This window comes from Agelaius phoeniceus, unplaced genomic scaffold, assembly GCF_051311805.1.
Source record: "Agelaius phoeniceus isolate bAgePho1 unplaced genomic scaffold, bAgePho1.hap1 Scaffold_110, whole genome shotgun sequence".
In the NCBI taxonomy this organism is placed as follows: Eukaryota; Metazoa; Chordata; class Aves; order Passeriformes; family Icteridae; genus Agelaius; species Agelaius phoeniceus.
Window position 1 is genome coordinate 2,245,412 of NW_027509876.1, and position 128,731 is coordinate 2,374,142.

The 128,731-nt window shown below is 45.8% G+C and overlaps 3 protein-coding genes across 8 annotated transcripts; 1 reads left to right on the forward strand and 2 right to left on the reverse strand.

Annotated features, from left to right (window-relative positions):
* Nucleotides 1–45,498: 45,498 nt before the first annotated feature.
* Nucleotides 45,499–99,904, reverse strand: MRPL52 (mitochondrial ribosomal protein L52). 5 transcript variants are annotated; one of them, XM_077173068.1, is made up of 7 exons: nucleotides 99,818–99,904; nucleotides 99,537–99,606; nucleotides 94,164–94,230; nucleotides 83,817–83,881; nucleotides 82,908–83,029; nucleotides 65,057–65,070; nucleotides 45,499–45,508 (listed from the first exon to the last, which is right to left on the reverse strand). In XM_077173068.1, the coding sequence occupies exons 2-5, from the start codon at nucleotides 99,546–99,548 to the stop codon at nucleotides 82,925–82,927; spliced, it is 249 nt and encodes an 82-aa protein (XP_077029183.1). In that variant the 5' UTR covers nucleotides 99,549–99,606; nucleotides 99,818–99,904; the 3' UTR covers nucleotides 45,499–45,508; nucleotides 65,057–65,070; nucleotides 82,908–82,924. The 5 variants fall into 5 exon arrangements, 3 of the variants coding, with proteins under 3 accessions (XP_077029183.1, XP_077029184.1, XP_077029185.1); XR_013180507.1 differs by lacking the exons at nucleotides 45,499–45,508; nucleotides 65,057–65,070 and adding an exon at nucleotides 76,886–76,903; XM_077173069.1 differs by lacking the exons at nucleotides 45,499–45,508; nucleotides 65,057–65,070 and adding an exon at nucleotides 77,127–77,136.
* Nucleotides 61,299–78,394, forward strand: RABGGTA (Rab geranylgeranyltransferase subunit alpha). Of its 2 annotated transcripts, XM_077173066.1 has the most exons (17): nucleotides 61,299–61,413; nucleotides 61,537–61,570; nucleotides 63,305–63,403; nucleotides 65,114–65,229; nucleotides 66,588–66,754; nucleotides 68,140–68,334; nucleotides 69,633–69,716; nucleotides 69,799–69,881; nucleotides 71,463–71,564; nucleotides 71,663–71,759; nucleotides 71,839–71,890; nucleotides 72,265–72,353; nucleotides 74,500–74,588; nucleotides 76,011–76,115; nucleotides 77,341–77,454; nucleotides 77,538–77,625; nucleotides 78,067–78,394. In XM_077173066.1, the coding sequence occupies exons 2-17, from the start codon at nucleotides 61,568–61,570 to the stop codon at nucleotides 78,213–78,215; spliced, it is 1,632 nt and encodes a 543-aa protein (XP_077029181.1). In that variant the 5' UTR covers nucleotides 61,299–61,413; nucleotides 61,537–61,567; the 3' UTR covers nucleotides 78,216–78,394. The 2 variants fall into 2 exon arrangements, with proteins under 2 accessions (XP_077029181.1, XP_077029182.1); XM_077173067.1 differs by lacking the exons at nucleotides 61,299–61,413; nucleotides 61,537–61,570; nucleotides 63,305–63,403; nucleotides 65,114–65,229; nucleotides 66,588–66,754 and adding an exon at nucleotides 66,772–67,182.
* Nucleotides 99,905–101,320: 1,416 nt separating the features above from the next.
* Nucleotides 101,321–121,247, reverse strand: OXA1L (OXA1L mitochondrial inner membrane insertase; the record flags this gene model as incomplete). The annotated part of the gene is given in 8 exon segments (XM_077173064.1): nucleotides 101,321–101,461; nucleotides 101,541–101,621; nucleotides 103,530–103,707; nucleotides 104,495–104,599; nucleotides 112,354–112,481; nucleotides 112,484–112,517; nucleotides 116,697–116,782; nucleotides 121,070–121,247. Coding segments are annotated over 8 exon segments (888 nt in total), but the record flags the coding sequence as incomplete, so codon positions are not given.
* Between the last annotated feature and the right edge of the window lie 7,484 nt (nucleotides 121,248–128,731).

Below are 128,731 nucleotides of genomic sequence, written 5' to 3' on the forward strand. Positions count from 1 at the left end.
GCAATACCCCTTTGGAATTCCCCTATTCTTGGAGACCCCATTGGCCATGTGACCCATCCTCTTTACCCTCCTACCCCCAGTGGTCCCAGACACTTGATGTAATCCCCTCACTCCTCCCCTGAGGATTCCCTATTGATTTGCTGTTTGTATCCACCCCCTGATTTGTATTTTTACAAAAGCCCTGGCACAGGAGTGTCCAGGGCTCTTGTGCCTCTGATTCCTTTATTTGGAATAAACCCTTCCTTGTGGAACTTCAAGACAGAGAGCCTCCTCCTTTCTCCTCTGCCTGGTCCCTGTGGTGGCTTGTCTCTTGCGCTGTACAGCAAGTGGCTCTGAGGGCTCTGCCTCTGGTAAATGCCCACCCTGGGGCAGTTCCCCACTCCTGGCGTGGTGCCGGAGTTCTAAGAGCCAGCCCGGGCTCTGGGTACCATGGCAGCCATGAACTGCCCAGCACCTGCTGGGCCACACTTTGCCCTCAGCTTTCTGCTGTAAAGCTGAACTCATTGTGTTCAAGTCAGATTTCCTCTGCATTTATGTCATTGTAGTCAGATGAGAAATTGGCCCCTCAATTTGAATACAGTGGTGTGTAGAGCTTTAGTCTAATGTTTTCATGAAGCTGACCGATGCTGTGATAGCAAGGTGTGTTTAACAAATCTGCTATTGCCAGAAGGCTTTTGTTACTCTGAGACTGTGCTCTACACATGGACCAGCAGAAGAATTAAAGCCAAATCCTTCCTCAAGAACTGGAGGATGTCACATGTGGGTAATGAGCTTTTGTAAGGAAGAATTTACTGTTCTTTTTTCTACCAGGTGACCCTGTGTTCCAACACCGTGATGGAATTCTACAGGAGATTGCTGGTGGACCTGGAGGGTTTTGGTGAGGGAGTGGCATCAGTGGTCATCACAGCCAGGTACCAGCCCTTCCTGGCCTCCCCCAGGCACTGCCTTGCACAGGCTTTGCTGGCTGCAGCTGCCAAGGAGAAGAGCTGCTGAATGGCCTCATGTTGTGCCAGCTGGACATGAGAACAGCAGTGCTTGGACAGCAGCCTGTGGTGAAAAGCACCCCTGCTCACAGCCCAGCACAGTCCTGGCCCTTTTCTAAAGGGACCAGGAATGGTATCATTGATTGGCCTGGGTTTTGGTGCTTGAGGTGGAACAAATTTCCCGAGGGCCTCCTCTCCTTCTTCCTGCAAGAGATGGAGTTGTGCTGGTTGTGACCACCCTGCATTGGTTTGGGACACACCAGGCAGCCTGCTGAGAGTCAGGGTCTGGTTCTGTTCATGAGGGCACATGACAGGGGAAAGTGGCTCCCAGCAAGAGTGGGGAGGGCAAGGTCTTATGAGGGGAAAGCAGCCTTGGTGTGGCAGGTCAGCTCCAGTTTTTCTCCTTCCCTGTGCTTCCCATTTTGAGCTTTAATGTTCTCAGACTTAAACCAAAAGTCGTTCTTGCTGCAGCAGAATTCCACGCTGCTGTGCTGCTGTGGGTGTCAGTGTGATGCCAGAGGGATGCAGCTCCCTGGTGCTGTTCCCTGTCCCAGGCAGAGCCATCCAGGCAGTGCCTGGGCTGCCATTCTGTAAAGCAGGTGGAGCTGGGGCCAGGCAGGGCCTGGAGCTGTGCAGTGAAGGAGCCAGGGAGCTGCAGGGCCTGGCAGGGGGTGGCTGATCAGCCACTCTGTGGGGCAGCTGCTGTCTCGTGCCCTCCAAGGCTGGGGCCAGCAGCTGAGTTGTCAGGCAGGGCAACAGCACCATGGGAGAGAAGGGAGTCATTTTTATGAGACACTGGGGTTGTGTGTTCCTTGAGCCTTAGGGAGCCCTGATCCTTGTTGGGATGGCTCCCCCAGAGCTCGTGGGTCACTGGGACTGTTCCAGGAGTCCTTGCAAGCCTTCTTGGGTAAAGGAGGGGCTGAGGCAGTTGTGGCTCAAAGTGCTCTGCCTGGGGCACTTGGCAGCCTCTGGGTGCTGCCTCTCAGGGTTTGCCCCTCCTTGACAAGACATGTTGGAGTGGGAAGAGGTAGAAGGCAATTTATCCCTGTAGGGCTGTTCAATGTGTGCATTTGACAGTGACCAATGTGTTCTGCTCCACTGCACAATCTTTGGGGGGAAATGTTCTCCATTCTCTCAGTATCTCTGATTCCCCTGGGGTCATCTCTTTGCCCAGATGTCTCATTCCTGAGCTCCAAGTGTCCTCCCCAGTCCTGATGTACGATGAGTGCCACCTGAAGGTGCCATATGAGAGGAAGCTCATCATTAGGAATCCCAGCCACCTTCCTGGCTGCTACGGGCTCATTCCCCAGGTTTGGCATCACATCCACCTCCTTCTGTCAAATATTACTGAGGAGATTATTAGGGGAAAAAAGGGTTTGGATAAGAACTGGTTTTTATTCAGTCTTATAGATCTGCTGAGAGCAGGATCCTACCCGACTGTAAACTTTAGGAGGCAGTTGAAGCTCCTGAGGAAACAGTCGATGTTCTGGTCTTCAGGGTGTTTTCATGTGGGAGATCTTAGAGGGTTGTGAAAAGCTGCTGCATCCACAGACACCAGTGCCTGTGCTGGCAGCCTCCTTGCAGGCTCCCCTGGGAGTGCTAAGCCTACAATTCTTGCATCTTGTGTGTGCCTTTTACCTTTGTGCTGGGGAGTTTGAAACGTGTGTGTAAGTTGCTGTTGCGGTGGATGTTAAGGAGTCTAAAGTTTCTTCAGAGGTGCCTCTGAAGTTGCATTTCATTCTGTCCCTTCCAGAAACGCAAGGAGGACTCTGCTGTGCTCTACTCCAGCCCCAAGCCCTGTGGGATTGTGCAGCCCCAGAGCACAGCAGAGATCCCAGTTGTGGTGGAAGTGCAGGCCCTGGGCACTCATCGCACCAACGTTGTCATCGGCGTGTTCGGGGATGAGAGAAACCCACTGGTGAGGGCAAGGGGAGATGTGAGCCTGTGTGCAGCTGCTCCTGGCAGGGTGCACAGGGACAGGGATTCTGCCGGGGAAAACAGGCCCAGGCTGCTGGGGAGAAGGACAGGAGGGATGGGGGGCACAAACAGCTCCTGCCTTAGAGGTGGCAATCTCAGTGTCTGACACAGAATGGAGCTCGGCTGAGCTGGAATCCAGGGGCATTTGAGTTCATTCTTCTTTCAAATGCTGTTAACTTTGGAAACATCTGTTTGAAAATGTCATCCCTCTGAGCACAAAAGAGGACGTCAGAAGACTTCTGGGAACCTTGAGCTTTCTGTAAAAGAAAGGAAAGCTGGCATTTGAAGGGTGGTTGCAAGGACTGAAACTTCTATTAAAACATATGGAAATGGCAATGCCAAATTCCCTGGATGGCACCAGACATCGGAACCTGGGCCATTGTGGCACTGCCTGTAAATCAGTGAACAGGAAGGACAGGCAATGCAGGCTGTGCCAGGGAGCCTGAAGTTTGACAAAACAGTTGCTTTCAACTATCAGGCTGCTTCCCTCAAAGAGGAGAGTTTCTCCCCACCAGAAGGACCAGTTGTTTAACTGTCAGCCTGGTGTTACCTAGAGATTTCTTGCAAAGGTAAAAGCTTTGGGCCAATAATTTTTAGTTTGAAAGGTTCTCTTACCTTAATCCTTTTTGATTTGGAGGTGAACATGTAATTTTCTTTTTCCCCAAAAGCCCAGCATTTCAGCTGGAGAGTGGTAGCTGTCCCTAAAGAAATAACTTGAGCAAGGTTGAGCTGTTGAAGGTTTTTTAGATTTCCCTGTTGTGGTTTGTTTTGTGTTTTGTTTTTTTTTAAAATTTCTTGCTTGCTTCCTGGAACAGAGAGCACAACTACGGAGCTCAGGACAGCTGGCAGAAACCTCCCCAAGCCCAAGGCTGGCAGAGCTTGGCAGGATCCCAGCACCACAGCCTGTGTATGTATGGATGGATGGATGGATGGGGAATGCGACCTGAGTCGCCTGGGAGTGTTGGGAAATGTCAGCCAACCCCCCAGCAGTGTCAGGGGAACATTCCTGATAAATCCCTGGTGGAGCTGCAGAGTTTCTGGCCTTGGGCACTGGGGGGGCTCTGCTGGCTGGGCACTGGCTGGGTCTGCCCCTCGGTGCCTCAGATCTCACCTTTTTGCTGCCTTCTCTGTCTTTCCCTGTCCCACTGTGCTTTTTGCATCCCCACCAGGTGTTCATGCCTGTCCTCTGTAGTTGCTCAATGCAAGCAGTTGCAGCTGCTGCAGCAGCTCAGTGTCATCCCTGGGCTGCCTTTAGAACAGACCTGCTCCAGCCTGGATTGGGAAGGGCTGGATCAAACCATTTCTCAGCTCAACGTGCCAGCACCCACCCAGGGGCTGCATCCTGGCCAGGAGCTGCTCGTGCAGGTGTCCCTCCCTCCCACTGCAGGTCCCTGTTCATAGTTGTGTTCTTTTCCAGATGTGAGCCTTACCCATCTAAATTCCAACCCCAACCACCAAAGGGGAAGAGACCCAGTTTGGATTCCTCGGCATCTCTAAGGAGACGCTTGAGGATTAGAAATGTGGAGGAGGCAGCCACAGCCCTGAAAGAATCGTGGGGTTTTGCCCAATCTCCAGGAGCAGAGGTAGATTTTCTTGTACCCCTACTGCTTGTGCTGCCTCCCCAGACTGCCAGCACCAAGTCCTGCTCCTGCTGAGCTCCCTTTTTGCTGCCCTGCTGTGCTGTGCTGACAGTGGGCTGGGCAGCAGGGCCAGTGGCTGGGTATGGGCTGTGTGGGAGGGAGAAATAGGAGAGTTTTCCTTGGAGAAGCTGACTCAGATCCTACAGGCCTGTGCTGAGTGGGGGATTTTTTTTTTTGCCTGGTTTTCTTCCCAAAGTAAGATGAGGCTTTTCTCTGCATCATCATGGTAAGACCTCCAGCTTCCCTCCCAGAGCCAGCTGGGATGATCCTGATCTCCATGGAGCCTCTTCCCAAGGCAGCCAGACTCCCTGTTTGCAGGGCTCTGCTTTCACCCAGAGCTGCTGCTGCACTGCTGGCCCTGAAGCTGTCTCACAAAGGGAGACTTTGCAAAGTGGCTGTCTCTTCCTCCCAGCACAGACAATGGCATGTTTTCCAGGTGCCAGCACCAACTCCTGCAAACCCTCACCTGCCACGAGGCTTGGAGGGATTCAGGTGCTCCCTGGACGTGGCGCACGCTCCCCTGGGAGCGGAGAAGGCAGGAGGGAATCTGTCTCACTGCCCATTGTCAGTGTGGCCAGCAGGGCTGGAGCTGCCAGTGCCACTGGGGGCCCTCAGCATTGGCCACAGAGGGGCCTCCCATCCCTGCAGGCCCATCACAAAGGGCTGCTGGAGCAGCTGCTTGTTGGAGAGGCCCTGCAGGACACGTTGTAGGGCTGCCCAAGGACGCTGTGCAGCACCTGTGGAGGACACTGCTCCCCCTGGAACTCCTCAGGTGCTCCACAGGAAGTTTTTGCAGGCGCTTTTGCTGTAGCACCTTGAGAAAGCAGCATTTAAATCAGAGAGAGAGGGGAAGAGCCTCAGGAGTCAGATGAGCTGGGCTGGGCTCCTTCCCTCAGCTCCAAGAGCTCTCACTCTGAGTCTCCTCCTTTTCTAAAAGCAGGAAGTTTTGAAACTTTTTAAAGGCAAGTTGTGCATCAGAGAGAATTTCTACTGCCAGGAGACATCCCAGGTCACTTTCATGTCATGTACTAATTAATGCATTGACCCGTGAGGATGGGAGAAGATTTTCCCCATGGTCCCTGCACTGGTCAGTGGCATGGATGCAGGATGAGGTGAGGGTGATTCTGGCAGTGTTTGGGGAATAGGCCCCTCTGGCTACAGCTGCACTTTGCTCCAAGATGCTCTTCTGCATCCATTTCCATGCTCAGCACCTCAATCTCTCCTGTCTTCCACCCAGGCTTTCAGTATCCTGCCAGTGCCAGGTGTGCTGCAGCCAGGTGAGAGCCAGCAGGTCTCCTCCACCTTCTCTGGCCACCTCAGCAGCACCTGCAGTGTCCCGGAGCTGTGCCACGTGGAGGGAGGCCCCAGCTACGAGGGGCTGGTGCCCGGGGAGGCCTCACGTGTCAGCTCCTCCCTGAGCCCCCGGGAGATCAACTGTGGCTCTCAGGCCCCTCTGAGGGAGAGGTGAGTCAGCCTTCCATGGGCTCCTGCTCTGCCATGGGTTATTGTCCCTGCAGGGCTTCCCTGCTCCAAGGACTCTGAGCTCAGAGGTGCTGCATAGCAAGGGCCAGCAGCAACACAGGGAGGGCCACTCTGAGCTCCCTGGCTGCCAAGAGAGGAAGGACCTTCTCCTGTTGAGACACAACATCTTCTTCTCTATTTGAGTGCTGAGCCCTCCTGGCTTAGCTGCTGCCTGCAGGGAGCTGGGCTCTGGGCTTGCCTTGGCACTGCCTCTAGAGGTGTCTTGAAGTGCATGGTGTTGAGTGGCATCTTCTTCATCATCTCCCTTCTTCACCAAAACAGTGGCATCGTGGTATGGGCAGGTGTGGGGCACAGAGCAAACCTTGCTTTGGGTCCTGCTGCTGCCCCAGATGAAGCCCTGGCAATGCTGATCTGCCAGGGCTCTCCTTATGGTGGGACAGCAGCCAGAAAAGCTCATGTCCTTTAGGCTCCCCTGCATCTGCAGCCGTGGGCAAGCACAGGAGAAGCTCAGCTCCAGCAAGGCAGCCCAGCTCAGGACACACAGGCCAAGGGTGGAGCTGGGAGTGGAGGCTGCTTCAAGCCAGCCTGTGCATCAGGACTTCTTCAGGCCAGGCTGATGTTGGTTTCATGGGGAGGAGAGGGACGAGGCTGCTTCCAATGGTTTCCATGGCAGCCAGCACTGGTTTGCTTGGTCACAGCTGGGTTCCAGCAGGAAATCTGGCTGACAAGAGCCTGCCTTGCAGGAGAGGAGTTCCTGCAGCCTTTGCTTTCTGACTGATAGGATTGTTCTCATGAAGGAGCAGGCTAGGAGTCATTAAAACCGAAGGTCACGGACACAGACTCTCTAACTAATTAAAGTTAGACAGTGGTGTGTTTATTAACACCGGCGGGCGGCACCAGAGCCGTCCCTAAAAGGCGTGACCGCGCTGTCCAAGGTTCTTTGCCCTCTCTTTATTGCCCAAGATCTTACATACAATACATCTGCACAAGCCCAGCACCTCCCATCCCCGCTCTGTATTCAAATGAGCTCATTGGTCCTTCACACCTGTGCAATTCCTCCCTTGAACTGGGTCTCGAATTGGGTCTGTGGTCTTAAGGGATGAAGTCAGGAATGTCTTCATCAGGTCTCTGTGACCCTCTGGCACGATCCAAGGTCCCCTGCTTAGTGACTGATTGACATCAAGCCCAGGTCCTAAGCATTGTTCTCCTGGTTTCAAGATGTTCTTATAACAGTTCACTTCCTCCACTTCCTTCTAGAAAGAAGCTCCTCATGGTAAACAATAGAACATTCAGCTCCGGCTTAAGCATCTCATAATCATTAACCTATGGTCTGCCTGTCTAACTTACATCCTGATCAATGGGAATTGCTTCTAAGCCTCAGCTGAAATCTGAACTCTTTAAAATCATGCTTCAGCTATGCCCAGGAGGAAGGGGGCTGAATGAGCTGAGTAAGAATTGTAGGAGAGATGAGCAGATGTCAGCAATCTGTGCTCTGCTCTAAACTGGGAAGCCAAGAGACAAAGGGCGTTTTCAGGCAGCAGCACAGAGAGCTGCTGGATCAGCCTTGGGCAGGGGCAGGAGGGGTCTGGCTGTGCCTTCAGAGGGAGCTTGCACAGTCAAGAGCTTATGATGGCAAAGCTGAGGTTTGGCTGGTCCTGGAGGTCCCCTTCCACCAATGGCCTCACTTGGGATGTTCCCAGCCTCTGTGGGTTGAGGAGAATTCACGGAAATGGCCTCAGGGTCAAGGAATGAAGTGCAGAGCCAGCCAGGACTAGGGAGCCCAAGTTTCTGGTAGGGACTCTCAGCCATGGTTTCTATTTTGTCTGCAGAAGGGAGCTGAAACAGTCAGCTAAAAAGCTTGAGGGGGAGGCAAAAGCCTTAGAGGAGGAAGAGATGCAGAAGAAGGAAAAGAAGGGTGTCTCTGTGGGAAAGCAACCTCCAAAACCAGAGAAGGGGAAAGCCAAGACCCCAGAGAAGAAGGAAACCAAAATCCCAAAAAAGGAAAGCAAATCCCCAGAGAGGAAGAAAACCAAAATCCCAAAAAAGGAAACCAAGACCCCAGAGAAGAAAGAAACCAAGGCCCCAGAGAAGAAGGAAACCAAAATCCCAGAGAAGAAAGAAACCAAGGCCCCAGAGAAGAAAGAAACCAAGGCCCCAGAGAAGAAGGAAACCAAAGCATCTGAGAGGAAGGAAACCAAAATCTCAGAGAAGAAGGAAAGCAAAGCATCAGAAAGGAAGAAAGGCAAAGCATCAGAAAGGAAGGAAACCAATGCATCAGAGAGGAAGGAAACCAAAATCCCAGAGAAGAAGGAAACCAAAATCCCAGAGAAGAAGGAAAGCAAAGCATCAGAGAAGAAGGACACCAAAGCCCCAGAGAGGAAGGAAAGCAAAATCCCACAGAAGAAGGCAGCCAAAACCTCAGAGAAGAAGGAACCCAAAGCCCCAAAGAAGAGGGAACCCAAAGCCCCAAAGAAGGAGGAACCCAAAGCCTCAAAGAAGGGGGGAACTGAAATCCCAGAGGACCCAGCTGAGCTGGAGAACTCTTTCTTCTTTATTCATGCAACTCATTTTACACAGTTTGAAAAACCTTGTGTTTTTCAACTTTAGTTAGTTCAGAGATTTCTTATCAGTTATTCTATTATTGGTTAATAAAATAGATTTTACTTGTGCATCAGATCTCTCTATTGTATTGTTTACCTGTTCTCTTCACTGATTCTCATGGGACAAATCCCTTGTTGTTGCAGGTGCATTTGTTTTTCACCCTCAGAACAGATTGCTCACAAAGTCTCATTCTCACAATGGCTTCACATGGGAACTTGTAACTGCTTAGCTGCACTCAGAAGTGATGACAGGCCAGCTATTAACATGGCAGAACAAGGCCTGATTTCATAGGGCCTTTCTTTTATCATTATTCTACCTGTCTATGACATCTCCCCCTTTTTGTTCATTTAAAAAAGGCTCCTATGTTCTGATGTTGAAACAGCTCACTCTTGTGAGGGTATTATCTCATCAAGGTTATCACTGGTTATCTGTTAGATATGGGATAAGATAAAAGACCAATTACAATCAACAAAACTTACCAAAATCTATCAAGTCATTGACACAGGGTTTTGCAGCATGAGAAAACAAAAGAATAATGTCCAATGTCTCTTAGGGAAATGGAAAGAAATGACCATTGTTTCCAATGAGTTGAGAAGTATGAGAAAGTCTATGAGCTGGAAATGTTGATCTTTGACATCACTGAATGTGCTCCTGGGTGCTGGAACAGGGAATAACTGGAGAAGGTTCGTAGGAGCTCTGTACCGTGAGGATGCCAGGAGGCTTTTGTTGGCAAATTGCCTCTGTCAGTGTCCAGACACAGCCATGTCTGGGCAGTCCTCCTCCTGTTCCTGCCCTGGCCACAAAGGCTGCAAGGAAACCTTTTAAGCAAAGGCTGCAAGGTGATGAGGTTATTTCTCTTTGCACTGGGCCTCATTTTTTCAGAGCTGATCAGTATCTGATGGAATGAACAGGTGACTGCTTTGAGCTGCTGCTGATGAAACACAGGCACATCTTCTCCTGAAGTTAATGAATCAATCAGGCTTCACTGTGGTACACTCAACTGGGATTTAGATGTGATGATCTTTTTTCCAAATTTCTCATGTAAATATTGCATTATTCAAAATGATTAGTCGTCCAAATTTCTCATGTACATATTGCATTATTTGAATGTTCTTACAGCATTCATTCCTTTTCTTTATTGTTTTTTAAGAATGAGATGCATGTATTTTGTTATGAGTATGAAGAAACATCATAGCAAAATAATACATGGCAGTGGACAAGAAACTTAGAGCAATTAGGAATAATATGGATACAACAATCAGGAATATTTCAAATAGCAGACAAAGCTAACAACATAGGTGGAATTAGGTAAATAGCAATCTCCACAATAATGTACCATCATCCCAGAGTCTGCAAACAGCTGACAAACCTCGATTCAGGGGGGACTTGGAGAATTATTTCCAGAAAATAATTCCCAAGCTGCCTTTAAAAAGAGTTCAACTGTCATATCTAGAGAGTCAAATTGCCAAGTCAAAACAACTCAAATCTAGTTTTGATGCAGAAAACATCTGGGTCAGTTGGCAATTCCCATCCAGGAAGAGCAAAGGCCTGGCCACCACCCAAGCTCTAAGTGGGAGAGAATTCCCTAAACATCATTTAAAACAAGGCTCTTGAGAATAGCACTTAGGAGTAAAGGTCTAGGGGTGACAGACTAATGAACCATGCAAGAGCTGTCTCCTCCAAGATTCCCTCAGCACAGAGATGCTTTAAACCCAGCAGAATGTTGGAGTGGTTCTGTAATAATAATTGGGGCTGCATCTGATTAGAGTAGATGTCACAATCCCATCAGTTTAGAGGAGGCTTCCCACAAAGCTGAGATATCATTTCTTGGACCTCTGAAAAATACTTAAAAATGATGAGGCAGCACTGGGTCAAACCATAGAGCCAGAGTGCGGAGCCCAGCCAGAGGGGTAGTCTGGTCTGAGAGATACATAAGCAGCTAGAGAACAAAAGGAGGATCCTGAAATGACACGTGTCTTGTAGATAATTACACCAAAGGATGGTAAAGCATATGAAAAGCTGGCTATAAAAACAGTAATACAAAGATTGATGTATTTATGACAGAATAAATGCATCAAAGGAAAACACTGAACAGCTCACTAGTAACATTTATGATACCTCAGATTAAATAACAATCAAACCTGACAGAAATTTATTTGGACAGCACTAGAGCTTAGCAAGAGGAACTTAAACTCAGCCCTAAAAGGATTTCAAATTAAATTCATTATCACCTTAGTAGAACAAAAAGCACACTCGAGAGAACTCAAAGTTAATTACTATTAATACCAAACATAACTGGACCCATAAACACTGGAATAGAACATTGTTCAAATTTAGTAATACTGAAACTTAACAGAAATTAAATCTACAAAATTTAACAAAAAAACTTTGCCTTATTTAATTTAACAGAATGTAACTGAGTATTACAATATTGGGCTTTAAGTTAACAGAATTGAAATGAACATCCTGAAAAGTTACAGAGAATGGCATGATGTAATTTTGTCCAAGGTTATTAACACAAAAAAACTACTTAAAGGTGAATAAGCCATAAGTGAAATAACAGCATGATGGTGCACTGGAGGGATTCAAGTTGTAACAAGCATGTAAGGATTATAAGTAAATCAGTTATGAGAAAAACCCACGGTAACTGCAAATTCCATGGAAACAGAAATTCAGTAAGACTTTTTGAAGTGCCGGGTTACTGGAAAATAAATATAATAACGTGCAATTTAGCATATTGCTGAACAACCCAACAGCTTTTTGTGACTGTATCTGGCATCATTTTATATGGCACATTTGTTAGCATTCTTGTTAAAGAAATCAGACCATGTTAAAATTTGATAGGCAATAAGGCGTTGCATTTACCGCTTTTCAATAGAGTTGATAGTTATCCATAGGGATAGTTACAGGCTTTGTTAATTGCTGATTTGTCTTTTTGGTATGTGTTTGTGGTCCGGTCAATTTCTGGCCAATTGTTTTTCAGGCATCTAAAGTAAAATTTGACACAGTACGTGGCCTTGGAGGACCCCAACAGGTCCAATTCTTGGGGTTCCTCTCGAGCATTGGGCAGCATTTTTGTCCACCTGTCCCAAGTATCTGCCAGGTTGGGTCTCTTACCTGTGGTGCGGAGGAGCTCTGAGTTATAGACGGGCCAATCATCTGCTACAAAGGTGTCACGGTTTGACGCTGGCGCAATGCCAGTGCCCCCATGAAAATACATTCTCCCTGGTGTCTGCTGTGAGATGTGACCAGGAATAGGGCAAAGCAGGCTGCAGCTGAGGAATAAAAGGGGAAAAAAAAACCAACTTTATTAACTTACAATATATAAAAGAAACACACAGAACTCAGGATGAAAACCTTCCAAACATTCCTCCTCCCCCCACCAAATTCCCAATACATCACAGTAAGACAAAACCTTGGATTCTCAATTCAGCTACCACCCCTCAGATCACCAACTCTCAGTCCATCACCAGCCTTTAGATAATCAGTTCTCAGTTCATCAAGAAGAGAGGAGTCCCTCTTGTGCCATAGGCTTCCCCTGGAAACACAGTTGAGACCTTTTGTGTTTCCATGTCACACGTGGCACTGCCTGGAGATCATTTGCCATCGTGACATCTTCCTTTCATGCCCAGTGCTCTCACCACTGCACATGGACCAGAGCTGCTTCTAGGTTCCCCTTTTAAGGATGCTTTGCCCAGTTCCAAAAAAAGCACAGTCTCTCACTTTCGGGACACCTGTCCCTCCCAAATTCAGCCCCTGGGGCTGGGGGGTCTCAAGAACAGAGATCTTCTTCTTCTTCCCTGAAGATGGAGAGCACCACCACCCTCCTCACCCGTTGTCTCTGTTCACGCATTCCTTCACATAACATCACTGCACTCTCTTGGCTCCAAGCCATTGCCTCCCCCTAGATGCAGTCTCTGTGTCACAGGAAAAAAATGGTTCTGTTCATGGCTATACAAGGAAAGTCCAGCCAAAGGCCATTCCATCACCTCCTCTCAACCAAGATTCTTCTCAACTCCTCTCATGGCCCATTTCCTCTTCTCTCATCTCTATCTCTCTTCTCATTCAACTCCAGGAGGATCAGTAAGGTTTCCATCATCCAAGAAAAGGGTTAAAAATCTCAGGCTCTGCCTGTCCAGAACTCCCAAGGCTGCCCTGCCAGGCACCTTCTCGCTGCACCCCCCTTCTCCTTTATGGCCAGCCGTGCTGCCTGCATGTGATACCGAATTTCAAGCTGGCACAAGCACAGGCACAGGCTCACTCTCTTTCTCTCTCTCTTTCTCTCTTTCTCTCTGGGGGCCTGGCTGCCCGATGACTCTCCAATGTTCCTCCACCCTTCCATCCTGCAGGGGCCTTCACCTCCCCTCTCTGTCCAAGGCCCGGCCTACCTCACGCGGCCGCATGGCTTCCCCTCCCCTGCCAGCCCGCAGCCGGGCAGGGCAGCTCTGACCTCTTTCACAGACAGAACCCAAGAGAGCTCCCCCTGGGAGTTCCCTGCTTTTAACCCCCTGTGTTCTCAGAGGCGCATCCATGTCCTCAGTGGCCACGCCAGGTGCCAATATTCAAATCTGAGCACCTATTGGTTTGAAAACAGCATCCCAAAAAACTCGCATCCTTTTCAAACCAGGACATAAGGGCAGCAGGTTTTTAGATCATGAACTGGCAGAATTCGTTGAGAGGGCTTTAAACTGGGTCTGAAGGGGTAGGGAAGCAGCTGGGCTGTCTGGAAGCAGGCCCAAGGGTGGTAAGCCTGAGTTAGGGCTGAAATCAGCAGCCCAGCTGAGGTGCATGTATACCAGTGCACGCAGCATGGGTAACAAACAAGAAGAGCTGGAGGCCATGGTGCAGCAGCAGAGCTGTGATGTAATTGGCATCAGGGAAACGTGGTGGGATGACTCACATGGCTGGAGTGCTGCACTGGATGGCTACAAGCTCTTCAGGAGAGACAGGAAAGGGAGAAGAGGTGGAGGGGTGGCCCTTTATATTAGGGAGGCTTTGGACACCATAGGTATTGAAACTAATGATGATGAAGTTGAATGCTTGTGGGTGAGAATTAGAGGGAAGACCAACAAGGCTGACATCCTACTGGGAGTCTGTTATTGTCCACCCAACCAGGAAGAAGAGATGGACAACTTATTCTATAAACAGCTAGAGAATGTTTCTGGATCATCAGCTCTTGTTCTTGTTGGTGATTTCAACCTGCCAGACATTTGTTGGGAAATCAATACAGCTGAAAAGAGGCAGTCCAAAAAATTTTTAGAGTTTGTGGAGGACAACTTTTTGTGGCAGCTGATGGGTAAGCCCACCACGGAAGGGACTGTGTTAGATCTGTTGTTTGCAAGTAGAGATGAGCTGGTGGAAGATGTGGTGGTTGGAGGCTGCTTGGGGGATAGTGATCATGAAATCATAGAGTTCTCAATATTTGGTGAAGTCAGGAGGAACATCAATAAGACTTTTACATTGGACTTCTGGAGGGCAGACTTTGGCCTGTTTAGGAGACTTATTCAGAGAGTTCCTTAAAAACAAAGGAGTTCAGGAAGGGTGGGCATGCCTCAAAACAGTGATCTTGAGGGCACAGGAACAGACTGTCCCTGTGTGCTGAAAGATAAGTTGATGAGGCAAATGCCCAGCCTAGATGGGCAAGGAAGTTTTGGAGACACTTTAGAATAAAAAGAGGATGTATCATCTTTGGAAGGAGGGTCAGGTCTCTCAGGAAGTGTTTAAGGGGGCTGCGAGAGCATGTAGAAAAAAAATAGGGAGGCCAAACTCAGTTAGAACTTAAAATGGCAACTTTTGTAAATGGCCTTAAGTTGAAAGATGTAGCTGGGTGTGTATTCAATTCCTATCTGTAAGAGGTGAGGCAGTTATCTTCTGTTAATTGGGCAGTTTTTCTTTATCTTTCCCTCAATAATCCTTCCTCTGGGGAGACATCTTCTGTTAATGGGCCATTGAGTCTCACTGCATGACTGATAAAAATTACATCATCACATTGTGAGATGCTCCACCCAGAGGGAGGAGCCAAGCATTCCTACCTGGATATAATCTGAGATTTTGGGACACCAGTACAGCCTTTCCACTGGATTCCCAGAGGAGCAGCCTTTTCCCCATTGGATTCCCAGAGGAGCAGCCTTTTCCCCACCGGATTCCCAGAAGAGCAGCTTTCTTCTCCACTGGATTCCCAGAGGAAGACCAGGCCCATCTACACCATCACTGGACCTTCAGAGGAAAACTACACCCTTCTCCAGGATCCCTGCTCCAACAGAACCACACCTGTCACTGCAGGAGCACTGCAGCCACCATTCAATGGGACTGCTAGCAACACCCTGACCAACAGGTATTCTGACTCTGTCAGTAGGTTGTTATTTTTTTGTTTGTACTATTACATTTGTATTTTTAGTTTTCCTAGTAAAGAACTGTTATCCCGATTCCAATATTTTTGCCTAAGAGCCTCTTAATTTCAAAATTATTATAATTATCAGGTGTGGGGGTTTACATTTTCCATTTCAAGGGAGGCTCATGCCTTCCTTAGTGGGCACCGGTCTTTTCAAACCAAGATATTAACCTTTAGGGTTATTGAAAAAATTGAAAATATATACCCCACACTCAGTTAGAAGTATCCTGAGCCAAAAGGATGAGAAATGGCTCACTGATTCCCAAGTGCTAAAGTATGAAGCCATCTTAAGAGATAATGGTTTAGAGCTGATCGTGAGTAACCAACTCAACCCTGCCCAGTTCTTGTATGGAGAACCAAGTGAGGAACTAATACATAATTGCCTAGAGGTTATAAACTATCAAACTAAAGGAAGAGAGGACCTAACAGATCAACCACTCCAAGGTGGAAAATGACTGAACATCGATGGATCTTCACGGGTAATAAAGGGGCACAGGGTATCGGGGTAGGCTACAGTGCATGAAGGGTTGGTGGCCATAGAAAAGAGAAAGTTACCTTCCAACTGGGAAGCCCAAGCGTGTGATCTATATGCCCTAGAATGAGCTCTGGAAATATTAGCATGGAAACGGAGAACAATATATACAGGACTCAAAATACACTTTTGGAATAGTGCATACCTTTGGAAAAATTTGGGAGGAGAAAGGGCTAATAAATTCAAAGGGAAAGGGACTGATTCATGAAAGAATTGTATTAGAAGAGTTAGAAACCTTACAATTACCAGAGGAAGTAGTGGTGGTATATGTTGAAGGACATAAAAAAAAAGACCAAGGGAACAATTTAGACAATTTAGAATCTAAAAATGCAACTGAATCAGGGACATAAAAACTAATAATAGTATCAACCCCCATGTTGCCTTCTTGTGAAGGCCGCGATGACCTGGTTTCAGGGTCCAGCACTTCGATCTCTTTTGCGGGATCCCTTGTGGCCAATAACGGACGCTGACACCAATGTGGTGGACGGTTAAAGGCGTTTATTGAGAGATCTTAAGGGTATTTATGGACTAAGGGGTCTCTTTACGTCAGACAGGGGTTTGGCTATACTTTCTAGGGTTAGTGTGGAGTGGAAAGTTACTGGCATGCATAGGTTAGGGGGGCTACACGTCTGGCTACATTCCAAGGGTGATCCTTATCTATGGGGAGGGGGATAGAAGGATTCCTGTAACTTTCCGTTACAGCCCGAAATCTTCCGAGCGCCTGTCCCTGGCCTACCACACTTCCCCCCCCTCTTTCACAAATGAACGAGGTAGTCTTATACATAGGCACTAAAATGAGGTAGGAAGTTGAGATTTAACTAGGGAAAAGGGTCTTGGGAAACTTGAGTAAGTTTCTGCCAGGCAAGTCTCTCGTGACTGGCAGTGTCTCTTGTTGAATTCACAGGAATTGTGGCTGTCTCAGGAACAGGATGTTAGCCCGTTCTATGCGGGCCTGAACGAATGAGACTAGCTTGTTCAGCAGGCATGGCCCGAAGGTAACAGCTAAAAGCAGTATTGCCAATGGACTTATTAGGGTAGAAATTAGGGTGGTTAGCTATGGTGATTGATTGAACCAGGATTCGAACCAGTTCTGTTGGGCTTCTTTGTCTTTCTGTCTCTGAGCCAGTCTGTTTCGGAGTTCTGCCATGGAGTCTCTAACAACTCTTGTATGGTCAGCGTAGAAACAGCATTCTTCTTTCAAGGCAGCACACAGGCTCCTTTGCTGCATGAACAGGAGATCTAGTCTTCGCCTGTTCTGCAGGACTACTTCTGAGAGTGAAGAGACTGACTTTTCTAGAAATGAAATGGATTTCTCGATCTTCTGCAGGTCCTCATCGATGGTCATCTGCAGCTGGGACAGTCCTTGGTGTTGAGTTGCTAGGGCTGAGACACCTGTTGCTGTTCCAGCCGCTCCTAGGCCGAGCAGCATTGCGATAGTTATACCTGTTAATATTTCTCTCTTGTGGAGCCGGTTGTTATTTTCGGAAAGGTGGTACACTTCTTCGTCTGAGTGGTACAGGATCTTAGGGATGACTAGAACTTGAACACAAAAGTCGTTAGAGTTATCGAATTTGGCAAGAGACACGCAGGGACTTACTCTAGATCTCTGGCAGACTCACATCCCAGATGCGGATGGGACTACCCACTTATTATTCTTCCTGTCGGGCTCAACTACTTCGGTGCAGACGTCGCCTTTCCGCTTAGCTAGGGTTGCATTGCCGAAGCATCTGCCCTGACCTGTGACTTGACTCAGGGTAATTCTTTTGCGGGGTGTGTCTCATCTGCACTGGCGAGGGGCATCGGCTGTGGAATAGCTGAAAGGGGTATCTAAAGCGACTCCTTTGTAAAAGGGGGGTTTAACATCGTAACAAAGCCAGCAGGAATCGGTTAGGTTAGGGTTAGATTCATTCAGGGATAGAAAGGTGGCTTCTAACATGCGAAGGATTGGGTCCGAGCCTGACCTGGCTGAGCGGCCTATCTGGAAGGCTTCCTCATCGCCAGTCGGGACGTCGGTGACCCTTGTGGGCAAGGCTTTGTGGTAGGTCATGTTTCTCCCTTTCTGTGTGCTTTTGCCTGTGGGAGCATAGGGTATGAAGATCCCCTGCCCCACTATGGGTTGGCATAGATGGGCCGTCTCGCATCCATAGCGGGAGGGGGCTGAATCCCGCACGTCCCCTCCCTCTCAAAAAGCATACGGCTTATTTGCACTATATCAAAAGGGAGTAAATCATCATTGCTAAAAAGACCATCCACGAGAGTGGAAACCATCCCTGAGTTAATTCGTTTTTCTGAAATAGCTTTTACTATTGTTTGAACGTCTTTGGAATTAACGGGAGTATACGTTCTTTGCTGGTTTCCCTGGGGTCCTGTAATTCTCACCGGGAAGGCATGCACCGATGCTGCGGGTGCCCATTCCGCGCATTTGATTTTGATTTTACCCCAGTCGGTGAGTTCGTATTGGGGCTGGTTCCCGGTTGTGTTAAAAGTTTTAATTGGTTTCGTCCGAACCCGCATTGATTCTGTTTTCTCTGCTTCCGAGTCGCTGCTGGACTCGGTGGGCTCCGCAGAGCGATCTGGGGAGCTGTGGCTCCCTTCAGAGTCGGAAGTTGACTGCCAATATACTTCCGCTCTCGGCTGCCGTTTTGTCCGGCTACGGCCTCGCTCCTCCCCTCGGGGGCGGTGCTGATGTTGCTGGCGGTGCCGCCCCCTGGGCTCGCCCTGCCTCCCGCAGGGAGGGATCTCTCCCATATATGGTGGCATCAGTGGGCGCGGCTCCCGAGCGAGTGCCTGCCCTCTGTTGCACCCCCACGCATGCGCGTCTGCTGGGACCCACGGCTCTCGGCCGGGCATGGGCTCAGCGCTGGTTTCCCGCGCATGCGTGTTCGCGGCTGGCCGCTGTTCTGGGTTCTTCCCGCCGTGAGGCGGCGGGCTCCACCCCTCTTCCCGGCCACCCGCGCCATATTCAAACGGGTAGGGCGGCGGATCCCCTCCGCCGCTCGCCCGCGCGCTTGCCCTCTCGATATTTCGGGCTTCTGTCGCCAACCCCTCCCAAAAGGACCGTGCGAGTCCCTCCGCTTCTTGCGCTAAGTCGGCTAGCGGCGGGGAAGGGTTGGGCGAGGGGTCCGCGGGCACCCCGGGGGGCTCCGGAGGTGGTCTGGGCCCCGGCGGGTCCCCCGAAAGGGTCAGGGGGTCCCCCGGGGGCTCTGAGAGCTCCGGGGGCTTTGGGCTGGAGGAGGGATGGGTCGCGCCCGGCCCCCCCGTCTCCCCGCTCTCAATCGGGTCGCCACCAGGGGGGTTTCGCGTTCCCGCCCCCTCCCCCAGCTGTGGCGCGATTAACAAACAGGAGCGCGTAACGTTCCACGTCTCCTGTTCTTCTAATGCTTTGCGTAGGGCGGCTTCTGCCTTCCCCCACGCTTTCAGGCTTTTGCTGCTGCCTGTGGCTTTTGTGTCCTCTGCTAGCGCGACAGTACATTTCTGCCACACCCCAGGGTGTAATATATCTATGGGTCGAGAAATGACCCCAATTTCTAGGAGTCTCGTCAATGCGAGATTAAAATTCCTGAGTTCACATTTGATTCCCCATTGCATATGTATCAAACTTACGACCTTCGCTATCGCTTCCATACGAATCGCGGGTCTCTGGGGCGTCCCCCTTCTTCGTTATGGCCGTTCCGGCGTTGAGTGCTGTCCCCTGGCCAGGAGTACTCCCGTCGCCCGGACTCGTCCCTCCGTCCTGATCCCGGGTTTCGGCACCACTATGTTGCCTTCTTGTGAAGGCCGCGATGACCTGGTTTCAGGGGCCCAGCACTGCGATCTCCTTCGTGGGATCCCTTGTGGCCAATAACGGATGCTGACACCAATGTGGTGGACGGTTAAAGGCGTTTATTGAGGGGTCTTTAGGGTATTTATGGACTGAGGGGTCTCTCTACGTCAGACAGGGGTTTGGCTATACTTTCTAGGGTTAGTATGGAGTGGAAAGTTACTGGCATGCATAGGTTAGGGGGGCTACACGTCTGGCTACATTCCAAGGGTGATCCTTATCTATGGGGAGGGGGGTAGAAGGATTCCTGTAACTTTCCGTTACAACCCGAAATCTTCCGAGCGCCTGTCCCTGGCCTACCACAGATACTGATCAGCTCTGAAGAAATGAGGCCCAGTGCAGAGAGAAATAACCTCATCACCTTGCAGCCTTTGCTTAAAAGGTTTCCTTGCAGCCTTTGTGGCCAGGGCAGGAACAGGAGGAGGACTGCCCAGACATGGCTGTGTCTGGACACTGACAGAGGCAATTTGCCAACAAAAGCCTCCTGGCATCCTCACGGTACAGAGCTCCTACGAACCTTCTCCAGTTATTCCCTGTTCCAGCACCCAGGAGGACATTCAGTGATGTCAAAGATCAACATTTCCAGCTCAGGACTTTCTCATACTTCTCAACTCATTGGAAACAATGGTCATTTCTTTCCATTTCCCTAAGAGACATTGGACATTATTCTTTTGTTTTCTCATGCTGCAAAACCCTGCGTCAATGACTTGATAGAATTTGGTAAGTTTTGTTGATTGTAATTGGTCTTTTATCTATCTTATCCCACATCTAACAGATAACCAGTGATAACCTTGATGAGATAATACCCTCACAAGAGTGAGCTGTTTCAACATCAGATCATAGGAGCCTTTCTTAAATGAACAAAAAGGGGGAGATGTCATAGACAGGTAGAGTAATGATAAAAGAAAGGCCCTATGAAATCAGGCCTTGTTCTGCCATGTTAATAGCTGGCCTGTCATCACTTCTGAGTGCAGCTAAGCAGTTACAAGTTCCCATGTGAAGCCATTGTGAGAATGAGACTTTGTGAGCAATCTGTTCTGAGGGTGAAAAACAAATGCACCTGCAACAACAAGGGATTTGTCCCATGAGAATCAGTGAAGAGAACAGGTAAACAATACAATAGAGAGATCTGATGCACAAGTAAAATCTATTTTATTAACCAATAACAGAATAACTGATAAGAAATCTCTGAACTAACTAAAGTTGCACCACACAAGGTCCTTCAAACTGTGTAAAATGAGTTGTATGAATAAAGAATAGAGTTCTCCAGCTCAGCTGGATCCTCTGGGATTTCAGTTCCCCCCTTCTTTGAGGCTTTGGGTTCCTCCTTCTTTGGGGCTTTGGGTTCCCTCTTCTTTGGGGCTTTGGGTTCCTTCTTCTCTGAGGTTTTGGCTGCCTTCTTCTGTGGGATTTTGCTTTCCTTCCTCTCTGGGGCTTTGGTGTCCTTCTTCTCTGATGCTTTGGTTTCCTTCTTCTCTGGGATTTTGCTTTCCTTCCTCTCTGATGCATTGGTTTCCTTCCTTTCTGATGCTTTGCCTTTCTTCCTTTCTGATGCTTTGCTTTCCTTCTTCTCTGAGATTTTGGTTTCCTTCCTCTCTGATGCTTTGGTTTCCTTCTTCTCTGGGGCCTTGGTTTCTTTCTTCTCTGGGATTTTGGTTTCCTTCTTCTCTGGGGCCTTGGTTTCTTTCTTCTCTGGGATTTTGGTTTCCTTCTTTGGGATTTTGGTTTTCTTCCTCTCTGGGGATTTGCTTTCCTTTTTTGGGATTTTGGTTTCCTTCTTCTCTGGGGTCTTGGCTTTCCCCTTCTCTGGTTTTGGAGGTTGCTTTCCCACAGACACACCCTTCTTTTCCTTCTTCTGCCTCTCTTCATCCTTCTGCCTCTCTTCCTCCTCTAAGGCTTTTGCCTCCTCCTCAAGCTTTTTAGCTGACTGCTTCAGCTCCCTTCTGCAGACAAAACAGAAACCATGGCTGAGAGTCCCTACCAGAAACTTGGGCTCCCTAGTCCTGGCTGGCTCTGCACTTCATTCCTTGGCCCTGAGGCCATTTCTGTGAATTCTCCTCAACCCACAGAGGCTGGGAACATCCCAAGTGAGGCCATTGGTGGAAGGGGACCTCCAGGCCCAGCCAAACCTCAGCTTTGCCATCATAAGCTCTTGACTGTGCAAGCTCCCTCTGAAGGCACAGCCAGACCCTTCCAGCCCCTGCCCAAGGCTGATCCAGCAGCTCTCTGTGCTGCTGCCTGAAAACGCCCTTTGTCTCTTGGCTTCCCAGTTTAGAGCAGAGCACAGATTGCTGACATCTGCTCATCTCTCCTACAATTCTTACTCAGCTCATTCAGCCCCATTCCTCCTCGGCATAGCTGAAGCATGATTTTAAAGAGTTCAGATTTCAGCTGAGGCTTAGAAGCAATTCCCATTGATCAGGATGTAAGTTAGACAGGCAGACCATAGGTTAATGATTATGAGATGCTAAAGCCGGAGCTGAATGTTCTATTGTTTACCATGAGGAGCTTCTTTCTAGAAGGAAGTGGAGGAAGTGAACTGTTATAAGAACATCTTGAAACCAGGAGAACAATGCTTAGGACCTGGGCTTGATGTCAATCAGTCACTAAGCAGGGGACCTTGGATCGTGCCAGAGGGTCACAGAGACCTGATGAAGACATTCCTGACTTCATCCCTTAAGACCACAGACCCAATTCGAGACCCAATTCAAGGGAGGAATTGCACAGGTGTGAAGGACCAATGAGCTCATTTGAATACAGAGCGGGGATGGGAGGTGCTGGGCTTGTGCAGATGTATTGTATGTAAGATCTTGGGCAATAAAGAGAGGGCAAAGAACCTTGGGCAGCGCGGTCGCGCCTTTTAGGGACGGCTCTGGTGCCTCCCGCCGGTGTTAATAAACACACCACTGTCTAACTTTAATTAGTTAGAGAGTCTGTGTCCGTGACCTTCGGTTTTAATGACTCCTAGCCTGCTCCTTCATGAGAACAATGCTATCAGTCAGAAAGCAAAGGCTGCAGGAACTCCTCTCCTGCAAGGCAGGCTCTTGTCAGCCAGATTTCCTGCTGGAGCCCAGCTGTGACCAAGCAAACCAGTGCTGGCTGCCATGGAAACCATTGGAAGCAGCCTCGTCCCTCTCCTCCCCATGAAACCAACTTCAGCCTGGCCTGAAGAAGTCCTGATGCACAGGCTGGCTTGAAGCAGCCTCCACTCCCAGCTCCACCCTGGGCCTGTGTGTCCTGAGCTGGGCTGCCTTGCTGGAGCTGAGCTTCTCCTGTGCTTGCCCACTGCTGCAGATGCAGGGGAGCCTAAAGGACATGAGCTTTTCTGGCTGCTGTCCCACCATAAGAAGAACCCTGGCAGATCAGCATTGCCAGGGCTTCATCTGGGGCAGGAGCAGGACCCAAAGCAAGGTTTTCTCTGTGCCCCACGCCTGCCCATACCACGATGCCACTGTTTTGGTGAAGAAGGGAGATGATGAAGAAGATGCCACTCAACACCATGCACTTCAAGCCACCTCTAGAGGCAGTGCCAAGGCAAGCCCAGAGCCCAGCTCCCTGCAGGCAGCAGCTAAGCCAGGAGGGCTCAGCACTCAAATAGAGAAGAAGATGTTGTGTCTCAACAGGAGAAGGTCCTTCCTCTCTTGGCAGCCAGGGAGCTCAGAGTGGCCATGCCTGTGTTGCTGCTGCCTTTGCTGTGCAGCACCTCTGAGCTCAGAGTCCTTGGAGCAGGGAAGCCCTGCAGGGACAATAACCCATGGCAGAGCAGGAGCCCATGGAAGGCTGACTCACCTCTCCCTCAGAGGGGCCTGAGAGCCACAGTTGATCTCCCGGGGGCTCAGGGAGGAGCTGACACGTGAGGCCTCCCCGGGCACCAGCCCCTCGTAGCTGGGGCCTCCCTCCACGTGGCCCAGCTCTGGGACACTGCAGGTGCTGCTGAGGTGGCCAGAGAAGGTGGAGGAGACCTGCTGGCTCTCTCCTGGCTGCAGCACACCTGGCACTGGCAGGATACTGAAAGCCTGGGTGGAAGACAGGAGAGATTGAGGTGCTGAGCATGGAAATGGATGCAGAAGAGCATCTTGGAGCAAAGTGCAGCTGTAGCCAGAGGGGCCTATTCCCCAAACACTGCCAGAATCACCCTCACCTCATCCTGCATCCATGCCACTGACCAGTGCAGGGACCATGGGGAAAATCTTCTCCCATCCTCACGGGTCAATGCATTAATTAGTACATGACATGAAAGTGACCTGGGATGTCTCCTGGCAGTAGAAATTCTCTCTGATGCACAACTTGCCTTTAAAAAGTTTCAAAACTTCCTGCTTTTAGAAAAGGAGGAGACTCAGAGTGAGAGCTCTTGGAGCTGAGGGAAGGAGCCCAGCCCAGCTCATCTGACTCCTGAGGCTCTTCCCCTCTCTCTCTGATTTAAATGCTGCTTTCTCAAGGTGCTACAGCAAAAGCGCCTGCAAAAACTTCCTGTGGAGCACCTGAGGAGTTCCAGGGGGAGCAGTGCCCTCCACAGGTGCTGCACAGCGTCCTTGGGCAGCCCTGCAACGTGTCCTGCATGGCCTCTCCAACAAGCAGCTGCTCCAGCAGCCCTTTGTGATGGGCCTGCAGGGATGGGAGGCCCCTCTGTGGCCAATGCTGAGGCCCACCAGTGGCACTGGCAGCTCCAGCCCTGCTGGCCACACTGACAATGGGCAGTGAGACAGATTCCCTCCTGCCTTCTCCGCTCCCAGGGGAGCGTGCGCCACGTCCAGGGAGCACCTGAATCCCTCCAAGCCTCGTGGCAGGTGAGGGTTTGCAGGAGTTGGTGCTGGCACCTGGAAAACATGCCATTTTCTGTGCTGGGAGGAAGAGACAGCCACTTTGCAAAGTCTCCCTTTGTGAGACAGCTTCAGGGCCAGCAGTGCAATAGCAGCTCTGGGTGAAAGCAGAGCCCTGCAAACAGGGAGTCTGGCTGCCTTGGGAAGAGGCTCCATGGAGATCAGGATCATCCCAGCTGGCTCTGGGAAGGAAGCTGGAGGTCTTACCATGATGATGCAGAGAAAAGGCTCATCTTACTTTGGGAAAGAAACAAGGCAAAAAAATCCCACACTCATCACAGGTCTGTAGGTTCTGAGTCAGCTTCTCCAAGGAAAACTCTCCTATTTCTCCCTCCCACACAGCCCATACCCAGCCACTGGCCCTGCTGCCCAGCCCACTGTCAGCACAGCACAGCAGGGCAGCAAAAAGGGAGCTCAGCATGAGCAGGACTTGGTGCTGGCAGGCTGGGGAGGCAGCACAAGCAGTAGGGGTACAAGAAAATCTACCTCTGCTCCTGGAGATTGGGCAAAACCCCACGATTCTTTCAGGGCTGTGGCTGCCTCCTCCACATTTCTAATCCTCAAGCGTCTCCTTAGAGATGCCGAGGAATCCAAACTGGGTCTCTTCCCCTTTGGTGGTTGGGGTTGGAATTTAGATGGGTAAGGCTCACATCTGGAAAAGAACACAACTATGAACAGGGACCTGCAGTGGGAGGGAGGGACACCTGCACCAGCAGCTCCTGGCCAGGATGCAGCCCCTGGGTGGGTGCTGGCACGTTGACCTGAGAAATGGTTTGATCCAGCCCTTCCCAATCCAGGCTGGAGCAGGTCTGTTCTAAAGGCAGCCCAGGGATGACACTGAGCTGCTGCAGCAGCTGCAACTGCTTGCATTGAGCAACTACAGAGGACAGGCATGAACACCGGGTGGGGATGCAGAAAGCACAGTGGGACAGGGAAAGACAGAGAAGGCAGCAAAAAGGTGAGATCTGAGGCACCGAGGGGCAGACCCAGCCAGTGCCCAGCCAGCAGAGCCCCCCCAGTGCCCAAGGCCAGAAACTCTGCAGCTCCACCAGGGATTTATCAGGAATGTTCCCCTGACACTGCTGGGGGGTTGGTTGACGTTTCCCAACACTCCCAGGCGACTCAGGTCGCATTCCCCATCCATCCATCCATCCATACATACACAGGCTGTGGTGCTGGGATCCTGCCAAGCTCTGCCAGCCTTGGGCTTGGGGAGATTTCTGCCAGCTGTCCTGAGCTCCGTAGTTGTGCTCTCTGTTCCAGGAAGCAAGCAAGAAGGATTAAAAAAAAAAACAAACACAAAACAAACCACAACAGGGAAACCTAAAAAACCTTCAACAGCTCAACCTTGCTCAAGTTATTTCTTTAGGGACAGCTACCACTCTCCAGCTGAAATGCTTGGCTTTTGGGGAAAAAGAAAATTACATGTTCACCTCCAAATCAAAAAGGATTAAGGTAAGAGAACCTTTCCAACTAAAAATTATTGGCCCAAAGCTTTTACCTTTGCAAGAAATCCCTTGTTAAGACCAGGCTGACAGTTAAACAACTGGTCCTTCTGGTGGGGAGAAACCCTCCTCTCTAAGTGAAGCAGCCTGATAGTTGAAAGCAACTGTTTGGTCAAACTTCAGGCTCCCTGGCACAGCCTGCATTGCCTGTCCTTCCTGTTCAATGATTTACAGGCAGTGCCACAATGGCCCAGGTTCCGATGTCTGGTGCCATCCAGGGAATTTGGCATTGCCATTTCCATATGTTTTAATAGAAGTTTCGATCCTTGCAACCGCCCTTCAAATGCCAGCTTTCCTTTCTTTTACAGAAAGCTCAAGGTTCCCAGAAGTCTTCTGACGTCCTCTTTTGTGCTCAGAGAGATGACATTTTCAAACAGATGTTTCCAAAGTTAACAGCATTTGAAAGAAGAATGAACTCAAATGCCCCTGGATTCCAGCTTAGCCGAGCTCCATTCTGTGTCAGACCCTGAGATTGCCACCTCTAAGGCAGGAGCTGTTTGTGCCCCCCATCCCTCCTGTCCTTCTCCCCAGCAGCCTGGGCCTGTTTTCCCCGGCAGAATCCCTGTCCCTGTGCACCCTGCCAGGAGCAGCTGCACACAGGCTCACATCTCCCCTTGCCCTCACCCGTGGGTTTCTCTCATCCCCGAACACGCCGATGGCAACGTTGGTGCGATGAGTGCCCAGGGCCTGCACTTCCACCACAACTGGGATCTCTGCTGTGCTCTGGGGCTGCACAATCCCACAGGGCTTGGGGCTGGAGTAGAGCACAGCAGAGTCCTCCTTGCGTTTCTGGAAGGGACAGAATGAAATGCAACTTCAGAGGCACCTCTGAAGAAACTTTAGACTCCTTAACATCCACCGCAACAGCAACTTACACACACGTTTCAAACTCCCCAGCACAAAGGTAAAAGGCACACACAAGATGCAAGAATTGTAGGCTTAGCACTCCCAGGGGATCCTGCAAGGAGGCTGCCAGCACAGGCATTGGTGTCTGTGGATGCAGCAGCTTTTCACAACCCTCTCAGATCTCCCACATGAAAACACCCTGAAGACCAGAACATCAACTGTTTCCTCAGGAGCTTCAACTGCCTCCTAAAGTTTACAGTCGGGTAGGATCCTGCTCTCAGCAGATCTATAAGACTGAATAGAAACCAGAAAGTTCTTATCCAAACCCTTTTTTCCCCTAATAATCTCCTCAGTAATATTTGACAGAAGGAGGTGGATGTGATGCCAAACCTGGGGAATGAGCCCGTAGCAGCCAGGAAGGTGGCTGGGATTCCTAATGATGATCTTCCTCTCATATGGCACCTTCAGGTGGCACTCATCGTACAGCAGGACTGGGGAGGACACTTGGAGCTCAGGAACGAGACATCTGGGCAGAGAGATGACCCCAGGGGAATAAGAGATACTGAGAGAATGGAGAACGTTTCCCCCAAAGATTGTGAAATGGAGCAGAACACATTGGTCACTGTCAAATGCACACATTGAACAGCCCTACAGGGATAAATTGCCTTCTACTTCTTCCCACTCCAACATGTCTTGTCAAGGAGGGGCAAACCCTGAGAGGCAGCACCCAGAGGCTGCCAAGTGCCCCAGGCAGAGCACTTTGTGCCACAGCTGCCTCAGCCCCTCCTTTACCCAAGAAGGCTTGACAGGACTCCTGGAACAGTCCCAGTGAGCCATGAGCTCTGGGGGAGCCTTCCCAACAAGGATCAGGGCTCACTAAGGCTCAAGGAACACACAACCCCAGTGTCTCAGTACAAATGACTCCCTTCTCTCCCATGGTGCTGCTGCCCTGCCTGAGAACTCAGCTCTTTGCCCCAGCCCTGGAGGGCACGAGACAGCAGCTGCCCCACAGAGTGGCTGATCAGCCCCTGCCAGGCCCTGCAGCTCCCTGGCTCCTTCACTGCACAGCTCCAGGCCCTGCCTGGTCCCAGCTCCACCTGCTTTAGAGAATGGCAGCCCAGGCACTGCCTGCATGGCTCTGCCTGGGACAGGGAACAGCACCAGGGAGCTGCATCCCTCTGGCATCACACTGACACCCACAGCAGCACAGCAGCATGGAATTCTGCTGCAGCAAGAATGACTTTTGGGCTCAACTCTGACAACATTAAAGCTCAAAATGGGAAGCAGAGGGAAGGAGAAAAACTGGAGCTGACCTGCCACATCAAGGCTGCTTTCCCCTCATAAGACCTTGCCCTCCCCACTCTTGCTGGGAGCCACTTTCCCCTGCCATGGGCCCTCATGAACAGAACCAGACCCTGACTCTCAGCAGCTGCTTGGTGTGGCCCAAACAAATGCAGGGTGCTCACAACCAGCACAACTCCATCTCTTGCAGGAAGAAGGAGAGGAGGCCCTCGGGAAATTTGTTCCACCTCAAGCACCAAAACCCAGGCCAATCAATGATACCATTCCTGGTCCCTTTAGAAAAGGGCCAGGACTGTGCTGGGCTGTGAGCAGGGGTGCTTTTCACCACAGGCTGCTGTCCAAGCACTGCTGTTCTCATGTCCAGCTGGCACAACATGAGGCCATTAAGCAGCTCTTCTCCTTGGCAGCTGCAGCCAGCAAAGCCTGTGCAAGGCGGTGCCTGGGGGAGGCCAGGAAGGGCTGGTACCTGGCTGTGATGACCACTGATGCCACTCCCTCACCAAAACCCTCCAGGTCCACCAGCAATCTCCTGTAGAATTCCATCACGGTGTTGGAACACAGGGTCACCTGGTAGAAAAAAGAACAGTAAATTCTTCCTTACAAAAGCTCATTACCCACATCCTCCAGTTCTTGAGGAAGGATTTGGCTTTAATTCTTCTGCTGGTCCATGTGTAGAGCACAGTCTCAGAGTAATAAAAGCCTTCTGGCAATAGCAGATTTGTTAAACACACCTTGCTATCACAGCATCGGTCAGCTTCATTAAAACATTAGACTAAAGCTCTACACACCACTGTATTCAAATTAAGGGGCCAATTTCTCATCTGACTACAATGACATAAATGCAGAGGAAATCTGACTTGAACACAATGAGTTCAGCTTTACAGCAGAAGGCTGAGGGCAAAGTGTGGCCCAGCAGGTGCTGGGCAGTTCATGGCTGCCATGGTACCCAGAGCCCGGGCTGGCTCTTAGAACTCCGGCACCACGCCAGGAGTGGGGAGCTGCCCCAGGGTGGGCATTTACCAGAGGCAGAGCCCTCAGAGCCACTTGCTGTACAGCGCAAGAGACAAGCCACCACAGGGACCAGGCAGAGGAGAAAGGAGGAGGCTCTCTGTCTTGAAGTTCCACAAGGAAGGGTTTATTCCAAATAAAGGAATCAGAGGCACAAGAGCCCTGGACACTCCTGTGCCAGGGCTTTTGTAAAAATACAAATCAGGGGGTGGATACAAACAGCAAATCAATAGGGAATCCTCAGGGGAGGAGTGAGGGGATTACATCAAGTGTCTGGGACCACTGGGGGTAGGAGGGTAAAGAGGATGGGTCACATGGCCAATGGGGTCTCCAAGAATAGGGGAATTCCAAAGGGGTATTGCAATCAGGGATTGGCCCGAGGTTCAAGTGGCAAAGAAGGTTTGGGAACAAAAGGGGCTGGGTTGCCTAGACAGGCAGGGAAAAGAGCTGGAACAAGGGGCAGGGAACGGCATGAGGGACAGCACTGAGGGAGGGTAAAACACAGGCGTGAGCCAACTCAGGGAGAACATGGGTGTACAACAGAACAAGGAATCGATAAAATCAATTTGAACCGCAACCCATGGCTGCAGAGGTTTTTGTCTCCACTGGAGATCCCTGCAGTGAACACAAATTTTTCTGCTCCTCAGGAGAGGGAAAATGAGACCAAGAAGAAAAGCTAACTGCTTTATACAATGACATCTCTCTGACAGCCACCTTCTGCCTTCATCCTTGCTCTGCCCACTTGCAATCCAAGAAATCGCTCTCAAAAGCAAAAGAATGGCTTCAGGACTTGACCATATGGTATTGATCTCAGTGTAGGATTTTGGAAACAAACCAGTGCTCCTTGAGGAACATCCCGGGTAAGCCAGCTAGCAGAGGCCTCCCAGCAGTGCAGATCTCTCACTCCCACGATGCTCAAAGCTGGCACCAGAGCTAAAGCCCTCCCACACTCCAGTGAAGCTTCAGCCCTGGTGCTGAAGCATCTACGGCTGGATTCTTCCCATACCTCAATGTCCTGGTGTCCCTGGGGGAGGATGGTTCCTTGGCTGGGATTCATGGTGAACTCCCTTGGCTCCACATAGAAATGAATTCCCTTCCTCCAGGATGGGTCACCTTCTTTGCGGATTTGATCAAGGCTGTCCACAGCCGGCTGCGTGCCATCGTCCGACATGCGGAGCTTGAATGTCACGGGCACCATGGAGCAGTTGGTGAGGCGACATCTCTGGGTATAGGGAAAGCCTAGGAAAGGACACAAATATCCATTCAGGCCCCCATTATGGCATGATCCTGGTGGGAATATCCTGCCAGGATAAAAGTGAGATTGGAGTTTAGCTCTTTATTTTCTGAACTACAGCTCACCGAGAAGCTGCATGAGGAATTAATCATCACTGAGTTCCCTTTGACACTGATTCCAGACTGCAGCCTTGAAAATGCCCACTCCTAGCCCTGCTGAACACTGCAAGCTTCTCTCTTTGGGAGGGGAAGGAGCTCCCTCCCCTGCCCCAAACCAGCACCAGTTATCTCTCAGTGATGAGTGTGCACCCAGACCCAGCATTTACTCTGAGAATTCAAGCTGTAAAATTCCCTGGTAAGTCTGCCAACATTCCCACTGTTTTCACGATACATAAACAGTGAGTTGTCATTGAGAAGAAGCTACAGCAAAAGGAAATGAGGATGGAATCAGGAACTAGAATGTGATGCACCTTAATGCAGTTTCTCTCTGCAGGACCCTTAAAGCATCTCTTGGTTTGGGCCAAACAGACTGAGCACGTGACAGCTCAGAGTCCACTCAACTGGGGGCAAACCCCAGCCTTGGTTTGAGATTAGCAATTAGGAACCATGTCCCACCTCACCCAACAAACAGGGACATCACAGCCATGCTGCTCACTGTGATTGTGCCTGCAAGGGGATCCCCACTTTGGCTCTGAGATTTGCTTTCCATCCTGCAAAGCCAGAGATACCGCCACACATGGTGGGGATCTGTCTTTTAAAGCAGGACAGAGACTAGAAAATACTGCCTTTCTATTCCTTGGTTCTATTTGATCTCACAATGGCAAAATGCCCCCTGAGGCAGCAGCAGTTCACAGGCTGAAGAGGCTGCTGGGGCAGACCAGGAGTGAGGGATGCTTTTCTGTTGGAAGGCACAGATCCCTGACGCTGTGTCCCAGCCCAGGCAACACTCACCAAAGGAGATGTCCCCGAAGTCGAGCTCAGGGAGGTCGAAGTGTAAATTCGGTCCAGTGACGCTGCCCCTGGAGGCCGAGGACAGAGCAGGAAAGGGCTCGGTTAAAGGCATTGCAAAGGTCCGGCTGTCGTGGCTCGGGGCACAAAACCTGGGCTCAGGGCACCCTGGGTTTCCAACCAACACAGCACCGTGTGCTCAGCACAGGGCCCTGTGCACAGGGGGCAGCTCAAGCCAAGTGGCCAGCAGCCAACAGCCACTGATGGGCAGGCAGGAGAAGCCCCTGGGATGCTGGGGGTCCCATGAAGGACCCTGAACACACACCCAGACATGGCTCCGTGCCTCAGTTTCCCCAGCTGCAATGGGATGGACATCAAGGTGTCCCCACAAACTTCTGTAACCAGCCTTTCCAGCCACAGGTTCCCTGCTTTGCTCCTTCTTAGCTGGAACTGCTGTTCCCGTGGAGGAGCTTTCTCAGGAGAGTTTGACCCACACAATCATTACAGACACAGTTCTGAGACATGAATCCAGGGGAGCCCCAAACATCCTCTGAAAAGAGCAGCAACAGTTCTACCCAGGGGACAGGTGAATCCTAGAGGAAAGGACTGGTGAAATGTTCCCTCTTGATTTCCAAACTAAAAAAGCAGCACTTTTCCTCCAAAATCAAAGCCAGCATAATTGTTTCTCCACTATGGGCAGACCTACTCACCACTTTTCTCTTGCCAAATAATAACTTCCTTGTTCCTTTTTATCCATCTCCCTTATCTTATTTGTACAATCAAGTGCAGATTGCTTTCATTTCTTTACTGCCTTGAGCCAGTGCCCCCCAACAGCAGCAGCCCAGCTCCAAAGCTGCAGAGCAGCCAGCATCAGCTCTCCTGCTTCCACTCCATTATCCCAGCAGCACATGGCTCAGGCTGGCAGGGACAAGGCCTCACACTGCTGTGGTGCTGAGGACTGAGCTCTGCCTCCCCTGTGATCAGCCCTTCTCCCTTTGGCTGGGCCAGGATTGTCTCCTGCCATGGCACCAGCCCATGGGATGGTACCCCTGTCCTTGGCACAGTTCCTGCTGCACAGTTCCTGACTCCCACATCAGCCCTTTGCTGGCTGTGCAAAGGAGGCACCAGAGCACTCTGTGCACAGGAGCTGGGAGCACAGCTTGTCCCCCACAGCATGGCCATGAGAGGGGAGCTGAGGCTGCTGCTGCCCATCTGGCATGGATTATTAATGGAAGTTTTTAAAAACACTGCTGCTGGGGCAGAATCCCCCAGGCTGGCCCATCTGCAAAGCCCTGGGGGCCTTGCTGGGTGTTCAGGTGGGACATCCCAGAGCAGCTGCTGCCCAGAGCTGCTCCATCCCACTGCCTGCCATGGCCCAAGGCAGAGGGAGATCCCTGCAGGGAGGAGTCATTGCAGCTCCTGGGTACCACGCAGGGCAGGAGGCATCCTGACACTAAGGCAATGCCAGGATCACAGCAGAGATTAAGACCTCAGGCATCACCTTTTTTCTCTGCTCAACCCCAAAATGAGGTAGGTGGGGGATGTCCCAGAGACAGCTACAGATGTGCCCACCAAGCTCCCAGAGTCCTTACCTGATGCTCAGGATCACAGGTGTAGGAGATCCAGCCACACTGAACTGCAATTTTTCCTCAAAGCTCCCCAGCACGGTGGTATGGAAGGAGATCTGAACAGTCTGGGTCCCACCTGGTGCAATCATGCCCCGCTCAGGCTCAACCGTGAAGCAGAAGTCCACATTTGTGGTTGAAGGGATATAGGTGAAGGGAGCATCAAGAGCTCCTTGGTTAATCAGTTCCACCTGCAGAAGCAAGAAAGCAAAATAGAAATACAGGTGGAACCTTCCCTTCTTGTGAGTTCTTGTCTAATGATGCAATGAACACCCAGCAAAGGCAGAAGATGCTTTGTGCTGCTGAATGGCAGAAGTCAAAAGATACAACAGGACGAGTTCTGCCTTTGGGTTTTCATGCAGAGCAGTGGCAACTCCACAGCCCTGCAGTCACCCTGGGCTTATCCCATGGACACAGAGCAGTGCACCTCTGCTCAGCATCACCAAGCTCATGGGGAGCTGGCCCTGAGAGCCCTGAGTGGGGTGATTGCAGCTGCGGAGTGAATCACCCCAGAGCTGCTGCTGCCCCAGTGAGCACAGCTCCAACAGCACCATCTACTCATTCACCTTTCCCATACCATGGAAACAATTCATTGAGAATGAGGCATCAGCATCAAAATGTACAGACAGCACCATCCTTTGGTAAGAAAACTCAGCGTGTCTTTCCCTTCCCCAGCCGCGCTTTTGAAAGTGTCTGGCATGATGTAGTGCCTCATTTTCTACCTCTTTGAGTTGCTCCCTCATGAATTTTTTGCAAACTTGACACTATTGGGGGGGAGGCAAATAGGTAGAAAAATCCTTTGCTTTATTCCCAGGAACACTTTTCTCCTTCCAGAGCCAGAGATGCACCAAGGCTGAAGTGTGGTGAGGGACTGGTCAGCAAGGGAGAGAACTCCCAAGCCCTTTGCAATGGCCAGCACTGAGCCAGGAGGCTGGATGGATTTCCTGTGACTTCAGCAATAAGCAGGGACACTTGACTGGAAGCTGTTTGCAGTGGGCTGAAGCTCCAAGGCAGCCAGTTTGTTGCAGCTGCTTCTGCAGAGCCCAGTCCAAAGGTGCCTTGTGTCTGGCACTGCCACAAAAGCCTCTGAACATGCAGCTTTTTGACCCAGTGTTGGTTTCATGTGGCAAGGGGTTGTTTTGCAGGAAGCCTCCCAGCTGATCCCTAAGGAAGGCTGCCCAAAAGCAGGGACTGGGGCTTCAGGAACAACAGACACACGTTTCTGACCCCCCAGGTTTGAGCAGTACATCAAATATTCCCTGCTCACAGCTGCCCAGGTTGGCAGCAATTCCACAGCTCCACCAGGCTTGCTGCTGCCTCAGGAGCCATCAGGATCCATCCCAAGCCCTGCTGCTCACCTCATAGACATAGGGGGTGTAGACAAAAACATTCCCAAGGTTCAGCGTAGGAGAGCTGAGTTCAACCAGGGGTCCTTGGCCTTCCCCTCTGAGGCACAGGGGCAGCCTGATGTCACGGCCTGGGGAGAGATGTCCATTGCAGTACAATCATTCCCTCTGTCACACTGGATTTTCCAGGCTGCCTCAGTGCTAGTCCCTGACTCTGAGCTGGATGTACTCATGCTTGGAGCTACCTGCTCTAGGGGGAGGTGTCCCTGCCCATGGCCTTGGCACTAGATGATCTTTAAGGTCCACCCCACCCTCATCCTACTGTGATTCTGTGGTTTCCTTCCCATGCACCTAGAGGAGCTTTGAAATCCATTCAGTGCAGGCACAAAAGCTCATGATGAGTTTGGCAATTACCAAACTACCTGGGCCAGGAGCACAGGCCTTTGTTGCCCAAGTGCTCCCCTTCTGACACTCAGCACTGTGTTCTGTTTCCACAGAGTGAGAGCTGCAAGGGGACAACTCCCACACAGGCAGAGAAGCAGCTGCTGGCCAAGGGTGCTCCTTCTACAAACACCCTGTGCTCAGTGGGGCTCAGCCACCTCTGCTCTGCTGCTGTCTGGGCACTGGGAGGTGATCCAGGGCCAGGGAGCACATTTCTAACTCAGCTCCTTCCACCTGATGATGGATCCATGGCAAATGGAGCCATCCTGGAGGCCAGGGGCCTGCAGGGGCTTAGTGCTTGTTCACTAAAGCTGTTCTGCTCTGGAGCTCTCTGGCCTTTGAGGAAATGCTGGCAAAGCCGTGGCATGAAAACCTCTCCCTGCACTGCCTGGGCTGTTCTGGGATCAGTAAGGCAGAGCCAGCATTCTGAGCCCTGGCCTTGCACAGGAGACTCCCTGGAGGCTGCAGGGCCAGGGGGGATGTGCCAGCACTGCCCTGCTGACCAGGGACTCTTGCCAGCACTTCCATGGGAGCCCAGTGGGCTCAGGCTTGCACCATGGCTTCACTGAGGGGGACAGGAGCAGGGCAAAGGAGCTGCACCTGAGACATGGCAGTAAGCCACACTTTGATACTCCAGTGCTTCCAGGGCTTTGAAGGTCACCGTGATTTCAGCCGAACAATTCGGCCCAATTTCTCCCTCCTACAACAGAAAGAGACAGCAAAGCATTGCTCTTCAAACTCCACATTTCTTGTTTCCAACCACAGGCCTGTAAGCCTTGATTGAGCATCAATGATGAGTGAACAACACAAGCAGCCAAGGAAAGCCTCCAAACCCAGCTCAACACAGCGCTGGAAGCTCTCAATGCTCAGCTGATCAGCTGCCACTCTCCACAATATTCCTGCTGCTCTGACACAAGCTCTTGCTCCCATCATGCTGCTGTCAGCTCCATGGGATGTAAGTGCCACTGTGCACTGGTGGCTCTTGGCCTTAGATGGGCCATAGGAGTAACCAAGAAGAGAACATGATCCCCTTCCTTGAACTACAGATATTAGTTAAGCTGTTTTGAAAGAAAGCAGAGGTTGGGATTATTCTGGGCTTTACTGCAAGATGAGAAGGGATTTTGCTCCGTGCAGACACCAGGCATTCATCATCTCTCCCAATGCCAGTACTCAGAATCAGGGCTCTGGCTGATGGGAGCACGTGGCAGTTTGCTTGCATCACCAGAAAAGGAAAAGGTTTTGTGTCCCTGTGTGCAGGAGAACTCCAAAGGCCCATTTCAGCCTTGCACCCTTGTGTCCAGGCTCACACAAGGATGACACTGGAAGGGACACTCAGCAATAGTGCAAGGCATGGTTACAGGAGGGGATTGGCATTTCTGTCATTAACCTTGGGCTGAATTTGGCCTCCTTTTGCCAGGGAACCATTGCAAGCTTCAGGTCAGTGTGTGAGCTGGCAGTGCTCCAAGAGCCTCTGCTGAGCCCCACGTGTGGGGGGAGCCCCTGCCTACAGGAACTGCTCCCTGTGACACTGCAAGGACACGCACACAGGGCCTTGAGCTCCAGCCTGGCAGCAGAGCTGGGCTGTGTCAGGCTCCCAGCCCTGCCTTGAGCCTGCAGGGCACAAATGCTTTGAGCAGGGAGCTCTGCAGCCGCTCCAGAAACTCCACATCCTCCCTGCCAGCACATGGGGCCAGCTGAGGATCTGCCCAGTGACTGCAGCCAGGGGAAGGGTGCTTGGGAGGAGGAAGAGGAAGAGGAAGAAAATGAGGTTCTCGGGTGTCACTTACCAATGGCTCAATGAAAAAATTTTCACTGGCGAACAGCAGGGGGTCATCTTGCACCTTTGCCTTCTTCTCCTGGACCCTGCTTCTCAGGAGGGCAGTGTGATCTTCAGAAAAGCCCTGCACCTTCTCTACTTCTTTCTCCTCCGTGAAGTTTTCCAGCCACTCCTCACCCGATGGGTGCAGCAAACGACACTGCCTGCAGCCCCAGGGAGAGACAAGGCCAGCTGATCATTTAATAAGCCACAGATTTGCAGAGAGAAGTGGGAGTGCAGGAGAGCAAAGCACTTGGGGAGGAGCAGCAGCAGCTCCCCAGCAAAGGCTGAGCCAAGCCACGAGGGTCCCACAAGGATCAGAGGATAACTTGTTGTTCACTGGCACAGCAGGGAGTTTCACCCCACATTTGCAAGCTCAGGAGAGGTTTCCAAAGCCAACATCCCTCCTGAGAAATCTCCTGGCTCAAAGCCTCTGCCAAAACTGAGGGAGAATCCACCGACCACCTCAGCTGGCTTTTCCTCCCACTGAGCTGCTTGGGGGATGCACATAAAGGTCACAGAGCACCCACTGCAGCACTTCCCTGGGAAGGGGAGATGTTGCCAGGTCATGTAGGAAGAAGATTAGAGAGACAAGAGCCCAATTAGAACCTGAGGAAATCAGTCATTGCAACCAACCTTTCCTTCCCAAAATGCCATTCCTGGTTGGAGTAGAAATGGAACTGGAATGCTGAGTGCTGAGCTCCTGAAGCCCAGGGACACACACCCCAGTGCCAGGCATGGTTTACTTGGCCTAAACCATTCAAAAGCACCAACACCCCCCTGAGGCCATAGGTTAGTTTCAGTCTTGGGCCATATCTCTCACTGAAATGCATCTTCCAAACCAACCTCCTCTTCTCTTCATTCTCTTCTTCCTCAGAAGGCAAAGCCTTCCACTGGAAGTGGGCTGTGATGTTACTCCTGTTTTCCAGGAACACGGTTGTCTGGTATGCCATGGTGATGAAGGTCTTGCCAGCCTCGACGGAATTTGTGCTCAACACAACATCAACATCTACAGCTTCTCCATGGAGCTTTGTGTGGATACTCTCTTCACCTGGAACAAAGCAAAGGGGAGTCTTTGCTCAGCTCACTGGCTGATGGAAGCACAAGGAACAGAACAAATCCCAGGGCACAAAAGAAGGTGTCACAGTTTTTATCTGAATGAGCAGTTCTGTGGATCAGTCCATTTGTCACATCCTGACAGCTCTGTGTGTAGAGTGGTGAGGATGTCCTGGGCAGCTCCTTAAACCCCTTAGTTCTGAGTGTGTTTGTAGAGCTTTGGCCCCAAGGTGACAGGATGGACAGTGGGATTGGTCAGTGTGCTCTGGTGACCCACTCAGATCACTGGGATTTCTGCATCCAAGTCCTTCAGGTGACAGGGTGAGGAGCCCTGTTCAGCCCTGCCTGGCCCAGGGTCTCCCTGGGCATCCCACGAGACTCCCATCTCTCCTGATCCCTTGGATCCCTTGTTGCTGACCAGCAAATATGCCTGGGGGCAGGTGGGCAGCAAAAGGAGGCCCAGAGGAACAAGTGAAGTGACAGCGCACAGCAGGAGGGGACACAGGTGAGGAAACACAACCAGCCTGGCTCTGCAATATGACAAACCACTCTCAAATGAACACCATGAAAATCATCATCATCATCTCCCTGTCCAAACCCACAGCCACATCAGTCTTGAAATATTTTCTATTGTTCTGATCTCAAAAACCAAGCTGGCGCATTGCACATTAAATAAAAAAGGGACAATAGAAAGATTAATAAGTACAGAGCAGCTTCTACATTAAGACTGAATGGGATTCCTCAGTCTAGAAATCAAATGGGAGATAGATGTGAGAGGCTTGTAACAACATGAACAGCCTGGGAAATGGGCACAGGGAAAAATTGGTCTTGATTTGTCACCAAACAGGAACTTGAGGGCCTGAAAATGTTATTAGACAGAAACTACATCTATGTGTAAGGGCCACATAGAAAAAGGATGTGTGACAAGCCAGTGGAGAAGCAGCATATGGGACAGAGGTGTGCAAGAAATCCATTGCATTGCAGAGAGTCTGATGGAGACCTCACATCCAGCACGGCCCAGGAATCAAATAAAACTTCACCCAGGCATAGCCACATGGGAGTGGAGAATCAGGGATCCTCCTTCCTCCACTCAGCAACTCCCAGCAAAACAGGAATCAAAAATCTTCACCCTTTAGACGGGATCCACTTTCTCAAGCCCCTGAACACCAAGGAGTTTTCAGTTTTCTTTGGGCTAAAGCTGAACAGGGAGGTACCTCTGGAGGGAATGCAGGGGGAGGGACAACAGGGAGCCATGTGGAGAACTGTCCTGTGCCCTGCAAGGGCCAGCACTCACCTGTGTTGCAGCACAGGGACCCAAAATGGTCCCCGTTGGTCAGCGCATGAAATGTCACTGTCACCTGCATGGTGTCCCCAGCAGCCAGAGTTCCTGCGGTCGGCACCACGGAGAAAGGACTGCAACACAAAGAGAGGGATCAGGGCTGGGGGGACACCTGGCCAGGAGATTCCTGCTGCACTGCAGCTCCCTTGGGCAAGCAGGGAGCAAACCAAGCACAGGCAGCAGAGGACAGAACAGACAGGCTCAGAAACAGCCACTGAGCCACTGCTGAGGAGATCCAGCCCTCACAAGATCCTGGGGGTAAAATGACCTCAGCTCCCCCATACTCTGCATCCAGCTCTCTGCAATGAGGCTCAAGGGTCCCACTGCCAGCAATCCCATCAGAGAATGGTTTGTCAAGAGCACAGAGAGGCTTCAGAGCTATCTGCATGCAGAACTTGACACTGACTGCCTCAGGAATTTCTCTTTTCCTGCTGCCTATAAACCTCATCTCAGGAGATGCAGATGTTAGGGCACTACCTGTCCTGGGATATTACAGCCTAGGAATCAGACAGGGAGAAGGAACTTTTCCTTGAAGACCAAGGAATAGTTACAGTTGAATTTGCAGTGTGATTCTTTGGTTTATTTTGCCTTGAAAATATCCTGATTTAGCCTAAAAAGGGCACATTTTATCAACATTTCAATGAAAGCTGCTCTAAGAAAAGGAGCAGTCAAAACTCTGAAAGAGTGCAAATGCAGATTAGAGCAATAGAGTGACATGGAAACCCAAAAGGAGGATGCTATTTACAGTCTGAAGGAGCCCATGCCAGCTCAATGAAGCACCATGAGCAGGAGCACATCAAGGAAGCAGAACAGGAGGTTTCTGTGTGTTTACCAGCAATGCAGTCTGGGACTGTGGCTTGTTATCCAGGCTGGTAACTGTTGTTTGGCCCAGCAGAGAAACTCTGTGTGAGGTGTTGGAAATGTTAATGCAAATGTGTTGGTGCACTTTGGATTTAACAGGAGCCATCAGGATTGGTCACCAGGTAAAGAGCTCTTGCCTGACAAGCACTCTGTGCTTTGATGCTCAGGGACAGCTCAGGGGAAATGTGCTTTGTGCTCTTCTCCAGCCCCACTGAGGAAACAAAAGTTCCTGGCCTGGGTGCTTTGCTGCTGGTCAATCTGTCATTTCAAAGTCTGTTCTGGGGGGTTTGGTGATGATTACATCACACACAGAAATAAAGAGAACATCTGGCAAGCTGAGCTTGATTGATGTCACTTGCTTCAGGTTCAGCTCATTCAGGACCTCTTGCTGCAATGATGGGCTGAGCTGTTCCCATTCCCACTGGTGAGACCATCACTGCCTGATGGAGAAGCCTTGGGCCAGCAATGTTTATGTGCTGGACGTGAGACTTTGGAGGGAGGGGAGGAAAGACAAGGCCTCAGCAGCCCCAGAGCCAGACCAGTGCACGTGCTCCTGCATCTGCCCCGGGGCTGATGCCAGCACTGCTGCAGGTCCCTGCTGGGGCTCGGGGGGATCAGTGCCTGCTGGGGGCAAGGCACGGGATTTTCTTCTTATTCTTTTGCCAGAAATTCCACCAGAACAGAGAAGCTGCCATTTAAGGGAATCCCTGGCCACACTTCAGCACTACCTTCCATTCCATTCCATTCCATTCCATTCCATTCCATTCCATTCCATTCCATTCCATTCCATTCCCTTCCCACTGCTGCCCCATGTTACATGTTCCTGCCCTCAGATGGCAGGATGGGAATAACACTCCTCAGGGTGACTTCAGGGGTGACTTCTTTCTCTCTTGCCTGAGAAAGAAGGTATCTTCCTCTTTTCAAATTATCAGGAGAAGAGGATCCAGCCAAGTCCAGGACTCAGTTTCAGGACTGAAAAACTCAGTGCAAATCAGCCCCTGCATCTCCTACATCCCTGGGCTGTACCCACTAGACTCCTCTGTTCCTGCTGTAGCAGTCATCTGCATTTCAGCCAACATCACTAAGCTGTTCCCTGAGCCCACAGATAGAAGAGCTGTGAAGGAGACATCCCTGACACTGTAAGAACCAAATGAAAACCACTGCCAAGGGATGGGGCTGGCAGGCTAAATTTTGGCCTTTTATCTGTTAATTGTGAGCTGTTCCTTAAGACAGTTCTCACCCTGTTAGAGCTGCCCTTTCAATGAATCACCATTGCACCCAACAGGCAGAAAAGAGAAGCTATGGAGGGGGTTTTAATAGGTTGTTTTCTTCTGCTTTTTAACTAGGTCCATTTGTTTGTTTGTTTTCTTGTATGGCATCTAAAGACAGGTCCAGATCTCCCAATGGCACCTTGCAATCCCCAGACACTGGTCTTGCTTTGAGCAGTGTGTCTGCTCAGATGATTTCCAGCAGAAATTATTCTGTACTTTTACCTTCTAAATCAGCCCAAGTGCTTTTCACATATTCCCTAAAGATCTCCTATTTTCTATACACCTGTGCATATACCTATGGGCATGTGGTACATTGAGAGGCATTAGAGGAGCTCGACCTTCATGAAAGCTCCCAGTGAAGAGTTCATGATCTTTTGGAAAACATTTAACACAAACCAAAAAGAAAAAACAGCAGAAACACAGGAACTTCAGAGTATTCCAAAAGAAATCTCAATGAAAGGGGGCACAGCCTTATTCAGAGATTTAAATCATCTGTTTGAAATCTTAAACTGGCTTTCAAAGGTTCATCATGGAACAGAAAAGGCAGCTGATGCTCTGAGGTGACAAGGGAAATCAGAGCAGCTTTAGTAACAGGAACTGCACCAGCTGCCCACAGCACAGCTCATGTTGGGCATCTGATGCAGGGACCACTGGAGAGCCACGTGCCTGGGGCCTCCCAGAGAATGGGTCTGTTTGGCTGGCAGTGGTGAGGAAGCATTTCAGAAGCTGCTTGTGCTCAGCAAGCCAGCTACCAAGGTGTTCCAGCACCCTCCAGGAAATCTGGGACAGAGAAAGCTCAAAGGCTGCATCCTGCTAAGAACACTGAAAGCAAGAGCAGATGCCATCCATCCTGCTCACTTCCAGCCAGGGCTGCAGGGCAGCAGCTCTGATGCTCTGGTTCCTTTGCTGCTCTTTCCCAACTCTGCTCTCACCCAAAGGTGATATCCTTTGCACAGGGACAGATGAGCTGCCTCACCTCTGGGTGCTCAGCTGGTAATGAGCTGTCCGGTTACCGACATTGCGAACCAGCAGAGTCTTCTGGGTGCTGTGCTTGACCGGACACTCGGAGAAGTCCACCTGGGCAGGGAAGTCCAGGATGGCTCGGGCACCGATGGCCCGAATTGGCACAACGATCTTCTCCTTTGCCGTGATACAGGTGAGCTCATGGGAATAATCCTGCAGGAAAAGAAACTGGCTCAGCACAGGGCATTTAGTGCCATCCCTGTGGCAGAAGAAAAACCATTTCCTGTAACTCATCCATGGCATCAATTTGCTGGGCATCAATTTATCTATTCCACCCTAAAATGAACACTGAGTTTTTCTAATATGTCACATTTTAAAGGCACCAGTGCCCTTTGCAAAAGCTATCCCAGTGGCATTAAGCTCTTGTGTCACTTGGGTCATACGGAGAACTGCCCTAGGCCACCATAATTTTCACTCCCAAATTTTAATGATATGAAATAATTCCTAAGCTCCTTCTAAGGAACATGGAGCTAGGGAACACAGCACATTCCTCTTTAGGTTTCTATATTCCCACTGTCTGAGAATAGGACAAAGTGTTCAACTGACTCTAAGCAGCAAGAGGAAGATGAGAAAACAGCTGCACCCAAAGAGATCCTGCACCTCTGGCCTGGTGCAGAAACATCAGTTGGCACAGAACTCCCCTCTAACTTTGCCTCTCCAACCAAGTCAGGAGAAGAACAGTGCTAAGAGGTTGCAGGATGCTGTTGGAAAGGGCCTCTCTTTGTTTGCCTGCAAGGCTTCCTCCCTTCCATGCCATGTCCTAAACCCTTCTGTATGAACAAGTCTCCAGATGCCAGCAGTGAGATCAGACTTGCCAGGGCCTCAGCACTGCTGTTCAAACCTCCATGCAGCAGCACCTTTGGCACGGAATGGGTGCCAGCTGACAGAGCAAGCACAGTGACAGGCATGAAGACAGAGCCCCAGCAGTGCCACTGCCACAGGCTCTGGGCCCACAGCTCTGCCTGCAGCTTGTACCTGCCCTACACGAGCTCCTTCAGGCAGGTGTCCAAGTCCCCTGCAGCTCAGCAACCTCCTGCTGACCAAGGGCACCCAGAGCCCAGTGTGCCTGTGCCAGGCTGGGCTCACGGGCACAGCACATCCTCTGCCCTGCCCCTGCAGCTGTGCCCTGGTCACCTGTGCTCTGGGACAGCACAGCTGCAAGGCTGCAGAACAGAGGGGGTGAAAAAGCACCGTCTTTGCTCCAGCCCAGGGGCAGGCAGGGAAGCTGTTGGCAGTCAGGAAGGAGGAAAGCTCCCTGACCTCTTTGTCCCTCGAGTGTTTTCCATAATAATGAAACCCCTTCCACTGGACCTAGAGATGGCTGAACAACTGTCAACATCTCTTTGTCATTTTCATCCTGTTCCCTGTGCATCTTCCCTTGGGAATGCTCAGGGATGTGCAGGGAGGGGAAGCAGAGCCTGTCAGGCCTGGCTGCAGTGCCTGCCAGCAGTGCCAAGGTGTGACTGGCTGCTGCAGGCTGCCTGCCCAGGGCCTGGAGCCCAGCTCACAGCATGCAATGGGCTGGAGCAGAGTGCAGGGAAAACAATGGCTGTGGAGATCATTGTGTGCTTTGGCTCCTCCAGCCTCACCTTGTTCTCGTCGGGGCTGAAGCGGATGCGCACAGGGGCAGAGGCGCCTGGTGGCACGATGTGGTACACATCACTGGGGCAGGCCAGCTGGAAGTAAGGTGAGCTCTCCATGCAGACCTTCACCATCTGAGCAATCTGCAGCAAAGACATCACATGATGATTTTGCCACTTGTGGAAACGAGAGGAGACCTGTCCGTGCCCTGCTGACATCCCTCCCTGGCCCCTTTTCCAAAGCACTTTCAGCTGTGCAGGCACAGGCACATCATTCACAAGGCTGAGCTTGAATCCCTCCTGTCTGGCTCCAGCATTGTGGCCAGGGCCAGTAGGGCAGTGCCTGGTGGGAAGGAAGGGCCAAGCAGGTCAGCACCAGCAGGATGGAGACAGAGCACCTGAACCAAGTCATCTGCATATTCAACAAGGCCAAAAAACCTGCTGGCTTCTGCCTGCACACAGCCATGAAGTTGTCATGTTCCAGGGGCGAATGTGCTACCTGAAAGCAAAGCATCAAATTGTCCTGGGGGAAGGAAAAAATTCCCTTCTAGCAGATGAGGTTTGGGTAGGGACGTTGTGGAGATAGAGTCATGCAGGCAGAGCAGCAAGAGAGGAGACCAAACCACTGTGGCCTTCCTGGGAATAAAAGTAAACCTGAAAAGCAAAAGAAGGAACACAGCAAGACAATCCCTAAAACAAGGAGATGGCAAAGAGAATTTAAACAGGCAGTAAAGCAGCAAGGAGGAATCTTAAAACCATGAGAGCATTCAGCTTGCCAAAAGTGATGGAAACACAGACAGGCTGTGCCTATTGACTCTGGGCTTCAAAGGCATTTTCTGCCTGGAGAAACATGACCAGCACTGAGTGACAGTGTGGTTCCAGTATGCAAAGCCAATCTTGGCTCTGCAGGGCTTCTTGCTGCCTGTGCAGGCAAGCTGGGCTGCTGGGCATTCCTGCCTGCAGCCAGCAGGCCAGGTGCTGCCCTCTGGGATTCACAGACACAGCACACATGCATTTTCTAGCACACAGATATCATCAACCCCTGAGCACCAAAATGCTCTCAGAAAGTCTAAACCAGATGATTTGGACTCCCTCCTGTCTCTTCCCACCAGCCCACTCTTGGCACAAGGCTCATTTGAGAAATGTTTCCCTGACGGAAATTCCAATGGTCTCTGTTTTCCTCTTTACACTGGAACACAACTGGTGACATTTTTCAACTTTTTCCCTCTCAACTCTCTTGGGAAACTGCAAAACAATCACAAGTGAAGGTGAAAACCTCCAGGAGCGTTGGATGTGCTGTGGTTCTTCAAAGGGAAAGCAGAGCACCGTGTTGCTTTTGGAAAAGCTGAGCAGAGCTAAATGAAACTTAGCAGGAGCCTGAAGTGGCACCTAAAGGCCTCCCACTGCTTCTGCTCCATCACTCTGATTGCAGGGCTCTTTCAGAACACATTTCCTGCAGTGCCAATGCCATGAATGAGAAGTGATTCCAGCATAAAGTGGAGAAGACTCAGCCCCTGAGCTGACTGTGAGCTGCACAAAGAGAGCCAAACTGGCTGAGAGAGGCAGAGATTCCTACCAGGAGCCAAGATTAACCAAGGAAACCCAGGATGTGGTATAGCTCAAGGCAAAGCATGAGAGCAGGTAAGAACTGTACAGGCTCAACATTCCTACCAATCCAGAGCTTTCAAGAGCAGGAAACTCCTTTGGCATAGATACCATCAATGCATGGCCAAAATCAGGGGACAGTTCCCAGCACAGGAAGATTTCCACAACTTGCAGAACAAAGGTGCTGAGACATTTTCTTCTGGATGTGCTGCAGCAGATAACTTGCTTTGCTGTACACTGGGGGAATGACAGCACTCTCCTCTTCCAGCACAGTGTTAAAGCTCCAGGTGCCAGCACTTACCTTGTCCTTATTCATGATAGACAGCACCATTTCAGAGACCTCATGAGCAACGATGTTCTGAAATACCAGCTCTCGTGGGGAAACCCCAATCACGCTCCGTTTCGGGGGAGCTGGTGACAGCTGGAGAGGCGAGAGAGCAGGGAGAGGTTCAGCTGCTGGGAGGAAAGTTCATGAAGGATCCCTTACACTGATCCCCAGTGAAGCACAGACTCTGGGTGAGCATGTGTGCCCAGGACACACTGGGCAAACTCTGGCTCACCCACCTCTGCTCTGAGCTGATCAAGAACTGCTTGATCAGCTTAGAGCAGGCTCAAGCCAAGTTGCTCTTTTGATTTCTCCAGCTTTCCTTCTCCAGAATGCCAGGCAGCACGTTCCTTAAGCACAGCCCTGTGCCCACTGGAGCACTGACTGAGCACTCATGGAGTAAGTAAGACCCACAAATTTACATCAGATTCAATTTTGGGATGTCCTTTACTCTGAGACAGGGAAACTGAGGCCCACCCAACTGCAAATACCTGTTTTGAACTAGAACTTAAGCATCAGTAAGAAGAGAACAGTACTAGAGGAGGTGTGAGAGATGAGGTGGTATTTGGCTGAAGCCAAAAGGTTTTTAAGTGAAAGAATGGAATTTGTTGGTACTATGTGTTGTTTGTAGTTTGGATTTGTTCAGCTTGGTGTGTTGGGTGTTGCTGTGAGTTGGCAGCACCAACTGGCTGAAGACCTGACCAAAAGGAAGGAGGATGAGAGGAGAGGGGACAGAAAAGTTGGTGGTCACAGAGAATGGAAGTTCTTGAGTACCCCTCCGGGGGAAAGGGGCCAGGGACTGTCCCAGCTGGGTACAAAGGGGATACAAAGATTGCTTTTTTCTTGGAGGGTGTGTTTGCTCCTTTTCGGGGGCAGGGAGACACACGCCTCTCTGTGTGGTTGCTAAGAAACAGTTTTCTTTTGCTTGGATGATTTTGTCCCCTTTCATTGCATTTAAAAGTTACTGCCTTTCTAACAGAGGGAAAGGCAAAAATAAAGTCAGGAAGTCAGGTAAAGGCAAAAATGAAGTCAGGAAAAAGACAAGTGAATGAGGATAGAAGACAAGGGAATGACAATGCTGAATGAGGATAAGGTTCAATTATTTTCTCAGCGACTTGGGTAAGAGTAGAGTTGGTATCTCCTTTTTCCATTAGCTTTAAATGGGTGCTTTCTTGTCATTATTGCCATCTTATTTAATACCATTGCAGAGGCATGTCTGGAAAGACACAACAACAGCAAATGCTTCTGGACCAGAGACATTGCTTTAAGAAGGCTCTGCCCTGCTTTGTCTGCCTTCTCCAGTCACACTGTTGTTACACCAGAGACACAAGCAGGTCTTGTGTGTGACTCCATGAGGAGACACAGTCTGCTGAAGGGAGTGGCTGCAGCACACTGTGCCTTAGTTGTGCCTTTCCCTGAGGTGTTCCCAAGGCCCCTCTCCAGGGCAATCCTTAACCTGGATTGTGTTCCGTGTCGCTTGCTGCCAATTTCCTGCTCAACAGCCCACCTCGGTCACCTACCCCTTTGGACTGTGCTTTCTACTGAGCCAGTCCTGCCAGAAAAGCAGCTTTAAACACAACTCTAAGTAGGCACTGATCCAGATAAAGCCCATCCATTCCCTTCTGCCCAGGGCCAGTCCCCTGTACATCTGGCAGCCTGCAAAATCTAACACCCCGTCAGGGTCCCAACACATTGTTCCAGCCCAAAGCAGTAATGCAATTTGTTTTGCTAAAGCTGAAGTAATTCCTGCAGGTCCTCGGCCTCAAAGGCCAACGCTGCCACTGTGGAGGGAATGCTGTGACCCCAAGCATTTGATGGTGACCACACCAAAGCAAGAGGTGGCTCCTTCAGCAGGAGAATGGCAAATGGCAATTTGGTGCCTTTGCGTCCTCAGCCTTCCCCCCCTGGTTTTAGCAATGGCAGCTACACTCCAGCACAGCCCAGCAGCTTCAGCAGAGGTCATTTGTGTTGGCTTAGTGCAGATCAGGACTCCCAGTCCACCACTCCCAGCAGTTTGCAATGACAACAGGACCTGGACACTGAGGTCTTTTGCTGGAGGCGAGCCTGTCACAAGCACTCACCCTCTTCAAACTTCATGTTAAACAGAAAGGAAAAGAGCGGGAAAAGGCTACCTTTGGACGAGTCTCACTCATGTCGACACATGGGCCAATTCTGGGCAGAAAACTCCCCCCAGTGCTGGCCTCCTGCTTTGAGTTGACAAACTTCTCCCTCTGGAACTTAGAGGGAAGCAGCTGAAATGCAAAAACAAAAAAACAACAAAAAACCAACCAAAAACAAAAAAAAAACCAAACAGCAAGAATGTCAGAGATGTGCTTGCTCAGAAAGGCTTTCCTTGAACAAGTGGCACTGATGAATAATTTGTGATCACAACCACTAGGACAGTTCTGGAAACCCTGGAAGTTGCCTGCTGAAATACTTAGCACCAATAAATTAATAATACAGAGTGCAATAGACATACTCCAGCCACATGGCTCTGTCCCATGAGTCTCTCTGTGATTTGATGGGACATGTTTGGGGATTTCTGCTCTTTGGGCATTTGTTTCCTCTTCCATTTCACTGGATTGAGGCAGTGACCTTTCCAGAGAGTGGGGAGGAGCTCTCAGAACTGCCTGAACTCCACCCCTGCACAACACTCAAAACTCCCAGGCAGGAGATAGCACTGCTGGCTGAGTCCAAGGGAAGCAAGCAAGACAAGCTGTACCAAGAGTGAGGTGCACAGGAATGTGTCCAAGTTTTAGCTCTCTCTGTTACTTAGCATTGGTTTTCTCTGTCTGGGCTGACAGAGCCCTCGAGAGAAGAAAACCGAGGGATGTCCTTGGCAGAGCCTCAGCAGTGGGGCATCTTCAGTCAAGTGAGCTGCAGACAGCAAGGGACCTTTGTGGCCCTGGCTCCAGTGCTGCCTGCAGGGCTGCATCTGTGCCCACCCAGGAGCTGGGAGAGAACAGCTGCTTTGGAAGCTCTTCCAGCTGGGACCAGCCGTGGCTCTCAAGGCTTGGGGCAGAGTTTGAGCTTTCCCCCTCACATGCCCAGGTGCCCAAGGGCAGCTTGGTCAGAGCAGCACAGGTGAGTGCCCAGCCTGACAGAAGGAATTGCTGTGGCAAAGGGGAAGGAAAGAAGCCCATGCTGAGGGCTTCAGCTGTACATTGGTTTCACTTGGCTCTGCTGGCACAGCCAGGCAAGGCGCTGGGCTGTCCCTGACACATCCCACAGTGTTCCCTACTGCACCAGGACAGCCCCAGCAACAGGAGCATGGCACAGAGGGCTGGGGAGGGGCTCTGCAGCTTCAGAGCACTGCTGGACAACAGGGGCAGGGAGAGCAGGGACACCAGGGCAGTTTCCAGCCTTAACACAGCCCCAGGGGCTACTCACATTATTAGGCTTAAGTCCTTCCCTAAGCAAAAGTCGAGGTGTTGGTGTCCTTCCTGGGAATCCAGATGCCATTGTGAAGTGATGATGTCACAGATGAGTGACAGTCCCTCAACAGAACTGGAAGGAACAACAATGGAACTCTGAAAATCCAGAACCCAGTTCATGGCAGACTCAAGGGATATACTGGTGCTAAAGATTTTCTATGATTTGAAAGTAGCTATGTGCTTGTTTGGCATAAGCAGCTAGTATTGTTAGGCCTCTAGTTGGACTTTATTTGAACTACATGGTGACCTTGTGCAATTCAAAGATGGATCATACTGAAACCTGGAGCTAAAATGCTCAACATTAAAAATACTTAGAACAATCAAAGCTGTAGCTTAAATATTATTTAAAAACAGCTTGAGTGGACCTCCTCTTCTTAAGGCTAAACAACCCCTGCTCTCTCAGCTGCTCCTCACAGGACTTGAGAGAGACTGGAGTGTTATGGTTAATGGCTTAAATATTGCTATAAAGGACTTTTTGCCCATTGTGACAAAACTGTATAGAGAAGCTGAGACCCCCAAGCCCACCCTTCCCTGAAAATGCCTCCTGACTGGAACTTGGCACTGTGAGTTAAGCTGCCTAAGGGAACTTGAGACAAGATAAAGCTGACACTAGCATCCCATTAGCTCAGGTCTGGGGAGAAGTGAACAAGGCTGAGGGAGAAAAATACATCCCCACTAAAGCCAGACCCAGCAGCTGTGCTGAAAACCAGCTCTGTCTGCCTTCAGGCTGGGGAAGTCATAGCCACAGACTCGTCTGCTGAGGCCAGGTTTGCACTCAAACCTCCCATCAACAGAGGGGGGAGGAGGAAATTCTGGGCGTGTGGCACAACCTCTGCTAAGGGGCAGTGGACACCCATCCTCCCTCAGGCAAACTGGCTCAGCTCTAGAAGCCCCCAGCCCCAGAAGGCCACATCCAGGGGACCTTCCCATGAGGGGCAGCTGAGGGGGTGTCATAACCCATCAAAGACCTCCAAAGTGCCCCCAGAGCCATTCCTGAGGCCTTGCACCAGACGACTGCAGGGCATGCAAAGTAACACAACAGATCTGAAAAGCCACAACCCAATTCAGGGCAGACTCAAAGGATATCCTAGTGCTAAAGATTTTCTATTATTTGAGAGTAGCAAGAGACAGAGCCAAACTTGCCCCACCCCAGGGAGCTACCTGGGCAGTGCCACCTTGCCCAAATCTGCACTAATCCTTTGGAGTCTTCCATTTTGTGAGGCCTCACCACAGAGAAGACCAGAAGAGGATTGAATGGGATGGGATCCATGGAATGGTGATATTTTCTACTAAATCTCTCTCTGTCGCTCTCTTTCTTCCCCCCTTCCCAGCTCCCTCCCTCCCCCCCTCCTTTTGCTATTTCTTTATCCCTCTCTCTTCCTTACATTTACTGTTCCATAAAATCCAAACTATTGACTTTGGCACATGGTCATGTTTTATTAAGGCATCTCCTTAATAATTTTAATAACCAGATCATAACAACCCCCTGAAACTTGAACAGAACTCATTCACCTATAAGTAGTTTAAATAAATACTATAGGAAAAAAAGGATAGACTAGGATATTTAGGAAATGTTGCATTTCTTCGGTGAGACAAAAAGCACCATCAGCAGACCATCTATGGTTCATCCCCTCAGCTGTACATGCCACCAAACTGAAGACTGGCATTATCCCATCCTGTATTTCCCTCTGGCATTCTCTTTCAGAGCAGAGATGTGTCAAAACCAGAAAGTACAACTTGAGTCAATCTTTACCTTCAAACGAAATTCAGGACTCCCTCACAAAGACCAATGCTTTGCCAGTTCAGGACTCCCTCACAGAAACCAATGTTCTGCAAATTTAGGAGTCCCTCACAAAGACCAATGCTTTGTAAGTTCAGGACTCCCTCACAGAAACCAATGTTCTGTGAATTTAGGAGTCCCTCACAAAGACCAATGCTTTGTAAGTTCAGGACTCCCTCACAGAAACCAATGTTCTGTGAATTTAGGAGTCCCTAGCAAAAACCAATGTTGTGCGAGTTTCCGAGTTGCTCACAGAGACCAATTCTCCGCGAAATCGCAGGACTCGTAGAGACCAATCTCTGCGAACCATTCGCTTGGCTAATGCCGAGTGCGAATGAGCAGCAGCGCCGGCTGCGGGCGCTGAGGCCACGGCGCCGTCACAGACGCTGAGGGCCCGGGCGCGGTTACCGGGCAACCGCGGCACCGAGCCTGGGGCCGGCCCGGGCCGGGCCGCGCTGCTTTGCAGAGGACATTGGCACTTTTGCTGCTGACTTGGCTTTAGTGCTTTCTGACGAGTCTTTCTGTATTTATGAAAGATTAAAATGTGGTGATAAAGGCACCTACGGCACTGCTCTTTGTATAGCACTAGGATGCTATCCTGGCTGGAGCCCCAGCAGGGGCTGAGGGAGCTGGGCAGGGGCTGAGCCTGGAGCAAAGGAGGCTCAGGGGGGCCCTTGTGGCTCTGCACAACTCCCTGCCAGGAGGGGACAGCCGGGGGGTCGGGCTGTGCTCCCAGGGACAGGGACAGGAGCAGAGGAACGGCCTCAGGCTGCGCTCAGGCTGGGCACCAGCAGGAATTTCCCCATGGAAAGGCTGCTCAGGCCTTGGCAGGGGCTGCCCAGGGAGCTTGGCAGTGCCCATCCCTGCAGGTGTCCCAGGAAGGGCTGGAGGTGGCACTCAGGGCTCTGGGCTGGGGACAAGGTGGGCATCGGGCACAGCTGGGACTCCGTGGTCTCAGGGAGCTTTCCCAACCTTGATGATTTCATGAGTCTGTGATTCTATGAAGGGATGATTCAAAACAGATTTTATCTCCAAATATATCATACACAAATATTACAAAGGTCAAAATTCACGTGAAAGAAATTTAAGATTATTCTTTAAGATTGAAATAATCATATGTCAATGTTGCATACAACATTGTTACATACAATATTGTAAAGCCGTATAAAAGAAGAGCTTTGTTACCCTTGTAAAATTATGGCTCAGGCCTGCTGCTTCAGCTAAGTACAGCTAACAGCTAGCCTGACAAGTTCCTGTGAGAAAGGAGAAGAAAGAAGAAGAAAGACTTCTACCCACAGCTTCTATCCAGGAGACAAGAATGTAAACCTCGTTAGGGAGGAAAGGTTTTGATTAACATGTACTTTAGCAACTACCAACCAATGAACCGAATTGCAGTAAATTACTAACCAATTAAAATGAAAGACAATGCCTTTAGAAAACCATCTAAATGTGAGCTGTGAAGAATAAAGATGGGCTGTTGTGCATGAAGATAGCGACATGTAAGGACAGCATTACATGAACTACCCTTGGGTTTAACATCTTCAGTGAAAAGTTAAACTGGACCTGTCTATTAGGAAAGGATTATTGGTTCAAATTTTCTTGTCCTTGAAGAGAATTCAAAAGTCTTTATAGATATATTACTGCTTATGTAAATACAAACACCTTCATGTTAACATGTAGAGATACATTCTGATTAACATTATTGACAGACCAATGGAAGAGGAAAAATAATCAGATTTTATAGGCTGACTTCTTCCCTCTAATACCTGGCCTTTCTGGCTGAGATGCCAGACTCATGACCATACTGCTTAATTCTTTTTCAGTAAAAGATGATGCAGAGTTGTGAGAAAAGCTGTGCCTCCAATGAGGCCTGGCCTTGTACACATCTAGTAAAAAAGATATTTCTGTGTTTGAAGTTTCTCAAAAGGCAGATCTTTGCCGTGGAAATGCAACTCTCAGTCAGTGACTGTGTTGGCAGAAGATGAAATAAAATGCAGCTTGTGCCTTTTCTGTGTTTATCTTTTTGTGCGCGGGTTTTAGAGTTTGTTTTGTGTTGCTGCCTTTGCCCTGCTCTTTTCCCCGCGGGTGTTTTGGGGGAGCAGAGGTGCAGCGGCCCCGGGGGCGCTGTGGCGGCCGAGCCAGGCGAGCCCAGAGCGGGCCGCATTCACGGCCGCAGGGCCCTGCTGGGATCCATGGATAATGAGAGGATTGGCCCGCGCAATGAAGGGATGACTATTGTGTGAATATTAAGAGAAGCTTTATTGATGTGTAGTTATGTCATTGCACTTTAAATGTCCTCTCTTCTCCCCATAGTTTCCCTTTTTGTAGGGCTTTCCCTCTGCCCTGTGGGCGGCACAGGCCCCTGCTCTGGCGCAGAGCTGCTTGATTCCTTCTGTCTGATAGGAGGCAGGAGCCTTACCTACTGTGTTTGTGCGCCTTGAAAACGTGTTGCTATAGGGTTTTTTTAAGTTTATTTCGTTTTCTGACTAAATTCTGATTGTTTTATATAGTTTTACAGTTACTGGAGAGATTGAAAAGCGGTAAATGCAACGCCTTATTACCTATCAAATTTTAACATGGTCTGATATTTTTAACAAGAATGCTAACAAATTTGCCATATAAAATGATGCCAGATACAGTCACAAAAAGCTGTTGGGTTGTTCAGCAATATGCTAAATTGCATGTTATTATATTTATTTTTCAGTAACCCCGCACTTTAAAAAGTCGTACTGAATTTCTGTTTCCATGGAATTTGCAGTTCCCATGAGTTTTTCTCATAACTGATTTACTTAGAATTCTAATATGCTTTTTACAACTTTAATCCCTCCAGTACACCATCATGCTGTTATTTCATTTATGGCTTATTCACCTTTCAGTTGTCTAACAGATAACCAGTGAAAACCTTCATGAGATAATACCCTCACAAGAGTGAGCTGTTTCAACATCAGAACATAGGAGCCTTTTTTAAATGAATGAAAAGGGGGAGATGTCATAGACAGGTAGAATAATGATAAAAGAAAGGCCTTATGAAATCAGGCCTTGTTCTGCAATATTAACAGCTGGCCTGTCATCTCTTCTAAGTGCAGAGAAGCAGTTACAAGTTCCCATGTGAAGCTATTTTGAGAATGAGAGTTGGTTAACAATCTGTTCTGAGGGTGAAAAACAAATGTACCTGCAACAACAAGGGATTTGTCCCATGAGAATCAGTGCAGAGAACAAGTAAACAATACAATAGAGAGATTTGATGCACAAGTAAAATATATTTTATTAACCAATAGCGTAATTAGAAAGAAATCTATTAACTAATTAAAGTTGCACACGAGGTCTGAAACTGTAGAAACTGAGTTGAGTGAATAAAGAATAATCTTTCCCTGCCTGAAAAAACTGAGTCCCAAGAAGGGGTAACCTCCCCATCAGCACAGATGATACCCAGTCATTGTGGAACATCATCATCTGACTGTCCCCTCTGTAACTTTGCTTTGCATCTTCAGCTGAGATGACTAAAGATTGCTTTGGTCTCTACATTTTTGTTCAGGTTTCTTCTTCACCTTCTCCTGAGGCTTATTGGTCTTCTGACCTTGGTTTCCAGCTGCATGCTGGAACTTGTTTCCCTTCTGGATCACAGGTATCTGCATAGTACCCTGAACTCTGTTCCAGTAGGAGAAATTCTGCTGCAATGACTCATAGATCTGAAACCTCTGGATCAAGTTCTCCATCTCAGCTGCGTCCTCTGGGATTTCAGTTTCTCCCTTCTTTGGGGCTTTGGTTCCCCCCTTCTTTTGGGCTTTGGTTCCCCCCTTCTCTGGGGCTTTGGTTTCATCCTTCTTTGAGGTTTTGGGTTCCCCCTTCTCTGGGGCTTTTGCTTCCCCCTTCTTTGGAGCTTTGGTTTCCTTCTCTGGGATTTTGGTTGCCTTTCTCTCTGGGGATTTAGTTTCCTTTTCTGGAGGTTTGTTTTTCTTCTCTGGGGGTTCGGTTGCCTTCTTTAGGATTTTCGTCTCCTTCTTCTCTGGGGGTTTGGTTTCCTTCTTTTCTGGAGGTTTGTTTTTCTTCTCTGGGATCATGGTTTCCTTCCTCTCTGGAGCCTTGGTTTCCTTCCCCTCTGGAGCCTTGGTTTCCTTCCCCTCTGGAGCCTTGGTTTCCTTCTTCTCTGGGGGTTTGGTTTTCCCCTTCTCTGGTTTTGGAGGTTGCTTCCCCACAGAGACACCCTTCTTGTCCTTCTTCCACTTCTCTTCCTCCTTCCGCCTTTCTTCCTCCTTCCGCCTCTCTTCCTCCTCTAAGGCTTTTGCCTCCTCCTCACGCTTTTGAGCCAGCTGCTTCAGCTCCCTTCAGCAAACAAAACAGAAAAAATTGCTGAGAGTCCCCACCAGAAACTTGGGCTCAGCAGTCCTGGCCGGCCCTGCACTTCATTCCTTGACCCTGAGGCCAGGCAGAACCACCAGACCATTTCCGTGAATTTTTCTCAACCCACAGAGGTTGGGAACATCCCAAGTGATGCCATTGGTGCAAGGGGACCTCCAGGACCAGCCAAACCTGAACCTTGCCATCATAAGGTCTTGGCTGTGCAAGCTCCCTCTTAAGGCACAGCCAGACACCTCCAGCCCACTGCCAAAGGCTGATCCAGCAGCTCTCTGTGCTGATGCCTGAAAATGCTCTTTGTCTCTTGATTTGCCAGTTTAAAGCAGATCACAGATTGCTGACATCTGCTTATCTCTCCGACCAATTCTCACTCAGCTCATTCAGCACCCCTCAGGGCACAGCCTGCTCCTTAATGAGAATAATCCTATCAGTCAGAAAGCAAAGGCTGCAGGAACTCCTCTCCTGCAGGACAGGCTCTTGTCAGCCAGATTTCCTGCAGGAACCCAGCTGTGAGCAAGCAAACCGGTGCTCTCTGCCATGAAAGCCATCTGAAACAGCCTCATCTGTCTCCTCCCCATGAAACCAACTTCAGCCTGGCCTGAAGGAAGTGCTGATACACAGACTTGCTTTAACCAGCCTCCACTCTCAGCTCCACACTTTGCCTGTGTGTCCTGAGCTGGGCTGCCTTGCTGGAGCTGAGCTTCTCCTGGGCTGGCCTACTGCTGCAGCTGAAGGGGAGCCTAAAGGACGTGAGCTTCTGTGGGTGGTGTCCCACCATAAGGAGAAGCCTGGCAGATCAGCATTGCAAGGACTTGCAATGCTGTGGCAGGAGCAGGACCCAAACCAAGCTTTGCTCTGTGCCCCACACCTGCCCATACCACAATGCCACTGTTTTGGTGAAGGGAGATGATCAAGAAGGTGCAACTCAACACCATGGACCTAAAGACACCTCTAGAGGCAGTGCCAAGGCAAGCCCAGAGCCCAGCTCCCTGCAGGCAGCATCTAAGCCAGGAGGGCTCAGCACTCCAATAGAGAAGAAGATCTTCTGTCTCAACAGAAGAAGGTCCTTCCTCTCTTGGGAGCCAGGGAGCTCAGAATGGCCATCCCTGTGCTGCTTCTGGCCTTTGCTATCCAGCACCTCTGAGCTCAGAGTCCTTGGAGCAGGGAAGCCCTCCAGGGACAATAACCCATGGAACAGCAGTAACCCATGGAAGCCTTACTCACTTTTTCCTCCGTATGAGCTTCCTTTCCAGTGCTATTTTATCCACTTCTGCTTTCCTCTGCAGAGCTTTCTCTCGCTGCAGTTCTTTAGCACAAAGAGGAGAAACCATGAGTGACTGCAAGCTGACCTGGGTGCTCTGGGTCAGCTGCAAGGATTCACAGCTTTTCCTGACCCAGCCTATCATCCCAGGAGGTATTGGGGAGCTTGTATCCCTCCCCAGAATTCAGACAATCCCCCAAGCTATGGCCGGGCAGTAAAGTCCCCATGCCCTCGGATCCCAGGAAAGGAGACTCGGTGAAAGCAAGATGAGATTGTTCTTTTGTTGCTAGGAAGGTGCAAATATAAAAGAGCCAGTGATATTAGACCTGGTCCTACTGGCTGAGGAACTCATCCAGCCCTAGTCTTTGTGGCTAAGGGACACAAGGAAATATCCTGATTATTTCCCCAGTCTATGGCAGGCAGATAGGAGCTTGCTTTGTCTACACTCAGGGTTGGTAGAAGATGCCACAGCCCTTCAGCCAAGAGCTCCTCCACCAAGCTGGGGAACAGGCAGCTGCTAAAAGAATGGGCTTTCCCTGGAGAGCAAGGTGACAGAGAGAGTTCAGGGTGTATGGGCTGGACCACAGGCAAAACAGACACCACCAAACCCTCACTGTTTTTCTGACCTGCTGCTGCCTTGCCCATGGCCTTGGCCTTGACCTCAGACTCAGCCCTGGCCTTGGCTTCTGCCATGGGCTTGAGCTCTGCCTGTTGAGCCTTTGGCCTCCTGTGTGCTTCGTGGTCCTGCAGCACCTCTGGAGGCAGTGTCTCACCCATGGCACGTGCAGGCATAACAAAGCTCTTTTGGTACTCAGACCCCACTGCCATCCGCAGGATCTGTATGTGGAGGGAAGAGAAACCATACGCAAGATTCCTTTTCTTGCCTTTCATCACACAGACTCAATCAACCCATTTTCTGTCTCCTCCCTTCCTCCCAATAACACCAACTATTTAGTTTAGGTCCTCCCACAGCATGTCAGCAGAGCTGGCTTTGCCCTGGGGATTGCCTCCATCTCCCTGGCACAAGCCTGGGAATGCTGGAGTGCTGTGAAGCTTGGGCAGCGTGTCCATGGGGACCAGACCTGCCTTCTCACCTTCTCCTCCTCAAGGTACTGCTCATCAAAATCCAGTGAGTGAGACTCACAGGGCACCTGCACAGCACCAGGCAGCTCTGGCAGCACACAGAGCTGTGGTAACAACCATGTGAGGGCCAGCAATAAATGAACCAGGGCACACAGGCCCTCTGCCCTCTGAGGGGTCACCCACAGCCAGGAGAAACAGAGACAGCACTGAGGCATTCCAGGAGAAAAGGCACCTGCATGCAAGTATTGGCAAGCAACATAGATGCAACAAGGGAGTCACCCAGGGCAACACAGACAGGGCCAGCAGCTGGAAATATCTGTGGGCTTTTGACTGGAAAAGAGTGAAGTGGGGATTATTCTGGGACAGTCTCTCCAACGGTAGTGACTGGAAGCCCAACTTCTTCCCTTGATTATTGTGTGGATTAAGCAAGAGCTTTAGACAAGAGCATCTCCTTGGAGGTCAGGCTTTAGGTGTGGATCAGCAGAGAGATGTCTCAGGGACACACCCCTCAGAGCACCCCCACTGGGAGCCTGCCTGCCCCAGAGGCAGTGTTAGGTACCCTGAAAAAGAGGCATTCCCAGCATTGTGGAGAGGGTTGGAGATGGCCATTTTAGAGCAGCTTGGATGCCAGATGTGTCCCTCAAAGGTTGGGCTTCCAAGCCCCAGAGCCAACAAAGGGGCTGGGAAGGGAGCCCTGGAGCGAGGTGGGCAGGAACCTGCTGGCCGTGGTGCCAAGGCAAGGAGCTGTGCCAGGGATGTGTGTGGTACCTGTAAGCCACAGTTGATCTCCTGGGGCCTCACGGAGTAGCGGACACGTGAGATCTCCCCGGTCACCAGCACCTCGTAGCTGGGGCCTCCCTCCACGTGGCACAGCGCCGTGACATCGGAGATGGTGTTGAGGTGGCCAGAGTAGGTGAAGGAGACCTGCTGGCTCTCTCCTGGCTGCAGCACACCTGACATTGGCAGGATACTGAAAGCCTGGATGGAAGACAGGAGAGATTGAGCTGTTGAGCATGGCAATGGATGCAGAAGAGCATCTTGGAGCAAAGTGCAGCTGTACCTGGAGGGGCCTATTCCCCAAACACTGCCAGAATCACCCTCACCTCATCCTGCATCCATGCCACTGACCAGTGCAGGGACCATGGGGAAAATCTTCTCCCACACTCACAGATCAATGCATTAATTAGTACATTATGTGAAAGTGAACTGGGATGTCTCCTGGCAGTAGAAATTCTCTCTGATGCACAACTTGCCTTTAAAAAGCATTTCTTACTGCTTTTAGAAAAGGAGGAGGCTCAGAGTGAGAGCTCTCGGAGCTGAGCAAAGGACTCCAGCCCAGCTCATCTGACTCCTGAGGCTCTTCCCCTCTCTCTCTGATTTAAATGCTGCTTTCTCAAGGTGCTACAGCAAAAGCTCCTGCAAAAGTTTCCTATGGACCACCTGAGGAGTTCCAGGGGGAGCAGTGCCCTCCATAGGTGCTGCAAAGTGTCCTTGGGCAGCCCTACAACGTGTCCTGCATGGCCTCTCCAACAAGCAGCTGCTTCAGCAGCACTTTGTGATGGGCCTGCAGGGATGGGAGGCCCCTCTGTGGCCAATGCTGAGGCCCACCAGTGGCACTGGCAGCTCCAGCCCTGCTTGCCACACTGACAATGGGCAGTGAGACAGATTCCCTCCTACCTTCTCTGCTTCGAGGGAAGGCTGCGGTTCGTCCACGGAGCTGCTGATTCCCTCAAACCCTATGTCATGGTTTAACACTGGCACAATGCCAGTGCCCCCATGAAGATACCTTCTCCCTGGTTTCTGCTGTGAGATGTGACCAGGAATAAGCAAAGCAGGCTCCTACTTAGGGAAAAAAAAGAACCAGAACTTTATTAACTACTCTACAACTACAGATAAAATGAAACACACACACAGAGGGAAAATGAAAACCTCACAAATGCATTTCCTCCTCCCCCCACCAAATTTCAACACAATACATTTGATCCTCAAATCACCAACTCTCGGTCCAGCAGCACCTTTTAGACAATCAATCCTCAGTTCATCAAGAGGAGAGGAGTCCTTCTTGTACCATGGGCTTCTCTTGGAAACACAGCTGAAGCTTTGTGTGTTTCTGTGTCACTCGTGGCACCGCCCGGAGTACATCTGCCGTCATGACCTCTTCCTTTCATGTCCAGTGCTCTCACCACTGAACACGGACCAGAGCTGCTTCTAGGGTTGTCTTTTTTAAGGATGCTCTGTCCCAATCCAAAAAAGGCACAGTCTCTCCTTTGGGACACCTGTCCCCCCCATATTTTTTCACCCCCTGGGGCCGAGGGGCACCAACACTGAACCCTCTTGGTTCTGAGGCATTGCCTCCCCCTAGAATGCAGTCTCTGTGTCACAAGGAACATGGTTCTGTCCATGGCTGTACAAAAAGAGTCCAGCAAAAGCCACTCCATCATCTCTTCCCACTAGGATTCTTCTCTATTCTTCCACTATCTCTCACTCACCCAGACCTCTCTCACACTGGCCCATTTCCTTCCTCATCTTCCACTCTATCTTCTAGGAGAGGTCAATGATCTGTAAAGTTCTCATTCTCCAAAAAGGGGTTAAAAGCTCCTACAAGCGGCTGGCTGCACCCCCCCCTTTTCCCCTTCCCAGCTGTGCTGCCAGCACAGGCCCATGTTTATCCAGTCTCAAGGTTACAGTCCCAGGCACCGTCTCTCTCTTTTTCTCTCTTTCTCTCTTCCACCCTTCCACCCCCGGGCTCAGGCCCACCTCTCCCGGCCTCATGGCTTTTCCCCCAACTCTTTCCCAAAAAGGACCCTCCCAAGGGAGAGCTCTGCTTTTAACCCCGTGTTCTCAGAGGCGGAACCAGTGCCCCAATGGCCAGATGAAATGCCAATATTAAAGCCTGAACATCCATCGGCCCGAAACACAGCATCCCAAAAAAACCACATTTCCTGTCAGACCGCCACAATAGTGTATAGAACTGTGATGTAGTGATTTGGAATGAAAATTGGTGATGAGTAAAAAAAAATTGGGAATAGAAACTGCTGAAAAAAGCTGATGAGTGCCCCTATAAATACCTGTAACCCTGAATTATCGGTGAGCAGTTGGAGGGAAAACTCCCCCCACTGTACCCAGCGCTGTATTGCTCATACTTTACCATATTAATTAATAAATTGATTGCTGCTTGAATATTGGCCTGGTCAAGCTTCTTATTGATAACATCACCCTTTGGCTCAGCCTTGGTGTCCCCTCGAGGCTCTGGCAGAGCTGCTGGGGACAGGGCAGGAGCAGGGCAGCCCCGTGTGAAAAATGCATATTTTACCATTGGCTTTTTGCAAATATTGAAATGGATATTTTATGTGTTGTGTCAGAAAGGCGCGCTGTGTTAATTCTCTTAAGTGGCGCGGTGAATGTAGTTTTATGACAAAATGTTAAAGTTGAAATTTTTAGGTTGTGACAAAAGGTTAAAATTGAAATTTTTAGGTTGTGACAAAGGGTTAAAATTGAAATTATGCTATGTAGGATAGTTTTTTTCTAAAGAAAGGACTTGCACCAAGATAGCAGCCACAGGACACCTGAATCTTTCAGAGAAAAATAATTTATTTCTCTCTTATCAGAAGAAACCAACTTCTTCTGCCTTGCTCAGCCAGGACAATGCCATTGGGATTAAGAGGAAAAAGTTGATGATGACCAGACAGAATCCTCTGTTTGAATGGAATTTCTGCATCATGTATGAGATGTATGAGACCTTCTGTCCTCCTGCTGTCCAGTGGTCATTGAGACCTTTCCACCATGGAGTGGCCGAGTGCGCCGGCCATGCCCAGGATAGAGTGGGTGGAGCCTTTTCCAGCTGTTCCCGGGTGTTTTTCGCCGTTTTCCAGCCGTTTCCAGAAGTTCTCCAGATGTTCTCCCGTCCCGAAACCGTCCTTACGCCGCACCGCCGTAAAGCGAGCACCCGCGACAACATGGCGCCGCGCTGCTCGCCTCGGTATATCCCAGCATGCCCCGCGGCGCCGCAAAGACAACGGGGCGCGGCCGCTTCGTGCCTCGGTATATCCCAGCATGCCCCGCGGCACCGCCATTCCCGGCAGCCCCCGCGCCGCCCCCAGCAGCCGCCGCCGCCGCTTCTCCGGTGAGTACCGGGATGGCGGGAAGGGGCGGGGAGGGAAATCCCACCGGCATCGGCATCACCGGGAAGGCCCCGGGATCTGCTGAGATCCGCCGGGACCGCTCTGAGCTCCGGTGTCGCCCGCAGGTCCCGGATCCCCCCGCGCCCAGCTGAGGAAATGGTGAGGGAACGGCTACCCCCCGCTCCCCCCCCCCTCATCCTGCGGGAATGGAACCGGCCGGGCCCGAACCCCGCCCCTCCCTGACCCCCCCCCCCCCCGGGGCGGGAATAGAACCGGCCGGGCCCGGAGCGCCCAGTTCGGCCCCAGTTCCTCCCAGTATGGCCCAGTCCCTCCCAGTTCCCTCCCAGTCCATCCCAGTGACCTCCCAGTTCATCCCAGTATGGCCCAGTAACTTCCCAGTCCTTCCCAGTATAAACCAGTTCCCTCCCAGTCCCTCCCAGTATAAACCAGTTCCCTCCCAGTTCATCCCTGTCTAATCTCAGTCCATCCCAGTTCAGCCCAGTATGGCCCAGTCCATCCCACTAACGTCCCAGTCCCTCCCAGTTCCCTCCCAGTTCATCCCAGTAACCTTCCAGTGATCTCCCAGTTCAGTCCGGTCCATTCCAGTTCATTCCAGTATGGCCCCAGTTCCCTCCCAGTTCATCCCAGTCCATCCCAGTATGGCCCAGTCCCTCCCAGTTCCCTCCCAGTACAAAGCAGTGCAATCCCAGTCCCTCCCAGTTCATCCCAGTATGGCCCCAGTTCATCCCAGTCCATCCCAGTATGGCCCAGTCCCCTCCCAGTTTATCCCATTATGGCCCAGTCCCCTCCCAATCCAATCCCAGTTTATCCCAGTCCCTCCCAGTCACTTCCAGTTGATCCCATTTTGTCCCAGTCCGTCCCAGTTTGTCCCAGTATATCCCAGTTCGTCCCAGTCCATCGCAGTCCATCCCAGTCCATCCCAGTATATCCCAGTATATCCCAGTCCATCCCAGTATATCCCAGTTCACCCCAGTATATCCCAGTCCACCCCAGTTGCTCCCAGTCCATTCCAGTCCACCCCAGTCCATCCCAGTCCATCCCAGTTTGTCCAGTCCATCCCAGTATATCCCAGTTTGTTCCAGTCCATCCCAGTCCATCCCAGTCCATCCCAGTTTGTCCCAGTCCATCCCAGTATATCCCAGTCCCTCCCAGTCCATCCCAGTCCCTCCCAGTCCCTCCCAGTCCATCCCAGTTTACCCCAGTATATCCCAGTCCATCCCAGTCCGTCCCAGTCCATCCCAGTTGCTCCCAGTCCCTCACAGTCCATCCCAGTCCATCCCAGTCCATCCCAGTTTGTCCCAGTCCATCCCAGTCTCTCCCAGTCCATCCCAGTCTCTCCCAGTCCCTCCCAGTCCATCCCAGTATATCCCAGTCCCTCCCAGTCTCTCCCAGTCCATCCCAGTCCATCCCAGTTGCTCCCAGTCCCTCCCAGTCCATCCCAGTATATCCCAGTTTACCCCAGTCCATCCCAGTCCCTCCCAGTCCATCCCAGTCCATCCCAGTATATCCCAGTCCCTCCCAGTCCCTCCCAGTCCATCCCAGTCCCTCCCAGTCCATCCCAGTTGCTCCCAGTCCATCCCAGTCCATCCCAGTTGCTCCCAGTATATCCCAGTCCCTCCCAGTCTCTCCCAGTCCATCCCAGTCCATCCCAGTATATCCCAGTCCATCCCAGTTGCTCCCAGTCCCTCCCAGTCCATCCCAGTTCACCCCAGTCGCTCCCAGTCCATCCCAGTCCATCCCAGTCCATCCCAGTCAATCCCAGTTCACCCCAGTCTGTCCCAGTCCCTCCCAGTATATCCCAGTCCATCCCAGTATATCCCAGTCCCTCCCAGTATATCCCAGTCCCTCCCAGTTCACCCCAGTTTGTCCCAGCACGGGCGGCTCAAGCTCCGCCCCCCGGACTCCGCCCGGCGCCGGCAGCGAGAGGAGAAACTGAGGCACTACCGGGAGAGCATGGAGGCCTTACTGGGGGTACTGGTTTGTACTGGTTTATACTGGTTTGTACTGGTTTGTACTGGGAATGGGGCAGGGAGGGACTGGGATGGACTGGGAGGGACTGGGATCAAACTGGGAGGGACTGGGATGAACTGGGAGGGACTGGGATGAACTGGGAGGGACTGGGATCAAACTGGGAGGGACTGGGATGAACTGGGAGGGGACTGGGATCAAACTGGAGGGGACTGGGATGAACTGGGAGGGACTGGGATCAAACTGGGAGGGACTGGGATGAACTGGGAGGGACTGGGAGGGACTGGGGCCATACTGGGATGAACTGGGAGGGGACTGGGGCCATACTGTGATCAAACTGGGAGGGACTGGGATGAACTGGGAGGGGCTGGGATGGGGTTTGGGGTTACTGGGAGGAACTGGGACATAGTGGTTTATACTGGGAGGGGACTGGGAGGGACTGGTTTATACTGGGAGGTCACTGGTTTGAACTGGGAGGGGACTGGGATCAAACTGGGAGGGACTGGTTTATACTGGGAGGTCACTGGTTTGAACTGGGAGGGGACTGGGATGAACTGGGAGGGACTGGGATCAAACTGGGATCAAACTGGGAGGGACTGGGATGAACTGGGAGGGACTGGGATGGGGTTTGGGGTTACTGGGAGGTCACTGGTTTATACTGGTTTGTACTGGGAGGGACTGGGAAGGACTGAAAGGGAACTGGTTTATACTGGGAGGGAACTGGGAGTGGATTTGGGGTTACTGGGATGGACTGGGAGGGACTGGTTTATACTGGGATGGACTGGGATGGGGTTTGGGGGTTACTGGTTTATACTGGGATGGGGTTTGGGGGTTACTGGTTTATACTGGGAGGGGGTTTGGGGTTACTGGCTTATACTGGGAGGGGTTTGGGGGTTACTGGTTTATACTGGGAGGGAACTGGGAGTGGATTTGAGGTTACTGGGATTGACTGGGAGGGACTGGTTTATACTGGGAGGTCACTGGTTTGAACTGGGATGGATTGGGATGGGGTTTAGGGTTACTGGTTTATACTGGGAGGGGGTTTGGGGTTACTGGTTTATACTGGGAGGGGGTTTGGGGTTACTGGTTTATACTGGTTTATACTGGGATGGACTGGGATGGGGTTTGGGGGTTACTGGTTTATACTGGGATGGCGTTTGGGGGTTACTGGTTTATACTGGGAGGGGGTTTGGGGGTTACTGGTTTATACCGGGAGGGGGTTTGGGGTTACTGGTTTATACTGGGAGGGGATTGGCGGTTACTGGTTTATACTGGGATGGTGTTTGGGGGTTACTGGTTTATACTGGGATGAACTGGGAGGGGTTTGGGGTTACTGGTTTATACTGGGATGGGGTTTGGGGTTACTGGTTTATACTGGGATGGGGTTTGGTGGTTACTGGTTTATACTGGGAGGGACTGGTTTATACTGGGATGGGGTTTGGGGTTACTGGTTTATACTGGGAGGGGGTTTGGGGTTACTGGGAGGTGACTGGGCCATACTGGTTTAAACTGGGAGGGGATTGGTGTTTACTGGTTTATACTGGTTTGAACTGGTCCATACTGGCCCAGCCCAGGGGTCCCACCCACCCAAGGACTCTCCCTGACCAGAACTGGGAATTACCGGGGTTTATACTGGTCCATACAGGTTTATACTGGTCCGTACTGGTTTATACTGGTCCATACTGGTTTATACTGGTCCATACTGGTTTCCAGGGGGTCCCCCCCGCCCAGGTGCTGTCCCTGACGGGCTCAATCCTGGCAGCCAATCCCGACGTGGGCACCTGCTGGAACCTGCGGCGCCGCGCACTGGGAGCACTGGGAGGAGACTGGTTCGTACTGGTTTATACTGGTTTGTACTGGTTTGGGCTGGGAGGGCGCTGGTTTGGACTGGGAGGGCGCTGGGAGGGGTCTGGAGGGGAGAATAAAGGGTTAAAAGGGGGTTTGGGGTTACTGGTTTGTACTGGTTTGTACTGGTTTGTACTGGTTTATACTGGTTTTTACTGGTTTGTACTGGTTTATACTGGTTTTTACCATTTTTTACCAGTTGTACTGGTTTATACCAGTCTATACTGGTCCATACTGGTTTTTACTGGTCTATACTGGTCTCTACCAGTTGGCCTTATACTGGTTTATACTGGTTTATACTGGTTTGTACTGGTTTATACTGGTTTTTGCCATTTTTTTCCATTTTTTACCACTTATACTGGTTTATACTGGTCCATACTGGTTTATACTGGTTTGCCTTACACTTTTTTACTGTTTTTTACTGGTTCTTACTGGTTTTTTGCTGCTTTTTGCCACTTACACTGGTTTGTACTGGTTTATACTGGTTTATACTGGTTTGCCTTATACTTTTTTACTGGTCCTTACTGGTTTTTACTGGTTTTTACTGGTTTATACTGGTTTTTACCACCTATACCAGTCCATACTGGTCCATACTGGTTTATACTGGTCTAAAGTGGTTCATACTGGTTTGCCTTATATTTCTTTTACTGGTTTATACTGGTTTTTATTGGTTTTATACTGGTTTATACCGTTTTTTATTGGTTTTTATTGGTTTTTACTGGTTTAGACTGGTTCTTACCACTTATACTGGTCCATACTGGTTTATACTGGTCCATACTGGTCTATAATCATCTCTATGGCTTTTTCTTATACTGGTTCTTACTGGTTTTTACTGGGGTTTTTTCTCTTTTTCCCTGTTTTTCCCCACCCATACCAGTCCATACTGGTCCATACTGGTTTATACTGGTCCATATTGGTCTATAATCATCTCTATGGGTTTTTCTATACTGGTTCTTACTGGGTTTTTTTCTCATTTTTTCCTATTTTTTACCACCCACACTGGTCCGTACTGGTCCATACTGGTCCATACTGGTTTATACTGGTCTATAATCATCTCTATGGCTTTTTCTTATACTGGTTCTTACTGGTTTTTACTGGGGTTTTTTCTCTTTTTCCCTGTTTTTCCCCACCCATACTGGTCCATACCGGTCCATACTGGTCCATACTGGTTTATACTGGTCCATACTGGTCTATAATCATCTCTATGGCTTTTTCTTATACTGGTTCTTACTGGTTTTTAATGGGGTTTTTTCTCTTTTTCCCTGTTTTTCCCCACCCATACCGGTCCATACTGGTTTATACTGGTCCATACTGGTTTATACTGGTCCATACTGGTTTCCAGGGTCCCCTCGGAGCTGGCGTTTGTCGGGCAGTGCCTGGGGGTGAACCCCAAATCCTACGGGGCCTGGCACCACCGGGGCTGGGTGCTGGCCCAGGGCAGGGCGCCCCCTGCAGGCCGGGAGGACCTGGCGCTGTGCGAGCGCCTGCTGGCCGCCGACCCCCGCAACTGTGAGTGCCACTGGTTTATACTGGTTTGTACTGGTTTGTACTGGGATGGGCTCCTGGGGGTGCTGGGGGTCACTGGTTTGTACTGGGATAGAGCTGGAGTCACTGGTTTGTACTGGTTTGTACTGGGAGAGGGAATTGGGGCTGGGTGTGAGCGCCCCCTGCAGGCCGGGAGGACCTGGTGGCTCATTGTGAGTTATACTGGTTTGTACTGGTTTATACTGGGATGGGGTGCTGGGGGTCACTGGTTTGGACTGGTTTGTACTGGGATGGGCTCCTGGGGGTGCTGGGGGGCACTGGTTTGTACTGGGATAGAGCTGGAGTCACTGGTTTGTACTGGGAGAGGGAATTGGGGCTGGGTGTGGCGCCCCCTGCAGGCCGGGAGGACCTGGCGCTGTGCGAGCGCCTGCTGGCCGCCGACCCCCGCAACTGTGAGTGCCACTGGTTTATACTGGTTTATACTGGTTTGGACTGGGATGGGCTCCTGGGGGTGCTGGGGGTCACTGGTTTGTACTGGGATAGAGCTGGAGTCACTGGTTTGTACTGGGAGAGGGAATTGGGGCTGGGTGTGAGCGCCCCCTGCAGGCCAGGAGGACCTGGTGGCTCATTGGGAGTTATACTGGTCTGTACTGGTTTATACTGGGATGGGGTGCTGGAGTCATTGGGTTATATTGGTTTATACTGGGATGGGGTGCTAGGGTCACTTGTTTGTACTGGTTTGTACTGGTTTATACTGGGATGGGGTGCTGGGGGTCACTGGTTTGTACTGGGAGAGGGAATTGGGGCTGGGTGTGAGCGCCCCCTGCAGGCCGGGAGGACCTGGTGGCTCATTGGGAGTTATACTGGTCTGTACTGGTTTATACTGGGATGGGGTGCTGGAGTCATTGGGTTATATTGGTTTATACTAGGATGGGGTGCTAGGGTCACTGGTTTATACTGGTTTATACTGGGATTGGGCTGGGGTCACTGGTTTGTACTGGGAGAGGGAATTGGGGCTGGGTGTGAGTGCCCCCTGCAGGCCGGGAGGACCTGCTGGCCCATTGGGAGTTATACTGGTTTGGACTGGTTTATACTGGGATGGGGTTCTTGGGGTGTTGGAGGTCACTGGTTTATACTGGGATGGGGCCTGGGATGTACTGGGCTTACTGGTTTATACTGGGAGCTGCTGCTACAAGCCTTAGGGACTCAGGGGCGGCTCCCAGTCCTTACTGGTTTGTACTGGTGCCCTCCCAGTATAAACCTGGTAAACTTGGGAGCCCCTAGACCACACTGGGAATGGGTTTGGGTGCATGAACCCTTACTGGTTTATACTGGGAGCTGCTGCTACAAGCCTTAGGGACTCAGGGGCGGCTCCCAGTCCTTACTGGTTTGTACTGGTGCCCTCCCAGTCCATGCCTGGGAGCACCGGCGGGCTCTGGTGGCCCAGCAGGACCCCGAGGCCGAGCTGGCCTTCGCCGGGGCCCTGCTGAGCCGCGACTTCTCCAACTTCTCGGCCTGGCACCACCGGCTGCGGCTGCTGGCACCAACCCGGGGCCAGGGCAAGGGCGAGGCCGGGGCGCTGCCCCCCCAAAAGCTGAAGGAAGGTGAGAGATTCCCATGGGAAAAGGGCCCGAAATTGGGGAAATCCCAAAAAATTGATGGGGGTGAACGTAGAGAGGGTGTGGGGTGGGTGGGTAGAGTTGGTGTCTGTCAATCCCCATTGACTTTAATGGGGTAGACCTGGTGTCCTAAATTCCCCATTGACTTTAATGGGGGTAGACCTGGTGTCCCTAAAGCGCCATTGGGGTCAATGGGTAGACCTGGTGTCCAAAAATCTCCGTTGACTTTAATGGGGTAGACCTGGTGTCCCTAAAGTGCCATTGGGGTCAATGGGTAGACCTGGTGTCCAAGAATCCCCATTGAGTTCAATAGGGGTAGACCTGGTGTCCAAGAATCCCCATTGACTTTAATGGGGTAGACCTGGTGTCCTAAATTCTCCATTGACTTTAATGGGGTAGACCTGATGTCCAAGAATCTCCATTGACTTTAATGGGGTAGACCTGATGTCCTTACAAATCCCATTGACTTTAATGGGGTAGACCTGATGTCCTTACAATTCCCATTGACTTTAATGGGGGAGACCTGATGTCCAAGAATCCCCATTGACTTTAATGGAGTAGACCTGGTGTCCAAGAATTCCCATTGACTTTAATGGGGTAGACCTGGTGTCCCTAAATCCCCATTGACTTCAATGGGGTAAACCTGGTGTCCTAAATTCTCCATTGGGTTTAATGGGGTAGACCTGTTGTCCAGAATCCCCAATTGTGTTTAATGGGCATAGACTTGGTATTCCTAAATCTCCATTGATTTTTAATGGGGTAGACCTGGTGTCTCTAAATCCCCATTGACTTTAATGGAGTAGACCTGATGTCCCAAAATTCCCCACTGACTTTAATGGGGTAGACCTGATGTCCAAGAATCCCCATTGAGTTCAATAGGGGTAGACCTGGTGTCCAAGAATCCCCATTGACTTTAATGGGGTAGACCTGATGTCCAAGAATCCCCATTGACTTTAATGGGGTAGACCTGATGTCCAAGAATCTCCATTGACATTAATGGGGTAGACCTGATGTCCAAGAATCCCCATTGACTTTAATGGGGTAGACCTGATGTCCAAGAATCTCCATTGACATTAATGGGGTAGACCTGGTGTCCCCAAATCCCCATTGACTTTAATGGGGTAGACCTGATGTCCTTACAATCCCCATTGCTTTCACTGGGTACACCTGACCTCCCACACACCCGGGTGCCCCCATTCCGATTTTAGAGTGGCCCCCTGAGATTTTGGGGTGCCCCTTCTGCCCCCCCTGAGATTTTGGGGTGCCCCCTTTGCTCCCCCAAGAGCTGGAACTGGTGCAGAACGCCGTGTTCACCGACCCCACGGACCAAAGCGCCTGGGTGTACCTGCGCTGCATCCTCTCCCGAGGTAACCCCGGCTTCCCTCCCACCCCTGGGGCTCTCAGCTGAATGTTGGGGTGCCCCCTGAATGTTGGGGTGTCCCCTGACAGCTCCCCCACCTCCGAGGGTCATCTGTGTCCACGTGGACCGCGAGGATGCGACGCTGGCCGTCATCTTCTCCCGGCCTGTCAAGGTGAGTGGGGACACCTGGGAACCCCAAAACTCACCTGGGTACATCTGGATTGCCATCAAAATCACCTGGATATGCTCAAAAATCTCTGAGATCCCCTCAAAAGTCACCTGGATACACCTGGGTACTCCCCAAAATCACCTGGACACCCCCAAAATTGCCTGGGAAACTTAAAAGTGACCGGAGTACCACCAAAAATCACCTGGGAACCCCTTGAAAATCACCTGGATACACCTGGCTACCCCCAAAAATCTCTGAGATCTCCCCCCCAAAATCTCCTGGGTACCTACAAAATCACCTGGATCACCCAAAACCCAGTGCTCTTCCAAACTGCTGGGCCTAAATCCCCTTTACTTTGACAGAGTAGACCTGGTGTCCCTAAGTCCCATTGACTTCAATGGGGTAGACCTGGTGTCCCAAAATCCCCATTGAATTCAATGAGGTAGACCTGGTGTCCATAAATACCATTGACTCTAATGGGGGTAGACCTGGTGTCCCAAAATCCCATTGACTCTAATGGGGGTAGACCTGGTGTCCCTGGATCCCCATTGATTTCAATGGGGTAGACCTGGTGTCTGTAAATCCCCATTGACTTCAATGGGGTAGACCTGGTGTCCCAAAATCCCCATTGAATTCAATGGGGTAGACCTGGTGTCCAAGAATCTCCATTGACTTCAATGGGGTAGACCTGTTGTCTGTAAATCCCCATTGACTTCAATGGGTAGACCTGTTGTCTGTAAATCCCCATTGAATTCAATGGGGTAGACCTGTTGTCTGTAAATCCCCATTGACTTTAATGGGTAGACCTGTTGTCTGTAAATCCCCATTGACTTCAATGGGGTAGACCTGTTGTCTGTAAATCTCCATTGAATTCAATGGGGTAGACCTGTTGTCTGTAAATCCCCATTGAATTCAATGGGGTAGACCTGTTGTCTCTAAATCCCCATTGACTTCAATGGGTAGACCTGTTGTCTGTAGATCCCCATTGAATTCAATGGGTAGACCTGGTGTCCAAGAATCTCCATTGACTTCAATGGGTAGACCTGTTGTCTGTAAATCTCCATTGACTTCAATGGGGTAGACCTGTTGTCTGTAAATCTCCATTGACTTCAATGGGGTAGACCTGTTGTCTGTAAATCCCCATTGACTTCAATGGGTAGACCTGTTGTCTGTAAATCCCCATTGACTTCAATGGGGTAGACCTGGTGTCCCTGGATCCCCATTGATTTCAATGGGGTAGACCTGTTGTCTGTAAATCCCCATTGACTTCAATGGGTAGACCTGTTGTCTGTAAATCTCCATTGACTTCAATGGGGTAGACCTGTTGTCTGTAAATCCCCATTGACTTTAATGGGTAGACCTGTTGTCTGTAAATCCCCATTGACTTTAATGGGTAGACCTGTTGTCTGTAAATCCCCATTGACTTCAATGGGGTAGACCTGTTGTCTGTAAATCCCCATTGAATTCAATGGGTAGACCTGGTGTCCCAAACACTCTTCCTGCTAAAACCTCCAATTTTGCTGCTGAAAATTCCCAATTTTTGATGGGAAAACACCCAAAACTTTGTTCTTTTTCCCTCCACAGGTGAACCCAGAGTGCCCAGAGCTGACAGTGACCCTGGATGGCTCCACCCTGGCCGGGCCCTGGCGCTCTGCAGAGGGGCGACCCCGCCCCAGCCACACCTGGGTATCCTCCCCCTGAAGGAAAGAGGGCGGGGCCGGGGTGGGCGTGGCTTGGGGTGGGCGTGGCCACCACACCTGGCACACCTTGACGGGTGACATCAGCTCTGCGACCTCCCTGCCCTGCCCACTGAGAGCCCCGCCCACCTGGAGGTCACGTGGGCACCTGACTCCGCCCTCCAAGAGGTGACGCTGCTGCCAGGTGAGGCCACGCCCCCTCTGGCCACACCCACTTATAGCCACGCCCTTTCCTCACCTGGCCACGCCCTTTTCTCTCCCAGGTGAGGCCGAGGTTTGGTGGCAGGAGCCAATCGTGGAGAGGGAGCTGTTCTGGTGAGCCACGCCCCTTTTCACAAGCCACGCCCCTTTGCTTAAGCCACACCCACATTGAGCTACCATTTAGCCCTATATGGGTTAAGCCACGCCCCTCATTAAGCCCCGCCTACCTGACACTGCTCTTTGTCCCTATGGGGAACGGGCCACGCCCCCTTTTCCAAAGCCACACCCCTTTCTTAAGCCACGCCCACATGGAAACTGCAGTTCCTCCCTATGGGGTTAAACCACGCCCCTAAATTGAGCCACGCCCACTCCAGCTGCCATCTGGGCCCCTGGGTTTGAGCCACACCCACCCAATACCTTATGCCGTTAAGCCACGCCCCTTTCTTGGCAAGCCCCGCCCCTTTCTCACCGGTTGGCCCCGCCCCCAGGCCGGAGCTGGGCGTGGCCGAGGCTCAGGTGCTGCAGGATCAGGTGCAGATGTGCCAGGAGCTGCTGGAGCTCGAGCCCCAGAGCCGTGGTGAGAGCCTGAAAAACAACCCCAAAATAGCCCAAAAACACCCCCAAAATACCGCAGAAAAAGCCCCAAAATACCCCAAACTCACCCCAAAAACGCCCCCAAAACACCACAGAAAAAGCCCCAAAATACCCCAAACTCACCCCAAAAATACCCCAAATTTTCCCCCCAAAATACCCCAAAGTCACCCCAAAGATACCCCAAAAACACCCCAAAAACACCCCAAAATTTCCCCAAAAAAGACCCAAAAGTCACCCGAAAAATACCCCAAAATTTTCCCAAAAATACCCCAAAATCACCCCTAAAAATACCCTCCAAAGCACCCCCAAAACTGCCCCAAAATACCCTTAAATCACCCCAAAAATACCCCAAAACCAACCCTAAAAATGCCCCCGAAAACACCCCCAAAAGTGCCCCAAAGTCCCCCCAAAATACCCCAAAGTCCCCCCAAAAATACCCCAGAATCACCCCCAAAATACCCCAAAAGCACCCCAAAAATACCCAAAAATTTCCCCAAAAAATTTCCCCAAAAATACCCCAAAATCATCCCAAAAATACCCCAAACTCACCCCCAAAATACCCCGAAATTACCCCAAAAATACACCAAAAACACCCCAAAATTTCCCCCAAACATACCCCAAAGTCACCCCAAAAATATTTCAAAATCATCCTAAAAACACCCCAAAATTTCCCCCCAAAATACCCCAAAATCACCCCAAAAACACCCCAAAACCAACCCTAAAAATACCCCCCAAAACACAAAGTGCCCCAAAGTCACCCCAAAAACGCCCCAAAATTTCCCCCAATAATATCCCAAAATCACCCTAAAAATACCCCAAAACCAACCCAAAAGTGCCCCAAAAATACCCCCAAAGTCACCCCAAAATTACCCCCAAAGTCACCCCAAAATTTCCCCCAAAAATACCCAAAAGTCACCCAAAAAATTCCCCAAAATTTCCCCAAAAATACCCCAAAATCACCCCAAAAACACCCCAAAAGCAACCCTAAAGATACCCCAAAAATACCCCAAAATCACCCCTAAAAACACCCCAAAACCAACCCTAAAAATACCCCCCAAAATCACCCCAAAATTACCCGAAAATCACCCCTAAAAATACCCCCCAAAAAAACCCCAAAATGCCCCAAAATCACCCCAAAAATACCCTAAAACCCTAAAAATACCCCAAAAATTTCCCCAAAAATACCCCAAACTCACCCCAAATTTACCCCCAAAACACCCCACAATTTCCCCCAAAAATACCCCAAAATTTCCCCCAGTCACCCCAAAAATGCCCCAAAATTACCCCAAAATTTCCCCCAAAAATGCCACCAAAAATACCCCAAAAATGCCCCCAAATTTCCCCCAATAATATCCCAAAATCACCCTAAAAATACCCCAAAACCAACCCCAAAAGTGCCCCAAAAATACCCCGAAGTCACCCCAAAAATACCCCAGAATCACCCCCAAAATCACCCCAAAAGTGCCCCAAAACCACCCCCAAAAATACCCCAAAATTTCCCCAAAAATACCCCAAAGTCACCCCAAAAGTGCCCCAAAATCACCCCAAAAATACCCCAAAATTTCCCCCAAAATACCCCAAAATCATCCTAAAAATGCCCCAAAATTTCCCCCAAAATACCCCAAAGTCACCCCAAAAATACCCCAAAATTTCCCCCAAAAATACCCCAAAGTCACCCCAAAAATACCCCCAAAAACACTCCCATAAGTGCCCCAAAATCATCCCAAAAATACCCCAGAATCACCCCCAAAATACCCCAAAATCACCCCAAAAATACCCCCAAAAATGCCACCAAAAAACCCCAAAAAAGCCCAAAAAATCCCCCCAAAACCACCCCAAAAACCCCAAAATTCCCCCAAAACCACCCCAAAAATACCCCAGAAACACCTCCCTGGTCCATACTGGTTTATACTGGTTTGAACTGGTTTATACTGGGATTGGCATGAACTGGGATTTGGGCTTTTTAGGGCTCTAAAATGGGCAAAAAATGGGATTTTTACTGGTTTATACTGGTCCATACTGGTTTATACTGGTCCATACTGGTTTATACTGGTCCATACTGGTTTATACTGGTCCATACTGGTCCATACTGGTCCATACTGGTTTATACTGGTCCGTACTGGTTCCAGGCTGTTTGCTGACCCTGGCCCTGCTGCTGGCGGCGCTGGAGCCGCGGGGCCGAGCCCGGGAGATCCGCGAGCACCTGGGGAGCCTGCGGGTAACTGGTTTATACTGGTTTATACTGGTTTATACTGGTTTGGACTGGGAGGGCTTTGGGGATGAGCGGGGAAGGGTTTGGGGGTTACTGGTTTGGACTGGTTTATACTGGGAGGGGTTTGGGAACCAATGGGAAGGGTTTGGGGGTTACTGGTTTATACTGGGAAGGGGTTTGGGGTTACTGGTTTGTACTGGGAAGGGATTTGGGGGTTACTGGTTTGTACTGGGATGGGGTTTGGGGTTACTGGTTTATACTGGGAGGGGATTGGCGGTTACTGGTTTATACTGGGATGGTGTTTGGGGGTTACTGGTTTATACTGGGATGAACTGGGAGGGGTTTGGGGTTACTGGTTTGTACTGGGAAGGGGTTTGGGAGTTACTGGTTTATACTGGGATGGGGTTTGGGGTTACTGGTTTATACTGGGATGGGGTTTGGGGTTACTGGTTTATACTGGGAGGGGATTGGCGGTTACTGGTTTATACTGGGATGGGGTTTGGGGGTTACTGGTTTATACTGGGATGGGGTTTGGGGGTTACTGGTTTATACTGGGAAGGGATTTGGGGGTTACTGGTTTATACTGGGATGGGGTTTGGGGGTTACTGGTTTATACTGGGAAGGGGTTTGGGGTTACTGGTTTGTACTGGGATGGAGTTTGGGGTTACTGGTTTATACTGGGAAGGGGTTTGGGGTTACTGGTTTGTACTGGGATGGGCTCTGGGGTTACTGGTTTATACTGGGAAGGGGTTTGGGGGTTACTGGTTTATACTGGGAGGGACTGGAGTGGCTTTAAATTGGCCCATACTGGTCCATACTGGTTTATACTGGTCCGTACTGGTTTGTACTGGTTTATACTGGGAGGGGTTTGGGAACCTAATGGGAAGGGGTTGGGGGTTACTGGTTTGTACTGGTTTATACTGGTTTGGACTGGGGGGGGGTTTCTGGGCTTTGATGCGGGAAATTTTGGGTTACTGGTTTGTACTGGTTTATACTGGTTTGTACTGGTTTGTACTGGGAGGAGTTTGGGGATGAGCAGGGGAGGATTTTGGGGTTACTGGTTTATACTGGTTTATACTGGTTTATACTGGTTTATACTGGTTTGGGCTGGGAGCGGTTTGGGGCTAAATGGGAAAGGGTTTGGGGGTTACTGGTTTGGACTGGTTTGGACTGGTTTATACTGGTTTATACTGGTTTATATCAGCCCATACTGGTCTATACTGGTCCATACTGGTTTATACTGGTCCATACTGGTTCATACTGGTTTATACTGGTTTATACTGGGATTGGGATGAACTGGGATTGGGGCTATTTAGGGCTCTGAAATGGGCAAAAAATGGGATTTTTTCCCAGTTTTTTCTGCTGTTACTGGTTCATACTGGTTTATACTGGTCCATACTGGTTTATACTGGTTTATACTGGTCCCAGGACGCTGACCCGCTCCGGGCCGGGTTCGTGGCCGATGTCCGGTCCCGCTTCGAGGCCGCGCTGGCCGTGCTGGGAGCAGGGGAGGGGCTGAGCCTCAGCAACAAGGTAACTGGTTTATACTGGTTTATACTGGTTTGTACTGGTTTGGACTGGTTTGGGGGCTGGGGTTACTGGTTTGTACTGGGAGGGCACTGGGAGGGAACTGGGATGAACTGGGAGGGGGGTAAAGGGTTAAAAACGGTGAAAAAGGGGAAATTTGGGATGTTTTCATACTGGTTTATACTGGTTTGTACTGGTTTGTACTGGTTTATACTGGTTTGTACTGGTTTGGACTGGTTTGGGGGCTGGGGTTACTGGTTTGGACTGGGAGGGAGTTTGGGGGTCACTGGTTTGTACTGGTTTATACTGGGAGGGCTTCTGGGAGCCACTGGGAGGGGTTTTGGGGCTTACTGGGTTATACTGGTTTGTACTGGTTTATACTGGTTTGTACTGGTTTATACTGGGAGGGTGCTCGGGAGGCTCTGGGCGTTACTGGGAGGGACTTTTGGGGTTACTGGTTTATACTGGTTTATACTGGGAAAGGTTTGGTGGCTCTTCAAGGTGACTTTTAGGGGTACTGGTTTGTACTGGTTTGTACTGGTTTGTACTGGTTTGTACTGGTTTGTACTGGTTTATACTGGTCCATACTGGTCCATACTGGTTTATAGGGATTTATATTGGTTTATACTGGTCTGTACTGGTTTATACTGGTTTAGGAGGATTTTTAGTGGTTTATAGGGTTTTATATTGGTTTATACTGGTTTATACTGGTTTATACTGGTCCATACTGGTCCATACTGGTTTATATTGGCTTTTAGCACTTATATTGGTTTATACTGGTCCGTACTGGTTTATACTGGTCCATACTGGTTCATACTGGTCCATACTGGTTTATACTGGTCCATACTGGTTCATACTGGTTTATACTGGTTTATACTGGTCCATACTGGTTTATACTGGTTTAGGGCCTGACCTCCCTGCCCCTGCTGGAGCACGTGGCCACCCTGACCAGTCTGGAACTGGGCTATACTGGTTTATACTGGTTTATACTGGTTTATAGCAGTTTATATTGGTTTATACTGGTTTATACTGGTCCATACTGGTTCATACTGGTTTATACTGGTTTAGGGGCTGACCAGTGTCCCCTTCCTGGAGCGCGTGGCCGCCCTGACCCGTCTGGAGCTGGGCTATACTGGTTTATACTGGTTTATACTGGTTTATAGCAGTTTATATTGGTTTATACTGGTTTGTACTGGTCCATACTGGTTCATACTGGTTTGTACTGGTTTAGGGGCTGACCAGTGTCCCCTTCCTGGAGCGCGTGGCCGCCCTGACCCGTCTGGAGCTGGCCGGGAACGAGCTGAGGGCGCTGCCGGCGGCACTGGGGGCGCTGAGGAGGCTGAGGGTGAGAAACCAGTAAAAACCAGTAACAACCAGTAAAAACCAGTAACACCTCCCAGTTCCCTCCCAGTCACTCCCAGTTTGCAGGAACTGGATCTCTCCGACAACCACGTGACCGAGGTGGGCGTGGCCCCGCCCCTGCCCCGCCTGCGGCTGCTGCGGCTGGACCGGAACCGTACGGAACTGGTTTATACTGGTTTATACTGGTTTATACTGGGAGGGGCTGGTTTATACTGGGAAGGGCCGGGTTATACTGGGATGGAATTGGGAGGGACTGGGAGGGAACTGGGAGGGTCACTGGGCTGTACTGGGGGATACTGGGGGGGGTCACTGGTTTGAACTGGGGGGTTACTGGGAGGGACTGGGATGGAACTGGGGGTAACTGGTTTGAACTGGGAAGTCCTTGGGGGCATTACTGGGTTATACTGGGAGGGACTGGGAGTTACTGGGATGGAACTGGGAGGGGACTGGGGGTAACTGGGATGAACTGGGGGGTTACTGGGAGGGACTGGGAGGGCACCGGGCACCCTGCGGCTCCATACTGGTCCATACTGGTCCATACTGGGCGGGCATTTCCCCCTCTGGGGGGCGCTGTCTGACCAGGCCCCGCCCCCAGCCATTGGCCACGCCTCCGCCCTGGCCCCATTGGCTGCCTGGCCCCGCCTGGCCCAGCTGGGATTGGCTGAGACCCCGCTGGGCTCCGCCCCCGGAGGCCCCGCCCAGCTGGCCGAGCTCCTCCCCGGCGTTGACGTCACCTTCAGCTGATTGGCTGTTGCGGCTGCTGCTGGCCACGCCCCCTCCCTGCGGGGTGGCCGCGCCCCCTTTCCCCCGTTCGGCGCGAGCACTTCCGGGTTCAGTGCGAACACTTCCGGGTTTGGCGCGAGCACTTCCGGGTTCGGCTCCGCTTCTTCCGGCGTTCAATAAAAGAGATGGCCCAGTTCAAACCAGTTTGTCCCAGTTCTCTCCCAGTCCCCTCCCAGTATAAACCAGTCCCATCCCAGTTCATCCCCATGGCGGTGGGGGAGGGGGGGGCAATGAGTCGCTGCCAAATAGTGAGCCACAGCTCAGCCCTGGGGCGAGGCCTTGCCAAATAGTGAGCCTAGGCCCTGCCCTGGAGCGGGGGGGGGGGGGGGGGAGTTGCCAAATTGTGATCCTAGGGGCCTTGCCACATAGTGAGCCGTTCAATCACCTATAGAGAACTCCTGCCACAAAGTGATCCTGAACACCCCTGCCAGATTGTGAGCCATTGATTTATCCTATAGGGACCCCCCCCGCCAAATATTGAGCCAAGTCCCCCCTCCCCATATGGGGCTGTAGTGCCCTGCCAGATAGTGAGCCATTGGTTTACCCTATAGGGAACCCCTGCCACAAAGTGAGCCATTGATATAGCCAATGGGGACCCCCGTGCCAAATATTGAGCCGAGACCCCTCCCCATCTGGAACCGGAGAACCGGACCCCCTGCCACATTGTGAGCCATTGATTTGCCATATAGAGACCCCTCTGGCAAATAATGAGCCAAAGCCCCCTCCCCATATGGGGCCGGACCCCTCTGCCACATAGTGAGCCTTTCATTCACCCCATAGGGATCCCCCTGCCAAATACCGAGCCAAGACCCCTCCCCATATTGAGTCATAGAACCCCTGCCACATAGTGAGCTATTAATTTGCCCTATAGGGATCCCTGTGCCGAATATTGAGCCAAAGCCCCCTCCCCATATAGGGCCAGACCGCCCTGCTACATAGTGAGCCACAAAAACCCCCATAGACCCCTCCCTGCCAAATATTGAGCTACTGCCCCATAGACCCTCCCTGCCACATTGTGAGCTATTGAATTACCCATAGGCACCCCCTGCCACATAGTGAGCCATTGATTTGCCCTATAGGGACCCCTATGCCAAAAAATGAGCTAAAGCCCCCTGCCACATTGTGAGCCATTTATTTGCCCTATTGGGACCTCCTGCCACATAGTGAGACACTGGACCACCCTATAGGGGCCCCCTGCCACATAGTGAGCCATTGTTTTACTCCATAGGGATCCCCTTGCCAAATAATGAGCTAAGACCCCTCCCCATGTTGTGCCTCAAAAAACCCTCTGCCACATTGTGAGCCACTGATTTGCCCTATTAGGACCCCCTGCCACATAGTGAGACACTGGACCACCCTATAGTGGCCCCCCGCCACATAGTGAGCCATTCATTCACCCCATAGGGATCCACTTGCCAAATACTGAGCTGAGACCCCCTCCCCATATTGTGCCATAAAACTCCCTGCCACATTGTGAGCCATTCTTTTACCCCATAAGGACCCCTCTGACAAATACTGAGCCAAAGCCCCCTTCCCCATATGGGGCCGGACCCCTCCGCCACATTGTGAGCCACTGTTTTACCCTATAGAGACCCCCCCCGCCACATAGTGATCCATTCATTCACCCTATAGGAACCCCCCGCCACATAGTGAGCCATTAATTCACCCCATAGGGATCTCCCTGCCAAATAGTGAACCCAGCCCCCTCCCCATATTGAGTCATAGAACCCCTGCCACATAGTGAGCTATTAATTTGCCCTATAGGGATCCCCGTGCCAAATAATGAGTCAAAGCCCCCTCCCCATATAGGGCCAGACCGCCCTGCTACATAGTGAGCCATTAAAACCCCCATAGACCCCTCCCTGCCAAATATTGAGCTACTGCCCCATAGACCCTCCCTGCCACATTGTGAGCCATTGAATTACCCATAAGCACCCCCTGCCACATAGTGATCCATTTATTTACCCTATAGGGACCCCCTGCCACATAGTGAGCCATTGATTTGCCCTATAGGGACCCCTCTGCCAAATAATGAGCTAAAGCCCCCCTCCCCATATGGGACCGGACCCCCCTGCCACATTGTGAGCCATTGATTTGCCCTATTAGGACCCCCTGCCACATAGTGAGCCATCCATTCACCCCATAGGAATCCTGCCTGGTTTGTACTGGTTTGTACTGGTTTGTACTGGTTTATACTGGTTTATACTGGTTCCAGGCCCCGCCTCCCTCTCGAGTGGAAAACCACGGGGTTTGGGGAAAAAATCCTGGGGATTTTAGCAAAAAATGTGGGGTTTTTAGAGGGAAAAATGGGCATTTTAGAGGGAAAAATGGGAATTTTTGGGCCTGGTTTTGGATTTTTTGGCGGGATTTTTGGGGTGGTTTGAGGGGATTTTTGGGGTTTGTTGGTTGGGGAAATTATTTGGGGGTTTTAGGAAAAATTTGGGGTTTTTGGGAAAAAATGTGGGGGTTTTAGAGCAAAGAATGGGGATTTTAGAGGGAAAAATCTGAATTTTAAGAGAGATTTTTGGGGTTTTTTTGGGGGGTTTTGGGGAGGATACCAGGGGTAAATGGGGAAATGAAAACGGGGGAAAAATGGGGATTTTGGGCAAAAAATGTGGGGTTTTTAGCAAAAAAATTTGGGGGTTTTGGGGTGAAAAACGGGGATTTTAGAGCGAAAAATGGGGATTTTTTTGGCAAAAATTGGGATTTTTTGGGGGTGGTTTTGGGGATTTTTGGGGTTTTTGGTTTGGGTGAAAAATCCAGGATTTAGGGTAAAAAAATTTGGGGTTTTAAGGGTGAAAAATGGGGATTTTAGAGGGAAAAATCTGAATTTTTGGGGATTTTTTGGGGTATTTTTGTATTTTGGGGGGATTTTTGGGGTGGTTTTGGGGTTTTTTGGGGTTTTGGGTTTGGGGGAAAAATCCGGGATTTTGGGCAAAAAAAATTTGGGTTTTTAGCAAAAATTTTGGGATTTTTAGGGTGAAAAATGGGGATTTTAGAGCCAAAATTTGGGATTTTTGGGGGCTTTTTTGGGGGATTTTTGGGGATTTTTTTGGTGGAATTTTTGGGGTGATTTTAGGGTTTTTTGGTTTTTTGTTTGGGGGAAAAATCCAGGATTTAGGGCAAGAAAATTCGGGGTTTTTATAAAAAAAGTTTGGGATTCTTAGAAGAAAAATTTGGGAAAAATTTGGGGAATTTGGGGAAATTTTGGGAGCCCCCAAACCTCAAACCAGTATAGACCATTTCTTCTAATTTGCATAAATTTGCATATTAAGTTTGTGGGCGGGGCTCCAGCCACTCCCAGTCCCTCCCAGTATAAACCAGTAACCCCCAGTCCCCATCCGCAAATCCGTAATTAATGTTTATTTCACGTCTCATTTGCATAAATTTGCATATGACAAAGTGGGCGGAGCCAAAGCCCCTCCCAGTATAACCCAGTAACTCCCAGTTCCCTCCCAGTTCCCAAACCTTCATCTCCACTGACCCCACCTATCAAAAGTTTGCATCTCATTTGCATAAATTTGCATATTAATACAATGAACGCCGGTCAGGCCCCGCCCCCAAGCCCCTCCCAGTACAAACCAGTACAAACCAGTAACCCCCAGTCCCCTCCCACAGAGATTAAACCAATGCTCTATTTAATCTAATTTGCATAAATTTACATATTAAGTTTGTGGGAGGGGCTACAAGCCCTCCCAGTCCCTCCCAGTATAAACCAGTAACCCCCAGTCCCCACACACAGAGATGAAACCGATGTTATATTTCATCTAATTTGCATAAATTTGCATATTAAGTTTGTGGGCGGGGCTATAGTCCCTCCCAGTATAAACCAGTAACCCCCAGTCCCCTCCCACAGAGATGAAACCGATGCTATATTTCATCTAATTTGCATAAATTTGCATATTAAATTTGTGGGCGGGGCTACAGCCCATCCCAGTATAAACCAGTAACCCCCGGTCCCTGTTTATAAAGACAGAACCAGCTCTGGTTTGCATCTCATTTGCATAAATCTGCATATTAACGAGGTGGGCGGAGTCAGATCCATTCCCAGTCCCTCCCAGTATAAACCAGTAACCACCACTCCTCACTGGCAACGCCAACTTTATTTTGCTTCTCATTTGCATAAATTAGCATGAATGATTCCAGGGCCAGCTGGGGGCGGAGCTTCCGGCGGGGGCGGGGCCTGTTCAGCTGTGGGGGGAGGAGAGAGGGGTCAGACCAGTATAAACCAGTTAAACCAGTATAAACCAGTATAAACCAGTATGAACCAGTTAAACCGGTATAAACCAGTTCAAACCAGTATGAACCAGTTTAAACCAGTTAAACCAGTATGAACCAGTATAAACCAGTTCAAACCAGTAACCCCAAACCCCTCCCAGTTCAAACCAGTGAACCCAAACCCCAAACCAGTATAAACCAGTAACCCCAAACCCCTCCCAGTTCATCCCAGTATGGCCCAGTTCCCTCCCAGTACAAACCAGTAAAGCCCAAAACCTCTCCCAGTTCATCCCAGTTCCCTCCCAGTATAAACCAGTAACCCCAGAGCCCAAACCAGTATAAACCAGTGACCCCAAACCCCCTCCCAGTTCATCCCAGTCCCTCCAGTACAAACCAGTAACCCCCAAACCCCGTCCCAGTCTCTCACCTGCTCCGTACTGGTCCATACTGGTTTATACTGGTCCATACTGGTCCGTACTGGTTTGTACTGGGATCCTCCCGGGGTCCCTCCCTCGCTTGGCGGCCTCCAGGGAGCGGCTCAGGGCCAGGGCCCGGCACTGGTTTATACTGGGAGTTACTGGTTTGTACTGGTTTATACTGGTTTATACTGGTTTGGGGGTTTTCCTTACTGGTTTGTACTGGGATGGGGTCTGGGGTTACTGGTTTGGACTGGGATGGGGTTTGGGGGTTACTGGGAGGGACTGGGATGAACTGGGAGGGGGATTTGGGGTTACTGGTTTATACTGGTTTATACTGGTTTGGGGTCTTTCCTTACTGGTTTGAGGTTTGGGGATACTGGTTTGTACTGGGATGAACTGGGAGGGGGTTTGGGGTTACTGGGATGAACTGGGAGGGGGGTTTGGCCTTACTGGTTTGGGGTTTTTCCTTACTGGTTTGTACTGGTTTGGGCTCTGGGGTTACTGGTTTATACTGGGATGAACTGGGAGGGGGTTTGGGGTTACTGGTTTGTACTGGTTTGTACTGGGATGGGGTTTTTGGTACTGGTTTGGGCTCTGGGGTTACTGGGGTGAGTCCATACTGGTCCATACTGGTCCGTACTGGTCCATACTGGTTTGTACTGGTTTATACTGGTCCGTACTGGTTTATACTGGTCCGTACTGGTTTGTACTGGTCCATACTGGGATTGGGATGAACTGGGAGGGATTTGGGGCCAATTCAGGGCTCTAAAATGGCCCAAAATTGGGATTTTTTCGGGGTTTTTTCTGCTTTTCCTGCCCCATACTGGTCCATACTGGTCCATACTGGTCTATACTGGTCCATACTGGTTTATACTGGCCCATACTGGTCTATACTGGTTTATACTGGTCCATACTGGTCACTCACCGCCAGCTCTCGGCTCTCTCGGCTCCTCCGGAGCTGCCCCCGCCAGGGGGGGGAGGGGCGACCGTCTGGGGGGGGGGGGGGAGGGGCGGAGTCAAAATTCCCAAAATTCCCAAAATTCCCAAATTTTACCCGAAAATTCCCCAAATTTTATCCCCAAATCCCCAAATTTTTACCCAAAAATTCCAAACTTTTACCCAAAATTCCCAAATTTTTATCCCCAAATCCCCAAATTTTTACCCCAAAATCCCCAAATTTTAACCCCCAAATCCCCAAATTTTACCCCAAAAATCCCCAAAATTTTACCCCAAATTTTACCCAAAAATTCCCCAAATTTTCACCCAAAAATTCCCCAAATTTTACCCCAAAATTCCCCAAAATTTTATCCAAAAATTCCCCAAATTTTACCCAAAAATTCCCCAAATTTTACCCCAAATTTTCACCCCAAAATTCCCCAAATTTTACCCAAAAATTCCCCAAATTTCCATCCCAAAATCCCCAAATTTTTACCCAAATTTTCACCCCAAAAATCCCCAATTTTTTACACCAAATTTTACCCCAAAATCCCCAAATTTTTACTCCAAAATCCCCAAATTTAAACTCCAGAATTCCCAATTTTTTATCCCAAAATCCCCAAATTTTAACCCAAAAATTCCAAAATTTTAACCCCAAAATTCCCGAAATTTTTACCCCAACATCCCCCAAAATTTTAACCCAAAAATCCCCAAATTTTACCCCAAATTTTCACCCCAAAATCCCCCAAAATTTTACCCAAAAATTCCCCAAATTTTTGTCCTGAAATTCCCTAAATTTTTACTCCAAAAATTCCAAAATTTTTCCCCCCAAATTCCCCAAAATTTAACCCCAAAATTCCCCAAAATTTAACCAAAAATCCCCAAATTTTTACTCCAAATTTCCAAAATTTTTATCCCAAAAATCCCCAAATTTTTACCCCAAAATCTCCAATTTTTCATCACAAAATTCCCAAGTTTTTACCCAAAAATTCCCCAAATTTTTGTCCCAAAACTGCCAAATTTTTACCCAAAAATTCCAAATCTTTACCCCCAAATTGCCAAATTTTTACCCCAAATTTTTACCCCGAAATCCCAACATTTTAACCCCCAAATCCCCAAATTTTTACCCTAAAATTCCAAAATTTTTATCCCAAAATCCCCAAATTTTACCCCAAATTTTACCCAAAAATTCCCCAAAATTTTACCCCAAATTTTTACCCCGAAATCCCCAAATTTTTACCCTAAAATTCCAAAATTTTTATCCAAAAATCCCCAAATTTTTACTTCAAAACTTCCAATTTTTTATCCCCAAAATTCCCCAAATTTTTACTCCAAAAATTCCAAAATTTTTCCCACAAATTCTCAAATTTTTACCCCAAAACTCCAAATCTTTTTACTCCAAAATTCCCCAAAATTTAACCAAAAATCCCCAAATTTTTACACCAAAATTTCCAAATTCTTAACACAAATCCCCAAATTTTTACCCCCAAATTCCCAAAATTTTCCCCCAAAATCCCCCAAATTTCACCCCAAAATTCCCAAACTTTTATCTCCAAAATCCCCAAACTTTTTACTCCAAATTCCTCAAAATTTACCCCAAAATTCCCCAAATTTATACCCCAAAATCCCCAAATTTCCATCCCAAAATTCCCAAATTTTTACCCAAATTTTCACCCCAAAAATCCCCAATTTTTTACCCCAAATTTTACCCCAAAATCCCCAGATTTTTACTCCAAAATTCCCAATTTTTATCCCAAAATTCCCAAATTTTTACTTCAAAATCCCCAAATTTTTACCCCAAAATCCCCAAATTTTTATCCCAAAATCCCCAAATTTTACCCCAAATTTTCACCCCAAAATTCCCCCCAAAAATTCCCCAAATTTTTACTTCAAAACTTCCAAATTTTACTCCAAAATTCCCCGAATTTTTATCCCAAAAATCCTGATATTTTCACCCCAAAATCCCCAAATTTTTATCCCAAAATCCCCAAATTTTACCCCAAATTTTCACCCCAAAATTTTACCTAAAAATTCCCCAAATTTTTACTTCAAAATCCCCAAATTTTTACCCCAAAAATTCCACCCCAAAATCCCCAAATTTTACCCAAAAATTCCCCAAATTTTCACCCCAAAATTCCCCAAATTTTTACCCCAAAAATTCCCCAAAATTTTACCCCAAATTTTCACCCCAAAATTCCCCAAAATTTTATCAAAAAATTCCCCAAATTTTTACTTCAAAACTTCCAAATTTTTTACCCCAAAATACCCCAAATTTTTACCCCAAAAATTCCCCAAACATTTACCCCAAAATCCCCAAATTTCCATCCCAAAATCCCCAAATTTTTTACCCAAATTTTCACCCCAAAAATCCCCAATTTTTTACCCCAAATTTTACCCCAAAATCCCCAGATTTTTACTCCAAAATTCTCAATTTTTTATCCCAAAATCCCAAAAATTTTAACCCAAAAATCCCCCAATTTTTACTCTAAAATCCCAAAATTTTTATCCCAAAATTCCCCAAATTTTTACCCAAAAATACCCAAATTTTTATCCCAAAATTTCCAATTTTTTACTCCAAAATTGCAAAAATTTTACCCCAAAATCCCCAAATTTTTACCCCCAAACTTTTATCCCAAAATTCCCAAGTTTTACCACGAAATTCCCAAATTTTTACCCCCAAATTTCCACCCAAAATTCCTAAATTTTTACCAGAAAATTCCCCAAATTTTTACCCCAAAATTTTACCCCAAAATTCTACCCAAAATTTCCCCCATTTTTTATCCCAAAATTCCCCTAATTTTTACCCCAAAATCCTCAAATTTTAACCCCCAAATCCCCAAATTTTTATCCCAAAAATTCCCAATTTTTACCCCAAAATCTCCAATTTTTCATCACAAAATCCCCAAATTTTTACTCCAAAAATTCAAAAATTTTTCCCCCAAAATTCCCAAGTTTTTTACTCCAAAATCCCCAAATTTTTACCCCAAAATTCCCAAACTTTTACCCAAAAATTCCCCAAATTTTTATTCCCAAATTCATACCCCAAATTCTTATCCCTGAATTCCCAACATTTTAACCTCCAAATCCACAAAATTTTACCCCAAAATTCCCAAATTTTTACTTCAAAACTTCCAAATTTTTATCCCAAAATCCCCAAATTTTTACCCCAAAAATTCCACCCCAAAACCACCAAATTTTACTCCAAAATTCCCCGAATTTTTATCCCAAAAATCCTGATATTTTCACCCCAAAATTCCCAAATTTTTATGCCAAATTCCCCAAATTTACCCCAAAAATCCCCAAATTTTTATCCCCAAAATTTCACCCCAAAATTTCACCCCAAAATCCTCAAATTTTAACTCCCAAAAATTCCCAATTTTACCCCAAAATCTCCAATTTTTCATCACAAAATTCCCAAATTTTTACCCAAAAATTCCCAATTTTTACCCCCAAATCCCCAAATTTTTCCCAAATTTTCACCCCAAAATTCCCCAAATTTTCACCCCAAAATTCCCCAAATTTTTACTTCAAAACTTCCAAATGTTTACCCCAAAAATTCCCCAAACATTTACCCCAAATCCCCAAATTTATACCCCAAAATTCCCAAAAATTCCCCAAATTTCCATCCCAAAATCCCCAAATTTTTACCCACATTTTCACCCCAAAAATCCCCAATTTTTACCCCAAAAATTCCACCCCAAAATCCCCAAATTTTACTCCAAAATTCCCCAAATTTTTACCCACGAAATTCCCAAATTTTTACCCCCAAAATCCCCAAATTTTAACCCCAAAATCCCCAAATTTTTATCCCAAAATCCCCAAATTTTACCCCAAATTTTCACCCCAAAATTTCCCCAAATTTTTACTCCAAAAATTCCAAAATTTTCCCCCCCAAATTCCCAAATTTTTACCCCAAAATTTAACCAAAAATCCCCAAATTTTTACTCCAAATTTCCCCAAATTTTTACCCTAAAATTCCCCAAATTTTTACCCCAAAAATCCCAAATTTTTACCCCAAAATCCCCAAATTTTTACCCCAAAACTTCCAAAATTTTTATACAAAACTTCCCGAATTTTTACCCCAAATTTCCCAAATTTTTAACCCAAATTTTACCCCGAAATTGCCAAAATTTTACCCCAAAATTCCCAAACTTTTACCCAAAATTCCCCAAATTTTTATTCCCAAATTCATACCCCAAATTCTTATCCCTGAATTCCCAAATTTTAACCTCCAAATCCACAAAATTTTACCCCAAAATTCCCAAATTTTTACTTCAAAACTTCCAAATTTTTATCCCAAAATCCCCAAATTTTACCCCAAAATTTTACCTAAAACTTCCCAAAATTTTTATCCCAAAATCCCCAAATTTTTACCCAAATTTTCACCCCAAAATTCCCCAATTTTTTACCCCAAATTCCCAGATTTTTACTCCAAAATTCCCAATTTTTTATCCCAAAATCCCCAAATTTTAACCCAAAAATCCCCCAATTTTTACCCTAAAATTCCAAAATTTTTATCCCAAAATCCCCAATTTTTACCCCAAAAATTCCCCAATTTTTACCCCAAAATTCCTTAATTTTTACTCCAAAATTCCCCAAATTTTTATCCCAAAATTCCCAATTTTTTACCCCAAAATTTCCACCCAAAAATTCCTAAATTTTTACTCCAAAATTCCCCAAATTTTTACCCCAAAAATTCCGATATTTTCACCCCAAAATTCCCACATTTTTACCCCCAAATCCCCAAATTTTACCCAAAAACTCCCCAAATTTTTACCCCAAAATCCCCAAATTTTACCCCAAATTTTCACCCCAAAATTCCCCAACTTTTTGTCCTGAAATTCCCTAAATTTTTACTTCAAAACTTCCAAATTTTTACCCCCAAATCCCCAAATTTTTACCCTGAAATTGCCAAATTTTTACTCCAAAAATTCCAAATTTTTTACCCCCAAATTCCCAAATTTTTACCCCAAAATTTAACCAAAAACCCCAAAATTTTTACTCCAAAATTCCCCAAATTTTTACCCCAAAAATCCAAATTTTTACCCCAAATTTTTACTCCAAATCCCCAAATTTTTACCCCCAAAATTCCCCAAAATTTTACCCCAAAACTTCCAAAATTTTTATCCAAAACTTCCCGAATTTTTACCCCAAAATTCCCAAATTTTTAACCCAAATTTTACCCCGAAATTGCCAAATTTTTACCCCAAATTTCCACCCAAAATTCCTAAATTTTTACTCCAAAATTCCCCAAATTTTTCCCCCAAATCTTTACCCAAAATCCCCACAATTTTACCCCCAAATTCCCCAAATTTTTATCCCAAAAATCCCGATATTTTCACCCCAAAATTCCCACATTTTTACCCAAAAATCCCAAAATTTTTATCCCAAAATCCCCAAAGTTTTACCCCAAAATTTTACCCAAAAATTCCCCAAATTTTTACTCCAACATCCCCCAAAATTTTAACCCCAAAATCCCCAAATTTTACCCCAAATTTTCACCCCAAAATCCCCCAAAATTTTACCCAAAAATTCCCCAAATTTTACTTCAAAACTTCCAAATTTTTTACCCCCAAATCCCCAAATTTTTACCCCAAAATTCAACCAAAAATCCCCAAACTTTTACTCCAAATTTCCCCAAATTTTTATCCCAAAATTCCCAAATTTTTACCCCAAAAATCCCCAATTTTTTCCCCAAAATTCCCAAACTTTTACCCCAAAATTCCCAAATTTTTACCTCAAAAATCCCAATTTTTACCACGAAATTCCCAAATTTTTACCCCAAATTTCCACCCAAAATTCCTAAATTTTTACCAGAAAATTCCCCAAATTTTTACCCCAAAATTTTACCCCCAAAATTCTACCCAAAAATTTCCAATTTTTTATCCCAAAATTCCCCTAATTTTAACCCCCAAATCCCCAAATTTTTATCCCAAAAATTCCCAATTTTTACCCCAAAATCTCCAATTTTTCAACACAAAATTCCCAAATTTTTACCCAAAAATTCCCCAAATTTTTGTCCCAAAACTTCCAAATTTTTACCCCAAATTTTACCCCCAAATCCCCAGATTTTTACACCAAAATTCCCAATTTTTATCCCAAAATTACCCAAATTTTTACCCAAAATTACCCAAATTTTTATCCCAAAAATCCCCAAATTTTTACCCCAAAATCCCCAAACTTTTACCCCCAAATTTTTAGCCCAAATTCCCAAACTTTTACCCAAAAATTCCCCAAATTTGTATTCCCAAATTCATACCCCAAATTCTTATCCCTGAATTCCCAAATTTTAACCTCCAAATCCACCAAATTTTACCCCAAAATTCCCAAATTTTTACTTCAAAACTTCCAAATTTTTATCCCAAAATCCCCAAATTTTACCCCAAATTTTCACCCCAAAATTTTACCTAAAAATTCCCCAAATTTTTATCCCAAAAATTCCACCCCAAAATCCCCAAATTTTACTCCAAAATTCCCCGAATTTTTATCCCAAAAATCCTGATATTTTCACCCCAAAATTCCCAAATTTTTATCCCAAATTTTTACCCCGAAATCCCCAAATTTTTACCCCAAAACTTCCAAAATTTTAATCCAAAATTTCCCGAATTTTTACCCCAAATTTTACCCTGAAATTCCCAAATTTTTACCCCAAATTTCCACCCAAAATTCCTAAATTTTTACTCCAAAATTCCCCAAATTTTTCCCTCAAATCTTTACCCAAATTCCCCAAATTTTTACCCCAAAAATTCCCCAAATTTTTATCCCAAAAATCCCCAAAATTTTACCCAAAAATTCCCCAAATTTTACCCCAAATTTTCACCCCAAAATTCCCCAAATTTTCACCCCAAAATTCCCCAAAATTTTATCCAAAAATTCCCAAATTTTACCCCAAATTTTCACCCCAAAATTCCCCAAATTTTACCCAAAAATTCCCCAAATTTTCACCCCAAAATTCCCCAAAATTTTACCCCAAATTTTCACCCCAAAATTCCCCAAAATTTTACCCCAAATTTCACCCCAAAATTCCCCAAATTTTTACTTCAAAACTTCCAAATTTTTACCCCAAAATACCCCAAATTTTTACCCCAAAAATTCCCCAAACATTTACCCCAAAATTCCCCAAATTTCCATCCCAAAATCCCCAAATTTTTACCCAAATTTTCACCCCAAAAATCCCCAATTTTTTACCCCCAATTCCCCAGATTTTACTCCAAAATTCCCCAATTTTTTACCCCAAAATCTCCAATTTTTTACTCCAAATTGCAAAAATTTTACCCCAAAATCCCCAAATTTTTACCACGAAATTCCCAAATTTTTACCCCAAATTTCCACCCAAAATTCCTAAATTTTTACCAGAAAATTCCCCAAATTTTTACCCCAAATTTTTACCCCAAAATTCCCAAACTTTTACCCCAAAATTTCCAATTTTTATCCCAAAATTCCCCTAATTTTTACCCCCAAAATCCTCAAATTTTAACCCCCAAATCCCCAAATTTTTATCCCAAAATACCCCAAATTTTACCCCAAATTTCCACCCAAAATTCCTAAATTTTTACTGCAAAATTCCCCAAACTTTACCCCAAAATCCTCAAATTTTAACCCCCAAATCCCCAAATTTTTATCCCAAAAATTCCCAATTTTTACCCCAAAATCTCCAATTTTTCCATCACAAAATTCCCAAATTTTTACCCAAAAATTCCCCAAATTTTTGTCCCAAAACTTACAAATTTCTACCCAAAAATTCCAAATTTTACCCCAAATTTTTACCCCGAAATCCCAAAATTTTAACCCCCAAATCCCCAAATTTTTACCCTAAAATTCCAAAATTTTTAGCCCAAAATCCCCCAATTTTACCCCAAATTTTCACCTCAAAATTCCCCAAATTTTACCCCCAAAATTCCCCAAAATTTTACCCCAAAATTCCCCAAATTTTACCCAAATTTTCACCCCAAAATTCCCCAATTTTTACCCCAAATTTTACCCCAAAATCCCCAAATTTTTACCACAAAATCCCAAGAATTTTAACCCGAAAATTCCAAATTTTTTATCCCAAAATCCCCAAATTTTACCCCAAATTTTCACCCCAAAATTCCCCAAAATTTTACCCAAAACTTCCAATTTTTATCCCAAAAATTCCAAATTTTTACCAGAAAATTCCCCAAATTTTTATCCCAAATTTTTACCCCAAAATCCTCAAATTTTAATCCCCAAATTTTTCTCCCAAAATTCCCAATTTTTCATCACAAAATTCCCAAAATTTTTATCCCGAAATTCCCCAAACTTTTATCCCAAAAATCCCGAATTTTTTGTCCCAAAATTCCCAAAATTCCCAAATTTTTACCCCAAATTTCCACCCAAAAATTCCTAAATTTTGACTCCAAAATTCCCCAAATTTTTACCTCAAAAATCCCAAATTTTTACCCCAAAATTCCCAAACTTTACCCCAAATCCCCAAAATTTGTACCCCAAAAATTCCAAAATTTTTATCCAAAAATCCCCAAATTTTTACTCCAAAATCCCCAAAAATTTTACCCCAAATTTTCACCCCAAAATCCCCCAATTTTTTATCCCAAAAATTCCCAAAACTTTTACCTCCAAATCCCCAAATTTTTCCCCTGAAATTGCCAAATTTTTCCCCCAAAATTTAACCAAAAATCCCCAAATTTTTACTCCAAACTTCCCCAAAATTCTACCCCAAAATTCCCAAAAATTTACCCCAAAACTCCCAAAATTTTTACCCCCAAAAATCCCCAAATTTTTCCCCAAAAAACCCAAATTTTTACCCCAAAATTTTACCCCAAAATCCCCAAATTTTTATCCCAAAATCCCCAAATTTTACCCCAAATTTTCACCTCAAAATTCCCCCAAAATTTTACCCCAAAATTCCCCAAAATTTTACCCAAAAATTCCCCAAATTTTCACCCCAAAATTCCCTATTTTTTACCCCAAATTTTCACCTCAAAATTCCCCAAAATTTTACCCCCAAATTTTACCCCAAAATCCCCAAATTTTTACTCCAGAATTCCCAATTTTTTATCCCAAAATCCCCAAATTTTAACCCAAAAATTCCAAAATTTTAACCCCAAAATTTTACCCAAAAACTCCCCAAATTTTTACCCCAACATCCTCCAAAATTTTAACCCCAAAATCCCCAAATTTTTACTCCAAATTTCCCCAAGTTTTTACCCTAAAATTCCCCAAATTTTTGTCCTGAAATTCCCTAAATTTTTACTTCAAAATTTCCAAATTTTTTACCCCCAAATCCCCAAATTTTTACTCCAAAAATTCCAAAATTTTTCCCCCCAAATTCCCAAATTTTTACCCCAAAATTCAACCAAAAATCCCCAAACTTTTACTCCAAATTTCTACCCTAAAATTCCCCAAATTTTTATCCCAAAATTCCCAAACTTTTACCCCAAAATTTCCAAATTTTTATCCCAAAAATCCCGGTATTTTCAGCCAAAAATTCCCACATTTTTACTCCAAAATCCCAATTTTATCCCCAAAATCCCCAAACTTTTTACTCCAAATTGCTCAAAATTTAACCCAAAATTCCAAATTTTACCCCAAAATTTTTACCCCAAAATTCCCAAATTTTTACCCCAAATTTTTACCCCAAAATTTCCAATTTTTCATCCCAAAATCCCCAAAATTTTACCCCAAAATCCCCAAATTTTTACCTCAAAAATTCTGATTTTTTACCCCAAAATTTCCAAATTTTTACCCCAAATTTTTACCCAAAAACTCGCAAATTTTTATGCCAAAATCCCCAAATTTTTACCCCAAAATCTCCAAAATTGTTACCCCCGAATTCCCAAATTTTAACCCCAAATCCACAAAATTTTACCCCAAAAATTTATCCCAAAATCCCCAAATTTTCATCCCAAAATTCCCAAACTTTTACCCCCAAATCCCCCAAATTTTACCCCAAAATTCCACCCCAAAAATCCCGAATTTTTACCCAAAATTCCCCAAAATTTTTACCCCAAAATTCCCAAATTTTTACCCAAAAATCCCAAATTTCCCTCCAAAATTCCCATTTCCCCTCCAATTCTCCCCAATTTTCCCATTTTCATCCCAAAAAACCCCAATTTTCCCCAAAATTCTGAATTTCCCCCGAAAATTTCAATTTTTTCCTCCAAATTTTCCATTCCCCCCCTCACAAAATTCCCATTTTCCTCTGGATTTTCCCCATAAAATTCTCATTTTTCCCTATAAAATCCCCATTTTTTCCCATAAATCCCCATTTTTTCCCTCAAAATTTCGTTTTTTAATCTAAAATTTCCATTTTTTACCAAAATTAAAATTTTTTTTGCCCAAAATTTCCATTTTTTACCTGCAAAGCTCCAATCAGGGAGGTCCCTGAGGGGGCCGGCCCGGAGGGGCTGGGGGAGAGGCCCTGCCTGGAAAAAGCCAAAATTTGGGGATTTTAACCCAAAATTCCATCAAAAATTATGGGAAAAAATCCCAAAATTTGTGAAAAAAAATCCCAAAAATATTCAGGAAAAAAATCCCCAAAAATTGGAGAAAATTGCCCCAAAATTTGGGAATTTTAACCCAAAATTCCAACAGAAAATCCCATAAAATTATGAGGAAAAAATCCCAAAATTTGGTAAAAAAATCCCAAAATTCCAAGAGAAATTCCCCCAAAATTTGGGATAAAACTGCAAAAATTATTTTAAAAAATTGTGAAAAATTTTAAAATTTTGGAGGAAAAAAAATTTCAAAATTTAGGAAAAAAAGCAACGAAAATTTTGGGGCAAAAATCCCAAAATTTGGGGAAAAAATCCCCAAAAATTTGAGAAAATCTCCCCAAAATTTTGGATCAAAATCCCCAAAATTCCAACAGAAATTCCAATAAAATTATGGGAAAAAAATCCCAAAATTTGGGGAAAAAATCCCAAAAATATTCAGGAAAAAATTCCCCAAAAATTGGAGAAAATCGCCCCAAAATTTGGGGATTTGAACCCAAAATTCCACCAAAATTTGGGATAAAACTGCAAAAATTATTTTAAAAATTGCGAAAAATTTTAAAATTTTGGGAAAAAAAATTTCAAAATTTAGGAAAAAAAGGCACCGAAAATTTGGGGGCAAAAATCCCAAAATTCCACCAGAAATTCCAATAAAATTATGAGGAAAAAATCCCAAAATTTGGGGGAAAAATCCGAAAAATATTCAGGAAAAAAATCCCCAAAAATTGGAGAAAATCGCCCCAAATTTGGGGATTTCAACCCAAAATTCCATAAAATTATGGGGAAAAAAATCCCAAAATTTGGGGAAAAAAATCTGAAATTTTGATAAAAATCCCCCAAAATTTCAACAGAAATTCCAATAAAATTATGGGGAAAAATTCCAAAATTTGGGTGAAAAAATCCCAAAAATATTCATTAAACAATGCCAAAAAAAAATTGAGAAAATCGCCCCAAAATTTGGGGATTTGAACCCAAAATTCCAACAGAAATTCCAATAAAATTATGGGGAAAAATCCCAAAATTTGGGAAAAAAATCCCCAAAAATTGGAGAAAATCTTCCCAAAATTTGGAGATTTGAACCCAAAATTCCACCAAAATTTGGGATAAAACTGCAAAAATTATTTTAAAAAATTGCGAAAAATTTTAAAATTTTGGAGAAAAAAAATTTCAAAATTTAGGAAAAAAAGGCACCGAAAATTTGGGGGAAAAAATCCCAAAATTTGGGGAAAAAAATCCCAAAAATATTCAGGAAAAAAATCCCCAAAAATTGGAGAAAATCGCCCCAAAATTTGGGGATTTGAACCCAAAATTCCACCAGAAATTCCAATAAAATTATGGGGGAAAAATCCCAAAATTTGGGAAAAAAATCCCCAAAATTTGAAAAAATATCCCCAAAATTTTAGATCAAAATCCCCAAAATTCCAACAGAAATTCCAATAAAGTTATGGGGGAAAAATTCAAAAATTTGGGGAAAAAAAATCCCCAAAAATTGGAGGAAATCGCCCCAAAATTCCACCAAAATTTGGGATAAAACTGCAAAAATTATTTTAAAAAATTGGGAAAAAATTTAAAATTTTGGGGAAAAAATCTTCAAAATTTGGGGAAAAAAGGCACCAAAATTTGGGGGAAAAAATCCCAAAATTTGGGGATTTCGACCAAAAATTTCACCACAAATTCCAGTAAAATTATGAGGAAAAAATCCCAAAATTTGGGAAAAAAATTCACAAAAATTGCAGAAAATCTCCCCAAAATTTGGGGATTTGAACCCAAAATTCCACCAAAATTTGGGATAAAACTGCAAAAATTATTTTAAAAAATTGGGAAAAAAATAAAAATTTTGGAGAAAAAAAATTTTCAAAATTTAGGAAAAAAAGCACTGAAAATTTTAAGGAAAAAATCCCAAAATTTTGGGAAAAAATCCCCAAAAATTTGAGAAAATCTCCCCAAAATTTTGGATCAAAATCCCCAAAATTCCAACCGAAATTCCAATAAAATTATGGGGAAAAAATCCCAAAATTTGGGAAAAAAATCCCCAAAAATTGGAGAAAATCGCCCCAAAATTTGGGGATTTCAACCCAAAATTCCACCAAAATTTGGGATAAAACTGCAAAAATTATTTTTAAAATTGCGAAAAAATTTTAAATTTTGGAGAAAAAAAATTTCAAAATTTTGGAAAAAAAAAAGGAAAAAATCCCAAAGTTTTGGAAAATACCCAAATTTGGCAATTTTAACCCCAAAATTCCAACAGAAATTCCAATAAAATTATGGGAAAAAATTCAAAAATTTGGGAAAAAAATTCCCAAAAATTTGAAAAAATCTGCCCAAAATTTTGGATCAAAATCCCCCAAATTGGGGAATTTAAACCCAAAATTCCACCACAAATTCCAATAAAATTATGGGGAAAAAATCCCAAAAATATTCAGGAAAAAATTCCCCAAAAATTGGAGAAAATCTCCCCAAAATTTGGGAATTTTAACACAAAATTCCAACAGACAATCCCATAAAATTATGAGGAAAAAATCCCAAAATTTGGGGAAAAAAATCCCCAAAATTTGAGAAAATATCCCCAAAATTTTAGATCAAAATCCCCAAAATTCCAACAGAAATTCCAATAAAATTATGGGGGAAAAATTCAAAAATTTGGGGAAAAAAATCCCCAAAAATTGGAGGAAATCGCCCCAAAATTCCACCAAAATTTGGGATAAAACTGCAAAAATTATTTTAAAAAATTGGGAAAAAATTTAAAATTTTGGGGAAAAAAAAATTTCAAAATTTAGGGGAAAAAAGGCACCAAAAATTTGGGGGAAAAAATCCCAAAATTTGGGGATTTCGACCCAAAATTTCACCACAAATTCCAGTAAAATTATGAGGAAAAAATCCCAAAATTTGGGAAAAAAATTCACAAAAATTGCAGAAAATCTCCCCAAAATTTGGGGATTTCAACCCAAAATTCCACCAAAATTTGGGATAAAACTGCAAAAATTAATGAAAAAATTGGGAAAAAAATAAAATTTTTGGGAAAAAAAAATTTCAAAATTTAGGAAAAAAAGGCACCAAAAATTTTGGGGCAAAAATCCCAAAATTTGGGGATTTGAACCCAAAATTCCAAGAGAAATTCCAATAAAATTATGGGGAAAAAATCCCAAAATTTGGGGAAAAAATTCACAAAAATTGGAGAAAATCTCCCCAAAATTTTGGATCAAAATCCCCAAAATTGGGGAATTTCAACCCAAAATTCCAACAAAAATTCCAATAAAATTATGGGGGAAAAATCCCAAAATTTGGGGGAAAAAATCCCAAAATATTCAGGAAAAAATCCCCAAAAATTGGAGAAAATCTCCCCAAATTTGGGGATTTGAACCCAAAATTTGGGATAAAACTGCAAAAATTATTTTAAAAACTTGGGAAAAAAATTAAAATTTTGGGGGAAAAGTGTTCAAAATTTAGGAAAAAAAGGAACTGAAAATTTTGGGGCAAAAATCTCAAAGTTTTGGGAAAAAAATCCCAAAATTTGGGGTTTTCAACCCAAAATTCGAACAAAAATTCCAATAAAATTATGAGGAAAAAATCCCAAAATTTGGGAAAAAAATTCCCAAAAATTTGAGAAAATCCCCCCAAAATTTGGGGATTTTAACCCAAAATTCCAATCAAATTATGAGGAAAAAATTTCAAAATTTGGGGAAAAAATCCCAAAAATATTCAGGAAAAAAATCCCCAAAAATTGGAGAAAATCTCCCCAAAATTTGGGAATTTGAACCCAAAATTCCACCAGAAAATCCCCCAAAATTTGGGATAAAACTGCAAAAATTATTTAAAAATTTTGGGAAAAAAATTAAAATTTTTGGGAAAAAAAATTTCAAAATTTAGGAAAAAAAAGGCAAAAATCCCAAAGTTTTGGAAAATACTCAAAATTGGGAACTTGAACCCAAAATTCCACCAGAAATTCCAATAAAATTATGGGGAAAAATTCCAAAATTTGGGGGAAAAAAATCCCCAAAATTTGAGAAAATCCCCCCAAAATTTGGGAAATTTAACCCAAAATTCCTCCAGAAATTCCCATTAAATTATGGGAAAAAATTCCAAAATTTGGGGGAAAAATCCCAAAAATATTCAGGAAAAAAATCCCCAAAATTTGGGAATTTGAACCCAAAATTTAAACAGAAATTCCAATTAAATTATGGGGAAAAAATCCCAAAATTTGGGGGAAAAAAATCCCAAATTTTGATAAAAATCTCCCCAAAATTTTGGATAAAAATCCCCAAAATTCCAACAGAAATTCCAATAAAATTATTGGGAAAAATTCCAAAATTTGGGAAAAAAATCCCAAAAATATTCAGGAAAAAAATCCCCAAAAATTGGAGAAAATCGCCCCAAAATTTGGGAATTTTAACACAAAATTCCACCAGAAATTCCAATAAAATTATGAGAAAAATTCCAAAAATTTGGGAAAAAAAATCCCAAAAATATTCAGGAAAAAAATCCCCAAAAATTGGAGAAAATTTCCCCAAAATTTGGGAAAAATTAAGAAAAAATTGGGATTAAAAAAAAAAACAAAATTACAGAAAAAACCCCAAAATTTTGAGGGAAAAAAACCCCAAAATTTTGGGGGAAAAATTTTTAAAAAATTCATGGAAAAAAAATCCCAAAATTTGAGGCAAGAATCCAAAATTTGGGAAAATAAAAAAGAATTTGGGGAAAACTGAGCAAAATTTTCATGAAAAAAACCCCAAAATTTAGGGAAAAATGATGAAAAATCCCCCAAAATTCAAAATTTAAGTTTTTGCCTGAATCCACTAAAAATTGGGGAATTTTAAACCAAAATTCCACAGGAAATTCCCACAAATCTGTCAAAAAAACCCAAAAATTTGAGGAAAATTCAAAATATTTTGGAAAAATTCCGAAAATTTGAGGAAAATTTTAAATTTTATCCCAAAACAAAATTGGGGAAGAAAACCCAAAAATTTGGGAAAAAAACCCTCAGGAATTTGGGGGAAAAAATCAAAATTTGAGGAAAAAACCCCAAAATTTGAAGAAATTTTTAAAAATTTTGGGGAAAAAACCCAAATTTACCAAAATTCCACCCAAAACCCCCCAAAATTCCAAAATTTGCCCAAAATTGGGGCAAAATCCCTGAAAATATTTTTAAAAATTCCAGGAAAATTCAAATCCCGCCAAATTTCCCGCCAAATAATCGCCACAAGCCACGCCCCTCGCTTAAGCCACGCCCCCTAACTTACGCCTCTCTCCATTGGCCGATGCGCGGAGGTGGGCGGGGCAATGGGCGGAGCGATCGCGCCTGCAGCTCCGCTGTGGGTGACAACGTCAATCAATGCAAGCCACGCCCACCCCCTCATGAAACCACGCCCACCTGCTTTAAACCACGCCTACCTAATTAAAACATCAATTAAACCAGGCCACACCCTCTTAAGCCCCGCCCACAGCCAATTAACATTTAATTAACCCCTTCTTCCCCTCCCCCACCCCTCACGAGCCGTCCCGGGGCCTCCCCAGGACGAACCGAGCCGGAGCGCCCTGCGCGCCGCCATCTTAGGCACGGTAGGAAGTGACGTCAGCACGCACGCTACGTGCTAGGCCTAAACCCTGAGAGGCCGCCATGTTGTACGGAAAGTCCTTGAAGGAGCCGCCATTTTGTTTTGGGGACTCTAAGGGATTCCCAGCGCCGCCATCTTGTACGGAAGGAAGCGGAAGCGCCGCCATTTTGAGGCTGAGGGGGTTTCAATATTTTTTGGCTTTTTTATATTTACTTTTCTTTTTACTTTAAGTATTCTAATTGTTTTTAAATTTTCTGACGTTTATTAGAGTTTGTTTTTATTCTGCGCCATTTTTAGTACTTTTAAAATTTTTTTTGAGAATTTTTGGGTTTTTTTCCGATTTGGGAAACGTTCTAGGGTTTTAAAAATCATTTCGAAGCTTTTTTAGGGGTTTTTATTTCCAAGCTTTTTTTAGGTTTTCTTTTGGTGCACTTTGAAGCTTTTTTAGAGCCTTTTTTAACATTTGGGAATTTTTTAGTTTTTTTTATTTAGCTTTTAATATTTTTAATTTGCTTTTAGTGTCATTTGATTCTCTTTTGGTCTTTTTAGAGGTTTTTAAAGCTTGTATTTTAAGTCTGGAATTATTTTACTTTTTTTAAAATTATTTTGAGGCTTTTCCAGGGCTTTTTTGTGGAGTTGCATTCTTTTTACTTTTTTAAAAAAATTTCAGACTTTTTAAGGAGTATTTTACGGAATTTAGGGCTTTAAATATTTTCTTAGTCTTTTTACGGTTTTCTATGTGGACTTTGAGGCTTTTTTAGGTATTTTTGTGGTGTTTCATAACTTTGCGGGCATTTTGTGGAATTTTATCCTTTTTAGGGACTTTTTTGTGGAGTTTAGAACTTTTTAAAGTCTGTTTCAGGCTTTTTTAGGACTTTTTTATAATTTAAGCCTTTTTAGGACTAATTTTTTAAAAATTCAATTCTCTTTAAGGCTTTTTTTTTTACCTCCCCTCACGCAACCCCCAGACCCGCTCTCTCCCAGTCACCACCCCCTTGTACGAAATTATTTTCTCCTCACGGCCGCAATTTTGGGCAATTTTGTTAAAAATCCTAGAATTGATTCATTTTTTATGGAGCTTTTAATGGTTTTAATAATTTTTAATCGATATTTTCTCGCTATGTGCGGCAAAACCGGATTCCGTCCTCTTTGCGCATGCGCAGCCTCCATTTTGTTGGCGAAACCGCGCCCATTCCTCTTTGCGCATGCGCAGCCGCCATTTTGTACGGCAGATTTCGTGCGCGCCGCCATTTTGAACGGCAAATCCCTTTCTTATTGCGCATGCGCGGCCGCCATCTTGTACGGCAAATCCCCTTCGCGCCGCCATTTTGTGGCATCCGCTGCTCCTCACAGTGCGCCGCCATTTTGTACGGAGTCACCCCCCGCGCCGCCATCTTGCTACGGCATCCCCAAGCGCCCAAAAAACCCCAAACCCACCCAAATTTTCCCCAAATTAAATAAGTCTGGGGTCTCTTTTCGCGCGTTTTTTATTTTTTGGGCCCCCTTCCCGCCTCAGCCCAGCGTGTCCTTCCAGGGCCTTTTTGGGGGTTCTGAGGGCGCCGTTTTGGGGGGGTTCAGGGGGTTTTGGGCGAAAGTTTGGCGGAGAGGACCTGGAAAAAAGAAAGAAATTGAATTTTGGGAGGGTTTTTTTGGGGGGTTTTGGGGGTTTTTTGAGGGGTTTTTGGTCACCTTTGGCTGCCAGGGTGAGGTGGTTCCGGAGGCGCCACTGGCGCTGCTCGGCCTCGTGCGTGGCCTGGGCCTCGCGCCACTCTGCGAATTTGGGAACCCCAAAATCAGCCTTGGGGTCCCCAAAAATGGGTTAAGGACCCCAAAAATGGGTTTGGGGCATGAAAAAATGGGTTTGGGGAGGGTAAAATTTATTATACACATTTGAAATGATGGAAAATGAACCAAAATGGGTTCAAATCCACCCAAAAATGACCCCAAAATGTCCCAAACCTGTTCAAAATCCAGTGAAAATGACCCAAAATGTCCCAAAATTGTCCCAAATCCACCTAAAATGACCCAAAATGTCCTAAAATGACCCAAAATAGCCCCAAATGCACCCACGTCCCCAAATGACCCAAAACCCACCAAAAATGACCCAAAAATGTCCCCAAACCAACAAAAATGACCAAAATGTCCTGAAATGTTGCAAAATTCCCCCAAATCCACCCAAAATATCCCAAAATTTCCCTCAAACTTCCCTAAATTACTCCAAATGTCCCAAAATGATGCAAAATAGCCCCAAATCCACCGAAAATGTCCCAAATTTGTCTTAAAAATGACCCAAAATGTCCCAAATATAAAAAAAGACCTAAAATGTCCCAAAATTGTTTCAAAATCTCCAAAATGTCCCAAAAATTCCTAAAATCCACCCCAAATGACCCAAAATGTCCCAAAAAAACCCAAAATTCCCCCCAAAATCCCCAAACTCAGCCCTAAAACCCCAAAAATTCTACAAAAAAACCCAAAATCCAGGAGTTTTTACCCATAAATTCTCCAAAATCCCAAATTTCTCAAAACTTCCCCCAAATTCCCCCTAAATTCCCTTTTTTGGCCCAAAATTCATCAAAATTTAAAAAGAATTCCCCCAAATCTCCCCTAAAACCCCCAAAATTTAACATTTTTTTCCCAAAATCCCCAATTTTTCTTCCCCAAATCCCAAAAATCCCCACTTCTTCCCCCATTTTTTCCCCATTTCCCCCTCTTTTTTCCATTTTTTTTCAATTTTCCCCCATATTTCCCCCCCATTTTCCCCCTAATTTTCCCCCCATTTTTGCCCCATTTTTTTACCCAAAATCCCCATTTTTTTGCCTGTTTTCCCCCCATTTTCCCCCAATTTTTTCACCCCAAATCCCCTTTTTTTTCCCAAATTCCCTGTTTTTCCACAATTTTTTCACCCAAAAATCCCCCCTTTTTTTTGTCCATTTCCCCCCATTTTTCCCCCAATTTTTTCCCCCAAAATCCCCAACATTTTTCCCCCAAAATCCCCATTTTTTTGCCTATTTTCCCCCCATTTTCCCCCATTTTTTTCCCCCAAAATCCCAATTTTCCCCCAGTTTTCCCCCCATTTTTTCCCCCCAAATCCCAATTTTTTTCCCCCAAAATCCCCAATTTTTCTGCCCAAAATTCCCCAATTTTTTTCCACCAAAATTCTCATTGTTTTCCCCCAAAATCCCCATTTTTTTTTGCCCCAAAATCCCCATTTCTTCTCCCATTTTTTCCCCATTTTCCCCCCCTTTTTTCCTTTTTTTTTAAATTTTCCCCCATTTTTTCACCCTTATTTTCCCCACATTTTCGCCCCATTTTTTACCCAAAATCCCCATTTTTTTGCCTATTTTCGCCCCATTTTCCCTCATTTTTCCCCCAATTTTTTCACCCCAAATCCCCTTTTTTTGCCCAAATTCCCCGTTTTTCCACAATTTTTTCACCCAAAATCCTCCTTTTTTTTGTCCATTTCCCCCCATTTTTCCCCCAATTTTTTCCCCCAAAATCTCCATTTTCCCCAATTTTCCCCCCATTTTTTCCCCCCAAATCCCAATTTTTTTTCCCCCAAAATCCCCAATTTTTCTGCCCAAAATTCCCCAATTTTTTTCCACCAAAATTCTCATTGTTTTCCCCCAAAATCCCCATTTTTTTTGCCCCAAAATCCCCATTTTTTTCCCCATTTTTCACCTTTTTTCAGCTGTTTCAGGATCCCCCCCTTTCTCTGAGGGCCGGGCCCGGTGGGCGTGGCCGGGGGCGTGGCCGGGGGCGGGGCCATGCCCATCCTGGCACGGAGGGCGGGGATTCGCAGCAGCCCCGTCTGCAATAGGCTGAAGCTGTTGGACGTCAGCCAATAGGTGAAGATCGCCTGGAAGGAGGAACCAATCAGCAGCCAGGATACCACAAAGGGGGCGGGGCTAAGGGGCAAACCCGGAAGTGGCCATAAAAAGGCGAAATTTCGGGGTTTTTTTGAGAATTTTAAGAATTTTGAGGGAAAATTCTCAGATTTTGGGAAAAATTCGGAATTTTTTTTACGAAATTTTGAGAGTTAAATTAGAAAAATACAGAATGATAAAATAAATAATAAAAATAGAAAAGTTATAAATATTTATATATATAAATATATATAAATATGTAAAATAATATGAAATAGAGAAATGCAGAAATAAAAGATAAATAAAAATTCTAATATTACTCAAAATAATAAAACAATAAAACTACAAAAATAATAAAAATAAAAATAAAATTTATAAAATATAAATATTTAACATACAGCATAAAGCATTAATATATTAATAAAATAAAAATGTAAATTATAATATTAACCAAAAAAATTTAATAATTAGAAATTAATAGAATCAATAAAAATGAAATAAACAATTAAATTAAATGAAGGAAATGGCCACGCCCCTGTTTTAATAAGCCCCGCCCCTTTTAAAGTGACCACGCCCCTATTTTAAGAAGCCTCGGCCATTTTAAAGTGACCACACCCCAATTTTAAGCCCCACCCCCTAACGTGACCACGCCCCTATTTTAAGAAGCCCCACCCCTTTAAAAATGACCACACCTTATTTTTAGAAGCCACGCCCCCTTTAAAGTAACCACGCCTTTATTTGAAGAAGCCCCGCCCCTTTTAGGCCCCGCCCCCAACTCACGGTGGGGAAGTGGAGGATGAAGGGCAGGAAGAGAAGGGGGAGGAGCCTCAGGATTTGACGGACAGGCCCCGCCCCCGGCGCCGACACGCCCGTCTCCGCCCCCAGCTGCAAACAGAAATATTCAAATGAACCCCAGCCCTCATTTGCATAACGATTCCCCACCCCTTTTGGATATGAACGTCCTTCAAATGCCCCAAAATGTTCAAGTTTTATCCAAAATTCCCAATTTTTTCCTCTAAAAATTCCAAATTTTCCCACTAAAATTCCCATTTTTTATCCCCAAAAATTCAAGGTTTTCCCTCAAAAATTCCTTTTTTCCCCCAAATTCCTGTATTTTACCCAAATTCCCATTTTTCCCCCCAAAATTCAAATTTTTCCCTCTAAAATTCACAACTTTACTCCCAAAATTTCTATTTTGAACCAAAATCCCCCATTTTTCCCCCCAAATTCCCATAACAAAATCCCCATTTTCCCCCCAAAATTCCAACCCAAAATCCCCATTTTCCCTCCAAAAAAATTAAAATTTTCCCCCCAAAATTCCCTTTTTTCCTCAAATTCTCTTTTTTAAAACCAAAATTCCCAATTTTCCTCCAATAAATTCCAATTTTTCACCCCAAATTCCCATTTTTCCCTCAAAACTTCCAATTTTTCCTTGGAAATTTTCCTTTTTTCAAAATTCTCTTTTCCCTATTTTTTTTTAACCAAAATTCCCATTTTCCACCCTAAAATCTCCTCCTTTTATTCTAAAATTCTCCATTTTTCACCCAAAATCTTTATTTTTCAACCTGGAATTCCCATTTCTTCCCCAAAATCTCCATTTTTTACCCCAAAACATCCCTCTAAAAATTCATTTTCCCCCCCCAAAAAAATCCTCATTTTTCTCCCTAAAAACTCCACATTTTTGGGCAAAACTCCCCATTTTTCACACTAAAATCTCAATTTTTTTGCCCTAAAAATTCTGATTTTTCCCCAAAATCCCCATTTTTACTCCCAAATTTTTTGCCTTGGAAAAAATTTCATTTTCCCTTCCAAAGCCTCAATTTTTCCACCTAAAATCCCCATTTTTCACCCCAACTCCTCATTTTTTTTTCTCCTAAAATCTCCATTTTTTTCCACCTTTATATCCCCAGGTTTTTCCCAAAATCCCCATTTTTTACCCCAAAAAATATTTCCCCAAACTGATTCAGCTTTCCCCCTAAAATCTTCATTTTTTCCCTTAAAATCCCCATTTTTCCCATAAAATTTCCATTTTTTCCCAAAATTCCAGATTTTTAACCCAAAATTTCTTTCCCGCCCCAAAACCCCAAATTTCTCCCCAAAACTTGGACCTTTCCCCCAAAAACTCTCCATTTTTTCCTATTAAAATCCTCATTTTTCACCCCAAAATCCCCATTTTTTCACCCCAAATTCCAAAAAAATCCCTTTTTTTTGCCCAAAACCCCCAAGTTTTACCCCAAATCTCAATTCCCCAAAAACCTCCAAGTTTTCTCCTCAAATCCCAATTTTTTGTCTAAAAATCTTCATTTTAGCACCTAAAATCTCCATTTTTTCACCCAAAATCCCCATTTTTTACCAAAAATTGACATTTTTTCCCCAAAATCAATTTCCCCTTCAAACCCTCAGATTTTTCCCTAAAAATTTCAATTTTTTTCTCTAAAATCCTCATTTTTTGCTCTAAAAACTCCATTTGTTCACCTAAAATCCTCATTTTTTCACCAAAATTTCCCATTTTTTCCAAAAATTCCCATTTTTCACCCCAAAACTCACACCTGCCTAAAACCCCTCTTTTATTCTCTAAAAACAAAGATTTTTTTCCCTCACAAAATTCGGGTTTTTTGGGCCTAAAATCCGCATTTTTTGCTGTAAAATCTCCATTTTTTCACCTAAAATCCTCATTTTTTCACCAAAATTTCCCATTTTTCCAAAAATTCCCATTTTTCACCCCAAAACTCACAACTGCCTAAAACCCCTGCTTGACTACCTAAAACCAAAGATTTTTTTCCCTCACAAAATTTGGTTTTTTGGGCCTAAAATCCACATTTTTTGCTCTAAAAACTCCATTTTTCCACTAAAAATTCCCATTTTTCCCCAAAATTCCCATTTTTCACCCCAAAACTCACAACTGCCTAAATCTCCTCTTTTATTCTCTAAAAACAAAAATTTTTTTCCCTCACAAAATTTGGGTTTTGGGCCTAAAATCCACATTTTTTATTCTACAAACTCCATTTTTTCATCTGAAACCTTCATTTTTTCACCAAAAATCCCCATTTTTTCCCAAAATCCCCATTTTTCACCCCAAAACTCACAACTGCCTAAAACCCCTCTTTTATTCTCTAAAAACAAAGATTTTTTTTCCTCACAAAATTTGGTTTTTTTGGGCCTAAAATCCGCATTTTTTGCTCTAAAAACTCCATTTTTTCACCGAAAATCCTCATTTTTTCACCGAAAAACTCCATTTTTTTTGCCCCAGCTCCCAGATTTTTGCCCAAAATCCCCATTTTTTGCCCCAAACCTCGAGCACGAGCCAGGTGGAGGCTGTGACCAGCACGGGGAGGACACAAAATCCCCATTTCCACTGAAAATCCCAATTTTAGGCCTAAAATCCTCATTTTTCCACCAAAAATCCCCATTTTTTTCCCAAAATCCCCATTTTTCACCCCAAAACTCACAACTGCCTAAAACCCCTCTTTTATTCTCTAAAAACAAAAATTTTTTTCCCTCACAAAATTTGGTTTTTTGGGCCTAAAATCCTCATTTTTTGCTCTAGAAACGCCATTTTTTCACCTAAAATCCTCATTTTTCCATCAAAATTTCCCATTTTTTCCCAAAATTCCCATTTTTCACCCCAAAACTCACAATTGCCTAAAACCCCTCTTATTCTCTAAAAACAAAAATTTTTTTCCCTCACAAAATCCGGTTTTTTGGGCCTAAAATCCGCATTTTTTGCTGTAAAATCTCCATTTCTTCACCTAAAATCCTCATTTTTCCACCAAAAATCCCCATTTTACCCCAAAATTCCCATTTTTCACCCCAAAACTCACAACTGCCTAAAAACCCTGCTTGACTACCTAAAAACAAAGATTTTTTTCCCTCACAAAATTTGGTTTTTTGGGCCTAAAATCCCCATTTTTTGCTCTAAAAACTCCATTTTTTCACCAAAAATTCCCATTTTTTCCCAAAATTCCCATTTTTCACCCCAAAACTCACAACTGCCTAAAACCCCTCTTTTATTCTCTAAAAACAAAAAATTTTTTCCCTCACAAAATCCGTTTTTTTGGGCCTAACATCCGCATTTTTTGCTGTAAAATCTCCATTTTTTCACCTAAAATCCTCATTTTTCCATCAAAATTTCCCCATTTTTCCCAAAATTCCCATTTTTCACCCCAAAACTCACAACTGCCTAAAACCCCTCTTTTATTCTCTAAAAACAAAGATTTTTTTCCCTCACAAAATTCGGGTTTTTTGGGCCTAACATCCGCATTTTTTGCTCTAAAATCTCCATTTTTTCACCTAAAATCCTCATTTTTTCACCAAAAATCCCCATTTTTTCCCAAAATTCCCATTTTTCACCCCAAAACTCACAATTACCTAAAACCCTTCTTTTATTCTCTAAAAACAAAAATTTTTTTCCCTCACAAAATTCTTTTTTTTGCTCAAAAATCCGCATTTTTTGCTCTAAAAACGCCATTTTTTCACCTAAAAACTTCATTTTTCCACCAAAAATCCCCATTTTTTCCCAAAATTCCCATTTTTCACCCCAAAACTCACAACTGCCTAAAACCCCTCTTTTATTCTCTGAAAAGAAAAAATTTTTTCCCTCACAAAATCTGGTTTTTTGGGCCTAAAATCCTCATTTTTTGCTCTAAAAACGCCATTTTTCCACTAAAAATTCCCATTTTTTCCCAAAATTCCCATGTTTCACCCCAAAACTCACACCTGCCTAAAACCCCTCTTTTATTCTCTAAAAAACAAAGATTTTTTTCCCTCACAAAATTCATTTTTTGGGCCTAAAATCGCCATTTTTTGCTCTAAAAACTCCATTTTTTCACCTAAAATCTCCATTTTTTCACAAAAAATTCTCATTTTTTCCCAAAATTTCCATTTTTAACCCCAAAAATTACAACTGACTAAACCCCCTCTTTTTCTGTCTAAAACCAAAGATTTTTTTCCCTCACAAAATTCATTTTTTGGGCCTAAAATCCTCATTTTTTGCTCTAAAAACGCCATTTTTTCACCTAAAACCTTCATTTTTCCACCCAAAATTCCCATTTTTCCCAAAATTCTCATTTTTCACCCCAAAACTCACAACTGCCTAAAACCCCTCTTTTATTCTCTAAAAACAAAAATTTTTTTCCCTCACAAAATTCGGGTTTTTTGGGCCTAAAATCCTCATTTTTTGCTCTAAAAACTCCATTTTTTCACCTAAAACCTCCTATTTTCCACCAAAAATTCCCATTTTTCCCCAAAATTCCCATTTTTCACCCCAAAAATTACAACTGCCTAAAACCCCTCTTTTTCTGTCTAAAAACAAAGATTTTTTTCCCTCACAAAATTCATTTTTTGGGCCTAAAATCCTCATTTTTTGCTCTAAAAACGCCATTTTTTCACCTAAAATCCTCATTTTTCCACCAAAAATCCCCATTTTTTCCCAAAGTTCCCGTTTTTCGCCCCAAAACTCACAACTGCCTAAAACCCCTCTTTTATTCTCTAAAAACAAAAAATTTTTTCCCTCACAAAATTCGGGGTTTTTTGGGCCTAAAATCCTCACTTTTTGCTCGAAAACCTCCATTTTTTCACCTAAAATCCTCATTTTTTCACCAAAATTTCCCATTTTTTCCCAAAATTCCCATTTTTCCCCAAAATTCCCAATTTCACCCAAAACTCACAACTGCCTAAAACCCCTCTTTTATTCTCTAAAAACAAAGATTTTTTTCCCTCACAAAATTCGGTTTTTTGGGCCTAACATCCGCATTTTTTGCTATAAAATCGCCATTTTTCCCCTAAAATCCTCATTTTTCCACCAAAAATCCCAATTTTTCCCAAAATCCCCATTTTTCACCCCAAAACTCACAACTGCCTAAAACCCCTGCTTGACTACCTAAAAACAAAGATTTTTTTCCCTCACAAAATTCATTTTTTGGGCCTAAAATCCACATTTTTTCCTCTAAAATCTCATTTTTTCACCGAAAATCCTCATTTTTTCACCCAAAATCCCCATTTTTTCCCGAAATTCCCATTTTTCACCCCAAAACTCACACCTGCCTAAAACTCTTCTTTTATTCTCTAAAAACAAAGATTTTTTTCCCTCACAAAATCCAGTTTTTTGGGCCTAAAATCCGCATTTTTTGCTCTAGAAACGCCATTTTTTCACCTAAAACCCTCATTTTTTCACCAAAAAAATCCCCATTTTTTCCCAAAATTTCCATTTTTCACCCCAAAAATTACAACTGACTAAACCCCCTCTTTTTCTGTCTAAAAACAAAGACTTTTTTCCCTCACAAAATTTGGTTTTTTGGGCCTAAAATCCTCATTTTTTGCTCTAAAATCTCCATTTTTTCACCTAAAACCCTCATTTTTCCACCAAATTTCCCATTTTTTCCCCAAATCCCCATTTTTCACCCCAAAACTCACAACTACCTAAGACCCCTCTTTTACTCTCTAAAAACAAAGATTTTTTTCCCTCACAAAATTTGGTTTTTTGGGCCTAAAATCCACATTTTTTGCTCTAAAACCTCCATTTTTTCACCTAAACCCCTCATTTTTACAAATAAATTTTTCAATTTTTTTCCCAAAATCCCCATTTTTCACCCCGAAACTCACAACTGCCTAAAACCCCTGCTTGACTACCTAAAACAAACAAAAGAAATTATTTTTCCCTCACAAAATTCGGTCTTTTGGGCCTAAAATCCACATTTTTTGTTCTAAAATCGCCATTTTTTCCCCTAAAATCCACATTTTTTCAGCAAATTTCCCATTTTTTCCCAAAATTCCCCTTTTTCACCCCAAAACTCACAACTGCCTAAAACCCCTCTTTTACTCTAAAAACAAAAAATTTTTTCCCTCACAAAATTCGGTTTTTTGGGCCTAAAATCCCCATTTTTTGCTCTAAAACCTCAATTTTTTCATCTAAAACCTCATTTTTCCACCAGAAATCCCAATTTTTCCCAAAATTCCCATTTTTCACCCCAAAACTCACAACTGCCTAAAACCCCTCTTTTATTCTCTAAAAACAAAAATTTTTTTCCCTCACAAAATTTGGTTTTTTGGGCCTAAAATCCACATTTTTTGCTCTAGAAACGCCATTTTTTCACCTAAAATCCTCATTTTTCCACCAAAAATTCCCCTTTTTTTCCCAAAATCCCCATTTTTCACCCCAAAACTCAAAACTGCCTAAAACCCCTCTTTTATTCTCTAAAAAACAAAAATTTTTTTCCCTCACAAAATTCGGGTTTTTTTGGGCCTAAAATCCCCATTTTTTGCTCTAAAATCTCCATTTTTTCACCTAAAGTCCTCATTTTTTCAGCAAAATTTCCCATTTTTTCCCCAAAATTCCCATTTTTCACCCCAAAACTCACAACTTCCTAAAACCCTTCTTTTATTCTCTAAAACCAAAAATTTTTTTCCCTCACAAAATTCAGTTTTTTGGGCCCAAAATCCACATTTTTTGCTCTAAAAGCGCTATTTTTTCACCTAAAACCCTAATTTTTCCACCCAAAATTCCCATTTTTCCCCAAATTTCCATTTTTCACCCCAAAAATTACAACTGCCTAAAACCCCTCTTTTTCTGTCTAAAACAAAGATTTTTTTCCCTCACAAAATTTGGTTTTTTGGGCCTAAAATCCACATTTTTTGCTCTAAAAACGCCATTTTTTCGCCTAAAATCCTCATTTTTTCACCAAAATTTCCCATTTTTCCCCAAAATTCCCATTTTTCACCCCAAAACTCACAACTGCCTAAAACCCCTCTTTTATTCTCTAAAAACAAAGATTTTTTTCCCTCACAAAATTCGGGTTTTGGGCCTAAAATCTGCATTTTTCCACCAAAAAATTCCATTTTTCCCCAAAATTCCCATTTTTCACCCCAAAACTCACAACTGCCTAAAACTCCTCTTTTATTCTCTAAAAACAAAAATTTTTTTCCCTCACAAAATTCGGGTTTTTTGGGCCTAAAATCCCCATTTTTTGCTCTAAAAACTCCATTTGTTCACCTAAAATCCTCATTTTTCCACCAAAAATCCTCATTTTTTCCCAAAATTCCCCTTTTTCACCCCAAAACTCACAACTGCCTAAAACCCCTCATTTATTCTCTAAAACCAAAGATTTTTTTCCCTCACAAAATCTGGTTTTTTGGGCCTAACATCCGCATTTCTTGCTGTAAAATCTCCATTTTTTCACCTAAAATCCACATTTTTTCAACTAAATTTCCCATTTTTTTCCCAAAATCCCCATTTTTCACCCTAAAACTCACAACTGCCTAAAAACCCTCTTTTATTCTCTAAAAACAAAAATTTTTTTCCCTCACAAAATCCAGTTTTTTGGGCCTAACATCCGCATTTTTTGCTCTAAAATCTCCATTTTTTCACCTAAAACCGTCATTTTTTCACCAAAATTCCCCATTTTTTCCCAAAATTCCTGTTTTTTACCCCAAAACTCACAACTGCCTAAAAACCCTGCTTGACTACCTAAAAACAAAGATTTTTTTCCCTCACAAAATCCGGTTTTTTGGGCCTAAAACCCGCATTTTTTGCTCTAAAATCTCAATTTTTTCACCGAAAATCTCAATTTTTTCACCGAAAAACTCCATTTTTTTTGCCCCAGCTCCCAGATTTTTGCCCAAAATCCCCATTTTTCGCCCCAAACCTCGAGCACGAGCCAGGTGGAGGCTGTGACCAGCACGGGGAGGACGTAGAAGGGGTCGGGAGCGGCCAAATTGGGGAACCAGGCCAGGCCCCCCTGGAGCAGCCCCGGCACCGGCGCCGCCGCCATTCCTGAAGGGCCAGGAAAAAAGACACAAAAAGGGGGGTCTGGGACCCCCAAAAATCATTAATTAACTAAAATTAATTAAGAATTAATTGGGGATTTATGGAGGAATTTTTTGGGATTTTTTACGGAATTTTTTTCAGATTTTTTTGGGATTTTTTATGAATTTTTGAGGATTTTTTCCCATTTTTTGAGAGATTTTTTAGTGAATTTTTTGATAATTTTTTAGGGATTTTTTTGTGATTTTTTAGGGATTTTTTTAAGGCAGAAATTCTTCAAGAAATGACCAAAAATGAAGCAAAATTATGGCAGAAATTTAACAAATTTTGGGAAAAATTTGGGGCATTTTGAGGAGGAATTTTTGGCCCCAATTGTGGAACCAGGCCAGGCCCTGCAGGGCCAGGAAAAAGGACACAAAAAGGGGGGTTTTGGAACCCCAAATTCATTAATTAATTAAGATTAATTAAGGAATAATTGGGGAATTTTTTGGGATTTTTTTCGGAATTTTTTTCGGATTTTTTGGGGATTTTTAATGAATTTTTGAGGATTTTTTTCTCATTTTTCGAGGCATTTTTTAGTGAATTTTTGATGATTTTTTCTCATCTTTTTTAGTGATTTTTTTGGTGGATTTTAAGGCAGAAATTCTTCAGGAAATGACCAAAAATGAAGCAAAATTATGGGAGAAATTTTAACAAAATTTGGGAAAATTTGGGGCATTTTTGAGGAGAATTTTTGGCCTTTTCTGTGGAACCAGCCCAGCCCCTGCAGGGCCAGGAAAAAGGACACAAAAAGGGGGTCTGGGACCCCCAAAATCATTAATTAATTAAAATTCATTAAGGAATAATTGGGGAATTTTTTGGGATTTTTTACGGAATTTTTTTCGGATTTTTTGGGGATTTTTTATGAATTTTTGAGGATTTTTTTCCCATTTTTTGATGATTTTTTAGTGAATTTTTGATGATTTTTTAGGGATTTTTTTGGAATTTTTAGGGATTTTTTTAAGGCAGAAATTCTTCAGGAAATACCCAAAAATGAGGCAAAATTATGGGAGAAATTTAACAAATTTTGGGAGAATTTGGGGCATTTTGAGGAGAATTTTTGGGGATTTTTGGCCTCAATTGTGGAACCAGCCCAGCCCCTGCAGGGCCAGGAAAAAGGACACAAAAAGGGGGGTCTGGGACCCCCAAAAATCATTAATTAATGAAAATTAATTAAGGATTAATTGGGGAATTTTTTGGATTTTTACGGAATTTTTTTTTCGGATTTTTTTTTGATTTTTTATGAATTTTTGAGGATTTTTTCCCATTTTTTGAGGAATTTTTTTGTGATTTTTTAGGGAAGATTTTTAGGCAGAAATTCTTCAGGAAATGACCAAAAATTGCAAGAAAATCTGGGGAAAATTTGGGACTTTTTGGGATTTTTTAAAGAATTTTATTCTGATTTTTTTTTTAATTTCATTACTTTTTTAAAATTTTTTTTTGCTTTTTTGTGATTTTTTAAAATTTTTTGGCTTTTTTTTTTTGCAAATTTTATTGAATTTTTTTTTGTAAAAATTGAGGAATTTTTTTGATTTCTTCACTGAATTTTTTTCTAATTTTTCCAAATTTTTATTCAATTTTTTTTCCATTTTAAGCATTTTTGAGAGTTTTTTAGGAATTTTCAAAATAATTTTTAAGTTATTTAAAAAACCTAAAACTGCCAAAAATTCCTCAAATTTTAAGAAAACTTTGGGTTTTTTAACGAATTTTTAAAGAAATTTTTGGGTGTTTTAAAGCATTTTTTGAGATTTTTAGAATTTTTTTGGAGAATTTTCGGGATTTCTTTGTGGATTTTTGAGGCAAAAAAAAAAACCCAGAAAAATCCCCAAAAATCAGAGAAAATTTGGGATCATTTCAGCCAATTTGGGAAAATTTGGGGCTGAATTTCAAATTTTTTGGGGCAAAATTCAAATTTTTTTGGGCTGAATTTGGGGTCTTTTGTTGCTGATTTGGGGATTTTTTGTTGCTGATTTTGGGATTTTTTGGGGCTTTTTTGGGGCTGAATTTGTGATTTTTTTGGGGCTCATTTTGGGATTTCTTGGGGCAAAAATTCGAATTTTTTGTGGCTGAATTTGGGATTTTTTGGGTAAAAATTTGAATTTTTTGAGGCTGAATTTGAGATTTTTTTGGGGCAAAAATTCGAATTTTTTTGGGGTGAATTTGGGATTTTTTGGGGACTTTTTTGTTGCTGATTTTGGGATTTTTTGGGGCTGAATTTGGGATTTTTTTGGGCTCATTTTGGGATTTTTTTGGGGCTCAATTTGGGAATTTTCGTTGCTGATTTTGGGATTTTTTGGGGCAAAAACTCGAATTTTTTGGGGGCTGAATTTGGGATTTTTTGGGGATTTTTTTGAGGCTGATTTTGGGATTTTTTAAAGCTGAATTTGGGATTTTTTTGGGGATTTTTTGGGGCTGGTTTTGGGATTTTTTGGGGCTGGTTTTGGGATTTTTGGGGGATTTTTTTGAGGCTGATTTTGGGATTTTTTAAAGCTGAATTTGGGATTTTTTTGGGGATTTTTTGTTGCTGAATTTGGGATTTTTTGTGGGTGAATTTGGGATTTTTTGGGGCTGAATTTGTGAAATTTTTTTGCTGAATTTGGGATTTTTGGGGCAAAAATTCAAATTTTTTGGGGCTGAATTTGGAATTTTTTTGTTGTTGAATTTGGGATCTTTTGGGGCTGAATTTGGGATTTTCTAAAACTAAATTTGGGAGTTTTTAGGGCAAAATTTCAAATTTTTTGGGGCTGAATTTGGGAATTTTTTTGGGGCTGAATTTGAGAATTTTTTTTACTGAATTTGGGATTTTTGGGGCTGAACTTTGGATTTTTTGGAGCAAAATTTCCAATTTTTTGGGGCAAAAATTCGAATTTTTTGGGGTTGAATTTGGGATTTTTTGGGTAAAAATTCAAATTTTGGGGGTTAATTTGGGATTTTTGGAGCTAAATTTGGAATTTTTGAGGCTGAATTTGGGATTTTTTTTGGGGCTGGTTTTGGGATTTTTTTGGGGCTGAATTTGGGATTTTTTGGGGCTGAATTTGGGATTTTTGGGGACAAAATTCGAATTTTTTGGGCCGAATTTGGATTTTTCGTAGCTGAATTTGGGATTTTTTTGGGGCTGAATTTGGAATTTTTTGGGGCTTGTTTGGGGCTGATTTTGAGATTTTTTGGGACAAAAATTTGAAATTTTTGTTGCTGAATTTGTGACTTTTTGGGGAATTTTTTGGGCTGATTTTGGGATTTTTTTGTTTCTGAATTTGGGATTTTTTGGGGCAAAAATTCAAATTTTTTGGGGCTGAATTTGGGATTTTTTGTTGCTGATTCTGGGATTTTTTTGGGGCAAAAATTCATATTTTTTGGGACTGAATTTGGGATTTTTTTGGTGCTGAATTTGGAATTTTTTGGGGTTTGTTTGGGGCTGATTTTGGGATTTTTTGGGGCAAAAATTCAAATTTTTTGGGGCTGAATTTGGGATTTTTTGTTGCTGATTTTTGGATTTTTTTGGGGCAAAAATTCAAATTTTTGGGGGGCGAATTTAGGATTTTTTGGGGCTTTTTTGGGGCTTAATTTGGGACTTTTTGTTGCTGAATTTTAGGATTTTTGGGGCAAAAATTCGGATTTTTTGGGGCTGAATTGGGGAATTTTTGGGGAATTTTTGGGGCTGATTTTGGGATTTTTCATTGCTGAATTTGGGATTTTTTGGGGCAAAAATTCGGATTTTTTGGGGCTGAATTGGGGAATTTTTGGGGGCAAAAATTCGAATTTTTTGGGGCTGAATTTTGGATTTTTTGGGGATTTTTTGGGGCTGAATTTGGGATTTTGGGGGACTTTTTAGGGCTGAATTTGGGATTTTTGGGGATTTCTTAGGGCTGAATTTGGGATTTTTTGGGGAATTTTTGTGGCTGAATTTGGGGATTTTTTGTTGCTAAATTTGGGATTTTTTGTTGCTGAATTTGGGATTTTTTGAGAATTTTTTTGGGATTTTTTTGTTGCTGAATTTGGGATTTTTTAGGGCTGAATTTGGGATTTTTTTGGGGCTGAATTTGGGATTTTTTGGGGATTTTTTAAAGCTGAATTGGGGATTTTTTGGGGAATTTTTGTGGCTGAATTTGGGGATTTTATGGGGGTGAATTTGGGATTTTTTAGGGCTGAATTTTGGATTTTTTGGGGGATTTTTGGGGTTCCAACCTGCACGAGGGGCACCAGGAAGCCCCGGAGCGGATTCACGTTGTGACGGCGCTGGTACGACACCAATTCTGAGTAGGCCACGGCCACTGAGGGGTTAAAAGGGGGCGTGGTCAGTCCAAAAGGGCGTGGCCGACAAGCCCCGCCCCCAAAATCCAGAAAAAAAACAACAAAAAAAAAGGAAAAATAATAAAAAATTAAAATAGGGCGAGGTCCCTTTAAGAATAAGCCACGCCCACTTGATGTCCTTAAATGGGGGTTTGTGGCTGTAATGGATGGGGCACACGAGGCCACGCCCACTTTACCAAATATGGGTGGTTCCACCTTAAACTATGGTCATGCCCATATAAGGTCATGCCCTGTTTCCCTTATTGGATCCAATTTTTAAGCTCCTCCCACTCTCATTTAGGCCACGCCCCCTCAGACAAGGAACAGCCACAAAAAACCCCGAAAAAATCAACAGAAATTCAAATAGCGTGAGGTCCCTTTAAGAGTAAGCCACGCCCACTTCATGTCCATATATGGAATAGGGCATGCAAATAATGAGATAAGTGAGGCCACGCCCCTTTTGGACAAAATTTGGGGGGGGGGGGTAACTTTTAAATGTAGTAATGCCCATATAAGGACACGCCCATTTAAGGTAATTTTTCATTTTGAATTCCTTCATTTTAGCCCCTCCCACTCCGATTTAAGCCACGCCATCTCAGGCAGGCCACACCCACCACAGCCAAGCCATGCCCACCAAAATTGAGGAAAAAAAACTCCACAAAAATGAAAATGGAGTGAGGTCCCTTTAAGGATAAGCCACGCCCACTCAATGCCCATATATGGAATAAGACAAGCACATAATGAGGCGAGGCCACGCCCCTTTAGGACCAAATTTGGGGGTTTTAGCACTAAAATTCCGTCATGCCCATATATGGCAATTTTCCCCTGTGGCTTCCGCAATTTAAATCCCAAAATTGTGGCCCCTCCCAGTCCAAGTTAGGCCACGCCCATAATCCTTAAGCACGCCCACCAACTGTAAGCCACGCCCCTCTGAGCCAATTTTGCGGCTTTTTAACCCCATTTTTGGGCATTTTTATCCCAATTTTTGGGCTTTTTTCACCCAAATTTCACCTCCCCGCCATCCCAAATCTGTCCAAATTTTAGGCCACGCCCACAATTGCACGAACCACGCCACAACCCCTAAGCCACGCCCATTTTACCCCATTTTTGTGCTTTTAAACCCCATTTTTGGTCATTTTCACCTCATTTTTTTGCCTATTTTCACCCAAATTTTGCCTCCCATCCCACAGATTTTTAAGGCCACGCCCACAAAACAATAAACCACGCCACAATCGTCAAGCCACGCCCCTTCAACCCAATTTTTTGCATTTAAACTTCATTTTGGTGCATTTTAACTCCACTTTTTTCACCTCTTTCACCCAAATTTTGTCTCCCATTCCACAAACGTTGAGTCACGCCCACAAGCCAATAAGCCACGCCACAACCCTTAAGCCACGCCCATTTTAACCCCATTTGGGGCTTTTAATCCCCATTTTTGTGCATTTTAACCCCATTTTTTAATCTCTTTTCACCCAAATTTTGCCCCCACCCCCAAAACTTTGAAGGCCACGCCCACAAACTAACAAGCCACGCCCACAATCCTTAAGCCACGCCCCTCCAACCCAATTTTTTCATCATTTCACCCCCATTTTTGCTCATTTAACTCCATTTTTTCACCGTTTTTCACCCCAATTTTCCCATTTTTCCACCCAAAATCTCCATTTTTCCAGAGTTTTAACACCTCAAATCCCCAATTTTCCTCCATTTCACCCAAATTCCCCATGTTTCCCCATTTTTCAACCCAATTTAACCCACCTAAAAATCCTCATTTTTTCCCCATTTCTCCCCCATTTTTCTCCATTTTAACCCATTTCCCCCCATTTTCCACCAAATTACCCCCTAAAATCCCCATTTTTCACCCATTTCCACCCAATTTGCCCCATTTCTCCATTTTCCCCCATTTCTCTCATTTTCCCCCATTTTCCCTCCATATGCCCCCCATTTCCCTCCATTTTTTCCAGCATTTTTTCACCCAATTTTTCCTATTTTTCCCCATTTTCCACCCAATTTTTCACCCAATTTCCCTCATTTTTCCCCATTTCCCCCCAATTTTTCACCTAAAAATCCCCATTTTTTCACTGTTTTTCACCCAATTTTCCCCCATTTTCCCCCAATTTCCCCCATTTTTTCACCCAATTTTCTCCCTAAAACGCCCCTTTTTTCCCCATTTCTCCTGTTTTCACCCAATTTCACCCCATTTTCCCCATTTCTCCCCATTTTCCAATTTTCCCCATTTCCCACTCAAAATCCCATTTTTTCAACGTTTTCGACCCCATTTACCCCCTAAAATCCTTATTTTTCCCTATTTCTCCCCCATTTTCTCCATTTTTTTACTCAATTTTCCCCATTTTTTCCCCATTTTTTCACCAATTTTCCCCCCTAAAATCCCCATTTTTCACTGTTCTTCACCCATTTCTCCCCCATTTTCCCCCCATTTTTCACCTAAAAATCCCCATTTGTCACCGTTTTCCCCCCCATTTTTTCCCCCCTAAAATCCTCGTTTTTCCCCATTTCCCCCCATTTTTCCCCCCATTTCCCCCCATTTTTTCACCATTTCCCCCCCATTTCCCCCCAATTTTTCACCATTTTTCACCCGATTTTCTCCATTTTTTCGCTGTTTTTCCCCTATTTCTTCCCCATTTTTCCCCAATTTCCCCCATTTCTCCCCCATTTTCCCCCCCATTTTTCACCATTTTTCTCCCAATTTTCCCCATTTTTCCCCCCATTTCCCCCCATCTTCCCCCCATTTTTTCACCATTTTTCACCCTATTTTCTCCATTTTCCCCATTTCTCCCCCATTTCTCCCCCATTTTCCCCCCATTTTTCACCCATTTTCTCTCCCAATTTTACCTATTTTTCCCCATTTTTACCCCAATTCCCCTCAATTTTCCCCCATTTTTCACCCAAATTTTCCCCATTTTTTCCCAGCATTTTCCCCCCATTTTTGCCCCCCATTTTCCCCCCATTTTTTGCCCCCATTTTTCCCCCAATTTCCCCCCATTTTTTCACCATTTCCCCCCCATTTTCCCCCCAATTTCCCCCCCATTTTCTCCATTTTTTCACTATTTTTCACCCAATTTTCCCCATTTTTCCCAATTTTTTCCCCTAAAATGCCCATTTTTTCACCGTTTTTTCACCCTATTTTTACTTCTAAAATCCTCTTTTTTTCCCCCATTTCTGCCCCATTTTTCCCCCATTTCCCCCCCATTTTCCCCCATTTCCCCCCCATTTTCCCCATTTTTCCCCCCATTTTCCCCTCAGTTTTCCTCAGTTTTTTCACCCATTTTTCCCCATTCTTCCCTATTTTCACCAATTTCCCCCATTTCTCCCCCATTTTCCCCCATTTTTCCCAGCATTTTCCCCCCCATTTTCCCCCATTTTTCTCCCAATTTTCCCCATTTTCCCCCCATTTTTCCCCCCATTTTTCTCCCAATTTTCCCAGCATTTTCCCCCCCATATCCCCCCCATTTTTTCCCCATTTTCCCCCCATTTTTCCCCATTTCCCCCCATTTTCCCCATTTTTCCCCCCATTTTCCCCTCAGTTTTCCACCCATTTTTCCCCATGCTTCCCCATTTTTCCCCAATTTCCCCCATTTCTCCCAGCATTTTCCCCCCATTGTTTCACCATTTTTCACCCATTTTCCCCCCATTTTTCCCCCCATTTTTCTCCCAATTTTCCCCATTTCCCCCCATTTTCCCCCCATTGTTTCACCATTTTTCACCCATTTTCCCCCCATTTTTTCACCATTTTTCACCCATTTCCCCCCCATTTTCCCCATTTTTTTCCCAGCATTTTCCCCCCCATTTTTCTCCATTTTTTCCCAGCATTTTTCACCCCCCATTTTTTCCCCATTTCTCCTTCATTTTTCCCCATTTCCCCCATTTTCCCCCATTTTTTCCCCCATTTTCCCCCCCATTTTTCCCCCCCATTTCCCCCTCATTTTTCCCCCGTTTTTCCCCCAATTTTCCCCCCATTTTTCCCCCCAATTTTCCCCCATTTCTTCACCATTTTTTACCCAATTTACCCCCCAAAAGTCCCCGTTTTTCCTCCATTTCTCCCGCGTTTTTCACCCAATTTCCCCCATTTTTCCCCCCTAAAATCCCCATTTTTTTCACCTAAAAATCCCCATTTTTCCCCCCATTTTCCCCCCATTTTTCCCCCATTTTTCACCCGATTTTCCCCATTTCTCCCCCATTATTTTCCCCATTTTTCCCCCCATTTCCCCCCCCATTTTTTCCCCCATTTCCCCCATTTTTCCCCCACCCACCCTGGTTGGGGTCCGTTCCCCGTTTGGCCTCAGCCACGCGCTGGCTCAGCCGCTGCAGCTGCGGGAGGTGCAGGGAGAGCCGGGCGGCCTCGCGCTGGCCCCGCAGCACCAGCGGCAGCAGCAGCAGCCGCACACCGACCGTGCCTGGAAAAGGTAAAAAATACAAAATTCTGGGGGTTTGGGGAGGTTTGTGAGGGGAAAATGCAAAATTCAGGGGGTTTGGGAGGGGAAAATACAAAATTCAGGGGGTTTGGGAGGGGAAAATGCAAAATTCAGGGGATTTGGGAGGGGAAAATGCAAAATTCAGGGGGTTTGTGAGGGGAAAATACAAATTCAGGATTTTTGTGAGGGGGAAAATGCAAAATTCAGGGGGTTTGTGAGGGGAAAATGCAAAATTTAGGGGGTTTGGGAAATTTTGGTAAAGGGAAAATACAAAATTCAGGGGGTTTGTGAGGGGAAAATGCAAAATTCTGGGGGTTTGGGGAGATTTGTGAGGGGAAAATGCAAAATTCAGGGATTTTTGTGAGGGAAAAATATAAAATTCAGGGCCTTTGGTGAGGGGAAAGTGCAAACCTTCAGGGCATTTGGGGAGGTTTGTGAGGGGAAAATACAAAATTCAGGGCTTTTAGTAAAGGAAAAATACAAAAATCAGGGCTTTTTGTGAGGGGAAAATACCAAATTCACGGGGTTTGGGAGGGGAAAATGCAAACTTCAGGGGGTTTGTGAGGGGAAAATGCAAAATTCAGGGGGTTTGGGAGGGGAAAATGCAAAATTCAGGGGGTTTGTGAGGGGAAAATGCAAAATTCTGGGGGTTTGTGAGGGGAAAATGCAAAATTCAGGGCTTTTAGTAAAGGAAACATACAAAATTCAGGGCTTTTGGGGAGGTTTGTGAGGGGAAAACACCAAATTCAGGGCATTTGGGGCCTTTTGTGAGGGGAAAATACAAAATTCAGGGCCTTTGGTGAGGGGAAAATACAAAATTCAGGGCATTTGGTGAGGGAAAATACAAAATTCAGGGGGTTTGGGGCCTTTTGTGAGGGGAAAATACAAAATTCAGGGGATTTTTGTGAGGGGAAGACACCAAATTCAGGATTTTTGTGATGGGAAAATACAAAATTTAGGGCCTTTGGTGAGGGGAAAATACAAAATTCAGGGGATTTGCGGAGGTTTGTGAGGGGAAAATACAAAATTCAGGGGATTTTTGTGAGGGGAAGACACCAAATTCAGAATTTTTGTGAGGGGAAAATACAAAATTAAGGGCATTTGTGAGGGGAAAACACCAAATCCAGGGCATTTCGTGAGGGGAAAATACAAAATTCAGGGATTTTTCTGAGGGGAAAATACAAAATTCTGGAGGTTTGGGGAGATTTGCGTGAGGGGAAAACACCAAGTTCAGGGATTTTTGTGAGGGGAAAATGCAAAATTCAGGGGGTTTGGGAGGGGAAAATGCAAAATTCAGGGGGTTTGGGAGGGGAAAATGCAAAATTCAGGGGTTTGTGAGGGGAAAATGCAAAATTCTGGGGGTTTGTGAGGGGAAAACACCAAGTTCAGGGCATTTGGGGAGGGGAAAATACAAAATTCAGGGATTTTTGTGAGGGGAAAATATAAAATTCAGGATTTTTGTGAGGGGAAAATGCAAAATTCAGGGGGTTTGTGAGGGGAAAATACAAAATTCAGGGGGTTTGGGAGATTTTGGTAAAGGGAAAATACAAAATTCAGGGCATTTGGTGAGGGGAAAATACCAAATTCAGGCGATTTGTGAGGGGAAAATACAAAATTCAGGGGATTTGTGAGGGGAAAATGCAAAATTCAGGGGGTTTGTGAGGGGAAAATGCAAAATTCTGGGGGTTTGGGGAGGTTTGTGAGGGGAAAATGCAAAATTTAGGGGGTTTGGGAGGGGAAAATGCAAAATTCAGGATTTTTGTGAGGGGAAAATACAAAATTCTGGAGGTTTGGGGAGATTTGCGTGAGGGGAAAACACCAAGTTCAGGGATTTTTGTGAGGGGAAAATACCAAATTCAGGGCTTTTTGTGAGGGGAAAATGCAAAATTCAGGGGATTTGTGAGGGGAAAATGATAAAATTCAGGGGGTTTGTGAGGGGAAAATACAAAATTCAGGGGGTTTGGGGCCTTTTGTGAGGGGAAAATACAAAATTCAGGGGATTTTTGTGAGGGGAAGACACCAAATTCAGGATTTTTGTGAGGGGAAAATACAAAATTCAGGGGCATTTTGTGAGGGGAAAATACAAAACTCTGGGGTTTGTGAGGGGAAAATGCAAAATTCAGGGAATTTTGTGAGGGGAAAATGCAAAATTCTGGGCATTTGGTGAGGGGAAAATAAAAAATACAGGGGCCTTCGGGAGGGGGAAAACAGCAAATTCAGGGCTTTTTGTGAGGGGAAAATACAAAATTCAGGGCATTTGGTGAGGGGGAGAATACAAAATTCAGGGGATTTCGGGAGATTTGTGAGGGGAAAATACAAAATTCAGGGCTTTTAGTAAAGGAAAAATACAAAATTCAGGACTTTTTGTGAGGGGAAAATACAATATTCAGGGATTTTTGTGAGGGGAAAATACAAAATTCAGGGGGTTTGTGAGGGGAAAATGCAAAATTCTGGGGGTTTGTGAGGGGAAAATACAAAATTCTGGGGGTTTGGGGAGGTTTGTGAGGGGAAAATACAAAATTCAGGGCTTTTTGTGAGGGGAAAATACAAAATTCAGGGGATTTGTGAGGGGAAAATGCAAAATTCAGGGGATTTGTGAGGGGAAAATACAAAATTCAGGGGGTTTGGGAGGGGGAAAATGCAAAATTCTGGGGGTTTGTGAGGGGGAAAATGCAAAATTCAGGGGGTTTGGGAGGGGAAAATGCAAAATTCTGGGGGTTTTGGGAGGGGAAAATACAAAATTTAGGGGGTTTGGAGAGGTTTGTGAGGGGAAAATACCAAATTCAGGGATTTTTGTGAGGGGAAAATACCAAATTCAGGGGGTTTGTGAGGGGAAAATGCAAAATTCAGGGACTTTGGGGACTTTTGTGAGGGGAAAAATACAAAATTCAGGGCATTTCGTGAGGGGAAAATACCAAATTCAGGGCATCTTGTGAGGGGAAAATACAAAATTCAGGGCACTTGGGGAGGTTTGAGAGGGGAAAACACAAAATTCTGGGGGTTTGTGAGGGGAAAATGCAAAATTCAGGGGGTTTGGGGCCTTTTGTGAGGGGAAAATACAAAATTCAGGGGATTTTTGTGAGGGAAAGACACCAAATTCAGGATTTTTGTGAGGGGAAAATACCAAATTTAGGGGATTTGGGGAGGTTTGTGAGGGGAAAATGCAAAATTCAGGATTTTTGTGAGGGGAAAATACAAAATTCAGGGCATTTGGTGAGGGGAAAATACAAAATTCAGGGGGTTTGGGGCCTTTTGTGAGGGGAAAATACAAAATTCAGGGATTTTTGTGAGGGGAAAATACCAAATTCAGAATTTTTGTGAGGGGAAAATACCAAATTTAGAATTTTTGTGAGGGGAAAATACCAAATTCAGGGGATTTTAGTAAAGGGAAAATACAAAATTCAGGGTTTTGGGAGATTTTAGTGAGGGGAAAATACAAAAATTAGATGGGAAAACAGAAAGGTTGGAGGAAAAACCATAAAATCACAGCTTGAAAGCCCAAAATGTGACCCCAAAACCCAAGCCCAAAACCCCAAAAGTTTGACCCAAAACCCCACAAAATCTGAGCCCGAAACTCCAAAATTTGATCCCAAAACCCCCACAAAATCTGACCCCGAAACCCCAAAATTTGATCCCAAAACCCCAAAAATTGGCACAAAAGCCCCAAATCTGACACCAAAACCCCAAAATTTGGCCCAAAAGCCCCAAAATCTGACCCCAAAACCCCACAAAATCAGAGCCCAAAACCCCAAAATCTGAGCCCAAACCCCAAAATTTGGCACAAAAGCCCCAAAATCTGAGCCCAAAACCCCAAAATCTGAGCCCAAACCCCAAAATTTGGCACAAAAGCCCCAAAATCTGAGCCCAAAACCCCCAAAATCTGACGCAAATCCCCAAAATTTGGCTCAAAGCCACCAAAAAATGACCCCAGAGCCCTGAATTCAACAACTGACCCCATCAAATCCCTTTCCCCCAGATCCCCAAGAACCATGACCCATTTCCCAATTTTCCCCAATTTTCCCATTTTCCCCCAATTTCCAACCTTTTCCCCAATTTCCCCTTTCAATTCCCCATCATTTCCCCATTCCCCATTTCCCTTTTTTTTCCCATTCCCCCCATTTCCCATCCCCATTACCCCCAATTCTCCCATATCCCAATTTTCCCCTCCATTTTCCCCAATCATTCCCCCATTTCCCCATTTCCCCATTTTCCCAATTCCCATTTCCCCAATTCCCCCATCCCATTTTTCCCCATATTTCTCCCATTTCCCTCATTTTCCCCAATTTTTCCCCAATTTCCCCCATTTTTCCCCACAGATTTCCCCATTCCCCCCATTATTTCCCCATTCCCCCCATTATTTTCCCCATTTCCCCCATGATATTCCCCCCATTAGTTCTCCCATTGACCACATTTGTCCCCCATTTTTTCCCCATATTTCCCCCATTATTGCCCCCATTATTTCCCCCATTATGCCCCCAGTATTTCCCATATTTCCCCCATTTTTCCCAAATTTCCCCTTTCCCCCCATATTCCATTTCCAAATTTCCCCCCCATTTTCCCCCCATTTCTCCCCAATTTTCCCCAACTCCCCCCATTATTTTCTCCATTTTCCCCATAATTTCCCCATTTTTTCCCCATTTCCCCCTTTTTTCCCCCAATTTCCCCCATTTTCCCCATTTCCCCCATTTTTCCCCTCATTTTTCCCCCACTTCTCCCCATTTTCCCAATTTCCCCCCATTATTTCCCCCCATATTTCCCCAATTTTCCCCATTATTTTCCCCCCATTATTTCCCCATTATTTCCCCCATTATTTCCCCCATATTTCCCCAATTTCTCCATTATTTCCCCATTATTTCCCCCATATTTCCCCCATTATTTCCCCAATTTTCTCCATTATTTCCCCATTATTTCCCCCATTATTTCCCCCATTATTTCCCCATTTTCCCCATTATTTCCCCCAATTTTCCCCCATTATTTTCCCCATTTTTCCCCCATTTCCCCCCAATTTCCCCCAATTTTTCCCCAAATATTTCCCCCATTTCCCCCATTATTTCCCCCCTTTCCTCCCAATATTTTCCCCAATATTTTCTCCCCCATTATTTCCCCCCATTTTCCCCAACTTCCCCATTTTTCCCCATTTCCCCCCCATTTTCCCCCATTTTTCCCAATTCCCCCCATTCCCATTTTTCCAAATTTCCCCAATTCCCCCCAATTCCCCCCCATTTCTCCCCAATTTCCCCATTTCCCCCCATTTTCCCCAATTTCCCCCATTTCACCCAATTTTCCCTCTAAAATCCTCCATTTTCCCCATTTTCCCCCAATTTTCCCCCATTTTCCCCAATTCCCCCAATTTTCCCCATTAAATTCCCCCATTTTCCCCCATTTTCCCCAAATCTCCCCCAAAATTCCCCCCTTATTTTCCCCATTAATTCCACCAATTTCCCCCCATTTTCCCCCCATTCCCCCCCATTTCCCCCCAATTTTCCCCATAATACCCCCAATTACCCCCAATAACCCCCATTATACCACCAATTCCCCCAAAAATTCCCCCAATAAACCCCAATATTTCCCCATACCCCCCAATTTTCCCAATTCCCCAATCCCAATTTTTCCCCAATTTCCACCCAATTCCCCATTTCCCCCCAAAATTTCCCCCCATATTCCCCCATAAATTCCCCATTACCCCCAATTTTCTCAAATTCCCCAATTTCCCCCATTTCCACCCAAAATCCCCCTTTTCACCCAATTTTGCCTGTAAAATCCTCATTTTTTCCCCATTTACTCCAATTTCCCCCATTACTCCCCAATATTTCCCCCAATTTATCCCATTTTTTCCCCATTTCCCCCAAATTTCCCTCAACAATCCACCTTTTTCCCCAATTTTCCCCCAATTTCCCCCTTTTTCCCAATTTCCCAAATTTCCCCCCCATTTTTTTCCCATTTCCCCCATTATTCCCCCATTATTTCCCCATTAATTCCCAAATTTCCCCCAATATTTCCCCATATTTCCCCATTTCCCCCATTATTTCCCCAATTTCCCCCCATTTTCCCCCAATTTTCTCCATTATTTTCCCCCCATTTTCCCCATTATTTCCCCATTTATTTTCCCCATTATTTCCCCATTATTTCCCCATTATTTCCCCCATTATTTTCCCCATTATTTCCCCAATTTCCCCCCATTATTTCCCCATTAAATCCCCCATTAATTTCCTCCCAATTTCCCCACAATTTTCCCCCATTTTCCCCCCCTTTTCACCCCAATTTTTCCCTCTAAAATCCTCATTTTTCTCCATTTTTACCCTGTTTTCCCATTTTCCCCCATTTTCCCCATTTTCCCCATTTTTCCCAATTTCCCTCCATTTCCCCCCATTATTTCCCCATTATTTCCCCCATTATTTTCCCCCAATTTTCCCCATTTTCTCCCCAATTTTTCCCAATTTCCCCCCATTATTCCCCCATTATTTCCCCATTATTTTCCCCATTATCTCCCCCCATTTTCCCCCAAATTTCCCCCATTATTTTTCCCCATTATTTCCCCCATATTTCCCCATTATTTCCCCCATATTTCCCCATTATTTCCCCCATTATTTCCCCATTATTTCCCCCATTATTTCCCCCTTTATTTCCCCCCAATTTTCCCCCAAATTTCCCCATTATTTTCCCCATAATTTCCCCATTATTCCCCCATTATTTCCCCCATTTCCCCCCATTATTTCCCCATTATTTCCCCCATTATTCCCCCATTATTTCCCCCATTATTTCCCCATTTCCCCCATTATTTCCCCCATTATTTCCCCCATTATTCCCCCCATTATTTCCTCATTATTTCCCCATTATTTCCCCAATTTTCTCCATTATTTTTCCCCCCAATTTTCCCCCATTCTTCCCCAATTTTTCCCCATTCCCCCCATTATTTCCCCCATTCCCCCCATTATTTCCCCCCATTTCCCCCATTATTTTCCCCATTATTTCCCCCATTTTTCCCCCATTATTTCCCCAATTTTCCCCCATTATTTCCCCATTTCCCCCATTATTTCCCCATTATTTCCCCCATTTTCCCCCCATTTCCCCCCATTTTCCCCCCTTTATTTCCCCCATTATTTCCCCCATTTTTCTCCATTATTTCCCCATTATTTCCCCATTATTTCCCCCATTATTTCCCCATTTCCCCCATTTTCCACCCAAACTCCCCCTTTTTCACCCAATTTTTCCCTCTAAAATCCTCATTTTTTCTCCATTTTTACCCTGTTTTCCCCCCAATTTTCCCCATTTTCCCCCCCTTATTTTCCCCATTATTTCCCCATTTCCCCCCATTATTTCACCATTTTCCCATTTCTCCCCATTTTCCATTTTCCCCCCATTATTTCCCCATTTTCCCCCCAATTTTCCCCCATTATTTTCCCCATTATTCCCCCATTATTTTCCCCATTATTTCCCCATTTTTCCCCAATTTTCCCCATTATTCCCCCCATTATTTCCCCATTATTTCCCCCATTATTT

Bases quoted from the DNA above. Each gene is read 5' to 3' on its own strand.
- MRPL52 (XM_077173068.1), bottom strand. The intron at 83,882-94,163 runs GTAAAAAATGGA...CCCCCCCCCCAG, and splicing joins CCCTGATTGGAGCTTTGCAG to ACGGTCGCCCCTCCCCCCCC. The intron at 83,030-83,816 runs GTGAGTGACCAG...AGTATAAACCAG, and splicing joins GAGAGAGCCGAGAGCTGGCG to TGCCGGGCCCTGGCCCTGAG.
- RABGGTA (XM_077173066.1), top strand. The intron at 71,760-71,838 runs GTGAGGCCACGC...TTTCTCTCCCAG, and splicing joins AGAGGTGACGCTGCTGCCAG to GTGAGGCCGAGGTTTGGTGG. The intron at 72,354-74,499 runs GTGAGAGCCTGA...TACTGGTTCCAG, and splicing joins GCTCGAGCCCCAGAGCCGTG to GCTGTTTGCTGACCCTGGCC.